This window comes from Oreochromis aureus, linkage group 23 (assembly GCF_013358895.1).
Source record: "Oreochromis aureus strain Israel breed Guangdong linkage group 23, ZZ_aureus, whole genome shotgun sequence".
NCBI lineage: Eukaryota > Metazoa > Chordata > Actinopteri > Cichliformes > Cichlidae > Oreochromis > Oreochromis aureus.
Window position 1 is genome coordinate 811,107 of NC_052963.1, and position 121,115 is coordinate 932,221.

The 121,115-nt window shown below is 41.0% G+C and overlaps 1 protein-coding gene and 3 long non-coding RNA genes across 12 annotated transcripts in view; 2 read left to right on the plus strand and 2 right to left on the minus strand.

The window, feature by feature from the left end:
* LOC120436469 overlaps nucleotides 1–4,081 on the plus strand; it is a 4,356-nt gene extending 275 nt beyond the window's left edge. The window contains exons 2-5 of one of the 3 annotated variants that reach the window (XR_005610462.1): nucleotides 933–1,044; nucleotides 1,782–1,939; nucleotides 2,371–2,429; nucleotides 3,397–4,081. This is a non-coding gene — a long non-coding RNA (uncharacterized LOC120436469). The remainder of the gene's footprint in view (nucleotides 1–932; nucleotides 1,045–1,781; nucleotides 1,940–2,370; nucleotides 2,430–3,396) is intronic. The other 2 variants (XR_005610463.1, XR_005610464.1) reach the window with 2 other exon arrangements.
* Nucleotides 4,082–5,467: 1,386 nt separating this feature from the next.
* LOC120436467 lies at nucleotides 5,468–10,674 on the minus strand. Of its 6 annotated transcripts, XR_005610455.1 has the most exons (8): nucleotides 10,635–10,661; nucleotides 9,787–9,898; nucleotides 8,624–8,805; nucleotides 8,321–8,523; nucleotides 8,079–8,203; nucleotides 6,859–7,362; nucleotides 6,652–6,753; nucleotides 5,882–6,509 (listed from the first exon to the last, which is right to left on the minus strand). It is a non-coding gene; the product is annotated as an uncharacterized LOC120436467 (long non-coding RNA). The 6 variants fall into 6 exon arrangements; XR_005610456.1 differs by lacking the exon at nucleotides 9,787–9,898 and having other exon boundaries at nucleotides 5,883–6,509; nucleotides 10,635–10,674; XR_005610453.1 differs by lacking the exons at nucleotides 9,787–9,898; nucleotides 10,635–10,661 and having other exon boundaries at nucleotides 5,468–6,509; nucleotides 7,201–7,362; nucleotides 8,624–9,010.
* Nucleotides 10,675–18,877: 8,203 nt separating this feature from the next.
* On the minus strand, nucleotides 18,878–19,416 carry LOC120436036. The gene is made up of 3 exons (XR_005610067.1): nucleotides 19,223–19,416; nucleotides 19,027–19,138; nucleotides 18,878–18,939 (listed from the first exon to the last, which is right to left on the minus strand). It is a non-coding gene; the product is annotated as an uncharacterized LOC120436036 (long non-coding RNA).
* Nucleotides 19,417–26,480: 7,064 nt separating this feature from the next.
* Nucleotides 26,481–107,300, plus strand: plcd4a (phospholipase C, delta 4a). Of its 2 annotated transcripts, none has more exons than XM_031736308.2 (16): nucleotides 26,481–26,644; nucleotides 37,614–37,661; nucleotides 38,191–38,349; nucleotides 38,781–39,009; nucleotides 43,876–44,005; nucleotides 44,189–44,417; nucleotides 44,570–44,771; nucleotides 57,418–57,562; nucleotides 68,595–68,747; nucleotides 68,891–69,058; nucleotides 103,304–103,460; nucleotides 103,545–103,661; nucleotides 104,764–104,942; nucleotides 105,057–105,189; nucleotides 105,668–105,817; nucleotides 107,107–107,300. In XM_031736308.2, exons 2-16 carry the CDS (start codon nucleotides 37,637–37,639, stop codon nucleotides 107,196–107,198), a joined length of 2,268 nt encoding a protein of 755 aa, XP_031592168.1. In that variant the 5' UTR covers nucleotides 26,481–26,644; nucleotides 37,614–37,636; the 3' UTR covers nucleotides 107,199–107,300. The 2 variants fall into 2 exon arrangements, with proteins under 2 accessions (XP_031592168.1, XP_039462324.1); XM_039606390.1 differs by lacking the exon at nucleotides 26,481–26,644 and adding an exon at nucleotides 35,748–35,845.
* Nucleotides 107,301–121,115: the final 13,815 nt, after the last annotated feature.

A 121,115-nucleotide genomic window follows, 5' to 3' on the forward strand; every position in this document is an offset into this window, starting at 1 on the left:
TGTTTAAACGATGTTAGCACAGAAATATTAGCTTCTGTCATGACTGATGAAGTTACTAGTTAATAAAGTTTCTAATAAAGTGATTAATCGCAGCCACAGATTGACAGTAAATATCTCGATTAGCTTCAATGCATCTGTAATAAATATGTGCAAGTTTCAGTGCTTCGTTTAAACTGTATGATACTTATACTGACCCAGGGTCAGTGTAAAATACAATCCTAGCTGTGTGAACAAAGCCTGGCTCCTTTAATCCTGCATGACAAACCTCAGGATGCAGGTTATTATTACTCTTTCCTGCTGGCACACCTGTCACACCTGAGAGTCAGCTAGAAGCTTACAGTGACGTGGACATCATGCAAAGACTGCCAGACTCTGTAATACTGTAAATGATCAGTGACTCAGGTTAACACTAAACTTTAAACAGTCCCTCTGTGTCTCTGTGTGTGCTGAACATCTAGAATCAGGATTTCATTCAGGCTGCATTGACTGTGGGACTTTTCTCTGTTAAAAACAGGTTGAAGACGGCTCAGAAACATTTGAAGATTAAAATTTAGCGTTATGGCTGCTCGTGGTGTGTAAAGCTTCTACTCAGCTGTATTTTTGTTACTAATTTATGTTTGTTGTTGTTTAACACAGATTTCAGAAGAGCAAATATGAGCACTGTTGCTTAATCCTTAATAGTTTAAAGCAGGACTGGATTGGAAATCAAAATAAATCCAGATTCTTCTTCCACAGAAGTTTCATTTGTCAGTGTGGATCTGCTGAGTCACCTGAAGAACTCATTTCATTCATTCTCCATGATGTTCATTTACAGAAATGTTTCACAGGAAATGATTCCTCCCAAAGGGTGAACTAGTGTGTTTCCATAGATTATCTCTGTATGAATGTACTTCTTAAATGAAGGCAAGTGTTTGTCCTTTTTTGTTCCTCAGGTACAGTACGTGATATTAAGGGCAGGCGGTCATCACTGGGGGAAGACAAGAAGCAGACGTACTTCCAAGAGGGAGCTGCAGTGAGGACACAGCCTGGTCACTGAGGTCAGAGGTCAGAATCTGAAACAGCCCAGGTTTATATTTTAGGGGTTATAAAAAATTCTAAATGTATTTATAAAGAAACCTTTAAATAATATTTTAAATAATAATCATAATTATGATTATTATTAGAAATATCAAACATTTAAGTGGATTTTCTGTCACACGTATTGTGTTAGCCCTGCGATAAACTGACAGCCTGTCCTGTCTTTGTCCTGTATCAGCTGGGATAGGCTTCATCCTCCCGCGACCTTGAATTGGATACATTGTATTCCAATTATGTAATCTCATCATTTACAAACTCAAGGTATCCAATCAAAATGTAAGCATTAATGGTAAAAATGGGAAAGCAGAAATAAGTGTGACATGAATGTAAATGTGTGAGCTGACATAGAGGACAGCTACATGTAGTCTGAAAAACCTTTGTTGTCAAGTTTGCAGGTCCATCAGCACGAGACATTCTTACATAGAAGAGACTGTTAAAGTCTAACTCAGTGAAGCATTATTGGTCCCGTCTGTTTGGATAAATATAGTAAGCTGATGTATTTATTGACACATTTTCTTAAGTGCTTATCCAGTTCAGGATCACAGTGGAGCTGCAGCTGGATATGTTCAGTAAAGAAACCTTACAAAAGTTAACAATAAACCTGCATCTCTGTACGTTGTTGTCCACAGGATGAGAAAATCGAACTGGAAGACTGTGGAACATGTTAATAAATGTTTGTGTGTTTATGCCTGTGTCTTTCACAGGAGGCGCTGAAAGGTTTCCCTAATAGTTCCTGGTGAATCAAAGCAGGACCATAAAGGTTGCTGGACTGCATGATGGCCTTACCCCTGAGAGGTCATCCTGTTAAAGGAGGAACCAGTTAGAAGCTGTTTTCAAAGTAGCTGAGCAGATTTCATCTCAAGTAAACCATTAACTGTTTGTTTGTTTGTTCTGTCACTTAAAGAGCATTTAAGGACGTCTTTTGAGTGTCTAGTTGAATTAATTCTACTGGCTCTCATGGTCATTTGTGATTATGGACATATTTTTCATGTTTTCAACCATTTAGTAAATTCTATCTATTTAGTAATATCTGTCAGCTATAAAATATAATATAAATATAAAAATATCTAAATATCTCCTGCCCTTTATATTTTAATGATGTAAGACCAGACGTCTGTTATCCTGTTACATTAGCATTCCTCACATATGAATGAGATGCTGTACAGTACAATCCTACTGACACAGCAGAGGGATAACGACGGCTATTCAACATCGTTACATGACACAGTCGAGCTGCATGTTGCAGACAAAGTGACTAAATCATCTTTTTGTGGTTTATTGTCTTCAAACCAGCAGACAAAGCCGATGGCAGAAGATGTTTGGAGAAGAACTTCAGGCCGTGGACTGAAAAGGTATTTTTTTTCTTGTTATCAAAAGACATTTGGAGTGACGGCTTCTACAACTGTACTGAAGTAAAGCTTACTGTCTAAGAAGCCACAGTGTTGATATTCAGCACAAAGAGAAAAGCTCACTAGTTTGAATTTATTTACAATCATAGTTTTTATAAATTCTGACTGTAAACAGCTTTTACAGCTTTGATATTGTTTGACACTCGATGTCAGGTGATGGTATTTAATTTAAAGGTTTCTTTGTCCCAATGAGCCATTTACACTGACCAGTGTTTCACTTTAACTGTAACACATTCATTATTTAGATCCAACATTTCTAAGAGAAATAACTGAATGTAAAAAATGGCAGCCCTCAGGCCAGGTTTAATTGATAGAGATGTCTGCATGCATTATGAAATTTATGTATCCCAGATAATTGTTAGTCATCTAGTCATGGCAGACCCACCCCTTCCTCCCAAGTTAACTGCAACCCAAAAGAACTAGTGGGGCTATTTACACATTCACAACCAGTGTGGGGTAAAAAGAGCCACTAAAAACCTGTCAGCCTGCACAGCTACAGATGTGCTAAAAGCTATAAGAGTTAGAAGCTCTGCTTATGGAGAAACTTTCTAAGTCTAACAGGGGACAGGTACTCCTGCCCAAATAACATGATATAACCCCACATACAGCCCAGACATGAAGTGAACCAAGTCATTTGGTTAAAGACAGCATGGGACCAAATGCATGTAACCAGCCTGCACCAACCTGACATTTCTTCCTCCTGAATTAAATGAATGAATGAATGGATGAAAGTTAAATGACTACAAACCTAAAGCCACTAGTTCCCACACTGGAGTTCCCTGACACTGTGTTTTAACTATATTTAGCTTGTATCAACAGTTGTAACAGGCTAAGCTACCTGAGAGACTGCATTGAGCGATTGTTTCTATCTGAATGGTTTCAGCTCAGATGTTCTGCTTTTTCCTTTCAGTAGATCAAAGCAGCTCGTGCTCTGTCTGCTTCCATTCTGATGGCAAGAAGAAGAAGAAGAAGGAGAAGACTTCAGCGAAGTGGCATTCATGGTCTCAGTGGACAGTCATGGTCACACACTGCATGTGGTTTTAAAAGCAACATGTCTGTTCACCACAACAATGGAGATGTGTAATATTAGTGCAGCTACGGTTTGTTCTTGAACATCAGTTCTGTTTTCTACTTTGACCACTTAGACCAAAAAAGTGTTGTTTTCAGATTCTTTCTTTTAAATCTATAAAGCACCTGTTCATTTTTTATTACAATTAGTTTCACATAAATGTTAGTGTTTCCTTTATGATCTTTTAATGCTTACGCTACACTGTACACGTCTACATTAGAGACATTTCTGTTACCTATGTATGAGACTGGGCTGCTTGACTACGATTTGGAAATGGATGCAAAATCACACGGATCGTGCTATTGTTTGTTTTTTAATATGATGGACTGAACACAGGAGGTATCTGACTAAGCAAAGATTAGTCCGATCCCATTTCTACCTGTCTCTGCTGTTTCAACTGTAACTGTCAGGATATATATTTATTCCAGCTCTCATAGGGCAAAGAAATGACTCAGACTTGTCAAATGTTCTTTGATTTGATACACAATATCAAGTTCACAATTTTCTTACAAATAAAACTATAATGACAAACATGAACAGCTGTGCTTATTTCTGAGACATGAGTTTTTTGAACGTGTTCATATTTAACAGTGTGCATCTGTATGCTGAAACCTTAATGGTGAACCTGAGGTGATGGTCAACAGAAGGCAAATATATATAAATATAAAACAATATTGAAGTAATGTCTTTACCCTCTGCAGCGTGTGGACGCTGTGCACACAATCACCTTATTCACTGTAGTAAACATGCACCGCTAGCTCACGTGACTGACTGTCTCCATGGTTACATCGTATATTATTAGCTATGTAAACAGCTTCCAAAGATACCGCCATAGCTCTCTGCAGCTGTAACACTTTAACGCTTTGCAAATCATTTCACGTTTTTGATAGTTATGAAGACAGAATATGATTTTAAAGACATGCTAGGCGGTTGCTATGGTGGTTGCTGTGGACTAGGGTGGACCGCGTGTCTGATTCCTGTTATTAGCTGTCCGCCGTAGGAAGGCTGCGTTCCATTTAGAAGTAGCGCCAGTCTGCCGTAACTCGAACTCAAACCCCGCTTTGTTCTGTAATTAAAGGGCTTTTACAGCCGTTCATGACACACACGCACACACACATAAAACGCTTTGCCTCACCATGAGAATGCAACTTTACTGAAACCTTTAAAGTATCTGATATAGGATAGAAAAATGAAGCAACCAGAGATTTAATGATGAAGACTCTGGGTTCTGTAGTTCACGTTTTACAGTCCTGAATGACTCACTGCACATCCATATAATTTATTGAAGAGGAGTTTAAAATGCACTTTACATTTAGACTGTTGCTGTTTAATTTTTTACATTGTTACCATGTCATGAATAAGGTTCACCTGCTGGGGGTTTGATGGATCAGCTGGACAATACAGTCAAAGACAGACTTCACCCATCATATGCAAGAATCCTAGTTGGATTTTTGTTTTCACTCATATTTTAGAACCAAATATTGAAAACAACTGTGACAGACTGGATACCTGGTCAGGGTGTACATTACCTTTCACTCAAGCATCCCAGGACAGAGCCCTGCCCCACCATGAGCCTGGGTGGATACGTGGTTCTAATATAAAATGACTGATACTGAATTTGAATATTTCATGAATTATAATACAAATTCCTAGGCGTTTGTTCCAGCAAGAGTAATATTGATTACATATGTCTGAATTGCTAACCCTAACCCTAGCTCAACAGACCACAATGCCCTGGACTGTCACTATTATTACATGCTGTGAACATAAGTAGCTTTGATCACAGTTTATGTTGTAAAAGGAATATTGAAAAAAGATCAACATTGTGATATTATTTCTTCCAAACTGACCAGAAACATGCTTGTCAGACTCTCACAGCACAGCATCAGACTCACTGTGCATGACGGCTCAGGCCAATAATGTTTGTTAGATTGTCAGTTGTTTAGTGCTTCTGTACAGTTAGGGTCACCATCTCTATTTCAGTATAATTAATATGCAGAAAACACTAAAAGTTGATTGTCTTCCAATATTCTAGCATAATTAAAAAACTTTGACTTTGTAAGTACATATTGTTACAGTCCTAATGCCAATATGATTCTTCATAACGCCTGCTTTGAAATACTGAACTTTAAAATTGACCTGATGAAAGATAATTTACAGTGGCAGTCTGTCAGGATAATTCTGACTATAAGATCACTGTATTAATCTGAATCCTTCTGAAATGTGCTGTGAATGAATGCTGATGCAACTGACTGTGGGAAAGCTGTTAATAAAATGAATCTGTGACACATGCAACACATTCACAGAGGAAGAGGACACAAAGGGAGGACACGCAGAGGCTGTGTTAAAGTCAGAAATCCAAATCTTTAGTCAAAAACAGGCAGCGGTTACAAACAGGAAGACAAGCAGTCCATCAAACAGTCTACAGGGTCAAACATGCAGAGAATTCAAACAACAGTAAAAAATAACTGAGCACTGAAAAACTTAAAGCAATGTGAGACGCAATTAAAGGAAGCAGCGCCGTATATTCACTGAATTATCATCAATTACAAAAGAGAAAAACGACAATTTCTACGGTTTGTTTTCTTAATTGCAGTTAAGAGTGTGGCTGGTAAAGATGGAAACATACAGAATGTAAACTGAGTGAGTTTGGTGAACTTTGTTAGTAACAAATGAGGTAAAAAAAACAAACAACCCAAACCAGACAAAACACAGAAAGAGGCTCTCAGTATTCATTAATAATTAGAAAGCATCTAAACATTCTGGTCGTGGATTTTTACAGTCTTAGTTCCGCTCGCTGTCATTATTATAATCATCATGATCAATGGCGAGGTCCTGAGGTGGGCGGGGCTGTCTCTGGTGATGAAACCATGAAGGAACAGCGTCTGGCACGTGTTGCTGAAACATCCCAGTACACTGGTGTAGTTTCCTCTCCAGCTGTTTGACATTTGACACTTCAACATTAAGGGGAAGAAGAAGAAACAGTGTTAGGTCAGGTGACCACATGGTTTCTAAAATAACTGACAGGAAGTAACCAGGCCGTTAGAAATGGATGGCATGTGTTTGGAGTTACTGTAGTTAGGTAACTCTACTTACCAAAAGCAAAGCTGCTGAATGTTGCAGGAACATGCTCATGTGTGGTGATCATTCAGTGCTGCTCCTGCAGGTTAGACAGTCCAAGACTGATATCCTGCCCATCTGAGAGTTTGAAAACACACATGCAAAGATTTATTTTGTGTTACAGTCAAAGTTGGATGTTCGATTTTGTCCTTTAAAAATGTTTGTGTATTTGAAAGCACTAACATTTAAGGATGACTCGGATCGTCTCTCTCTAACAGTATCTTCTTTAAAGGAGAGACAAGTTTACCCACTGATCCACGTCACTTTACCTGGATGATGACTTCTCTCTCCCTCACTCAGAAACTGGAGATTTACTTACATCATTACAAAAACATCAAAAATATCTCCCTTTGATTCCATTTCTCCATTCCTGCTGAACATCAGGCAACAAATATCCCAGTAAATCACAGTGAAATGTAAAGCACATATTTTCTTTGTCTAACCTCTGCAGAGCCTCTGTCAAGAAAAAAACATATCTGTAAGCATAAAACAAATACACATTTCATAACACTGCACTGGACAAACCTCGGTCAGTTGATTTCCTCTGTGCAGTGCAGACGAGCATCAGTCTGCAAGTCAAGGTGGTGAGAAGGACTGGTGCCCTTTGTGACTCTGCTGGTTCTTCTGAGGAAACACCACCGTCTCTCCACACCGTCACCATCTGTGAGCACAAACTGCCGCTCTGCTCTGTCAGCATGTAGGAAATCACATATCACACACGCAAGGGTGAAGAAACATTAGAGCTCAACTTTGGATACTTTTAGATCAGGGTCCCCAATCTCAGTCCACGAGGGCGGTGTCCCTGCAGGTTTTAGATCTCACCCTGGGTCAACACACCTGAATCACATAATTAGTTCATTACCAGGCCTCTGGAGAACTTCAAGACATGTTGAGAAGGTAATTTATCCATTTAAATCAGCTGTGTTGGATCAAGAACACATCTAAAACCTGCAGGGACACCGGCCCTTGTGGACTGAGATTGGGGACCCCTGATTTAGATCTAAACAGATCAAAATAGCTCTTAGTTTCAGCAATGAGTGAACAGACAAACAATGATACCATACTGATTCTGTATGAATACAATATGGTATTTTCAATACAGGTGTCAAATTAATTTATTAAAACTAATACAGATATATGTATATATATTTTGATTAATTAGTTTGCTAAATTAGAAATATATATATATATATAAATATATATAATTTAACAATTGCAACTGAAAGAAATTAAATATTGAACAAAAATATATTGTCACATTCTGCATTCTCAAATACAAATTTCACAAAGTAAATTTTTGATTAACAGACAAAATATGAATTACAAAAAATAATTGTATATTATTAAAATATTATGCAACTGTGACCAAAGTCAGAATCTTCATTACAGTACTGTGGACTTACTGCTTGCCTAATAGTGATAAACTTCAGGGGAGATCATGATGACAGAAAACTGTAAACAACACTCTGAAGTCTGAAGCTGCTTTTCTTGTTTCTGTGACCTCAGCACGCTGACAGACTTGAAGTTGCTACAGATTTTAAAAAGTGATAATTACAGGGAAGAAACTTCTCTTTTTCATCGCTTTAATCAAACATTTGATGCCTCAGCTGTCTCAGTCCTAAAGCATTCTGCAACTACAACTAACCTGAGGCTTGGATTTGGCTGCAGGTGCCCCTGTACATCCTTCTCAGCAGCACACATGTGGGTACCATTTAATCACACTTCTTCCTGAGCTTTGCTTCATCACAAGACTAAAGGTGGCATCCCGTGTCACAGTCTTATCATCATCCAATTGGAGAAGAAACATTTACAGGTCTCCTGGTTTTGTTTTCTGAGCCTGCAAAAAGACTGAGGACAACAAGCAGCAGTCACTGAAATGTTACCGTTTCAGATATGAAATCTGCCACATGAAAGCCAGGGTGGGAGGGATCTCTGCAAACTGACTTACCTCTGCAAGTGTGAGGCTCAACAAAAATCTGACTCTCCAGTCACAGACAAACAAAAAAACTCCAGCTGGGAGATAGAAAACGCTGTCTGGGTCTTGCTGGATGTTGCTGGTCAGAGTCTCACATTAGCAGAGTGCTGCTTGGTCCCACTGACCCATGTAGACAGTGACTGTGGAGAACTGTTCTGGAAAACAGAAAAGAGAATTAAAATGACAAAAAGCCAAACAGGATTTCCACAAAGACTCTCTTAGAATCAGCAATCAGAAAATCATTGGTTCATATTACAATTAAATATGACCAGGCTCCTTAAATGTAAGCAGTTAAGATCTGATTTGATTTACATCCTTCACACAGCACATTTGTCCAGGCTGTCAGGTAAACATAGAATTAATCTCAGGTAGCATGACTCACAGTAGAGATTCAGTAGGAAAGATTGCCAGCTCTAATATTATTACCACACCAACAGCTCAGATTTCTAGAAGTATTTAAACAAATGTCTTCTGAATATTCAATTCAGGTTCACAGTGGGAGGGTGGGGGGGTGGGGGGGGGGGTGTTGTGGAATTTTGTAAATAAAATCTGCTGTGATCAAGCTATTTATTACTGCGTGCAGGAGAGCCAACACACATCAAACATCACAGTTCACAGTCATGTCAGCTCTGCCACAGAAGTGGTGCTCCTACTCCTTTATGCATTCCAAGAAAGAGGGAGGAAGTTACAAACTGATCATACCACACTTCACGCGCCTCACTATGAAACCTAACAGATCAATGGTTAAGCTGTTTTGTGCCCTTGGCCTTATCAGCACCTGTAAAAGGAGTTGTTTTCTCAAACTGCTGATGCTGAAGTAAGTTCATCTAGTTTTAGAAACTTTCACTGAACAGTCTATAACAGTGTCACAACTAAGCATATGCATAAGCACTTAAATACTTTAAATGAGAATAATAGAAAATTTCTATTAGAGCCTGTCCCAGTAGTCATAGGTAGAGCACACCTGGACAGGTACCAGTCTGTCAGAGGACTAACAGAGAGACAGACATCAGAGTAACAAATCGATTTAAAATTAATGTAAGCTTGCTGCAGCTGTATGTATGAACATGTGTTTCTGTGCTCACAGTCCACCTCTCAGGAACCTGCAGTTCATTTTAAGTCTATTTTAAACATACCTCACAAAAGGCTGATGTGGCTGGATCAGTAGTCTGATTTAAGTACGATGCCTTTGGCCAGGGATTAATCTGGTACATCGCTTCACTGCAGTCTTACATATTATCCCCACACCTGAATAAAAAATATTGATATTTACAAATAACAGATTCAGCTGATGCAGCCTGACTCAATCTGATTCCAGATGTTCAGCACACACAGAGACACAGAGGGACTGTTTAAAGTTTAGTGTTAACCTGAGTCACTAATCATTTACAGTATTACAGAGTCTGGCAGTCTTTGCATGATGTCCACGTCACTGTAAGCTTCTAGCTGACTCTCAGGTGTGACAGGTGTGCCAGCAGGAAAGAGTAATAATAACCTGCATCCTGAGGTTTGTCATGCAGGATTAAAGGAGCCAGGCTTTGTTCACACAGCTAGGATTGTATTTACACTGACCCTGGGTCAGTATAAGTATCATACAGTTTAAACGAAGCACTGAAACTTGCACATATTTATTACAGATGCATTGAAGCTAATCGGGATATTTACTGTTAATCTGTGGCTGCGATTAATCACTTTACTGGAAACTTTATTAACTAGTAACTTCATCAGTCATGACAGAAGCTAATATTTCTGTGCTAACATCGTTTAAACAGTAACAGCTTTACTACAATATAAGCTAACGTTTACACCCTAACTTTAAGCTAGCACCATAAAGACGGTAAAACACGTAATAATATCTACAACTGCATCTCAAAGCTGTTATATTAGCACTCGCTGTATTACTAACATAACCACATTAACATTATTGACACTCGCTGACTTTTAATAGTCCTTCTATAAATGCTGTCCGTTTAAATGGTCTTACCTGTAACACTGCTGTATCCACCGGATTCCAGCCAGAGTGGATTCTGGAGTCTTCCCACGCTCCTGTTAGTGATCCTCCATCTGGATGGATGATAACAACCTTCTAAACAATCTAGCAGGTGGATGGCTCATATCTATGGGACTGATTTCTGCTAATAACGCCCATTGTATGGACTGATAACAGCCGAAGCGGGTGAATAAAGTCACCGTGTCGCTAGCTGTGCCATTACCCAGCATACACCTCTCCCTCCATAAATGCAATAAACGATGCAAAAGTAATGGCCTATAATTAATTTATCTGCTGTATCTGCTGTTTCTCAGGTAGTTGTTTACATTATATAATATATTGTGTTCAGTACACGTCACTACAATGTGATTTCGGAAATGTATAAATATACGAACAACACGCTCTTCCACGGCAATCTCTTGTCGTCAATAAACAACGTTTAGGGAGCAGCATAGTATTCAATAGGAGGACCCTGCACGTCAATTCTCGACGCGAGGGGGGTACCCTGCGCGTCGATAAGTGAAGCAGAGGGAGCCTGACCATGCGTCACACATTTGACGAGTTGGGAGTGAGAACGTGTTGGAGTGACAGTTCCTTCACACCTGGTATCTGTAATCCACACTGGTTATCCTGGTGAGAGTGGAGGAAGCTCCCTCACACGATGTCTCCTGTTATACGCAGCACTGTCCATCTTTCTCTCTCTCTATGGCTACGTTCACACTGCAGGCGAAAGCGCATCAAATCCGATTTTTTTGACCCTATGCGACCCGTATCCGATCATGGTATGACAGTGTGAACGGCACAAATCCGATATTTTCAAATCCGATCTGGGTCACTTTCGTATGTGGTACTAAATCCGATACATATCTGATGTTTTAGAAAGCGACTGCTGTGTGAACGGTCATGTCGCATTAAATCCGTCTTTTACGTCACTGACACAAGACAGACGCCAATTATCAGCGCCGGAGAAGACATCGCGAACGCTTCCTGGCCATCCAGTGTAGATGTTAGTGAAACTGTTGGGAACACAACGTGAACATTTTATTTGTACTGTATAATCTGCAGATTCTGACAGAAATCTGCAACTATCCTTTGAAGCACCGCTCCTCTAAAACAGCAATAAGGATAATTATTAGGTTATTTACATTATTATGTAAATAACAAAATAACTTAAAGCAAAAGTTGGGAAACGTAAAGTCCGAAGTCTTTATATTAAGGACCATCAGTCAAACAATACTGTTTGCTCTGGGTCTAAACAGAGCGCGTTGTGTGTGACGTCTTCTTTTGCGCACACTAGACTAGAGCGCGTTTGCTGTCGCATTTTATTTGTAGTGTGAACAAGCAGACAAAAAAATCGGATTTGATCAAAAAATCGGAATTGAGCATTAAGACCTGCAGTGTGAACGTAGCCTATTTGACATAACTGTAGCCTTGTTGGGCAGGCTGGGAACAAGCAAAGAAGGAAGCTGGTGTACTGGTGTGAGTAGCCTTCGTCCCATTGGTAATTGCGCTGGGCTATATCCATTAGCCAATGGGGTCGCTCTTTAAGCTTTTTGCTTTGTGCAAATCTTGGACTGCTTGTTACATGTCTGAAACCATAAGCTGCTGCAAAGCCTTTGAACTGTTGGCTTGAAAACTGAGGTCCATTGTCGCTGTAGAGAAATCCCATGTCTGGAAAAGGTTGACTCCAAACTATAGCCAAACTGACTTTAGATGCACTATTTCCACAAATTTAGAGTAGTAGTCCACCAGAAGTATGTAGCTGCTGTTGTTGAACGTAAAACGATCTGCTCCAACTTTTTGCCATGGTCTCTCAGGGAGTTCACGTGGCATGAAAGGTTCCACTGGGTTGGTACGCTCTTTGATGCATTTGGTGCAGTTTTTCACATGTTCCTTAATTTGGCCACTCAGACCAGGCCACCATACTGGGTCTCTGGCTCTCACTGGCTCTCTGTCTGCATCTAGACATTCCCTGATGTCCCTCATGTAGGGCACTGAGGACATAGTGGCGCATAGCGGTAGGGATCACTAGTCTGATACCTTTCAGTAACAGATTGTCACGTACCGTTTTCTCCGTGTTGCCAGTATTCACACATAGTGGTCACTACAGTGGACAGCTATTCAAAGGCTGTTTTCTTGTCTTGTATTTGTGTCAGTGTTGATGGTACACTTGCACATAAACCACAACACTGGACACTAATGTGTCACTCCATACCAAATTCATAAGTCAAAATGTATGTTGTCCATCTAAGTGGACATAAACTCTTTAAAAAGTGCATGTTTAAAATAATGAAGTTCAAAAAAAAAAATTTCATGCCTAAAGATGAATAAAAAGATTTAAGAAAAAAAAATCCTGATTGAGGTTGTCATAATTCATGCATGAATTAAAGGGTGAACTCATGCAGTTTTCAGCTAAAGCTGTTAGGGTGCCTGGGTCGTCGACCCAGAGTTTTCAGTTTTACATTATTATTGAACTTTGATTTTGATATTATTTATCATTTCGAGTCTTTTGGTTTCTTTGTTAGTGTTCTGCGTTCTGTGTTCGTTAGTTGCTCTGGCTCCCCTGTCTGCTGTATCCCCTTGTCAAGTCTGCATCTCTGTGTTATGTTTCCTGTTTTACTTTGAAGTCCGTGTCTCAGGTTATTGTATCAGGTTTTGCTTCCCCTGTCTCGTCAGCCCTGATTTGTCCCAGCTGTGTTTCCCTTCTGTCTCTCATTCACTGATTGCTTCCTCTGTGTATTTAAGCCTTGTGTTTTCCTCTGTCTGTGTCATGATCTGCCCTCATTCCATACTGTCTGTTCTGTCTTCTAGCCTGACTGTTTAGTTTTTGGTATTTTTCCAGTTTAGTTATGGTTTTCAGCAATAAAGCTGCTTCAAGTCTACTTTTTGTCTCCAAGAGTCTGCACTTTGGGTCCACCATTCCTGTCTGCAGACACCCTTCACATGACAAAAGCATAAAGTGCAGTGAAAAACGAGTCAACAGTCTCATTTACTTGCTGTGTTCTCTGATTGAACTGGGCTCTCGTAAATAATGTTTTTATAGGATCAAGATATGAATCCAAAGTGTCTGTTACTACTTGGTATCGCTGCCTTTGCATGTCCAATAAAGCTTGCCCTCATAGAATATCATCTGCATCGCCCCCCCATGCAATAGATGAGTGTGTTTAGCCTCTGAGCTAAGGTAAGCTCTGTATAAAACCTCAATATGAAAGCCAGAAAGTGTAAATGTGTTTTAAAATGAGCTTCTTTACCATATTTGATGAACTGCCCCTGTGCGTTCAACTCTTTCTGCACACCGTTATAGTTGTGCCACAAAACCAACCAATCACAGACTTGGATGCAAAAAATGCTCTCTTGGTCTCCAATCAGCTTGCTAGCTACTGCATTCTGGAAACACTGTCCAAAGTGTAGCTAAATCCATTTTTGGTTAGTATGTTTAATTATTTTATTTTTTTTAAAAAAAAAATCTATCTATCTATCTATCTATCTATCTATCTATCTATCTATCTATCTATCTATCTATCTATCTATCTATCTATCTATCTATCTATCTATCTATATATAGATATAGAGATAGAGATATATAGAGATATATATATAGATATGTTAAGACCATTGTTGGTTTCAATGTAGTTTAAACCAAACCACTCCACTGGATTTAGGTTGAAAATGTAAGGGTTACATGTATTGAACAGACAAATTGTATGCATTCACCTGCACAATGGTTGTGCCAAGGTAGGTCTCCCCGACAGAATGTGTTTCCCCTGCGTCGGGAGCACGCACTCGACTGTCCAAATCACAGACAAACAGTATCCCACATTCTTGATTTTTAGTTCACAAACACTTCTTATGATGACTAACTACTCCTGAAATTTTGGAGATGTTAGCTCTTTATACAGTATAGTTACAGAGGGATATAAATAATATCAGGTGGATCCTGGTGCAATTTGTTCCCCGTCCAAATCACAGACAAACAGTATCCCACAGTTGTTTATGTTTTTGAACCCATTTTGCACAGACAGACATGTTTTGAAGATTGTGTTGATAGTGTGGAAATAATAACTTGTGCAGGGGGAAATAAAGATGGTTTGTTTTTCTGTTACATCCACATGTACACAGGTACTTTTGAAAACAGAGATTTTCCGTTGAATGAAGATTTTCTTGTAAAACAAAGGGGGGGCCTAGCAAAAAAAGTTTGGGAAGCACTGACCTAAAACAATGTGAAATCCCATTATGAGATGAGTCATTCCTTTTCAATATTTGTACATGATTAAAAGAACATCAACAAAAACAAACATGTGCTCTGTTTAGGGAAGAGTTTTACATTGACTCTGAAGTATCTGATGTGAATGACACTGTCCTGTTTTCCCCTGACCAAAATGACTCCAATGTGTTATGAACAACACCACCATAACTGCTGTATCTGTAGTGTGTAACCTGTTGCATCATGTACTCATGACCATATGGGGTTTTTTTTCCTGCTTCAGGATGAGATGGACCTCGCCACAGTGCTCACAGATTTCCAGTGAACCCAGATGGGCACCAGCAACTCCTTTGTCGTAATTGCTCGATGCAGGCAAATCCTGCATAGTGCACTCTCTAAATCATATTTTGCTAAATATTGAATTTGTGAGTGAAATGGCTGATGACTATGGAGGATAAAGCAACAAATTCTATACAGCAGGAAAACTAACTGCTTGGTCTGTTGTCCACAACGGGCCAGGCCCTCGCTGTATCAACAGACACCTGTTCTCAGTGATGTGTGGCCAGAAGACTTCTCTTGACGATTTCGATGTAGAAGTCCTCATGGACGATGACATTAGATGCAACATAGAAAAGGTAAAGCTGTGTGCATGTTGAGGGGTCACTAAATTTTCATGAAATACAATGCATAGTTTAACTCATGAGTGCAATGCTTAAACAAAATTATGAAGTATACTTAGTGAATGTTTTACGCATTCTTATTTATGGAGCCGCCTGATTTTCAAGGTTGCTAACTGTTGAAGTTGAGTCACCTTGGTGTCTGGATCGCGGGCTGTGGTATCCCAGACATCTCCACTGCCACACTGCTGGATCTTAAGAGAATAAGGGGTGACATTAGCACTGTGTGATAAGACCAGAATCTCATATCCTGATATAAAACATTTCCCCGCAGCACGCCGTGTAATAAATACTCACAAAGAAAAATATATCTAAAAATATATAGTTCCATGCAACGGTCAAAACACTTGACTCCAGGTACACGACGCCCAGCTGAAAACATTTCACACAAGTCGAGTTGACCAAGATTCACAAAATTTACAGAAAATGTAAAATTTTTGTGATTATATATATCGTTATCTGGATGAAAAAAGCCTGCTATAACGTTTGAGTCTAAGGTTTATTTTGAACACTTGACGGCTCTTTTTTGCTTCTCATCCGTAAACTCTCTCCTTACTCTGTCACGTGATTGTTGCGGAGGTGGTTGAAGAGGTTTGCTGTGTTTGAGTCTGAGGTGGGGACGGGTTTGCAGCATAATTTGCAGAGTACAGTTTTCTGGTCTGTGTCAGACTTTTCATAACCACACCATGTCCATGCTACAGAGGTAGTCCCTCATTTGGGAATAAGGTCCTTGATTTGTTTGGACTGGTCCTTCTGTTTGGAGCTACCTGGTTCTGCCTCATCTTCACTGGCCATGCTGGGATTCTCTGTGCCTGCATCCACGTGGTGACTCTAAGCGCCATTTATAGTTACTTCATGTTTTAAATCTGAGGTTATTTGTTTGATGCATATTCTGAAATTTGATGTTTGAAATTGATGTATTTTGTCATCAATTCAGTTTATTTTGAAAAATCTGAACAGGATCAGCTTTATTGTGAAAGGTTTATGTGGAAAATAAACAAGCGGACGGCGGAGCCAAATGTGAAGAAATGGAAGCTACCATCTGTCAGTGGGAATGGTGGCTTTTTATATACAGTGTCTGGGAACAACCCTTGGAAGCAATAAAATATTCGGACTATCCAAAATCCCTAGCCTTCTGAGAGCAGGGCCCTGTTTCAGAAAGCGGGTTTAGAAAACTCAGAGTTAAAAATGATACTCAGGGTTGAGTAACCCCGAACTGTCCAACTCGGAATATTCGGTTTCAGAAAGGCTGATAACAATTAGTTCAATCAACGCGGAGTTGCTTTAACCCCAAGTTAAGCACGCGCACGAGGATACATAAAGCCCTGATTAGTGGAGCACAGATTAAGCGAGGCACCATGGAGACGGAGGGAAAGAAGGCGCGGTCAATGTATTTTACAGCGCTTGAGGCCGAAATTCTGATGGCAGCATATGCCGATAACATGCAAATTTTGCAGAAAAAAAGTAACACAGCCTCAGCTGCAAAAGAAAGGGAGCATGCATGGCAATACATAGCCGACAGAGTCAATGCGCGAGTGTTAATTTAAACATTGATCTAGGGATTTCCACCCATTTAACACGTTATTTTATTATATTTAATTTTAGTGTTTATTTCATACATTTTATTTGTGATGTGATGTGAGCGCAGGTGCAACCCAACAGGCCCCAAATGTTCCTGGCAGCAAGTAAAAATGAAATATAAAAGTATAGTCCAAACAGGTAAGGTGTAATTGTATTATGAGCCATAGTGCTTGGTCTGTTTGTCCTATGTAAATCAATTGCAGTTAGAGGCTACATTCATTTTCTTTCTGCAAGCACTTATTGAAATTATCTGAGCACATTACAAGTACATAGTTGCTTACTCTGTATGCTCAAATGTGACCCGTTATAGCCAACAGAAAAAAAGCGGAGGCCCGAAAAACAGGTGGGGGTCCTCCACCACCACCACTCACAGAGGCTGAGCAGTTGGCCCTCAGCCAAAACAGTGGGCGCCCTGTGGCTGAAGGCATCTCTGCGGGGACATCCTCTGAGTCAATAACCCCGCAAGACACAAGTGCCTACATAAGAGGTAAATTCAAAATAATACATGATGTGCATACATCCTTTCTTCACAGTCACCTTTGCAGTGCTACTCATTCATTTGATAAACTCTTTACCATAATGAATTATTTTGTAGTGAAGTTATTTTCCTACTGATTTTGCCTTCCCTCAGTCTTGGTTGTCTTTGAGAGCATAATGACAATGAAGTGTAAGGTGATTGGTATATGTTTGTTAATTGCCATTTGGTCCCTTGTAAGTTATAAGTGACCTGTATAAACCTCATATTCTATCAGCTGATGGTGATGGTGTACTGCATCTGGTGCAGCCTCCTGTTGAGCCAGACCAACATGCAGTTGTGAGTACTCTTAATACTCCACAGATCATATGAGTTTACAGTAGAACAGCAATGTTGTGTTAATTTCTTTACTACAGGAAAATAATGAAGAAACATTGACAGCTGTTACAGAGGAGGAAGCAACAGAGACACTTTATGAGGTTTACATCTTACAATGGAAAATATAACAATTGAATAAAATGTGGTACTATAATAAAACCATGGACTTTCTATGTCTCTAACAGAGTGATGATGGAAATGCAGAGGAAGAGGGTCCAGCCACTTCTCCAACAAACCTTTCCACAGTAAGATGTTCAGCACTGATTTACAACCAACCTAAGTAGGCATGTACTATGAATGTCAATGCTATTTCCTGTGTTTCCATAGCTCCCTGTAAAGCAGCTGTACAAGACCTGTTTGATCAAGAAAATAAAAAAATGCGACTTGGAAATGGAACACTTCAAGCAGCAGATCCAAAAGACCAAGATTGAGATTTTACTGCTGGAACATCAGTTAAGGGTGAGTGAAGTGGTCAGAGATGGACGAATTATTTCAGTGTTTGAACAACATAATAATATACTTATTAATACTTTGTGTACAGGAAATACAGGCGGCCAATAAAGCCAGTTGAACAAAAAATCTGTTTATTCTTCTTTCAACATGTTGAGGTGATGGGTCAAAGGAAATGATTGTGACATATGGTGTCTCTGACTGCTCTTCCATCTTGTATGTCCGTGGGAGGGTCAGGATGTTCATGGTTTGGATCACTGCGGATGTTTGGTTCAGAAGGACAGTGTTCTCCTCTAATTGTGGCAATGTTGTGAAGAATCACACATGCCACAATAATGTCACATGCCCTTTCTGGGGTGAAGGCACTGGAACCGGGCCTTAAGCATTCCGATAGTCATTTCAACTCTGGCTCTTGTCCTGCAATGAGCCAGATTATATCGCTGCTGTGGGCCCAGTTCAGGGTCAGGGTAAGGGTAAGCAAATAGGGTAAACATGGATACCCCCTATCACCAAGCAAGTAGCCAGTGAACTCTCCTAAGACAGAAGGATACACTTCAGTTCAAATGTCCCTGTAGCAATTGGTCTTTATATATTTTAAGTATTTAAGTATTTTCAACTCACCATGTCCAAATTTTGTGCTCAGTGTACATTCACGGAAAATTCGTGAGTCATGAACAGAGCCTGGCCACTTGGCTTCCACATTTGTGATAATGTTGGCAGCATCACATGTGATCTTCACAGTGCAGAGGACACAAATTAGCATCCATTACTATAATGAAATAATGTGTTAGTTTGAAATGCTACAGGAACTATGTACCTGTACATTAATGCTGTGGAAAGACTTCCTGTTCACATAGTCTCCTTCATTTACTGAAGGAGCAATGATTGGAATGTGAGTGCCATCTATACAGCCAATCACGCCTGGGAACCCTGAAAATAAATGTAAAATCTAAGTAGTAGTTCAAGTATCACCACATCATGAATTAGGTTTTGTTCATCCTGATACCTGCAATTTTGTGGAATCCTCTTTGATAAATCTTGTGGGTCTATGACCGGGAACACCACAAACGAGTACAGGAGACGTTTCAGTGCAACTGTAACATTCCTGACTGCCCGACAGACGGTAGCCTTGGAAACGTGCTCAGCGTCACCAATATTATACAAAAGCTCCGTTTGCAAAAAATGAAGTGCAATACAAATAATATGTACAGAAGTGAGAGAATGTCCGCGATGTGTCACATGAGCAATATAAGGCCTGAGGATGTTATTCAAATAAATTATCGATTGTGCTGAAAAAGCGTAACGTTCACACAGAAAATCATCAGGAAATGATAAAATGTCCAAACGCTCTAATCACTCTCTCCCGGCGGAGAGCTCTGCGGAGAATTTGGGCTTCAACATCTTCTGGCTCTTCAAGGAAGGGGCACGCCATGTCTGACATTTCAGATTTCCGACAAAGAGGCGGAGACAGTCAGGGTTAGTTGAAGTAAACCTGCTAGGGGGCAGGTTAGTGTGTCGTCATAGTAACTCACTCAGAATTAATCTAAACTCGCTTTGTGAAACCGAAAACCCAGAGTTTTCGTTAACTCAGGGTATACTTACTCAGAGTTTGCACTAAACCGGCTTTCTGAAACAGGGCCCAGAAGGCAAAAAAGTTTTAATCTTGCCCTTTTTAAAAAAATTAATTATAATTGAAAGTATTATTAAGTATTATAATTGAAACAAAACATTCTACAACATTTTTTTTCCAAAATGATGGGTTTTATCTCTAATAATAATTGCCTTTAGCTCATCGACTGTCACTCCCATGTTCTTTGCTTTGTGTTGAGTATCTTCTGCTTGTATTTTTCTCCCCGTGTTCTAGGTTCATTCATCCTGACCTCAGGAAACTCACCTGCCTGCCTGCTCTCATCACTCCAAGCCTCCCCACATTCATGCTATCTGACTCTCCCAACAAGGAACCGAAATCGCTGAAATGAAACGTCACTGTCTGGCCTACATTTTTAAGCCTCAGTTATTGCAAAGATCATGACAGGATTACATAGATGGCACGTTTATAGAACCATCACTCTACAAATGAGCTGTATATTCCCTTTTCATTAATGTGAAAGGACACAGCCACCAGTGCTTCTACAATGTTTGTTTTTACAACTGGATGAAGGGTGGTTTAACTAAAGTCACACATGGGGGGGTGGGGGGGTAAGGTGAGATTTTAAATGACTTCAAGATACGTTCATTGGACTAACTCAGAAGAAGAACATTAACTCCCCTTTAGCTGCTTCAAGTAAAGAGTGGGACGGAGTTGAGTCTTTGTAGAATGTGTGCCGGGTGTGTCGAGTTAAGGAAAAGGCCAGATCCAAGTATGTTCACAGTTGTGTACCGACAGTGAAGATGTTACGTCACACAGGATTTCCACACATTTCTAGTCTTGTGGTTTGACTCAGAAATAAAAAATACAACAATAATAATAATGATAATGATAATGATGATAATAATAATAATAATAAGCATAATACAAGAATACAAGGGACACCTTTTTCCATTTCTTAACATTAAAATATTTTCTCATATGCTCCCTACTCACTCATGAATGTGTGTCAGCATGTAGAATTCTTAGTCTTACATTGAGTACTTTAGTTGACATGTGGGTGCCCTCTAGAGGCCAATACATATATTACTCATACAGGTCTGATTCCAAACTGCATAGATGGTTTTTACACATGCATTTTCAAAGGGCAAAAATATTGTTGAGATCATTTTGAATAGAGTAAAACTGTATTTTGATCAAAGTTAAGGTCTCCACTTGTTTCAGCAAAAGCATTCTGTCGTTTGTTTGCTTGATTAGTCTTTAAAGACATCTGTTTGCATAGTGGGATTAGTATACAAGTAACATCCATGACAAGGATTGGTACAGAATAGATAAGAATAACTAATCACCTGGCAGCAATTAGTGTGGTCTGCAATGGAATAACAGCATCTTATTTAATAGCAGGAAGAACTCCCAAATGGAGGACTGCAGATAAAACTAAGGAACACAAAAGAAAACCGTCATGAAGTCGCAGGCAGAAGGACGAAAACAGGATTGCACCAATCTCCAGGAACACAAACACACACATACAGTGACAAGTTCACCAACACTGACTAAGAACATGGTAGACAGCAGGGGCGAGATTTTTTATTTTATTTTAACCTATGTCTCCTCACCTTGAGGTTGGCAAGTCACTTTTTGGTGGTCAGTTCTCTCAAGCATCTCTTCCTCAACTGACATCACAGCCAGGTGCTGGAGCCGCGACACTAAAAGACCTCTCACAGCTACAGCTGCTAACTGAGTTTGTTAGGGCAACCTGAATAACAGTTTTCAGTGTGGGGAAGATCTGATTATCCAGAAGATGTTAACATATCTGGAATGGCACCTGCCTCACTCTTGAGCTTCAAAAAGCTTTTGGCAACCGTGACTTCCTCTGACTGAAGTTCAATATGGTAATGCAGTGCCAGGGCTGACAAATGAGGCTCAGACAAGAAGTGGTTTGAGGTTGGACTACACGCCTGAATCCCATTAAGCAATTCCTGACTAACACCAGAAAACACTGGGTTTATGCTTGGGTTCAATATCGGCACATGCACATAAGACAAAATAAGCAGCTTCTCTCATTCCATTTCAAACAGGACAGTGGTAACAACAGCAGGCTACGCACAAAACCTTTAAGTTTTAGATTTTAAATAGGCTGTATACATTTCAATGGGAGCAACAGGACGGTCAAATGTCTCTGATTTTACCACAGAGTAGGACGGATTGTAGGTAGGGTAGTGTTGGGAATAAATAATTTTTCAGTGCGTCAATAATGCTATGCTTTTTATAAATAAATGTTATAAAGTTATATAGTGTAGTATTAAGCTGACACAGCCCTGAAAAAATAAAGGCATGAGACCATGTGTCCTTGGGGAGTAAAAAGCTGCAGACTCTCGCTCACACGTGCCTGGGACAAATGTAGGTAAAAGGAGACTATCTCTAGTGAAAGGTTACTGAGACACCACCATTTTGAAATCCGCGGCAGCGTGTCGTGCAGGGCGCATCTCCCTTCTAGAAGTAATAAAGCGTTAAATGGTCTACTGAGCAGTGTTTTGTCTTCCATCGGATGCCTCTGAGGAATCAAAAGAACTTGGTAAAGTGTTGATATTAACAGTAGCAAACATCGTCGGAAAACACGTTTCCCACACTGCAGGTTACCTGGTGTAATGTTTTTCAGCTAAAAAGAAACATGGCCTGACTCCTACCTAACTATATAAAGAGCAACTGAAGGTTAAATGCAGCTAATATGTCCTGTTTTAAGCCAGGCACTCACACCTCCGCTCCGCTGCGTCTCAGCCACCATCGCTCTGGCAGCAACGGCGCTAGAGCCAGAGTAGGGGAGAGGCGAGCTGGAACAAACCATTTGGTTCCAGCTTGGGGGGTATCTGTACTTTGGTTGTTAAAATGTTATGTCTCAACCAAGTACTGTATGGTTTTAATATTTTTAGTAGTGTGTCACACAAACAGCAAATATTGTCAAAAAAAGTAAGAAATCTTTGGGGGTGCTTTGATTCCTTTTGGGGGCACTTCAGCACCCCCCAAAAATGGGCTAAAAACACCCCTGGTAGACGGTGCTTCATATATGCTGAGGGTAAATCAACGGGATAAGACACAGCTGGGAAAAAGAAGGTACAGGTGAAAATCAGTGACAACGCCAAGTAAAGCTAAAAACAGAGAGTACAACACACAAAGGACAAAAGAGGAAATAACAGGGAAATATTTATCAATGGAAACTACACAAAATGTATAAGACTGATAGAATTATTTTGTACAACAGTTGTGATAAATAATGATTTGTGAAATAGTTTACAAGTTTAAAATTCCAATTCATTATAAACATATCATAACCTCTGGCTCCTGGACATCACGCCTGCTATGGTCAGGTGTCTCAGTGTCAGGCAGCACTCTGCAATATGGTCAATATTAATGATGACAGTGTAATGCATTTAAAGTGCTACATTACAAAGGCAGCTGTCAATCAAAAAATACTTGCACTGCCATTTCAGGCTGCAAAACTTTGCAGAAACATTACTGCAAAGTCTTAAATCAGTAAAAGTCAGTGTCTCAGGTCTTAATTATGACCTTTAACAAAAATGAGAAAATGCAAGACTTGGTAACATCATAAATATTGAACTTATTTAATGTATTCTCATAACTACTCTAGCTGTTATGGTTTGCAGAGACGTGGACCCAAATCCCAGTCTCAGGGCAGACAGTAAAACTAACCTTTCTTTCAGATGTCATACTAAATCCTAAACTCACTCAATATAGAAAACAAACAAGACCATAGTCCACAAGTAATCACAGTACACACAGGGAAAGTTACAGACAGTTTGACAAAGGACATGCAGAACTGCACACCAAGTGATCTGGGGAATAAAAAAAAAAGAAGAAAAAAAAAAGCAAAAAACAAAACAAATGAGAAACACTAAGAACAAAAAACAAGTCAAAGAAACCAAAACAGACCAAAGGATGAATGCAGAACCACACAGAAGATACCCAAATAGAACTGGGGGATGCAGGACTGTTAAGTTATTCAAGTACACGATAGGATAACAAAACCAACAATAAGAGGAAAAAACAAAAACAGAAATTCAACCGAACAAGCAAAAAAGCAAAAACCCAGGAAACACCAGGGAACACATTGGAAACAAAGTGATCACTAGCCAAAAAATAGTTTTATCAAATGGACAAACTTTAGCCCATATTACAATTTGCTATACCAAAGCTCAAGCCTGCTCTACTGCATTTCTGTTATTTACAGTAAATCAAACTGAGGGAGACCCCGGGGCGGGCTGCAGCGGGGCGTGGTCTGAGCAGAGTATGTTCATACACTGCTGTCTCTCTGAGACTTGAGTGATCAGAGAAATGTCTGAAAGTCTTATGGGCATCACAGCATTTACTATTCTGAACCGTGACATTAAAGATTGCTCAGCAAATTTTTTGTTGACTGGAGAGCCACTGAGTTACAGTAAGTGTAATAACAATAAATTATATTGCCATATCAACCACCTGAGTGAAACATTTGAAAACATTTAAACAGATGTAAAGATTAGAGCGACCCAGAAGGTTTCTGGTTCTAGTTTTTCTGGATGTCTCCTCTTCAAGCGGAAGAATGAGCCACTGTCCGTTAACTTTGCAGAGCTCAAATTGCACTGGAATCTTGGGAATACTGTCCCATAGTTCCTGTCTGAATTCCTCAGCATTGAGGTTTATGGGAACGACCACCCGACAAGCAGGAGTGGCATCTGTGAACAGATTTAAAACAAGTTGTCCTGCCAGTTTTACTCAACAGGTTTTACTGAAAATGGGAGAGACAAAATCGTCACATTGGAGCATGTCAATGTCAATTTATTGGTCCAAAGAAAGAGCGATAAAAGGTGATCTCTAAAATGTAAATATTAAGGTTGCCTAATAAATGGTACCATGAGAAAATAATTTAAATATATGTTGTTCAGAAACATAACACTCTATATAAACACTTTAAAAATAAATAAAGATGATTTTTCAGGGGAAATGGTCCTCCAACTCTCCAAAGAGACTTCAGCCCGCTTGCTCAAGCTTGTGGTGCATATTATCTACATTTGTCTGACAACTCCAGGTACTTTTATTATAGGAAATCTTCAGTAGTTTAAATTTTTTTTCTTTAATCACTGCCATTAGTATGTTTTGCAACCATGAGATTGCAAAGGTCTTGGGAGAGCTCAGTGGTTTTACCCATCATTTCTTGTGTGACACTTTGGTAACGAGTTACCTTTTTAAGTAAATATATTTCTAAAGATGCTATTGTAGTTATAGTCCATTTAAAAATAAGGTCTTACCATGATGAGAGTCCTGTGATAAGTTGACTCCATGATTCAGTAACTTATGGAACCACCTTTACCAGCAGTAACTGCCAGTTTATTGTTGTATGCAGGCATTTGCTTATGCAGTGTTTTCTTAAGGCAGTTTTATTTTTGGACTCTACTGATGAATAAACTAGCCAACCCCCTGATGCATAGTCTCAATGCTTTTAGCATTCTACCTAGAACACTGCTGGGTTCTACAGCTTGTGGTTAAGCTTGTTGTGAGGGAGCCCATCCATTTTAACATTGGCTTAGTGGGTGTAATTTGAGGTGAGGAGCTGATCTGAAGCTACAAATTATTGATGCCCCTGAACCTGAGCAGAAACACAGATGAAAAGCACAGAGAGAATATTCATGTTGTAAACTGGCAAATGTGTATGGCAGCTCTCAGTTGCATTAGTAATATTAGTAATCAGGCAACTGGTAATCTGTCACAGTTTATTCTTTTGATAGGAAAACTTTACCTGATGTATTCTCTCCACAAGCCTGCTGTTAAACTGACTTGATCAAATTTTGATGATTGGGGATCAGTAACATGACGCAGGGCAGAACCCATGCTGGCCCTATCAGTTTGAGTTCTGCTGCTCCTAAACCTGCCATCACAGACAATGATTCTCTGCCAAAGAGTTTGGGGGAATGACAACAATAAATATTTAATAAAAATAAAACACCATGTAATATTTCAACACAAGAGATATAACGAGTCTGGCTGCTGTGAGTCAGTCTCACTCAACAGATTCCTAAATATTGAAAAACTGACTTTCAATTAGTTGGAAAATGTTTATTTAAAATGCACAGTAAATCATTTTCGGTAAATAGGCATTGAAAATTCTTAAAATCATTTATTACATTTAAATGTGAAATGAGCACAATCAAGGTGAGTCAAAACTACATATATGCTCATGGCCAAGGTGCAAGTATTCACATGGATTCATGATGCCAATTAAACTCACGAAACCATGTACTGAAACCCTTCCCCACCAAACAATTCAGGCTATTTACAGCGCTTTCACCCCAACTCTGTGCTATACATGATGTTTTAGGAGTTGAACTTTTGCATCCAAATGAAGTCTTTCTTCAGCTCCAAATGTAATGCATGCACAACTTGCAGAACACTTTTAGAAAGGGGACAGGAAGCAGATGGGGAACAGTGAGGAGGAGGGGCAGGTGAGCAGCTCACTCGCCTGCTCACCCAGGTTTGACTTGTTCTTTTATCAGTGCATTGTGGCATGCAGATACACAGCAGCAGCAGAGGCTCCCAGATTTTATGATCTTTTAACAGCACAGCAGCAGTCAGCTGGAGACTGGGATGATCCTGCAACAGGTCAGATTCACCTTCATTTTCCAATGTTTTCCTCCCTGCCTCAGTTTTTTTCTTCCATGGCTTCTTTTAGATTCCTTATGTATGAACTATAAAGGACACATACTCTTCAGAAACACAGGAGCACGCTCACTTACTTGCTGTAATACTTGAATATTTGAATGGAATCTTTGTCATATTTTTTGTTTTCTAGTAAAATGCTACCTTTTATCACTTGATAAAAAACAACACCTTACACTTACCAATATGTAACACAGCAGCTTTGTGGTTTTTGTTGTAGTCAGAGTATAGTATAGCTCTGCCAGTGGTTTAGGTAAACCAAATGACTTTACTAATGTCAGAGACAATTGTAACTGATTCTGTGAAACAGAAAGAGCTTGGTTAAAGAAATAAATGACTAACAGTAATGAAAAAAAGAGATTTGTCAAGCGTAGCTGGATTAAAGAGCTTAACAAAGACAGTATGAAAAGTGTATGATGAGACATAAAAACATGAAAGACCAGCAAAATCACTCCCAGCAGCATAAACAGCACAGGGCAGAAGGCTAAAGAAAGGGGATGGTGCTTCTTTGTGGAGCAGGCATCTCATGAATATGCACTCAGAGAAAGTGAGTCTGCATTCATTCATGAAGTAAAACAGCTGGCTGGTGAATGTTATACAGGGAGTGCAGAATTATTAGGCAAATGAGTATTTTGTCCACATCATCCTCTTCATGCATGTTGTCTTACTCCAAGCTGTATAGGCTCGAAAGCCTACTACCAATTAAGCATATTAGGTGATGTGCATCTCTGTAATGAGAAGGGGTGTGGTCTAATGACATCAACACCCTATATCAGGTGTGCATAATTATTAGGCAACTTCCTTTCCTTTGGCAAAATGGGTCAAAAGAAGGACTTGACAGGCTCAGAAAAGTCAAAAATAGTGAGATATCTTGCAGAGGGATGCAGCAGTCTTAAAATTGCAAAGCTTCTGAAGCGTGATCATCGAACAATCAAGCGTTTCATTCAAAATAGTCAACAGGGTCGCAAGAAGCGTGTGGAAAAACCAAGGCGCAAAATAACTGCCCATGAACTGAGAAAAGTCAAGCGTGCAGCTGCCAAGATGCCACTTGCCACCAGTTTGGCCATATTTCAGAGCTGCAACATCACTGAGTGCCCAAAAGCACAAGGTGTGCAATACTCAGAGACATGGCCAAGGTAAGAAAGGCTGAAAGACGACCACCACTGAACAAGACACACAAGCTGAAACGTCAAGACTGGGCCAAGAAATATCTCAAGACTGATTTTTCTAAGGTTTTATGGACTGATGAAATGAGAGTGAGTCGTGATGGGCCAGATGGATGGGCCCGTGGCTGGATTGGTAAAGGGCAGAGAGCTCCAGTCCCACTCAGACGCCAGCAAGGTGGAGGTGGAGTACTGGTTTGGGCTGGTATCATCAAAGATGAGCTTGTGGGGCCTTTTCGGGTTGAGGATGGAGTCAAGCTCAACTCCCAGTCCTACTGCCAGTTTCTGGAAGACACCTTCTTCAAGCAGTGGTACAGGAAGAAGTCTGCATCCTTCAAGAAAAACATGATTTTCATGCAGGACAATGCTCCATCACACGCGTCCAAGTACTCCACAGCGTGGCTGGCAAGAAAGGGTATAAAAGAAGAAAAACTAATGACATGGCCTCCTTGTTCACCTGATCTGAACCCCATTGAGAACCTGTGGTCCATCATCAAATGTGAGATTTACAAGGAGGGAAAACAGTACACCTCTCTGAACAGTGTCTGGGAGGCTGTGGTTGCTGCTGCACGCAATGTTGATGGTGAACAGATCAAAACACTGACAGAATCCATGGATGGCAGGCTTTTGAGTGTCCTTGCAAAGAAAGGTGGCTATATTGGTCGCTGATTTGTTTTTGTTTTGTTTTGAATGTCAGAAATGTATATTTGTGAATGTGGAGATGTTATATTGGTTTCACTGGTAAAAATAAATCATTGAAATGGGTATATATTTGTTTTTGTTAAGTTGCCTAATAATTATGCACAGTAATAGTCACCTGCACACACAGATATCCCCTAAAATAGCTAAAACTAAAAACAAACTAAAAACTACTTCCAAAAACATTCAGCTTTGATATTAATGAGTTTTTTGGGTTCATTGAGAACATGGTTGTTGTTCAATAATAAAATTATTCCTCAAAAATACAACTTGCCTAATAATTCTGCACTCCCTGTAGGACGTGTTGATGCATGCTCAATCATCCAGGTAAGTAAATCTCCAAAAGTTGATTCTGTTCATCTGGACGTTTTTCAGTGGGAGAAACGTTTCGTCACTCATCCAGGTGACTTCTTCAGTCTCAGCTGACTGCAGGTTTCCCCAATCTGGTTTCAGTCATTATGCAAATGTACGGTTTATAAGATTGGGGAAACCTGCAGTCAGCTGAGACTGAAGAAGTCACCTGGATGAGTGATGAAACGTTTCTCCCACTGAAAATGTTACATGTATGGAAAAACTGACAAGATCACTTTGAAAAGTTTATTAACAGCCTAAAATGATATGCGGGCCAGGAACTGATTTCATTAATTTAATAATTTATTTATTAATAATATAAGAAAATCCCACAGGATCTTATTAATACAGTGGTACAAAAACTGATCTTTTAAAAAGTAAAGGGACTGGTTCTTATATAACACGTTTCTACTCTGAGCACTCAAAGCACTTTGCACAACTTGCCTCATTCACACAAGCACTTTCTCTATGTTCTTTCTATGTAAGTGCTTTCTATCTAACGTTCACACTCCAATGGATGCATCCACATCTTTATCTAGCCTAAGGATATTTGGCATGTAGACTGGAATCAAGCCACCAAAATGTGCCATTTTAAGAAAAAAAAAAAGGGTAATTTTGAATTTTTTTGGCAGCAACACTAGAGATGGACCGATCCGATATCACGTATCGGTATCGGTCCGATACTGACCTAAATTACTGGATCGGATATCGGCGAAAAATAAAAAATGTACTCCGATCCATTAAATATCAAAAAAAGCATCTCACAAAACTTGCGACACGGCGTAACTCGGCTCATAACCGTAGCACGTTGCAGCAGTATGCCTCACGTGATAGAGCGGCTGTGTGTATTTGTAGCCTCAACCATCATTTCATCTCCAAGGAAGTTATCCCAGAGAGAAGTAAAGCAAGTGTGTAAGTTCATCTCTGAATGTTTGTAAAGCGTTCCCATGTTAAGCTTAACAACCGATATATGGAGTGACTGCCTCTCTCTCTCCCTCACCTTCCTGCCGCTACTTCAATCGTGAAACTGATCAATGATCAGCTGATCGGCTTTTCTGTTGCGAGTCCGTCTCTCTTCTTTGTTTTTGGCCCACTTTGCACCAGAAAGAGGAAACCAGCGGCTGAACAACAGCAGCACCTTTAAGCTTGATAAGCTGTTGTTAGAATGTATTTAATATTACTTTCTACACCAGGATCCTTTTCTACGTAGCTGACGGCTGGTAACTGTGCAGGGGCGGATCTAGCAAAGTTTAGCCAGGGGGGCCGATAGGGAATGAACAGGGAAAAGGGGGCACAAAGACATACTTTTCTTTCTTATTCTCATTTAAAATATGTAGCTTTTAATAAATAATTATCTGAATCTTACACCCAAAGTTTTAATCTGATGTCAAATGTATAGAAGTCCATTACTGTATATAGTAACTCTTAAGTCTAATATACCCTAGTAAGCTATAGTACTTTTTCCTTTGGGAAGGTACCATCTGTGCAGTCTGCAATTCTGTTGAAGAAAGATGTTGAATCTATTTAATTATTCTTGAAAAATAATTTATTTCTGTGCATTTTTTAAGCATCATGAGGTGGAGGGTGGGGGGTGGTTCCCTATTTTTTTTTTTTTTTTTTTTTTTTTTTTGCTGGGAGTTTGCAACCCTATTAGTTAGGTTGCTTAATATTTCTGCTGAGTACTCTTTAAAATACCAGAATAGGGAGGATGGAGTAGGTTTAAGTTTATTAGATTGATCAGTGTTGCTGAACTATGAAATATTTTGGGTGCAGTGTATTTTTTACATACAGGTATAACAGAATAGCTTTAGTGTTGTTGTTTATTTAAACTTGAGTATGAACTTATACAAAATGCAGCAAGATATTAAAAAAAACAGTTTTATTGATTAAAAAACACACTATATCGGATTCATATCGGTATCGGCAGATATCCAAATTTATGATATCGGTATCGGTATCGGACAGAAAAAAGTGGTATCGTGCCATCTCTAAGCAACACATATCAACAAAAGTTGGGACAGCGTACCACACCCTGTTCTTTAAACAAGAGTCCACAAATGTCTGAGGAGACCAGCTGCAGGACTTTTTGCAGATTATGCAGTCCTTCTACCAACTGAAAACATTTCACAACTAGACAAGAGTGCAACAACATATCTCTCCTTAGACTATCACAGTCGTTTTAAAATATGCAAGGCCTTCCTTGAAAAACACCATGTTGGGACCATATTTTGCTCTAAAAGCTTTTAGGATTGATAGGCACCTTGCACATTTTCACTGCTATGCAGATGACACCCAGCTCTATCTATCCATGAAGCCAGGTAACACACACCAATTAGTTAAACTGCAGGAATGTCTTAAAGACATAAAGACCTGGATGGCCGCTAACTTTCTGCTTCTTAATTCAGATCAAACTGAGGTTATTGTACTCGGCCCTGAAAATCTTAGAAATATGGTATCTAAGCAGATTCTTACTCTGGATGGCATTACCTTGGCCTCCAGTAATGCTGTGAGGAACCTTGGAGTCATTTTTGACCAGGACATGTCCTTCAATGCACATATTAAACAAATATGTAAGACTGCTTTCTTCCATTTGTGCAACATCTCTAAAATTAGAAATATCCTGTCTCAGAGTGACGCTGAAAAACTAGTTCATGCATTTATTACTTCCAGGCTGGACTACTGTAATTCATTATTATCAGGATGTCCTAAAAACTCGCTGAAAAGTCTTCAGCTGATCCAAAATGCTGCAGCAAGAGTCCTGACAGGGACTAGAAAGAGAGAGCAGATTTCTCCTGTTTTGGCTTCCCTTCATTGGCTTCCTGTTAAATCCAGAATTGAATTCAAAATCCTGCTCCTCACATACAAGGTCTTAAATAATCAGGCCCCATCTTATCTTAATGACCTTGTAGTACCATATCACCCTGTTAGAGTATGGCATTATTTTTGTGCCACTATTCTGAGCGCACGTAAAAAATATTTGAGCTCATGTAAAAAGAATTCGCAAGTGCAAGTGTTGCATTTTGAGGAGAAATTTATTTTGAGCGAAGAAAAGCAAAATTTGAGCGAACAATATTCATTGCTGCGTGGAAAAAATGTATTTCAGCGTTTGCTATTATCCATATACACACACAATAGCAGCCCCTCTTGCTCAGGTTTTGCATTTGCTCTTGCTCAGATCTCTGCGGACCTGCTCGCAGCGTGTCGCTCGCTCTCTCAACGTCTCAACTCTTTCTGCACACCATACAGAAAACCAACAAAACCAACCAATCACAGAGTTGGATGCAAAAAAAACTGATTGGCTGTTTTGGTCTCCAATCAGCTCGCTAGCTACCGTAGCCAAACCCAGGCAAATATCCCAGAATGCATTTTGTCCAAAACTCAAAAGAGGCAGTTGCAGAGGAACGCAGAGTGGTGGAGTTTGAAATATTACTCTTTCTGGATCACAAAATAAACTTTTAAGATATTTTCACGTCATATCCCCTGATGTAAAATGTTCTGTTCTTATTTAAACAGCTGACTTTGAATTAAATCTAACATAAAAAAATATTTAAATTCAGGAGGAAACATTTTCATAATATGACAGGTGAAATTCTAAATATACTGACAGCTCTCCAAGTAAGACTTCAGTAGTAAATAAAACGGTCCAGTTATGAAGCTGAACTTTCATTTCAGCCAAACCGATTTACTCAGGAACAAATCAAACACTGAAATAACCCAAACATTAACTTTTAGAAGTTATCTAAGTGACTCATATCGTGTTTAACCCAGGTAGTGAAAGATGTGAAAACGATGTGCCGGGAGTCCGAGCCTTGACCAGTCGGTCAGCTGATTAATGATCAGTTTCATGATTGAAGTAGCAACAGGAGAGGGAGGGGAGAGAGTGAGAGAAGAAGAGGCAGCTGTGCAGCATAAAGACAGAATAACTCCAGCTTTGTGTCTTTTTTTCATTCTAGCTGAAGTACGAGACAAATCGCTTCATCTTCACCTCAATACGGATGTAATGTCATTAGTCCAGCCCACAGTCAGTCATTACAAATTGGCCAATCCACCACCTTTCATTGTTTATATCATAAGAAAAATAAACATAAAAATGAAAAATCATTTTTACATGTCCGCACAGTCCAGCTGTGCGGACAGGCATCTCCGAAAACATTAGTGCACTTTTGCAATAATGTGATATCTTGATAAATCGAGCAGATATTTGAAGTTTACACAGCAACATTCTGGGCTGAAAATATCTTAAAAGTTTATTGTCTTGTTTATTCCCTTGTTCAGCATTGTATCTCTGTTGCTCCTGCAATTGGCTGTACTTAGTCAGTCTCTCTGTGTGTTTTGCATACTTCCTGTTTTACTTTGACAGTCACTTGTTCTGTGTGTACTATAATCAGCTGTGCTTCCCCCATCTCGTCAGTTGATTGTGTTCCCCTAGGTGTTTCCTCTGTGCCCTATTCCCATCCATCTTCCGCTTATCTGCAGCTTGTATCCTTGATCTCGTTCTTTTGGTCACTACCCACAGCTCGTGATCATAGGTGAGGGTAGGGACGTAGATCGACCGGTAAATTGAGAGCTTCGCTTTTACACTCAGCTCTCTCTTTATCACAACAGACCGGTGCAGCGTGCGCATCACTGCAGCTGCACCACCAATCCATCTGTCGATCTCCCGGTCCCTTCTCCCATTACTCATGAACAAGACTCCGAGATACTTAAACTCCTCCACTTGGGGCAGGACCTGCCCTATTCCCCTATTATGTATTTATGTGTCTGCGTCTTCCTCTGTCGGGCGTCTCGTTCTCCATCTATTCCTGGCTGTGTGTGCTGCCTGTCCGCTTAGTACCAGTGTTGGTCAAGTTACTTGAAAAAAGTAATCAGTTACTAATTACTGATTACTTCCCCCCAAAAGTAATCCCGTTACTTTACTGATTACTTATTTTCAAAAGTAATTAATTACTTAGTTACTTAGTTACTTAGTTACTTTTTAAAAACACGATTTCCAACCTGAATAGGTGATAAAGCGATAGATCTTTCAGCCCAATTCTACTTTTTCTGCATAATCCATCATACAAAATGTAATCAAATGGAAAAGTCTCTTTTAAAACTTGTTTTATTTAGTTTTAATCTTTTAACTTTATGCATCAAGCAAAAACTTAATTATATGCAACATTCTCTGACTGGAAGAAATTTGTTTAACATTTAAACCTATTTTCTGCACATTCCAGCACATAAAATAAAATATTTTTTTGTGTTTACACTCACTCTTTCAAATAGATGCAAGTAAAACACAGCAGAAAATAAATAAAATCAAAGACTAGCGGTCCTGTTGCTCTATTTTCACCTGTAAAGCAGGACTGGGGTAGGCGGAGGTTTACCCTGGTGCAGGTGTGCCGCAGCGGTCAGTGGAAGAATCCGCGAGTTTCTCAGTGAATTTCACATTACGTCGTAGCGCACTCGCTGCTTGCTTGGAAGTTTAGGGTTTTTTCGCTGTAAAAGTTTTCTTCCCACGCACAACGGACACTAATGTTTTGTCACTTTTATGGAATCAAACTCAAAATAAGGTCAGTACTTCCACGCTTTAAACGCTGCATGCTACACTCTGTCCCGCACTCGATATATTATGATCTGCACACAGCTGTTGCCACGAACGTCGCACACACTTACGTCACTGTCATGAGACGTTCTCGCAAAAAATCACGGTTTTAGTAACGCAGTAACGCAGCGTTCCTACGTGAAAGTAACGGTAATCTAATTACCTTTTTTTGCAATAGTAATCCCTTACATTACTCGTTACTTGAAAAAAGTAATCAGATTACAGTAACGCGTTACAAGTAACGCGTTACTGCCCATCTCTGCTTAGTACATAGATTTTTATACTACTTGTATTTTGTAATCAGAAATAAATCTGTGTTTTGAGTTAGTCCTGCCTTTGAGAGTCTGCATTTTGGGTCCCCAATCCTGCCTGCTTCACACTGCCTTTGACATTGTGGGTTGAGCAGCTTTTAACTATCTGGGTTGCTCCCATCAAAAACTTCCTTGACAATCCGCAACACCTTATTCTGTGATTGACTCTTTTTGGTATTGTTTTCTGAGTGGAAGTCTGAAGAAGCAAGATATATTGGCACTTTACCAATTTATTTGTTTAACAAACTAGGGCTGAGTAGCACGTGGAAGAACCATACACAGACAAAACAGTCTGAAACCTCCTCCTCATGCTGGCCACTACCTTGGTCACGCACACAAATGCCTGATGATGAAGGGCAGTCACGGTAGGCCTCCTTTGTGTAGTCTGTTCTGGAATGTCTGCCTAGCAAGCTGTTGGCCATATCAACCTGCAAACTTGACTGCAAATTTGTAGAAGAATGCCTAAGGGCTGACAGGGTGAGGGAACGGTCTTCTTGGAATACCCACTTTGCGAGTTGTCTCTGATAGGCCTCATTAAAAGGAACTTGGCCTTCAATTTGGAGATGCTACTAGGATTTCACCTGAACTTACAGACGTGGACAAAATTGTTGGTACCCTTTGGTCAATAAAAGAAAAACTCACAATGGTCACAGAAATAACTTTAATCTGACAAAAGTAATAATAAATAAAGATTCTATGAATCTGAACCAATGAAAGTCAGAAAATTGCTTTTCAACCATGCCAGAATTATTTTTAAAATAACTGCATGGAACAGGCCTGGACAAAAATGATACCCCTAGAAAAGACTGAAAATAACGTGACCAAAGGGACACGTTAATCCAAGGTGTGTCCACTAATTAGCATCACAGGTGTCTACAATCCTGTAATCAGTCAGTGGGCCTATATACAGGACTCCAGGTTGTCACTGTGTTGTTTGGTGACATGGTGTGTACCACACTCAACATGGACCAGAGGAAGCAAAGGAAAGAGTTGTCTCAGGAGATTAGAAAGAAAATCATAGACAAGCATATTAAAGGTAAAGGCTATAAGACCATCTCCAAGCAGCTAGATATTCCTGTGATTACATTTGCACATATTATTTGAAAATTTAAGATCCATGGGATTGTAGCCAACCTCCCTGGACGTGGCTGCAGGAGGAAAAGTGAGATGGATAATCTGAATGGTAACAAAAGAGCCCGAAAGACTTCTAAAGAGATCCAAGGTGAACTTCATGCTCAGTGAACATCAGTGTCAGATCACACCATCTATCGTTGTTTGGGAGACGACCAAGGAGGACACCATTATTGAAAACAAATCATAAAAAAGCCAGACTGGAATATGCCAAACTAGATGTTGACATGCCACAAAGCCTCTGAGAGAATGTCCTATGGAAGGATGAGACAAAAATGGAACATTTTGCCATGGCACATCGGGTCTATGTTCACAGACGGAAAAATGAAGCATATCAAGAAAAGAACACTGTCCCAACTGTGAAACATGGAGGAGGCTCTGTTATGCTCTGGGGCTGCTTTGCTGCATCTGGCACAGGGTGTCTTGAATCTGTGCAGGATACAATGAAATCTCAAGACTACCAAGGGATTCTAGAGAGAAATGTGCTGGCCAGTGTCAGAAAGCTTGGTCTCAGTCACAGTCATGGGTCTTGCAACAGGACAATGACCCAAAACAGACAGTTAAAACACCCAAGAATGGCTAAGAGGAAAACACTGGACTATTCTTAAGTGGCCTTCTATGAGCCCTGACCTCAATCCTATTGAGCATCTTTGGAAGGAGCTGAAACATGCCATCTAGAAAAGATGCCCTTCAAACCGGAAACAACTGAAGCAGCTTGCTCATGAGGAGTGGGCCAAAATACTTGCTGATAGGTGCAGAAGTCTCTTTGACAGTTACAGGAATCGTTTGATTGCAGCGATTGTCTCAAAAGGTTGTGCAACAAAATATTAAGTTGTGGGTACCATCATTTTTGTCCAGGCCTGTTCTATGCATTTATTTTTTAAATAATTCTGTTGAAGCATGGAACGCTGAACGCTGTAGCAACGCTCACAGGTACTACTAATGAGACAGCTATTAAGAGAGAGGTGAAAGAGATTAGATGGGTTCCTCCGGCTTATCCCTCAATACATCTGAGGGAGGGCAAAAGGACTTTACATCCAGCCTTTTATGATTAAAGTTATATAGAGTGACATACCAGAGTTTATCTGTACAGTGTGATTTTGCTAATAGTTAATTATTCTTAAATCTAATCAGAATATGATAGAATAGATCTAATCAAAATTTAATCAATAAAGTTAGAATCACCACAACGAAATGTTTCTGATACCAGAGTTCTGATCTTTTGTCTGTGTGTACTTCTGTGCTGCTATTGTTTGTGTTAATTGAGAACATAAAAATGGCACAACGCCCACATCTTGTCTGAGGCGGACGAGCTTTTAGTGTATGGTCAGAATGACTAAGCAAATGTTTAGGGAATGCCTGACTTTACCATGTATGATTTGATATAAGGAACTATATAGAGTATATTGTGTTTGAACCACAGACCCATGAAGAGAAAAAGTATTCCTATGTAACTGAGTTAAAACGTAATCATGTTGGAATCATGATATTCATATGGGATTGCGTTAAAAGGAAGTGTTGAGAGATCATGTAATAAAGAGAAACGGTATATTCATGTCATGTCAAGTATATAAATATATGATTACACTGAAAAAATCATTTGAATCTATGTGATTGAACCAATGAGAGCTGTTCTCCTTTTCTTGCACTGACTGCTGTGTTATGCCCTTTAGATGGCAGAGTGACCACACAACAAATGGCTTCCACAGGAAATGGCCTCCGTAAGTCAGCTCATGTCTTGTTTATGCCTGCTGTGGTGGGGTAACTTTGTTTAATTAATAGGTATATGTTCCTTTTTCCCCCTTGACCTTTTTCCTGTGTGTGCACATTGGAATTCATGTCAGAAAATCCAGACATCTGATTCATTTTAAACAGTTCAGACAGCATTATTCTTGTCACTCTAATTTTAGAAAGATAAAGAACACAAATGTGAGTAGAATATCTGCTTAATATTTGATTCACAGATGAAACAAACTAAATCTTATTTTGTTAAACCTGACTTAAATGAAATGTTCTTTTTTTTTTTTTTTTTTTTTAAATTCACATTTAAGATGCATATTAATTTTTTTTGTTTAGCATATCTATTCAGTAGTAGATTTCTAGACAGTGTCATAACGCTGGTGAATTTGGATGTGTAATGGAACTTCACATTAGCCTATCAGAAACTTGAAATTAAACATGGCATGTTTGCATTTGAATTTCTTCGAACCATGCTTTATTTTTTATTTGTGATGACTCTCTTTTATGCAGGTAGTCAGGGGGATGATAACCTCCAGGCCATGCTGGTAGGGGCGATGATGAGGAAAATTAAGTCTCGTAACTGGAAGAAGCAGCGATATTTCAAGCTGGAGGATGACTTCATGACCATCTGGTACCAGTCTAAGAAGGCTGGCAATGTCCGCTCCACATGTAAGAGAACGTTATAATTAAAGAACCAGTGGAAAAATTACCTAATAGACCCCATTCAACGGTGGGTGTTTTACTTACAAGTATATGTGTGTGCGGGTCACAAGTTCTTGGCATTAAGCATGCTGACAATCTGGGTAATACACAGGTTTGAAACATTTTCTAACTGCTTTCCTGTCTGTTGAGTACATTTCATCCATGCATCCACCATGCCAAATTTTCATCATTTTCACCAAACAGGATTTGATTTGTTATTTTCATCAATTGTTCATTTTGCTGTTTTAGTTTTTGATTGTTTTTTCTTTTCTTTGTTTTCTCTAGATTTTTTTTTTAAAATAATATGATATTTGTAAAATTTCATGTGAGCAATATAATTTTTTTTTTTATTGCTTTCATGTCTAAAACCTCTTAAATTCCATTTTCTTTGTTCCTAGTTTCTGTGAATGATGTGGAAGCAGTTCGAGAGGGGCACCAGAGTGAGGTGCTACTCAGTATTGCAGATGAGTTCCCACCTGACAGATGCTTCACATTGGTCTTTCGCGGTCGCAGAGGCAATTTGGACCTGGTGGCCGAGTCAGCTGAGGAAGCACAGTCCTGGATATGGGGCATGAGAAAACTGATTGAGAATGTGGAAAACATGGGTGAGAGGGAGAAACTCGATCAGTATCCTTCACTCAGTTTACATACATATGCTGTCAACCTAAGTATATATAAAGAATTTGTGTTGGGTGTACATTACAACACATTACATTTTTCAGTAATACAGTAATGTAACGAGTTACTGTACTAAACTCGGTAATCATATAATCACATTTGCATGTCAGATAGAAAGAGGAAAAAAATCAAGCATATCTTCTTCTTCCTGCAGACATGTGCTATTCTTTTGTGTGCAGGGAGGAGAACTATAGTGCCGGGTCTACAACTTTTGGGGAGTGGAGATTTGGGGTTTATTTTTATTGCATGAAAACATAGTAATAAAGTACGTCAAGGAAAGAAACTGCAGTATACTGCTATCAAAATGTCAGCTCTTTGCAAAAATCCGAACAGATAGCAGGCTAACACAAAACTGGCGAAGAACCCAGTGTGATCTTACAGCTACATGTATGCTGACCCCAGCTAGCAGCCAGTGCTGGATCTTTAACAGGTAACATGAAAGTGATGAGCTGTCAGGCTTGTTGTACTGTAGCCTTCATTTCTATGTGTACCTGTGGCAATTGCGACAGCAGATCATCTGCCTCAAATTTAAATGTTAGACAAAGATAACACAAGTAAACAAAATGCAGTTTCTAAATGAAGGTGTTTATTATTAAGGGGGAAACCCTAAAGGGGAAAAACTCCAAACCTGCATGGCCCGGTGTGAAGTGATTGCCCCTAAACCTAATAACTGGTTGGGCCACCCTTAGCAGCAACAACTGCAATCAAGCGCTTGCGATAACTGGCAATGAATCTTTTACAGCGCGATGGAGGAATTTTGGCACACTCATCTTTGTAGAATTGTTGTAATTCAGCCACATTGGAGGGTTTTCGAGCACAAACCGCCTTTCTAAGTTCATGCCACAGCATCTCAATCAGATTCAGGTCAGAACTTTGACTAGGCCACTCCAAAGTCTTCATTTTGTTTTTCTTAAACCATTCAGAGGTGAACTTGCTGGATCATTATTCTGCTCTAGAACCCAAGTGCACTTCAGCTTGAGGTCATGAACAGATGGCCGGACAATCTCCTTTAGGATGTTTTATTTGACAACAGAATTCATGGTTTCATTTACCACAGAAAGTTTTCCAGGTCCTGAGGCAGCAAAACAGCCCCAGACCACACTACCACCATCATTTTTTTTTTTTTACTGTTAATATGATGTTCATTTTCTTAAAAGGTGTGTTACAACTGTGTTACTTTTACCCCAGATATAATGGGACAAACACCTTCCAAAAAGTTCTGCTTTTGTCTCATCAGTCCAGAGAATATATTCCCAAAAGTCTTGTGGATCAAATGTTTTCTGGCAAAACTGAGGTGAGCCTTTTTTGTTCTTATTGGTCAGCAGTGGTTTCTCCTTGAACTACTCTGACTGCTACTTTTGATACAGTCGATAGTGATGGGATTTCCGGCTCTTTTTAGAGAGCCGGCTCTTTCGGCTCCCAACCGGCTCTTCAGGTTGTTTTGTTGCTTTAATTAGTGTGAATGCTTGAAAAGCATTCACAGTATTGTTGTTGTAATCTTTATTATTAATATATATTCCATACGTTTTTTGTCACTCTAATGACAAACTCTAATATTTGGTCGCACCGGTGCGACCAAATATTTTCGGGTAACAAAAAAAAAGAAAAAAAATCTCTGCAACTCTCCGTGTGGTCAACAACAGACACACATTATGCCACTGTCGTGGACTAAACCAATCAGAGATAGTCAGGGGCGGGACCTCTCTGATTGGCCGTGGTCCAGTTGAAAGTGCAGGTGGAAGAGAGAGGTGAGTAGCTTGAATAAAGCGATATCAATTCATTAACGGATTCCACACAAAGACGTAAACACAGAGCGGACCCGACGCATCAGAATCAGCTTTGTCTTTCTCGGCTTTCTCACCCCACGGCCTGAACACGGACACGCTGTCAGAGCTCAGCGATTCTGATGCGTCTGGTCCGCGCTGTGTTTACGTCTTTCTGCGCTGATTCTGAGCTGCAGGTTTTGTCTCTCCAACCAAAATTCGCCGAGCCAGCAGCAAAAGAAGCAGCAAACTACGCTTCACATTTGATCAATGTCGTCATGAATTCCCTCTGACTTTTGCTGTTTTGCTTCCACCACGATAAAAATCACACTTCATGCACAGCTCTCTCTCTCTCTCTCTCTCTCTCTCTCTCTCTCTCTCTCTCTCTCTCTCTCTCTCTGTACTTCAAGAACAGTTTCCCGTCTCAAATCTGTTTTCTGCATCATTCATTCTCTTATCACCCACCAGTCTACCGTTGTTTACAGCGCTGTGGGCCGCTGTCTTTTTCTTTTCTTTTTTCCACTTAAATGACCTCGGACAAGAAAGCCTAATTTCTGCTGTTCAATACTGAAGAAATTTAAACTTCTTAAAATTATGCAAAATTGCAGAATATTTTTAAGGTTATCTGCTATAAAACGCCAGACCAGGAAAATCTGCTTCATGTTTTTCTGTGTTTTATTCTCAGTTACTTTGACACAAAGGCATCTGCTGTGATGTTCACAATTCTGATGAAGTCTCACATGTATCAGTGCTGATAAATGATCAGAATTATAATATTTCTGACTGTCTGAGGCTAAATTGAATCGAATCAGGACTTTGTGAACCGGAATCGAATGAATTGTAGAAATCAGTGATGATACCCAGCCCTAGTGAGCAGCCTAGGCCCGACAGCAGTGGATGTAGCTGTGGGTAATAAGAAAAGATGAAAAGAACTATTGATAACTTTTGTGTTAAGTTAAGGACTGATCCGTCTGAAATTCATAGCCAGCTCTGACACGGTGCCATCAATCTTTGAATGCTGAAAAAACAGCAGTGTATCCAGAAAACACATTATATGCTGCAATAAATGCACTGCCCAAGTGTCCCCTCTCCCCACTGCCTTTCAGCAGCAGGCAGCAGCAAACAGGTCGTCAGAGGAGCCGATGATGATGATTAAGTTTAACATTTTCTACAATATTGACAAAGCAATTTAAGCACAAGTTTGTTAGTTAATCATTTAGAAATGAATATTGTCTGTATGGATTTCCCCCCCCAAAGAAAGTGCACATATAAAACTGCGGTGTTAAGCGATGCGGTTGAAAAGTTTGAGTGCGCCTAACTTTTGTGCCAGTACGCCTAAATTTTTAGAGTTAGGCATACCGGTGCACCCATGGCAAAAAGTTAGTCTAGAGCCCTGAACTATGTGAGAGTGAAAGTATATGTATGTGAAAGAAGAATATATGTATGTGAGAGTGACAATACGTGTGTCTGACAGAAGAATATATGTATGTGAGAGTGAAAGAATGAATTTTGGCTTGTACGGCCCCTCATACCACGGCTCGTGTTGTTCACTTCAAAGAGTCGGCTCTAAGAGCCGTTTCGTTCGCGACCGACACATCACTAACAGTAGACCAGGGGTCCCCAACTCGAGGCCTCAAGGGCCGGTGTCCTGCAGTTTTTAGATGTGTCTGTGATCCAACACAGCTGATTCAAATGGCTACATTACCTCCTCAACATGTCTTGCAGTTCTCCAGAGGCCTGATAATGAACTAATCATTTGATTCAGGTGTGTAGACCCAGGGTGAGATCTAACCTGCAGGACACCGGCCCTCGAGGCCTCGAGTTGGGGACCCCTGCAGTAGACCATCTCATGTCCCACTTAGAATACCATGTGGGCATCAAAGGTACAGCTTTTGAGTGGTTCAGGAGAGAACTTTCTCAGTCCACTTTGGTGACTCTGGCAAACTCCTATGCACCCTCAAGTATCCTCAAGAGGATGAAGAGCTGGTCCAGTGTTTCACGACCAGGACAAAAACCGCATTGTTCCTTCTGTATCCGAGGACTTTCCTTTCCACCACCCCAGTCTGCCGATCCAGAGGTACTGCCCCTGATCTCCACACAACACTGAAGAGGCGTGTCAACCAAGACAGCCCTACAACATCCAGATCATTTAGGAACTCATCCACCCCAAGGGCCCTGCCATCAAGGAGTTGTTTAACTGCCTCAGTGACTTCACCCCTGGAGATAAGCGAGTTGCCCCCCTCGTTCCCAGACTCCACCTCCACGGAAGATGTGCCAGTGGGATTAAGGAGGTCCTCGAAGTATTTCTTCCACTGCCCTACAATTTTCTCAGTCAAAGTCAGCAGCGCTCCACCAGCACTATACACTGTGCAGGTAGAGCACCACTGTCCTTGTGGACACCAACCACCTTGTGGCCGCAGCTCAGTGCAGTGGCTTAAGCAATAGAGGTACTGAATATATGTATGTGTGTGTATATACATACGTACATACATACGTACATACGTACATACATACATACGTACATACATACATACGTACATACATACATACATACATACATACATACATACATACATACATACATACATACATACATACATACATACATACATACACTGGACTTTGTCATAGTATAAGCCCTTACCAGGCCCCTGTGACTCTTTTAATTGTGGTGTTTATTGTAGATTGTCATGATGCTGTTAGGTAACAATTTCCGTTGTGGGATCAATAAGGTATCTCTTTACACTTCACTTCACCTGTTGCCTACTGGTGGTGGTCAGAGGGCCCGGTGGCGCCAGTGTCCGGCAGGCTCGCCTCTCTCAGTGCGCCCCAGGGCAGCTGTGGCTACAATGTAGCTTGCCATCACCAGTATGTGAATGTGTGTGTGTGAATGGGTGAATGACTGAATGTAGTGTAAAGCGCCTTGGGGTCCTTAGGGACTAAGTAAAGCGCTATACAAATACAGGCCATTTACCATTTACAGTGACCATTGTACGATTACTGTAGCAAAAAAAAAAGTTTTATTAGAAAGTTCCTTGATTGTTGTATTCAGATGGATTGGTGAATGGTTCAAAAAGGCAGACAAGAACAATGATGGCAGGATGAACTTTAAGGAAGTGCAAGACCTGCTGAAGATGATGAATGTGGACATGAATGAACATCATGCTCACCACCTTTTTACAGTGAGAGACCTGTACTAAATGTGTATACTAACAAAGTATACACATTCCTATGATTTAAATATTCAGTTTTAAGGTTGTTTGGGTTCTGTTGTAATTTTCTTAGTACTAGGATTAGGAGATCTTACACTTTGATGCATCTGTCCACCTAGCTATACAGTACACATTTTTTGCCTCTTGTCTCAGATGGCTGATAAGTCCCAATCAGGTACCCTGGAGAATGATGAGTTTGTGCTCTTCTACAAAATGTTGACTCAGCGAGAGGATGTACTGAAGGTATTTCAGGAATACTCTGATGGTCAGAAGCTATCCCAAAGCAACCTGGAGGACTTCCTTAGAGAGGAACAGCTTGAGGGGGGTGATATCCAACTGCATGCTAAGCAGCTCATTGAGTGCTATGAACCCTCAGACAAAGGTGCACACATTGTAAAGAATACACTGCATCTTGATGTTTTGTTTGAGTATAATTTTTATGACATTAGGATTAATCTATTCCCTCATGAGATTTTATGGTACAGTTAACGTATTACGTTAAAAGACATTGACACCATCTTACTGTCATTCCAGCCAAGCGCATGAATGCCATGACATTTGATGGCTTTTTGATGTACCTCGGCTCAGCTGAAGGCTCCATTTTTAACCCACAGCGGAGGGGGATCTTTCAGGACATGACTCAGCCACTCTGTCATTATTTCATCTCATCATCCCACAACACCTACCTGATGGAGGACCAGCTCAGAGGACAAAGCAGTGTGGAGGGATACATCAGGTAGCAGTACTGACTTAAAATTACCATGCTTTGATCAAATTCACCCCAACATTCTTCTAAAATATGTTGCACATGAAGACCTGGGGTAGCTAGTGAACCACTCCTTCTGACAAGCTTGTCTGCAATATGCTAGGTTGTCCAGAGATACTTCTAGAGAGTAGTACCTTGAACGAGTAGGGGTTTGTAAAATTGCACAGTAAGCCAAAACATGGTTGCTCTGTTAATTCATCAGGTTGAGATTTATCAGTTCGTATTCGTAGTCCAAAGTTGGATTATCATCAGTTTTGATCATTTTGGTTTGGTTAAGTCATGCCCAAGTAAATACTGGACTAGATCATTCATAATTAAATGCTTTCCTTTGTAATCATTTTGTGGTTTGTTTTGTATATTTGTAATATTCTTATGTATTTCATGCATGTATTATTTTAAGACAGGTGGGAATTATGTCTCCTCCGCCCCGTCTTCATCATTAAAGATCTAGTCCAGTATTTACTTGGGCATGACTATTGAACCAATTAACCAATACCAACCTGTTATATGTCAGCCGGTTTATCTATGAAGATGTGATTGGATCATTTGAATTTTTTTCCGTTTCCTGTCTTTTATTTAAGCACATTTCTACTATGTGTTACTATGACCCTGATGAAGGCCACAAGCCGAAACGCATTGGTCAGTCAATAAAATTGTTCCACTTTCCTTTAAGTGTGCTGTCTTTAAGTGTGCTCTGCCACTAAGAGTACACCTTGGATGGTTCAGTGGAGTTTTCCGCTAACTCTCTGGCATACCTCTTCAAGCAGCTGGCCAAGGCTGTGAGTCTTTGGTTGGCAGTTTCCAAGGCTTCAGTTATGAACAGCACTTTTTAGGTACCTCTTTTATCATCGCACTTTTCTACAGCTCCGATAGTTGGCTAACTTCCCTCCATTATGGCTTGATCTTGGCTTCTTGTCTCCCTCTCCATGGAGGGGACTGCTTCTTGTAGCTGTTCATTTTGGAGCCAGGCCACATCTTCTAGTAGACCTTCAGAGGGTCTTGGTAACTGGACACTTGCTATGGAGAGTCCAGGTTTCTGTTGGAGATGAGACGGCGTACAGGGTGAGGGTAGAGAACTTGTCCCGTTGGTGCTCAGAAAATAACCCAAAACTGAACATCGTGTCACGGGTAATGGGAAATACAGACTCAGTCGCGAAGCTCTGGATGCAAAGCAGACAGTGAGTTTATTTACAGTCCCCCCCAAAAAAGCAGTCTTAAACATGAAAAGAAGTGCAATAGTCCAACAGTGGTTTTCTCCAAATTCCCAGTGGTGGTGCAGGTGAGTCTCCCCAGTGGTAATCCTAGTGTGCTTCTCCTCTTGAGTGATAATCCTAGCAAGCTTCTTTTCTCCAACCCTCCACCCCGTACTTTTCCTCCTAAAAGACGAGCGACAACAACAGATGAGCAGGTTAGCCAGCTAAAGCTACATCACCAATAACGAGCACACTTTACTACCGACCTTCGAGTACAATCCACCGTCGACTGCCGTCCAGACACACCGTTACCTCAGCCCAAAATGGGGGCTGATTAGTGACAGCTGGGTGGAAGATTAGGTACAGGTGTGTCGGTTGCTGAGCGGAGATGCTTCCGGGTCAGGGGTCGCCACACTTTCACTCTCCTGGAAGCAGACCCAGAGGGTGGGGAGAAGGAAAAAAGGGAGAGAGGCACACACAAGCACACCACAAGCAGGTCGTCCAGGGAGGACCTGAAACAACCTATCATGGACTTTGGGAGGCACAGGCCGGTCCACTCCCCACATTACAAATGGAGAATGGCTCCACCAACACCATCGCCCTGGTAAAGAAGGTCCAGCAGTGGATTCATTTCCTCTGTGTCCAGAGGGAGAATAACCTGGACTGGAAGATGCAACTGGCCTTCTACGACTCCTCAAAGGAAAGCGTTCTCTCCTACTGCTTGGGTGTTTGGTACGCAGGGGTCAAACACTATCAGCAAACACTTTCCCCCCAAATCCCACCCCTGCCCACCCACCTCACCAATCTGAGCCATGGTCTGAGTAACCCTCATCACTAAGGCCAATCACACACAGACTCTACTCAGACCAAGTCCTTTGCTCTACTTTCAAGCACTTTGCAACCTGTTCTCCAATGTGTTCCTTTTCTATTGTATGCCTTTCTCTTGTTTTTTTATAGATTCGTCTTGATTGTATATATTTCTCCTGTTTGTTATTTATTCCTGCTGTTTTACTATTTATATTTTATTTATCCACAGTTGGTGTGGAGCACCCATAATTTCATTTTACATGTACAATGGAAATAAAGGGCAATTCAATGCAATTCTATTTACGACACTTAAAACAGAGCAAAGTGGCTTAATGCTTCTCACAACATCTACTTTTTAAATTTAAATGTAAAATTCTAAATTTTAAAAGTAAGTAGACATTGATTTAATTGATTTCAGGACTTTTTTCTCAATCAATCAATCAATCAATCAATCAATCAAGTGTTCATTTCTATAGCACATTTAAAAAGGACCAGTGTCCATCAAAGTGCTTCACACAAGTGCCGGAATGCGGGTTACAACAAAATCCAACAAAAACAGTTACAGTTATGTAGCACAAATGCAGACCAGGTGGAAGTCCGAACTAATTTGCTTAAAAGGCTAGATTAAACAAGTGAGTTTTTAAACGCAATTTAAACGATTGTATGGGTTCTGATGTGCCAATATCGATTGGAAGATCGATACTCTAGTCTTTCGTCGGGGCCTTGGTTGCACTAAGAGCAGTTGGCTAGAGGATCTAAGTGCTCTTATGGGGCTATACAAGTCGATGAGGTCGGTTAGGTAACTTGGTGCCAGGTTATTTAAAATTCTAAAATTATACAAACGAATTTTAAAAACGATACAGTACTTGATGGGGAGCCAATGGTAGATTGGCTAGAACAGGGGTGATGTGATCATGCCTTCTGGTGCCAGTTAAGAGGTGTGATGCGGCATTTTGAACTAAATGCAAGCACTGGAGGAGAGAGAATTGGAGGCCGAAATATAGCAAGTTGCAATAGTCCAATCTAGAAATAATGAAGGCGTGGATAAGCTTTTCAAGGTCTTTATGTGGAATATAGGGCTTTGCCTTGGAAATTTGGCATAGCTGGTAAAAACTCATTTTCACAACTGTGGGCACTTGCTTGTCTAACTAGACAAGCTTTTCTAACTGGAAAACATTCTTATCACTATACTTCACTGAGTTTAAAAAAATAAAGAGAGGGCCTTGACATCATATTATTTTTAAGTGATTATTTCTGTTTCATTAAATGTATCAATGAAAAGTTAGAATAATACAGGGGATACCATGAAGGATTTGCTAATAGTCTTATTTTGGAAATCAATATTCAATTCAATTCAATTTTATTTATATAGCGCCAAATCACAACAACAGTTGCCTCAAGGCGCTTTATATTGCACAGTAGATCGTACAATAATAGAACCAGAGAAAAACCCAACAATCATATGACCCCCTATGAACAAGCACTTTGGCAACAGTGTGAAAGGAAAAACTCCCTTTTAACAGGAAGAAACCTCCGGCAGAACCAGGCTCAGGGAGGGGCGGGGCCATCTGCTGTGATTGGTTGGGGTGAGAGAAGGAAGACAGGATAAAGACATGCTGTGGAAGAGAGACAGAGATTAATAACAGATATGATTCGATGCAGAGAGGTCTGTTAACACATAGTGAGTGAGAAAGGTGACTGGAAAGGAAAAACTCAATGCATCATGGGAATCCCCGGCAGCCTACGTCTATTGCAGCATAACTAAGGGAGGATTCAGGGTCACCTGGTCCAGCCCTAACTATATGCTTTAGCAAAAAGGAAAGTTTGAAGCCTAATCTTGAAAGTAGAGATAGTGTCTGTCTCCTGAATCCAAACTGGAAGCTGGTTCCACAGAAGAGGGGCCTGAAAACTGAAGGCTCTGCCTCCCATTCTACTTTTAAATACTCTAGGAACAACAAGTAGGCCTGCAGTGTGAGAGCGAAGTGCTCTAATAGGGTGATATGGTACTACAAGGTCATTAAGATAAGATGGGGCCTGATTATTTAAGACCAGTGTTGGGACTAAGGCGTTATTAAGTAACGCGTTACAGTAACTACGTTATTATTGTGGTAACGAGCACGGTAACTAGTTATTATGCCAAAACCAGGAACGCGTTACTCGTTACTGGGATTTAGATAGGCTCGTTACTCGTTACTTCGTGTGGTGGATATCGCGGAGCTACCACTGATTCAATAACATTAGCAAGTGGTGGAGGCCAGCAGGTGGATGAAGGAAAAGGGAGGCAAGAGGAGAGACCCGAAGCGGCCGCCGGTCCGCGTGTCAGGTGAACTGAACTTCAGGTAAGAAGTTATGACCTGCAGTCTATCTGGGTCAGATATAAACCAAGTTTAGGTGGAGTTTATTTTCGGTATGCTGACATTGTCGTACTGCGTGCTAGCTAGCATGACGGAGTTTCTATACAGCTGGGTGGGTGCTATGTTACTGATGTTGAACTTTATTTTGTTCATACGGTTAATTATTAGAGTTGCCAACCGTCCCGTAAAAACAGAATCGTCTGGTATTCAGAGAAAATATTACGCGTTTCGTACTGAGGTGAAAAGGAACACAGTTTGTCCCGGACTTCAGCTACAATGAAAAAGACACAAAGCTGAAGCTGCACAGCTGCCTCTTCTTCTCTCATTCTCTCCCGTTTCTACTTCAGTCACGAAACTGATCAATGATCAGCTGATCGGCTTTTCTCTCTTGTTTATTTATCGCCCACTTTGCGCCAGAAAGGGAAACCAGCGGATGTCGCGTTAAACAACAGCAGCACGTTTAAGCTTGATCAGCTGTTGTTAGAATTTATTTAATATTAATTTCTAGTATCAGCTGATGTTTGCTGGAGCCACAGCTGTAAAGCTGCTGGTCATGATATCGGTTTGGTTATCTGGTGAGAGGGAAACATGCAGATGAAACCAGGAGATGTCCTTACTGAATCATCAGAGCTGAACAGGTGATGGAGAAACAGGTTTACCTTTTAGGTGACATGAATGAGTTGAAGGGAAGTTATGAACTGTTTCTGAGAGACAAATAACACCAGGATCCTTTTCTAAGTAGCTGACAGCTGGTAACTGTGCAGGGGTGGATCTAGCAAAGTGTTGCCAGGGGCCAGGTAGGGCATTAACAGGAAGGGGGGCACAAGGAAATACTTTTCTTTATTATTCTCATTTAAAATGTCTCGCTTTAAAAAAAAAAAAATAATTGTCTGAGTCTTACAACAAACAATTGATAGATTGATACATATGTACCATCAGAACAGTGTACATCACTGTCACAACAGTGTTTGTTTTCATTCAAAGGCTTTATGATTTTTCCTATAATGGTGGGCCGGTCTCTAGTCAAAATGCCCGGGACGATTTTTTTGTCCCAGTCCAGCTCTGTATGCAGCTCATCTGCAGTCTGGTGTTACCTACATCTTCCTATTCAGAAGGCAGAATTTCCAAGTTCTGAGTACAATCAAAAGCACCACGACTGCAGTTTTTGTGTTGGATGTAAAAAGCAGGCTAGAATCATGGCGGCGGTCAACGACGGTCCAGGCGTGGGATTTCTCTCGTGGAAATGTGCACATTAGGGATGGGTGCCGGTGGCACCGGTTCTGACATAAACGGTAGTAACCAGACCGAAAAGCAGCGCACATTTCGGTGCTTTATTTCGGTGCTTTTTTTTTCCTGAGCCAATTCTAGCCAATCATTTTACGTTTACGAGGATAGTAGGCGGGGCCAGGTACGTACGTTCTTTTAGAGCAGAGCTACAGATTAAAAATGCCCAAGGCGAAGCGATCAAAACTCTGGCTGTACTTCACAGCAAAAGATGCAAACTCAGCAGCCTGCAACAAGTGCTTTAAGTTGATACTGTGATACTGTCAAAGGAGGTAACACCTCAAATCTGATGAAACACCTGGCGACGAATAGCGGTTTTTTTTAAATGCGCCGTGTTTGATAGTTTGCTGCGAGACCTCACACCGTGCACATCTACTGCGGGTGTGGTGCCTGTTATCGGACCCGGAGTTAGCAACATCCCCCAAAAACCCGAAGAATAGAGTCCTGGCCCCTAGCCCTGTCAGTGTAGCAGAAATGATGAGGATGATGATGGCAGCAGCAGCCGTTCTTCTCTGTGTGAGTAGCTTCATGTTGTTCGTGTGTAATTAACGTTGAGTATGCTAACCACATTATTACATTAATGCATGTAAGGTGAACTAGCAAACACCGTCGTAGTTACATGCGGCTGTCTTCTTGTTTGATGGCAGATACTCCCTTCACCCTGGCCAAAAAGGCTAAAATGACCAAAGAAAAAGTGGGAAACAGCTAAACATGAGAGGTTTTTGGACAAAGTTTGTGTTTTTTCCATTGTTTAAGCACTGCTTCCAGCCAAGAGTGAGACCATATATACCCTATAGCTGCAGAAAAGGCTAACATTGTTATCTTTTTACAAAAAAACAGCTGAACATGAGAGGTTTTAGGACAAAGTTTGTGTTCTCCATTCTTTAAGCACCGGTTTGAGCACCGTTTAAGCACCGGCACCGTTTCAAAAGTACCGGTTTGGCACCGGTATCGGATAAAACCTAAACGATACCCATCCCTAGTGCACATTATTTTTTCCTTTCTGTTGGTAGGTGGCACAGTGCACTTGTGGCAAGTAAGCAAGCTAGAAGACTGGCAATCTTGCTGGGTATCCAGTTACGGAAGCAACACATTAACAAGAGAATTCTGAGTAAAACCAAAGTTACTTTCCCTAGTAACTAGTTACTTTGAAAGTAACGAGTAACTTGAAGTAACTGAGTTACTTTTTTAGAGAAGTAACTAGTAATGTAACTAAGTTACTAATTTAAAGTAACTTACCCAACACTGTTTAAGACCTTGTATGTGAGGAGCAGGATTTTGAATTCAATTCTGGATTTAACAGGAAGCCAATGAAGGGAAGCCAAAACAGGAGAAATCTGCTCTCTCTTTCTAGTCCCTGTCAGGACTCTTGCTGCAGCATTTTGGATTAACTGAAGACTTTTCAGGGAGTTTTTAGGACATCCTGATAATAATGAATTACAGTAGTCCAGCCTGGAAGTAATAAATGCATGAACTAGTTTTTCAGCATCACTCTGAGACAGGATATTTCTAACTTTAGAGATGTTGCACAAATGGAAGAAAGCAGTCTTACATATTTGTTTAACATGTGCGTTGAAGGACATGTCCTGGTCAAAAATGACTCCAAGGTTCCTCACAGCATTACTGGAGGCCAAGGTAATGCCATCCAGAGTAAGAATCTGCTTAGATACCATATTTCTAAGATTTTCAGGGCCGAGTACAATAACCTCAGTTTGATCTGAATTAAAAGCAGAAAGTTAGCGGCCATCCAGCTCTTTATGTCTTTAAGACATAAATATTTTTGTAACCTAAGCCTGCTTTAAATTTCTCAATAACTTTATCCCTGACCTGTCTGGTGTCTAAATCCAATTGAGAATCTGTGGCAAGATCTGAAAACTGCTGTTCACAAACGCTGTCCATCTAATCTGACTGAGCTGGAGCTGTTTTGCAAAGAAGAATGGGCAAAAATTTCAGTCTGTAGATGTGCAAAGCTGGTAGAGACATACCCTAAAAGACTGGCAGCTGTAATTGCAGCAAAAGGTGGTTCTACAAAGTATTGACTCAGGGGGCTGAATAATTACGCACACCCCACTTTGCAGTTATTTATTTGTAAAAAATGTTTGGAATCATGTATGATTTTCGTTCCACTTCTCACGTGTACACCACTTTGTATTGGTCTTTCACCTGGAATTCCAATAAAATTGATTCATGTTTGTGGCTGTAATGTGACAAAATGTGGAAAAGTTCACTTTTGCAAGCCACTGTAGATGTGATACAAACCACTGCAGTGCAGTACCTGTAATACCTACAGCATGTTCTAATCGCTCTAATAGGATATTATGGTCGACAGTATCGAACGCAGCACTGAGGTCTAGCAGGACAAGCACAGAGATGAGTCCACTGTCAGAGGCCATAAGAAGATCATTTGTAACCTTCACTAAAGCTGTTTCTGTGCTGTGATGAGCTCTGAAACCTGACTGAAACGCTTCAAATAAGCCATTCCTCTGCAGATGATCTGTTAGCTGTTTGACAACTACTCTTTCAAGGATGTTTGATATGAAAGGAAGGTTGGAGATTGGCCTATAATTAGCTAAGACAGCTGGGTCTAGAGATGCTTTTTAAGTAAAGGTTTTATCACGGTCTGCAGGAGGCACACAGAATGGAGAATGAGTGGAGGACTCAGGTGGTTCTGCTTGTACGAAAGTATGGACCTCAAACCCTATACCATTTTAATCCTAACAGTGGAGTTATGTGGATTTTGTTAGCAATTTGAAGGTCAGAAAGAGTCCCAATGTATCTTTGTGGCACTGATAGGGTGCCAAGAAAGGAACTATTTGTGACACTAATGAGGACCGACACACACGGCTTGCATGTTGCAATGTGTTTTATTGATTTACAATGTTTCCACAAACTCTCTGTTTGAGCAGCTTTCCGGCGACAACACACACTAACCGCTCTCCAACCCCGGCAACATCCTTTAAAGTGGAGACATGATTCAATGATAGAGCTCAGGTGTGTGCTGAGCCAAGAAACCACGCCCCACCACACTACTGTACTACAGTGGTGTGAAAAAGTATTTGGCCCCTTCCTGATATCCTATTTTTTGTATGTTTGTCACACTTAAATGTTTCAGACCATCAAACAATTTGAAAATTAAACAAAGATAACACAAGTAAACACAAAATAGAGTTTCTAAATGAAGGCGTTTATCCTTACGGGAAATATATCCAAACCTACGGGGCCATGTGTGGAAAAAGTTTTTGCCCCCTAAACCTAATGACTGGTTGGGACACCCATAGCAGAACAACTGCAGTCAAACATTTGCCGTAACTGGCAATGAGCCTTTTTCCATCTCTGTGGAGGAATTTTGTCCCACTTATCTTTGCAGAATTGTTCTAATTCAGTCATATTGGAGGGTTTTCGAGAATGAATCACCTTTTTCAGAACATAACATACTAATGATTTGTCACAGCCCAAGGCGTCTCATAGTGACATAAGAGGTACCCTTCCACGTCCTTATAAAACACTCAGGTTTCTCAATATACTCCAATATAAACTTGCTCGCTGGGGTAAGAGACACTTAGAGTAGAGACTGAAGCTGTCCATTCCAGGACAAAGACATCAAAGTATCACTGATAAATCAACAATAAAATAACTTCATGTTGTGCCCATCAGATTGTGTATTCCAAACTGATTCAGACCTGTAAGTGAACAGATTTTAGGTACATAATGCTTTGTTAGGATTATTATTTTCATTTCACACATAAAGCACATGTATAGATTCATTCCAACCCGCTCTCATTCCCAACAGCCCGCTGTCATTCCCAATGCGTAAAATGCAGACGACTTTGCACTCCCAATGCCTAAAATAGCGACGATTTGTCACAATCGTCAGTATATAATGCGTTGGGATTAGAACCTGTTGCCAGCATCTCAATCAGATTCAGGGCAGCACTTTCACTAGGCCCCTCTGAAGTGTTCAGTGTGTTTTTCTTAAACCATTCCAAGATTAACTGTGCTTTGAATCACTGTCCTGCTGCCGAACCCAAGTGTCCTTCAGCTTGAGGTCACAAACAGATGGCTGAACATTCTCCTTCAGGATGTTTTGCTAGAAGGCAGAATTCATGGTTCCATTTACCACAGCAAGTTTTCCAGGTCCTGGCAGGCGGCAAAAGAGCCCCAGACCAACACACTACCACCACCATATTTTACTGTTGGTATGATGTTCATTTTCTGAAAGGCTGTGTTACTTTTACACTGGATGTCGATATGGGACACACACCTTCCAAAAAGTTCAACGATTGTCTCGTCAGCTCAGAGTATATTCCCCAAGGACTTGGGGATCATCAAGATATTCTCAGGCATAACTGAGATGAGTCTTTATGTTCCTTTTGCTCAGTAGTGGTTTTGGAACTCTGCCATGAAGGATCTCTTTCTCATGGTGGAGTCATGAACACTGACCTCAACCAAGCAAGGCCTTCAGGTCTTTGGATGTTTCTCTGGGGTCTTTCTAACATCTTCGTCACTGTACTAGATTTTGAGGATCTTTTGGTCTACTCTACGTTGTCAGACAGATCCTATTTAAGTGATTTCTTGATTGAGAACAGGTGGTGGCAGTAATCAGATCTCGGTGTGGCTAGAGAAATTGAACTGAGCTTTCCAAAGATATGATACACCACCATTAATTTATGTTATAACAGGGGGGGGCACTGATTTTTTTCACACAGGATCCTGTCAGAAAGTCAGTAGAAGCAATACAGAATCCCAGCCCGTTCTCACTCCCGAGGCGTAACATCCCGACGTTTTGTCATGTCCCACGGCGTTTCTGAGGAACGCGAAAGGTGACCTTCCACGTTGTTATGGTACGCGGCGGGTTCCAGGCCTGTATTGCAGCCCTAAACCTAACCTTATCCCTAGGGATGCAACGATACCAATTTTTTCAAACCGATCCGATACCGATACTTGGATCTGAGTACTTGCCGATACCGAGTACAAAAACCGATACTTCTGCCACACACAAGTTAAACTTAACCAGTAGTAAAGAAACGACCCCAGACAACTCTTTAACACAAACGAAACGTTTACTGAACGTAAGGGCAGAGACAAATACTGTACAACACATCCCTTTTTTAAACTCAAATGATATTCCAATTCCTTAACCAAATGAAATACACTGTATAAATGACATAATTCCCTTTCAAATTATATTAAACAACCCAACTTATGTTATCACCTTTTGGTAAGTGACTCACTAATATACACTCCAAAACACGTTATATAAATCCACTAAACATACAATATTCACACATGGGCTCCACACACTCACACTCACACTTGTTGCAGGCGTGTTTGCTGCTCACGCCGGACGATGGAGAAAAATCCTCTTCTCCCCAGTAAGAGCACAAAAGTCTGACTTACAGTTCCGTTGCTCGGTAGGTCGCCGTTCACCAGTCCCACACTAAATCCACTCCCTGCGGACCCGATGCTGTCTCTGCTACAGCGCGCGTTAGCCCGTCACTGTCCAGCTCTCAGACAGTCCATAGCAGCTGCCTCCGTGGCGCGCAGCCAAGCAGTCCGGCTAGCCTTTAGCCTCGGCGGTCATGGCTGGAAACACAGTTTTCCACGGACGGTGGTGCGACCGTTGAAACAAAAAGTCACTTCACCCACACTCTGTTGCGAAGCTCTCACACGGTTAGCTTTCTAGTCACACACTCTTTTGTGCAAGTTAACCTCAGTAAAACTAGCCGAGTCTCTCACTTTGGTTCAGCTAACCTCGTGCATCTCTCCATGCCGTTCTCTTCTGTGAACTGTGAACACCTTATGTGGCGTTCAAGTCCATGGGAATTATGAGTATCTACTACCAAATTCCCATCCGGGCTACATTAGTATCGGTTCATGGTATCGGTTGACTTTTACGAGTACGAGTACGCACACATTTTACAGTATCGGCACCGATACCCGATACCAGTATCGGGATCGGTGCATCCCTACTTATCCCTAAGCCTAACCATAACCTTATTTGTAACCTTAACCATAACCTTATGCCTAACCATAACCTTATTCCTAACCTTAACCATAACCGTATCCCTAAGTTTAAACCTAACCTTATCCCTAAACCTAACCATGACCTTATTCCTAACCTTAACCAGCACTTTAATGATGTGAAATAGTGTTTTCCCAAGCGATTTTAAGGGGAAAAGTGAAGATGTGTAGATTGAGTCCAACCGGTTCTCATGTGTCCGCAGTTTTCCGATGTCATCACGTAGGAACGCGTTGGGTGCCCGAAAACGTAATATGTTGACGATTTGTCACCTAGCGTAAAATGTTACGCTTTGGGAGTGAGAACGTGTTGCAGAATCCACAATGTGTGAATAAAAGGCAGACAGGGTCGAGTGAGTGTAGGCAGGGTCGTCTGGGTGGAGAGAAGTGTTAGGGATGATGTGTGACACAGGAATAGCAGCAACAGTGAAAGGGAAGGTGTACGAGATCAGTGAGAGAGACTATGATGTATGGTTTGGAGAAAGTGGCATTGACAAAAAGACAGGGTGGTAAGCCAGAGGTGGCAGAGTTGACAATGTTAACATTTTCATTGTGAGTGGTCAGAATGGACAGTATTTTAAAAAATGAGTATATTAGAGGGATAGTTCATGTAGAGGAGTTTGGAGACAAAGTTAGAGAAGCAAGGTTGAAATGGTTTGTGCAGAGGAGAGATGGTGGATATATTAGACAAAGGATTTTGATTATGGATCTGCTTGGAAGGGGGAAAACAGGAAGACCTCAGAGGAAGTTCAGGGATGTAGTGAAGGACATATAAAGGGTTGGCGTGACAGTGGAGGATACTAAAAATAAAGTGACATGGAGGCAGATGATCCACTGTAGGAGCAACCGAAGGAAGAAGAAGATGAAGGATATGTTCATGGCCATTGTATTTTTTACCTTTCTATGAACCAGAACAGAATCAATAATAAAGGAAAGATTGTATTTGTCCTTGTTCTTCAGGGCTCTGAATCGTGGCTGCCGATGTGTGGAAGTAGACTGCTGGGATGGTGCCAATGGAGAGCCCATTGTATATCATGGACACACTTTCACCTCCAAGATACTTTTCAAGGATGTGGTTAGCGCAGTGGGAAACTATGCCTTCAAGGTAGGATCACCTGAGTGGGTTATTTTACATTTTTATAAGGGAATATCAGTGTTTTGGTTGATGGCTGTCCTACAGCTTAAGCAAAATGCTTTGCCTAAAACCTCTGCTCCCTGATGAAACGGAACAATGTACAATGTATTTAGTATAGGATATCACACCCCCATGTGTCCTGGCTGAAGAAAAATCTACTCACACCTTTAAAGCACATGACCTGTAATGACACATGTGAGGCCCTGCCTGCACATATACACCCCTGTCATCACAGTCATAAACCAACCTTTCATTGTTTCCAGACCACTCACATGGCTTTTCTCCTTACTAATGTTCATTACCTCCCTGTCCTTTGGATATTAGAGAGACATCCCTCCATGCTGAAAGAGAGAGCTGCACAGTAAGCTACATAGAGAATGTAACCCATGGTGACTCTGAACTCATTAAGAGGCTGCAGTGGGCTGTCTGTGGGAGCCAGTGATCGACACTCCACCAGCCACATCGTCTTGTCTGTCTGGAGTGTAGTGAAAAAGCTATATGACTAAGCCAGCCTCCTCTCCTTCATTTAACTCTGGATACTGTCCATAACCAGGTATAGGAATGCAGGCAGACAGTGGTTAGTGCTGTTAGTGGTTAGCTCAGATATGAAATCTTTGAACACGGGCATGCTTTTTTTTGACCACTGTAGACTTCAGAGGTAGGAACCTCTGGAGACAGAAACCTCTGGAAAAAGTTCATAATCAGTATTTAATCAGAGCATTTTTTCACTGTTCATAAAAAACAATGAACACAAAGCACACATGACGGACCCAACCACACAGTTCGTACATTTCGGCACCTTTAATTGGTTGTTGTCACATACAGCGCTCGCTCGCGGCTTCTCTGCTGCACCTACACACACAACAACAACAACTCAGGACCCAATTCATTCTTATTATGCAGGTGAGGCGTGATTGCTGATAGAGCTCCAGTGTGGTGGTCTCCCCTGAAGCTGCACCACAAACCACACCCGCCACCTAATTTTACTAATAACCAAACATCTAAGTATAGACCAGAAACAGCTCTTAAGTATTTTTCTAGTTTCTTTACGGACACTATTAAGATTTTAAATAAACAAATATATAAATGTATCAAACAAAACTTAAAAGAATTTCAAGAAAATTGTACAAGAAATATTTGTAGAGTGACAACAGACAGCAGATAGATGTGGTCTGCACAGGTCCAGGGCTGGAGAAGTTAATCCAGTGGTTGGCTGCAAAGAGATAATTGCAAAGAATAATAAATTATCTAGCACACAGCAACAACAACAACCTGAACTGTTTGTCAGACACTAATTCAGATCAATGAGTTACTTACCAAATACAGCCTGTGACATCCTCCTCTCCTATCCACCCCACAGACTGTCTGTTCAAAGAACCTGAAATATTATCTGCATGAACTATTAGAGTGGAGCCTGAACCCACAGTGAGCAGCCAGATGTTTAAGGCGGTTTCACTAAGTGAAGTGCACTCATTGGCAGCAACATGAACATGTTTTAGGGGTGGCTGTAGCTCAGGAGGTAGAGCAGGTCAGCTGCTGATTAGAAGGTTGGTGGTTCGATTCCTGGCTTCCCCAGTTTGCTTGCCAAATATCCTTGGGCAAGATACTAACCCCGACTTGCTCTCTGCATTCATCGGAGTATGAACGATAGTTAGACAGCACTCACCGTATAGATAATAATGCTCGTATCGGGTGAATGCGGCGTGTTGTATAGAGTGCTTTTGAGTACCAGGAGAGTAGAAAAGTGCTGTATAAGAACCAGTCCATTTACCATTTTATAACATTTGGTTTACTCAGTTGACCTTTTTCTTAGGAATGATGCGTTCTTCTCATTATGACGATTTTTTTCTAAATCATAGAAGGTATGTTATACTGTACAACAGATTAATGGGACAGCAGTGCAGAAGCTTCAGAACTTGCCTTAGAATCCTCTGGTTTAAAATATTTCTTCAACAATAAAGTAACTCAGTGACAGTTGTCAGTATTTCCACTGCTGCACAGCAAACAATAATTGTTGATAGTTCATTCGGCAAACCTCATTTTTCAAATTGTAAACAAATACAGTTTAAAAGAGGGTTTCTGTTGCTGCCACAGTGTAATTCAGTTTAATGTAACCTGAAATGTCTATCAAAGTGGCCAATCATATTAGACCGCGTCCTCACTTGGGCTCCGCCTACAGACAGTCAAAAGTAAGTTTATTCATACAAGCAGAAGGTCCAGAGAGAGCCTAAAAGTGTAGCAGCGTGTGCAAAGCAGACACTCTCCCATGCATGATGGCTTCTTTGTATGCAAGGCTGCTGAATTCTATGCACATGGGTTGTTGAATTCACATGCAAGGAATCTAATTGCAAATTTCATATTTGTTGGAAACTCAATATTGCCCATCCATCTGCTGGTCTTACAGCCAGTCAGGCACAACCCAAGATGATGGGCAGACATTTAAGTTTTCTGTTATCATACAGTGGTGTGAAAAAGTGTCTTTCCAATTCCTGATTTCCATTTTTTTTTATATGCTTGTCATATTTAAATGTTTTAGATAATCAAGTAAATGTAAATATTAGATAAAGATAATACGAGTACACACAAACTGTAGTTTCTAAATGAGGGTATTTATTATTAAGAGGAAAGAAAACAAATCTGCATGGCCCTGTGTGAAAATGACTGACCCTCCCTCGTTTTAACATAAACTGACATCTTTGGAGAACTGAGTTCAGTTTCTCTACGCAGACCTGATTACTGCCAACACCTGTTCATATTCAAGAAATCACTATACAGGACCTGCCTGACAAAGTGGGGTAGACCAATAGAACCTTTAAAAGCCAGACATCATGCTGTGATCCAAGGAAATTCAGGAATTAATATGAAACAAATTTATGGAGATCTCTCAGTCTGGAAAGCCATTATATGGCTTTATTATGGCCTTATAAGGCCATTTCTAAAGCTGTGGGAGTACAGTGAACCACAGTGAGAGCCATTATCCACATATGGCGAAAACATAGAACCTTTCCAGGAGTGGCAGACCAAAATTACCCCAACAGCACAGCAATGACTCATCCAAGAGGTCACAAAGACCCCAGAACAACATCCAAACAACTGCAGGCCTCAGCTGCCTCAGTTAAGGTCAGTGTTCATGACTCCACCATAAGAAAGAGACTGAGCAAAAATGGCCTGCATGGCAGAGTGTCATGGTCCTGGGTTTTTGACCCAGTGTTTTGCATTTGTGGAGTTTTGAATCTTGGCTATTCATTATTGTGGTATTCCTACAGCACATGTGTCAAACTCAAGGCCCGCGGGCCTTATTTGGCCCAGCATACATTTATATCTGGCCCACGAGATCATTTTATATAATTTATTATTATTGTTATACATGAGGCATTAATAACATACACAATACTACAGAAAGTAGGAAAGCTAAAGAAGAATCTAACATTTCAGGCATTTTTTCACCAGAGCTGTTTTGTAAACAAGTTTTATTGTAGCAGAGGAGATAACCAAATCAGCCCGGACATATACCCATGGAGAGTTTCTGAAGAGTGGCATGATGAAGGTGTGCAACGTTTGTGTCCAGACAAAAAGCAGATTTTGGCAAATGTGACTCTGAGCAGAAATATGATGTTTTATCAGGTTTCTGAGATGGCCTCTGATTTATGAACACAGTTGTGTGAAAGAAGCAAAGACGTTATTGCATACTCTCTTGCTGTGGATACCATACTGCATCATACACCAGGAAACACAAACCATAAATTTTATCCAAGCTAAAGGTTACGATCACTGTCAAGTTCAGTCTTTTATGTGGGAAATAGATTCAGATCGCCAAAATTCCTTATCATACAGAGGTCCGTTGGCTGAGTTGGGGAAAAGTTCTTAATAGAGTTTTTGAGCTCAGCAAGGAAATCTGTCAGTTCATGGACATGTATGATGCGGTGAAGGCATTTCAAGTGAAGCTGTCACAAATGCACCAGTGCAACGTGCCTCACTTTCCCTGTTGCCAAGTAATGTTGCACCAAGTCAGCGGACTTTGCTGATAAACTGAGCACACTGTGCACTGAGTTTGCATGGCACTTTGGTGATTTTGAAGCACAAAAAGAACATTTCGAGCTGCTTCGTAACCCATTTACAGTTGACGTGGAAACTGCACCTGTGCAGATTCAGATGGTGCTGCAGTGTAATGGTACACTCGAGGCAAAGTACAACACTGAATGGCCCGCACAGTTTATTAGTTCCATTCCTGAAGCAATGCCCCAGCTCTGTCTACATGCGGCTCAAACCTTGTGTATGTTTTCATGTTTTGTTTTGTTTTTCTGGGGTTTTTGGCAGCATGTTCATATTTCTAACATACATAATTTTGACAGGATATACTTTTGTGGAGAGCAAAAATATTTAAAGTTAAAGGTTTTTTTTAAGTTTATTTATTCTGCAATAATATTCCTGTCTGTTTTTATTCATATTCATGTTTAAAAAACATTGTTTTATGGTGTTCACTAAATGTTTATCTTGTTTGGCCTGCGACCTAAAGTGTGCCTTGAGTTTTGGCCCCCTGTGCAATTGAGTTTGACACCCCTATCCTACAGTAACTTAGATTTCCTAGTTCAGTTTTCTTTTGTTTATGAGTTTTTTCTGATTGTGTTTTTCCCTTGTGGTTCTGGTCTAGTTCCCTGAGTGTTTTCCTTTCCCTTTGTTTCCTGTGTATGTCAGTCTTGTTCTCATTTCCCATAGTCTTCGTCTCTGTGTTCTGTCTTTAGCGCACACCTTAGTCTCCCCAGCCTGTTGTGTCTCTTGCTCCCTCTCTCTTTGTGTCTTAGCCATGTCTCTGTTTCGTCTCCCTTACCTGTTCCCATGTTAATCTCCTTATATTTCATCCTTTGTCTCCTCAGTCCGATATGACCTGTGTTACCACCTGTTGCCCATCCTCTTGTTATCCAGTGTATTTAAGTCCTCAGTTTGTCTTTGCTCCTCATCACATCATCAGTCTTCATGTAATCCTCCGGTCATGTTCCCCCCGTGCTGTGTGCTCCATGTTTTGCTTTCTAGTGTCTAGCTACCATGCCAAGACTTTAGTGTTTTGTATTTTTAGTTTGTAGTTATCGGCAATAATTCAATTCAATTCAATTTTATTTATACAGCGTCAAATCACAACAAAAGTCGCCTCAAGGCGCTTTATATTGTACAGTAGATCGCACAATAATAAATACAGAGAAAAACCCAACAATCATATGACCCCCTATGAGCAAGCACTTTGGCGACAGTGGGAAGGAAAAACTCCCTTTTAACAGGAAGAAAGGCAGAACCAGGCTCAGGGAGGGGCGGGGCCATCTGCTGTGATTGGTTGGTTTGAGAGAAGGAAGACAGGATAAAGACATGCTGTGGAAGAGAGACAGAGATTAATAACAGATATGATTCGATGCAGAGAGGTCTGTTAACACATAGTGAGTGAGAAAGGTGACTGGAAAGGAAAAACTCTCAATGCATCATGGGAATCCCGGCAGCCTACGTCTATTGCAGCATAACTAAGGGAGGATTCAGGGTCACCTGGTCCAGCCCTAACTATATGCTTTAGCGAAAAGGAAAGTTTGAAGCCTAATCTTGAAAGTAGAGATAGTGTCTGTCTCCTGAATCCAAACTGGAAGCTGGTTCCACAGAAGAGGGGCCTGAAAACTGAAGGCTCTGCCTCCCATTCTACTTTTAAATACTCTAGGAACAACAAGTAGGCCTGCAGTGTGAGAGCGAAGTGCTCTAATAGGGTGATATGGTACTACAAGGTCATTAAGATAAGATGGGGCCTGATTATTTAAGACCTTGTATGTGAGGAGCAGAATTTTGAATTCAATTCTGGATTTAACAGGAAGCCAATGAAGGGAAGCCAAAACAGGAGAAATCTGCTCTCTCTTTCTAGTCCCTGTCAGGACTCTTGCTGCAGCATTTTGGATCAGCTGAAGGCTTTTCAGGGAGTTTTAGGACATCCTGATAATAATGAATTACAGTAGTCCAGCCTGGAAGTAATAAATGCGTGAACTAGTTTTTCAGCATCACTCTGAGACAGGATATTTCTAATTTTAGAGATGTTGCGCAAATGGAAGAAAGCAGTCTTACATAGTTGTTTAATATGTGCATTGAAGGACATGTCCTGGTCAAAAATGACTCCAAGGTTCCTCACAGCATTACTGGAGGCCAAGGTAATGCCATCCAGAGTAAGAATCTGCTTAGATACCATATTTCTAAGATTTTCAGGGCCGAGTACAATAACCTCAGTTTGATCTGAATTAAGAAGCAGAAAGTTAGCGGCCATCCAGGTCTTTATGTCTTTAAGACATTCCTGCAGTTTAACTAATTGGTGTGTGTTACCTGGCTTCATGGACAGATAGAGCTGCGTGTTATCTGCATAGCAGTGAAAATTTATACTATGTCTTCTAATGATGCTGCCTAAGGGAAGCATGTATAATGTAAACAGAATTGGTCCTAGCACTGAACCCTGTGGAACTCCATAATTGACCTTAGTGGGTGAAGAGGACTCTCCATTTACTTGAACAAATTGGAGTCTATTAGATAGATATGATACAAACCACTGCAGTGCAGTACCTGTAATACCTACAGCATGTTCTAATCGCTCTAATAGGATATTATGGTCAACAGTATCAAACGCAGCACTGAGGTCTAGCAGGACAAGGACAGAGATGAGTCCACTGTCAGAGGCCATAAGAAGATCATTTGTAACCTTCACTAAAGCTGTTTCTGTGCTGTGATGAGCTCTGAAACCTGACTGAAACTCTTCAAATAAGCCATTCCTCTGCAGATGATCTGTTAGCTGTTTGACAACTACTCTTTCAAGGATGTTTGATATGAAAGGAAGGTTGGAGATTGGCCTATAATTAGCTAAGACAGCTGGGTCTAGAGATGCTTTTTGAGTAAAGGTTTAACTGCAGCCACCTTGAAGGCCTGTGGTACATAGCCGATTATTAGAGATAGGTTGATCATATTTAAGATTGAAGCATTAATTAATGGCAGGACTTCTTTGAGCAGTTTTGTAGGAATGGGGTCTAAAAGACACGTTGATGGTTTGGAGGAATTAATTATTGAAGTTAACTCAGAAAGATCAATTGGAGAAAAAGAGTCTAACTTAACATCAGTGGTACTAAAAGTAGCTGTAGATAATATTACATCTGTGGGATGATTATTGGTAATTTTTTCTCTAATGATAAGAATTTTATTTGTGAAGAAGTTCATGAAGTCATTACTAGTTAACGTTAAAGGGATTGTTGGCTCAGTAGAGCTCTGACTGTTTGTCAGCCTGGCTACAGTGCTGAAGAGAAACCTGGGGTTGTTCTTATTTTCTTCAATCAGTGATGAATAGTAAGATGTTCTGGCTTTGCAGAGGGCTTTCTTATAAAGCAGCAAACTATTTCTCCAGGCTAAATGATGATCCTCTAAATTTGTGACACACCATTTCCTCTCCAGCTTACGAGTTATCTGCTTTAGGCTACGTGTTTGAGAATTATACCACGGAGTCAGGGACTTTGGATTTGAGGCCTTAGTTTTCACAGGAGCTACAGTATCCAGAGTCGTGCGTAGTGAGGAGGTAAAATTATTAACAAGATAATCGACCTCTGTTGGAGTAGCGTTCAGATAGCTGCTCTGCTCTATGTTGGTACAGGGCATTGAAGATGATAACAGTGGGTGGATTATATTCTTAAACTTAGTTACAGCACTTTCAGAAAGACATCTACTTTGATAAAGTCTACTCTCCACTGCTGTGTAATCAATTATTGTAAATGTAAATGTTATCAGGAAATGATCAGACAGCAGAGGGTTTTCAGGAAACACTGTTAAATGTTCAGTTTCTATGCCATATGTTAAAACAAGATCTAGAGTGTGATTAAAGTGGTGGGTGGGTTCTTTTACATTTTGAGAGAAGCCAATTGAGTCTAATAACAGATTAAATGCCATGTTGAGGCTGTCATTTTTAGCATCTACATGGATGTTAAAATCACCCACAATAATTATTTTATCTGAGCTGAGCACTAAATCAGATAAAAAGTCTGAGAAATCAGAGAGAAACTCTGTGTAAGGCCCAGGTGGACGATAGATGATAACAAGTAAGACTGGTTTCTGAGTTTTACAGCTGGGGTGGACAAGGCTAAGCATCAGGCTTTCAAATGAATTAAAAGTCTGTCTGGGTCTTTGGTTGATTAATAGACTGGTGTGAAAAATTGCTGCCACACCGCCCCTCGGCCTGTGCTTCGAGGTTTCTGGTAGTTAGAATGACTCGGGGTGTTGATTCATTTAAACTAACATAATCATCCTGCTGCAACCAGGTTTCTGTAAGGCAGAGTAAATCGATTTGTTGATCAATTATTAAGTCATGTACTAACAGAGACTTGGAGGAGAGAGACCTAATATTTAATAATCCACATTTCACTGTTTTACTCTTTGGTTCAGATGTGGATACTGTATTGTTCTTTCTTTGTGATTCTTTATGTTTAAGTTGTTTATTGCTGGTTTTAGTTTGTTTTTGTCTGTTTGGGAGCTGACACAGTCTCAATGGAGATGGGTTTTGGGGGTAGCAGGAGGAGAGAAGCTGCAGAGAGGCGTGTAAGACTGCAACTCTGCTTCCTGGTCCCAACTCTGGATAGTCATATTTTGGGGGTTTAATAAATTGGTCCATATTTCTAGAAATGAGAGCTGCTCCATCCAAAGTGGGATGGATGCCGTCTCTCCTAACAAGACCAGGTTTCCTCCAGAAGGTTTGCCAATTATCTATGAAGCCCACATCGTTTCTGGGACACCACTCAGACAGCCAGCAATTTAAGGAGAACATGCGGCTAAACATGTCACTCCTGGTCTGATTGGGGAGGGACCAGAGAAAACTACAGAGTCCCACATTGTTTTGGCAAAGTTACACACCGATTCAATATAGATTTTAGTGACCTCCGATTGGCGTAACGGGTGTCATTACTGCCGACGTGAATTATGATCTTACTGTATTTACGTTTACCCTTAGCCAGCAGTTTTAAATTTCCTTCAGTGTCGCCTGCTCTGGGCCCTGGAAGACAATTGACTATGGTTGCCGGTGTCTCTAGCTTGACATGTCTGAGAACAGAATCACCAATTACCAGAGTTTGACCCCAGCGGGTGTGTCGCCGAGTGGGGAAAAACGTTGAGACACATGAACGGGTTGGTGGTGTACCTGGGGCTTCTGTTTAGGACTATGCTTCCTCCTCACCGTCACCCAGCCGCCTCTTTCCCCAGCTGCTTGGGGTCTGCCGGGGAACAGCTAGCGGGCCTACGCTATCTTCGGCTGCACCAGCTACAGGGGCCTGGCTAGCTACGGGTGAATGAAGGGTGCGAAGCCGAGTCTCCAATTCAGTAATCCTGGCCTCCAAAGCTGCAAATATGCTACATTTGTTACAGGTATCATTACTGCTAAAGGAGGCCGAGGAGTAGCTAAACATCTGACACAATGAGCAGGAAAGTGCAGGAGGAGCAGGTGAAGTAGCCATGGTGCTAACGAGTCGGCTACGAGCTAAGCTAAGCTAGCGAAACAGTAAAGAGACAGTGAGTGAATACTTTGGCTATAAATTAGGTAGTGAGTACACAGAAAGGGTGATTCAGATGAAGCACGTTAAGATTATACTATGAAAAAGGGATGTATCAAAAGATTTAAATTACATCTTTAAAGCTGCTTAAGTTCAGGTTTTGTCTCCACAGTCCTGCATTTGGGTCCTCATCCTGGCTGCCACACAGCCAGACCTTAATGGATTGGATTTCATATAGCGCTTTTCAAGGCACCCCTATGCGCTTTACAGTGCCACTATTCATTCACTCTCACATTCATACACTGGTGGAGGCAAGCTACTGTTGTAGCCACAGCTGCCCTGGGGCAGACTGACAGAGGCGAGGCTGCCATATCGCACCATCGGCCCCTCTGGCCAACACCAGTAGGCGGTAGGGTAAAGTGTCTTGCCCAAGGACACAACGACCAGGACAGAGAGCCCAGGGATCGAACCGGCGACCTTCCGGTTGCACAGACGCTTCCCAACCCCCCTGAGCCACGGTCGCCCACCTTGACACAGAGTTCCAAGACAAAAACCACTGCTGAGCAAAAGGAACTTAAAGGCTAGTCTCAGTTTTGCCAGAAAACATCTTGATGATGCCCAAGACTTTTGGGAAAATATTCTGTGGAACAACGAGAAGAAAAGTTGAACTTATTGGAAGGCATGTGTCCCATTACATCTGGCATAAAAGTAACACAGCTGTAAACACATTGTCAGAAAAGGAACATCATACCAACAGTAAAATATGGTGGTGGTAGTGTGTTGGTCTGGGGCTGTTTCCCAGCCTCAGGATCTGGAAAACCTGCTGTGGCAAATGGAACCATGAATTCTGCTGTGTAGCAAAACATCCTGAAGGAGAATGTCCATCCATCTGTTTGTGACCTGAAGCTAATGTGCACTCGGGTTTGGCTCTGGATTCAAAATGGACAAGCAAATCTACCTGAATGGCTTAAGAAAAACAAAAGAAGATATTGGAGTAGCCTAGTCAAAGTCCTGACCTGAATCCAACTGACATGCTCTGGCTTGACCTTAAAAAGACCGTTCATGCTTGAAAACTCTCCAGTGTGAATGAATTACAACAATTCTGCAAAGATGAGTGGGCAAAAATTCCTCCACAGTGCTGTAAAAGATTTCCAGTTATCACAAATCCTTGATTGCAGTTGTTGCTGCTAAGATGCTAAGCTGGCCAACCAGTTAGTAGGTTTAGGGTCCAGTCACTTTTACACAGGGCCTGTCTTCATAATAAATGGCTTCATTTTGAAACTGCATTTTGTGTTAACTTGTGCTATAATATTTTAATTGGTTTGATCTGAAACATTTATGTTTGCCAAACATACAAATCAGGAAATCAGGAAGGGATCAAACACTTTTTCACACCACCGTAACTGTTTCCAGTCTTCAATTACAAAAGGTACTCACTCCCTCCACCTGTTTTCCTCCTCTCCCCCATTCAGGTATCACAATATCCAGTCATCCTGTCCATTGAGAACCACTGCAGTGTTGAACAACAGAGAGTTATGGCACATCATCTAAACCACATTCTTGGTGACAGGTTGTTGAAAACTATACTGGATGGCAAGACCCCCATCAGACTGCCCTCTCCTGAGGTGAGGGCTGTAATCTATTGTCCGACTCTAATGCCATATCATTTGATAGAAATGCAAATTATCAACTACTAGAATGCTAAATTCAAAGAAACCCCGAACACCTATGGTATATGTTAAAGATGACTTTTTGACCCCTGTGTTAGGATCTTAAGGGGAAGATTCTTGTGAAGGCGAAAAAAGATGGTGGTTTAGAGCAGAGTTTAACTGGGGTGGTGGAAGATTCTCTGAATGGGGAGGTCAGCGATGAAGATGAGGCAGCTGAAATTGATGAAAATCACCCACACCATGAGAGTATCCATCGCAGACTCAAGGTGGGTCTAGATGTTTGACACAATCTCACAACTTTTTGTCCTCAACCCCAGACAACCCACTATGCATGTGCTGATGATCCAGTCTGATATAGATTCAGGATAAACTCCAGTAGTCAATTTTACACTGATGTTAAAACCTGGAGGCAAATCAGGAAATGGACCATGGTCTATGAATAAAACCATTACTAGATTAAGCTAACTCCAAAACAGAAGCACTCCTTTTGATTAAATAAAATCTTGTAATGACTGAATTTACTATATTTTAGCTGGGACTTGGAGCTGAGACTGTTTAGTCTAGGTTATTTAACAGCTTTTCTGTAGCATCTAGTTCAAGACTATACTAGATACTCCTCATGGAAAAGTAACTCTACCAGCATAATCAACATCAACTTCAAATCAATCATTGAAGAATGTAACCATTTAATGAATATTAAAGGTCTACAATTATTACTCCCTTGATAATCTTTGCCCTCCTTGGAGATCCTCCCAGGGATCACTGAAAGTCATCCTCTAGAAAGGTGGGGTTTCACCTTTTTTCAAAATGAAGTTAAGTGTTCCAACCATTCATTACACGAGAGATGGGAGGAGAGATCACGGGATTTACTCAAGATCATTTGTTTTGATCTCTACGATAAATCGCTTGCATAGAAAACTGTTTCCTGATGAAGTCAAATGCTTCTTGATCCATGAGTCTTATCAGAAGTAGTCCTTGGGAGAAGTTACAGTAAGCGGAGAGATAGCCTTGCTAAAATCTGTGAACTTTTATTCACATATCTATATATGATTCCAACCAATTATGGAATAATAGACTCCATAATTAACCTTATTGTGTGAAGAAGGTTCCCTGTTTACATGGACAAACTGGAGTTCCACTGCATTATTTGCTAACACCAATTTTGTTTACATTGTATTTGCTTCCCACCTGCGGTTTCCCAAGGCATGGTTGTAACCCTATTAATACATATACTATATATATTAATTTACCCTGTCCCAATTGCATCCATCATCCGCCATCGTACCACCCAAACAGAGCACTTTGATGGGAATGGGAGGCAGTGGCTTCAGCTTTCCGACCACTCTTCTCTGGAGCCTGCTCCCAGTTTGGATTTGGATGACAGATACCGGGTCTACTATTAAGATTAGGCTTCAAACTTTCCTTTTTGCTAAAGCATATAGTTAGGGCTTGATATGGTGACCCTGAATCCTCCCTTAGTTATGCTGCAATAGGTGTAGGCTGCTGGGGGATTCCCATGATGCACTGGGAGTTTCTGCTTCACTCACTATGTGTTAATAGACCTCTCTGCACTGAATCATATTAATCTCTGGCTCTCTTCCACATCATGTCTTTATCCTGTCTTCTTAACCCAACCAGTCAAAGCAGATGACAGTTCTTCCTGAACCTGGTTCTGCCAGAGGTTTCTTCCTGTTTTTCATTTCCTAAGTGTCAAACACCTCACACAAGTTTGTCACAAGGCTGAAACAGCCACGAGTACTCAATGGAACTCAAAGGCAGACCCACCCAGGGAAACAGAACAGGAGTCACAAGGAGGGGGCTCACTAGGAGAGAGGGAAACAGAGTTGGTGTCACTGGTCCAGGGGAAAACCTTCCAGTTACACTGATTGGAGGTGGTGGACTTTGCTTACTTGAGCAGAGTAGAGTGATTTTCAGGGAGGGATACCAACTGCTAGACTCTCTCAGCTCCAACAATCACTCTCTCCGATTCCAGCGGGAGACAGGGTCCAGCAGGGCAGACAGGTGAGTAATGAACCAGTGACCGAGCTTAGACCAGCGCGGTGGAGAGAAGAAGAGCAGTGTTGAGTGAACAGGTGAACCAAGCAGGTAAGTGATAAAACCTGGACCCAAACTGAGACAGACTGGAAACAGGGAGAGAATATCATTGGCCACGAGAAGTCAAAAGATCTAAGAAATTACATAGAGAAGCCAAGTTATCACTAAAGAGTAGCAGAAAATCTGGCACGGAATGGCAGCTCGAGCTGCTCCTTAAATCCCTGCGATTGATTCCAGAAGATGAACTGCAGACCTGTCTGGGCCTGGATGAAAATGGCCCCGCAGGGAGGTGAAAAACAGAGACTGGACTCAGTGGCTGGAGAAAACACTGAAAAAATCCCAAAATATGACAGTATTATATTTGCATATCATTTAAATAGTTAAATAGATCAAATAGCATTTGCAAATCTTCAGTCTTGCTCTTAAAAAACAAGGTTATGTAGGTAATGCCTTTGTCTCTAGATGTCTGTGAAGGTTCTCAGTCATCCAGGTCATCGTAGTCAAAGGAGTTTGCAAAGAAAAGCGTCTGGACTTCTTTGAGTTGCTTGAAGACGTTTCACCTCTCATCCGAGAAGCTTCTTCAGTTCTAAGGTCAAATGGCGAGAGTCCCAGATTTAAACCCAGTGGGAGTATCCCCAAAGAGGGACAAAGGACCCCTGGTGATCCTCTAATCACATGAGCCAAGGTGTGAAAGCGGGTGTGGGACCTAATCAGCCAGGGTTTCGGGTGAGCTCATTGTGAAACCTGGCCCCACCTTGTCATGTGAATTCCTGAGGTCAGATGGCCCAGGATGTGAGTGGGCGTTAAGGCGTTAAGGCGTCCACTCACATCCTGGGCCATCACCAGGGGGTCCTTTGTCCCTCTTTGGGGGGATACTCCCACTGGGTTCAAATCTGGGACTCTCGGCCATTTGACCTTAGAACTGAAGAAGCTTCTCGGATGAGAGGTGAAACGTTTTCAAGCAACTCAAAGAAGTCCAGACGCTTTTCTTTGCAAACTCCTTTGACTTTGTCTCTAGATGTATTGGGGAGTGACAACCCCTCACCCACCGTGGGCAGCGAGAACTGTCCCACGGTTACTGGTTACAGTTCTGGGTCAGGCCACCATGTTTCCTCCCATTAACAAACACTACTGTGGGAGAAAGGGCAGCAGCATTGCTACGGGAGGAAATAAACACACTGTTAAAGAAAAACAGCTTGTGGCTTTGTCGTATTCTTCACCTGGAAGAAAATAAATGTAAATGGGATAGGAATAGGGATAGCTCAGTAGGTAGAGTGGTAGCACCATGATTGGAAGCTCGGGGGTTCAAATCCACTGAATGACTACCCTGAGGTACCCCTGAGCAAGGTATCCTCCCTACACGCTGCTCCCCAGCCGCCCAATGCCTGCCCACTGTTTCACTGAGTGAATGGGTTAAATCCAGAGAGGAATTTCTGCACGGTGATCAATGAAGTATACATTATTATTATTATTATTATTATTAACACTTTGGTGACTTTTGAATGCAACTGGCCAGGGAAATTTTCAAAATGTGATGGCACAGCACAGTGCAAGCTCCATATCAGCTGTTTAGAGCTGCTAGACACTTTTCTAGCTCTAGAGATGTTTTTGTTCAGTTCTAATTTAAGAAAAGACTGTCCAACGGTGGTTACATAAAGAGACAACGGGGGACACTCCCTTTCAATCTGAATGTGCTTTTTCTGTCTTGTCTTTTTAGAGGTCATTCAAGTGTCATTCACCCAATGACACGCATATTCATGCAAGCTTTTTCCTATACCTGAGTGCCTTCTCTAACATTTAGACACACATTCAAACTCCAGTAGATGCATCAGGAGCACCTCCGGGTTCAGTTGAAGGATACTCCTTTGACTGAGACTCCAAGAGCCACAAAACAAATGACCATCCTATCCGGTCTTTAAGTCTGACGTCATTAGCCGTACCTGGGCCCAAACTCCGCTGCAGGTCACACGATCACTGTCTAAATCCTTTCATCTGTAAAAAATGATCAGTGTTGCTGCTTTACCAGGTGTAACAATTAAGTTTAACATCCAGGCATCCATGAAAACAGGATTTATTAAATTTAACGAAGTTAGAAGTTAGCAGGAACTTAGCTCACTTGTTTCCATCTAAATATAATATACCATGTCCTGACAGAGATTTCTGAAACAAATTAAGATGTACAGCTCTGCTATCTTCTATCTGCTATTCCAACATAAATGAAGACAGAAAACTAAACAGCAGTGACATTTGTAGGGTAACTGAAGTTGGGCTAGCTGGTAGATGATGATAATAATAATAATAATAATGGATTGCATTTATATACTGCTTTTCGAGACCCTCAAGGCGCTTTACAATTCAACAACTCAATCACTCTCACATTCATACACTGGTGGAGGCAAGCTACAGTTGTAGCCACAGCTGCCCTGGGACAGACTGACAGAAGCGAGGCTGCCATATCGTGCCATCAGCACCTCTGGCCATCACCAGTAGGTGGTAGGTGAAGTGTCTTGCCCAAGGACACAACGACCAAGACAGACAGAGCTGGGGATCGAACCGGCAACCTTCCGGTTACAAGATGAGTTTGTTGGGAAGCATATAATGATGCGCTACGTGATCACTAGTGACACAGCTATGTTAGCGTACCATAAACACAGTGAAGCTGGAGGATGAACGCTAACTTTTTTCCACTCGATAAAAGTTAACGTGAGGGTTCCCGATGGTTAGGGACAAATGCGATCGCATGGCAGGATGCTGTAAACGGACCAAACTTCAGTCAGGAGAACAACTGAGATAATCCATCCACAATATGAGGTTAGTCATTAATATACTGCTGCATGGGCTGGGCTGTAGTTACATCACAAGGTTTTGTAAACTGAGCTTTAAAATGATTAGCGGTAATAAAAACCGAGGGAGGCCGACAGTGATCACTGACTGTTTTTAGGGGCTTGTTGAGATTAAATAGAACAAGATACAAAACATTAAAACATGTAAAAAACACAACAGCCTTATTAAACGCAGAGTAGGTTGGGCCCGGAAGCAGGATTCATCAGGTCATCACTTAAAGATTGGATTGATAGATAACCCACTCTATCTCTGAGCCACATCTGCCCCTGTATACAGATGTGAAGTTTCTTGCTTGCTCTTCCCTCTGGTTTCTGCAAACCTAGTGAGTAAAAGTATTTTTTCTGTTCATCCTTTTTGCACACAGTTTTCTTCAGATGGTCTGCAGCTTATAGTGTGTGGATTTTCTGTTTTTTTATTTGTTTCTTGTTTGTTTTTTTCCTTCCTCCTTTTATATTTGTGTCCAGTGTTGGGGAGTAACGGAATACATGTACCGTCATTACATATTTAAAATACAAAATATAAGTAACTGTATTCCATGACAGTTACCATTTAAAAAGGTGGTATTCAGAATACAGTTACTTTGTTGAAATAAATGGATTACACGGTGGTCTTTTCCTGTTTCATATGTTAGGCTGTGCCCTCTCTATTTTTGGTAATTCCACGCCGGTGGAAACCCGTATTGTTTGGAGTTTAGTCTGTTACTATTTTTACCATTTCTTCTTGGAGCAACTGTAACCCACATAATTTCCTTAGAGATTAATAAAGTATTCTGATTGTTTCAGGATGACCTGCAATTATCCAATGACACATCTGCTTACCTGTATCTTTTGTTCGTTTTTTCTCCTCTTCTTTTCTCTTTTTTCTAAACTGAGCACCTGATGGCTTTGAACCTTTCTTGTCCATCTTCCATTGGTTTTAATTTTGCACTCCAGTATGAACACCCATCCCTCAACCAGAGGATCACCACAACATAACCTAATAAACCTACACCTTAGTTCACAGATTCGCTTTGTCTAGGGTGTATTTCTGGGGTTACACACAACCCAGGATTCAATCATGAATACATAATGGGCTTGGATTTACAACATTACGAATTAAATGTGTTCTATTTGGAAGCAGCAGGTCTCCCTCCCCTTTCAACGGGTTGTGTGTGAGACTTTAAACCATCAAACTGTAAATTAGAAATTTTAAACTGTTATTGATCCCTTAACCCCGAGTCCTAAAGTGTATATTTATTTTCTTACTCTTCTTATATATATTGTTTGTTTACTTGCACTGCTGTAACTGGAGCCTTGTCGTTTCGTCTCTCTCTATACTGTACTGTATGTAGCGGAGATGACAATAAAGTTTACTTTGACTTCAGCAGCGAGCAGGCGTTTTATTTGTTTTATTTTGCGGGTTGGTTATTAGGTGCTGCTCCAACCAGCTAGAGAATCCCCTGCCGCCCCGGCCTCACCTCCCTGTGCCACAAGCAACAGGTGCACCTCGCAAACAGAGGGCGCCCTTACTCCCAGCAAATGGGTGATAGAAAACCGATCAGTGCCTATGACATCCCCAAAATTCGCTGGCATGATGTCGGGGCAGCATGAGTACAAGCAACTTTTTTTTTGCCAATGCCCGTGATGCCGCCTCCACCACGATGCCGCCCTAGGCAACTACCCATGTCGCCCATATCAAAAACCACTACTGGGTATTGGTATGGTGAGTAGCCTTCAGTAATTGTAATAAATAACACAGCAGTAGTACATTCATGTAGTTGTAAAAAGCATTATAATATATTAAGTAATCCAAAGTATTCAGAATACGTTACTCTCTATAAAGACACATCTCCTGGATGCACTGGTACGCATCTTCAGTGATGTATCCTGGGGTCATCAGCTGTTTCGGGTCTCACAACATCATACACCCTCGCCCAGGCGACCCAGCTGGGGGTGATCAGGCCCCGACTTGCGTACCAGTAGCTACCCACGGATCAGCCCTCTTGATCCACAGCCACCTTGTGGCTTTCTCTGCCGCTTCACTCACAGCCTGGATGGCCCTCTTCTTGGCTACCCCAGCCACGCCCAGCCGGCCTAGGACTTTGCAGAGTGATCGTCCTGCAAAGCCCCTACAACCCACTTCTATGGGCTCATAGAAAGTCTTCCAGCCCCTTCCCCTGCACTCCTGCACTAGTTCCTGGTACTTTCCTCGTTTCCTTTCATTGGCCTCCTCGATCCGCTCTTCCCAGGGCACTGTGAGTTCCAGCATGATCAGCTGTTTTGAGGCCTCAGAAATAATTATCATGTCTGGCCGGAGGGATGTTTTTGCAGTGTTCTGAGGGAACTTTAGCTGCTTACCCAGGTCAGCCTGTAGCTGCCAATCAGAGGCTGTGTTGAGGAGGCCGGTTGTTAAATGTGGGCGCACCTGGGGTTTCTCTCCAGCCTTAATGAAAGAAATTGCCTTCCTCGGAGCAAGATGATGCTTGCTGGTGCTGAGGCAATCTTTTCAGCAACTACTCTGAGCACCTGGTCATGCCGCCAACGATACCGACCATCGGCCAGGGCCCTTGGGCAGCTGCTAAGGAGGTGTTCTAGGGTCCCTCTTCCAGAGCACAGGGGACAGACAGGTGTCTCGCTCTTCCCCCACAGATGGAGGTTTGCTGGGCTTGGCAGAGTGTCGTATACTGCCTGCACGAATCGGATCCGGTGGAAGTCTGCCTGCATGATGTTTGCCCAGGTGACCTTGCGCTGCAAGGTGCTATCCCACCTTGTCCATGCTCCCTGCTGCTTAAGGCCTACAGCTCTACTTACTCGCTCCTCCTCCACACCTGCTCGGACCTCTTTCTGGAGTAGCTGATGTCTCTCCTTTCCCTGTGCCCTGCTGACCTGGGCCTTTGGGAAGTACCCCAAGCCTGCTCCCCCTGTTGCTAAGACCCCCACCAGTGTTTTCTGCCTTAGGCGTGACTCTGCCACCTCAACTGCCTTCTCAGCCTTCCACTTTCTTCCTGTCCTTACCTCAATACCTGCTGATGCCACCTTGCAGTCTTTAGAATCTCTGTACTGTAGGGCTTCTCATGTGCGTGCCACCTTGAACTCTTCTGTGAGGCCACTGAAGGGTAACTGCAAGCTGTTGCTTGCCCCATACAAGGCAGCGCTGGTGAGACTGCGAGGAAGTCCCAGCCATTTACGAAGAAAGCCACTGATCTTCCTTTCCAGGGATTCCACAGTAGTTATTGGAACTGTATAGACAAGCAAGGGCCACAGGATTCGGGGCAGGATGGAATGCTGGTAGATCCAGGCTTTAAATCTTCCAGGCAGGCCGGACTTATCCACCTTAATGAGCCACGCTCGCAGCTCCTCATTTGCCTTCTGAATGGCAGTAGAGTCTTTCAGGCTGGAGTCAAAGAGTTTCCCCAAGCTCTTGACTGGTTGTTCCGTTATGGATGGAATAATGGTTCCTGAGATTGAGAACCAGAACTTGTCCGTCACCTTGCCCTTCTTCAGTACCATCGATCTTGACTTGGAAGGTTTAAAACTCATCCTTGCCCATGAGATGAGTCTCTCAAGACTTTGCAAGATCCACCTACACCCTGGGACTGATGATGTTGTAATGGTGAGGTCATCCATATAGGCTCTGATAGGGGGCTGACGAACACCTGACCAGCGGCCCTCTGCACTCCACCTTCGCAGCCTTTACCACCATGTTCATTGCAAGGGCAAAGAGCGTAACTGAGATGGTACAGCCTGTTATTATACCTTTCCCGAGGTGGTGCCAGCCTGAAGTAACTGCCCCAGAAGTGACCCTGAGCCTGAAATTGGCGTAATAGTCCATGATCAGGTCCTTGATCTTGCTGGGGACATGGTGGAGGTGTAAAGCATGCTCAACCAGTTTGTGTGGGATCGACCCATATGCATTAGTCAGGTCCAGCCACAACACAGCTAGGTCGCCTCTGTTCTCATGGGCTTCTCTTATAAGGTGTGTAACTACACCAGTGTGTTCTAGGCAACCAGGAACTCCTGGGATCCCTCCCTTCTGAACTGATGGATCAATGTAATTGTTTCTAAGGAGAAACTCGGTCAATCTCTGGGAGACAACGCTAAAAAACACCTTACCCTCCACGCTCAATAGCGAGATTCTCCGAAACTGGTTTATGTTTTTCGAGTCCTCCTCTTTGGGAATCCAGACTCCCTCTGCGTACCTCCACTGATCAGTGACTCTCCCTCTCCACCATATCACCTTTAAGATCTTCCACAGGTGGCAAAGCAGCTCTGGGCAGTGCTTATAAACAAGGTAGACTGGAGGAGGATGCTGAGTGGGTTGCCTTGATGACCTCACACACCTCCTTCAAACTTGGCTCCGTCAACTTGAACTCTACTGATGGTGGGGCAGGGTTGATGAGAGCTTTGTTTGGTCCCAAGTCTTGTTCCCTCAGTGGGTCACTCATGGTCTCATGAAGGAAGTTATTCACCTCCTCTGCTGAGCACTCCAACTGGCCGCTTTGCTTAACCCCAAGCAATTGTTTGGAAAAGCGAAAGGGATCAGCAATAAAAGCTGCACGTTTCCTGGCTCTCTCTCTTCCCCGCCTCCTGTGCCATTCTGCTCTACGGAGGGTAATCAGCTTCTTCCACAAGATGTTATGCAGTTCCTCTAAAGCTTGCTTCTCCTCCGCATCAGCGTTCTTAAACTGCTTCTTAAGGCTCCTAAGCTCCTGGTGCAGTCGATGAATCTTCATGGCCCTGCGGTTCATGGTGTAAGGGGTCTTGTTGTTACACTTCTCGGTCAGGCCGAACCTTTCTGAGGCGTAGCTGACTATGATGGTGGTCATTGTTTTAAGCCTGCTGTCAACATCTCTTTTGGCCACAGCTTGTATGATGTGGGAAACATCCTCATCAAACTTCTGCCACTCGCTCCGGCTGCTGGCTGGGGGCCACTTAATCCGCTGTTGTGGAACTACACTGCTTGGATTGGAATAGTCCGGTGTGTGGAGGGACTGGGCTCTGTGGGGTGCCTCCGGGCCGGGCTCCTCCTGCGTCTCACCAGGTTCAGGACCTGTGCGTTGCACCTCACCTTACTCCAAACATTTCATTCTGGCCTGATGGACCTTTAGGCCGCGCTGGTTCTTACACAGCTTGCCAAAGATACATGTCTTACTCGTAGTCCTTTCCATTGCGTTGGTTGTTAACCTTGAGTCCGTCCGATTGGAGACCTCATCCTACCCCCCTCTCGGGATCTCCTGGGGGTATCTTTCTGTAGGGCTTTCCGTAGCTTTTTGGGGTGCTTTCTCACGAAAACTGCAGACCGGGATGCTAGCCCACCCTGCCCCTAGAGCCATCTTTCCGAGCTGTCATCTGTCTCTCCAGTGGTCACCAAACTTTTCTTGGTTGTCACCTAGTCTCTTCCTAGGCGTCACTGGCTCAGCCATAGTTTAACTATAAAGACACATCTCCTGGATGCACTCATTGAGTAACGTAACGGAATACGTTGCAAAATATATTTTGTGGCATGTAATCTGTAGTGGAATACATTTTAAAAGTAACCTTCCCAACACGGTTTGTGTCTGATGTATGCGCTTCATACCTATGTTGACCACACTCAGATTATATATTTATTTGACTGCTCTGTCTAATCAGAGGATCGCCCACCGGATTGTGGAGGCTTGCAGCAGCAAAGGTCTGGCAAAATCATGGGCTCTATTTAAAAGGATTTTTGTAAGAGATAATTTGTGCTGCAAACAGTTGGCAAATTCACTCACGTCAGTTTTGTTCTTGTGTTTGCATGTGAGAGTCCCTTCATTTGCTCATTCTGCCCTTGTTGCTGGGTCTGCCATGCAGTAGCATAGAACAGAACAGAATATATTTCAACTTTATTATCATTACACATGTCACAGGTACAAGGCAACGAAATGCAGTTTGCATCCATCCAGAAGTGCTTTAGCAATAATATAGATATATTACAGAATATAGATCTGTTATAGATGTGTTATAATGTACACGGTATGAAGGTATGTTATGAATATACTATATGTACAGGCTATAACTGTAGTGAGTGTACAAGCTATGTACAGGCTATGAACAGGTTAAACGTATGGTTATAAATATGAAAAGCTATAGCAGATTATAGATATACAATTGCGAGAATTAATAAACAGTTGTAAAACTATAATTATTGTCTTGTACAGTATGATTGTCTATACACCATTTACAGTAGTGCAGTTGAGATCACTGAGATATATGGATACAGTACAGTTGTTATATAAAGTGCTAGTGGTTGTGACTGGTGGTTCAGTCCATGTTATTATTGTGTGTATGAGGGTACAGTCGGCCATTTGTTTGTTTTGTCCATTGTGTGTGTGTTCAGTTATAGGTGGTTGTGGGTGTGTGTATGTCCAGTCCATGAGTTTAATGTGGGTCAGATGTCAGGAGGCAGAGTTCAGGAGTCTGACAGCTGTAGGAAAGAAGCTTTTCCGGTACCTGGTGGTCTTAGTCCGGAGGCTCCTAACCCTAACCCTCCCAGAGGGCAGGAGGGTGAAGAGTCCATGTGCTAGGTGACTGGGGTCTTTGATGATTTTCCCAGCCCTTTTCAGACACCGCTTCCTGTCTTGTATGTCAGTAAGTGGTGCTCCGGCGATGCGCTGGGCAGTTTTCACGTCCCTCTGCAACGCCTTCCAGGCCGAGGCAGAGCAGTTCCCGTACCAGACTGTTATACAGTTGGTCAGGATGCTCTCGATGGTGCAGCGGTAGAAGTTCACCAGGATGTCTGAGGACAGGTGGTTCCTCCTCAGAGTCCTCAGGAAGAAGAGGCGCTGGTGAGCCTTCTTGACCAGCTTGGAGCAGTTGGTCGGTCGGAGATGTGGACTCCCAGGAACTTGAAGCTGTTCACACGCTCCACAGCCGTCCCCTTAATGTAGATGGGTGGATGTGGGTCAGCATTCCTCCTGTAGTCCACAATGAGCGCCTTGGTCTTCTCGGTGTTGAGCAGCAGGTTGTTTGTGTCGCACCACTCAGCCAGACGATCCACCTCCTCCCTGTAGGCGGTCTCATCATTGTCATTGATGAGGCCAATCACCGTGGTGTCATCTGTAAACTTAATGATGGTGTTGGAACCATCAGCAGGTCTGCAGTCGTGGGTGAAGAGGGAGTAGAGGAAAGGGCTCATCACACAGCCTTGTGGTACACCGGTGTTCATTGTGATGGTAGATGAGCAGCGGTTATCCAGCCGGACATGTTGGGGGCGGTTGGTCAGGAAGTCTGGTAACCATGACAGGGGATTTCTTTAAATCACCCCGTACTTCTTCAGCTGATAACACCTGAGTTAGAAAACACAAACACTGCAGTTGTCTTTCACTCGCGAGGGGCAGTCATGGAACGCAAGATCTGCGTCTCATTACTGCCTGCGACTTTTATTTATACAGTTCTGTGTGTGTGTGTGTGTGTGTGTGTGTGTGTGTGTGTGTGTACAAAGATAACAACGTCACTCAGAGCAGCGGGTTTTTCCCTTTTCTACATCTGTATGTTCTCGTAAAAGAGTTGAGGTTTCTCTTCTCTACATCTAAATGTTCTCTGAAAACAGGAAGTCGTTAGTAGCTGAATAAGTTCGTCACACAAGTTACTAGGTGAAAAGTCACGTAGACATGTGCTTAATGATAAATGAAAGAATACATTTCATGTAGCTGATCACATATATACAATTTTTCTTCTGACAAACCATTTGCAGATGAGGGAACTGATGCCCAGGTCTGTCAGTTTCCTGATGAGTTGTGAGTGGAGGATTGTATTAAATGCTGAACTGAAGTCTGTAAGCAGCATTCTGGCGAAGGTGTGTTTATTGTCCAGGTGTGAGAGGACAGAGTGCAGTGCGATGGAGACTGCATCCTCTGTGCTCCTGTTCTGACGGTAAGCGAATTGGTGGGGGTCCAGGGTGGGAGGAGACAGGATTTGAGGTGTGCTAGGACAAGCCGCTCCAACCACTTTGTGATGATGGGGGTGAGTGCTACTGGGCGGTAGTCGTTGAGGCTTGATGGTTTGGAGTTTTTGGGTATCGGAACGATGGAGGTGGATTTGAAGCAGGGCGATACCACAGCGTGGGCCAAGGACAGGTTGAATATGTCTGTCAGCACTCCTGCAAGCTCCCCAGAACACGCTCTGAGAACACGCCCAGGGATGCCATCAGGATCTGCAGCCTTGTGGACATTAATCCTCAGCACCGCTCCTATATCGGTGGGGGAGAGAGTCAGTGGTTGGTGATCTGGAGTCACATCTGCTTTAGTTGCAGTTGTTGGATTCAATCGTTGAGGAAAGAGACATCAGAGGATGCAGGGGAGGGTTTGATGGTCCTGTAGTCTGTGATGTTCTGGAGTCCTTGCCATATACGTCGGGGGTTGGAGTTGAAGAAGTGTCCTACCTTCTTTTTCTAGTGGTGTTTGGCATTTTTGATGCTCCTCTTTAGATTAGCCCTGGCTATACTGTAGGCCTGTGCATCCCCTGACCTGAAGGCGGTATTGCGGGCCTTCAGGAGGAGACAAACATCCCAGTTCATCCAAGGCTTCTGGTTGGGGTACGTGGTGACAGTGTCTGTAGTCGTAGAGATGTAGTCCAGTACAGATGAGGCGTACTGGTCTAAGTCTGTGTGGATGAACATATTCCAGTCTATGTTACTGAATCGGTTCTGGAGCCCTGCGTCTGTCCCCTCTGGCCACACTTTATTTGTCCTCACAGCAGGTTAGGGTACTAATGGTTCAATTCCAATTCAGTGGCTGCTCTGCACGGTGTGTATATGTGTCACATACTGTATGTGTTGTGCCAAGTAAATGGACTCAAAGGTAGCAAAATGCTATGACTATAACTTCTGTTCCCTAAAGGATAAGAATGAGATAGGTTGTTTTCATCATCCATATTAAATCAAAAGTGTTGAATGAGTTGTGTTGGAAGTTGATGATAGTCCTGATTTCAGTTCTGTTTTTATTAGGTTAGCTTATTAATATTAGTTCACAATGCTTAAACGACCTCTCTTGCAGGTGCTATATCTTTCCTCAAAACTGTTTGAGATTTAAAAGTATTATTCATAAGTCAGATTCGCATACTGATAGCCTTTCTTTTTGAATTACTGTATATGTGTATACAGTAAGCACAGAGCAACGTCTTTAAAGTGGACGTGAAGCACTGTATGTTTACTCTATTGAGCCCTGCTCCCAAAACCTCACATAGATTTAACAATGTCTGTGAAGTTGGATTTAAGAAGAACATGCTTAAATTGAAAGTTTTTATAACATGTTTAGCATCACTGAGTTGGTTGGTTGCTGCTAACAGACTGACTTTAATTTATAGTGGCGACCTAGTGATAGAACCAATAACTCACTGGAAAACAAGGGGACTAAAATTAAACGCAGTCTAAGGGGTCTGGTGTTTGAGTCACCAGCCTGACAAGCTGGAGGTCTACACTCCAGCTTTTTCTCACTAGACCAGGTGTACCAAGATGTGCAGTCAGCTGGCAAAGAAGATGTTGCACTATTTTATCAGTGCCAATTTAAACGGTAAAATATTCTTTTTCAAAAAAATGACACATTGTACTTCTATAACTGTAGTACAATGTCTTAAATTGGTAACAATGTACATGGTCCCTTTTTAAATAAAATCAGTTAAAATTAAATTCAAGCATAAAAAGGGCGCCTAAATCAAGTGATGAATGAGTATTTTGTTTGCACACTGCTGACAAATTAAAATTGTAATGTTAGGCACCTTGTTACTGGTAGGCTGTTGTAAAAACATATGCTTTGTGCCATTTTTTTCTTGAATCTATCATAAATGTAAAAAAACAAAAAAAACCCAAAACAAAAAACCCCCAATTGCCGTACAAATGTAATTATTCCCAAAGAACTTTTAGCCCCAAACCTGGCATGTCTCAGCGGTGTGTTATTAAAAACAAATAGGAAAGTAGACAAGTGAAGGACAAAAGAAGTTTTATAAGTATTAGATAGGTGCCTGTCCAATCAGTGGCAACAGGTGATAGATTTGAAATTTTAGGTTCAAATTTGCATCAGTATATACAGAGGTGGTCATTTTTCTAATTCACTAGCTGGGCCCACGTCCTCATTACCTATTAAAAGGCTGTTAAACCGAAAAAGGTGAATGCTTGGACATGAATTGAGCTGCAGTTTGGGGAAGGCCTCGGAGGGGACTGGCGCTGGCTCCCGGGCCTGGCAGATCCCCATGCGCTAAATAGAAATGAAGAAGTTAGAAAACTGAGAACAAGGAGGGAGGGAGGGTGGGGCACGTAAACGAAAATGAACAGCTTGCAGAACTGGGGGAACCTATATAGATGACAACCGGAAGGAGTGTGTTTGGGGGCGTGGTCCTGCTCCTGAAATTCCGATACATAATCTCCAATAGAATATGAAGAAATGATGGCTGACTCAACACATTTGCACAGCACTCTATGTATTGGCTCGATATACTGGCTCTGTTTCATGCAGATAACTTGGTGAGCAAAGGGCACTTAAACTCATGTTTTTATGAAGTATCTGAGAAGCATGAAACCCCACAAAGAGAGTCCTGTCCACATGGTCAGTAGCGGTAAAGCCAGCCTTGCAGTGATGGTGTGTGCTCCTACTACTACTGTACTGTGGTGGTACTGAGGAATTCTCTGAAGGCTTGTGGAGCAGCTCTATCAACTTTCATGTGAAAACAAGCAGTGGTACCTTGCAGGTTAGTTGGCAGCACACCTCATTTTGCTTGGTGTTGTGGTCAAGTATCACTTACACAGTTCAGGGTTTCACCGTGCCTGCTGTATCCACTGTGACAGGATTCTTTGCATCACAAGGAGTTACCCTATCATGTGTTCAGGGCTGAAATAAAAGTACGCTGATGTTAATACAGAGCCAGTTCATTGGTCAAACTCAATGTTGCAATATGACTTCACTGTGTAATGATCCAACCGAATAGCCTATGCCAGCTGACTTTTGACAAAAGCCAATGCACACCCTGGATAGATTACCACTTTGTTACAGGGTTTAAACAGACATAGAGAATCATTCACAGTCCTAGACCCAATTAAGCTGGCTCTAAGTAATATCTGAAAAAACAAACTATTTTTCCCCACCTTTTATCATGATTACTCTGTACTTTTCAGGGCATGAGCCATATTATGGAGTCACTTGATGTACAAAAATGTTTCTTGGAGCCATATCCTAAAGGCCAGTCACATGAGGCATGAAACTGTGGTAACTTGCACAGTCTCTACCAAACTTAACAGTCATGATGAGAGAGCAGCCCCAAACAGATTAATATGCCCTTTGTCAGCAGTGGTTAGAGTGCTGCCTAGTGGGAACAGGAAATACGCAGCAGGTTGTAAACATCATTCAATCTATATGAAATTTTAACTGCTGTTGTCACACATGATCATGATCATCATTACTATTTGGTCAGACGGTATTTTCCATCACCACCCAGTTGTCATAGGACGTGTTATTCCTTTTTGGGGGCACTCAAAAATTACTGACATTTTGCGGACATGTCAAGTCTAGAGGTAATTTACATATTTTAATGGTTTCAGACATGGGTGGGGCAAAATGGCTCAGTATCACCCCCTATAAATACGAAGAAATTGAGCCCACGGGGTGGGTGTGATGTACATGTCAATCGGAGGAAGCCTTAGCCTCTGTCAGTGCGCCCCAGGGTGGCTGTGGCTACAACATAGCTTGCCATCACCAGTGTGTGAATGTGTGCGTGAATGGGTGGGTGACTGGATGTGTAAAGCGCTTTGGGGTCCTTAGGGACTAGTAAAGCGCTATACAAATACAGGCCATTTACCATTTAGCAGAACTGAAGGCTGTTTTGAGCTTACAGACTGGGAGACACTCTATGAACCTTATGGTGAGGAAATCAACGGGCTTACTGACAGTACCACTGACTACATAACCTTCTGTACCAGTCCATTGTTACACGGCTGGGTAACAATGGACAATAGAGAGCAGGTGAGAATCGGTCAGATATTTTTGAAGGGCAAGATCAGAGAGGCTAAGGACAAGTACTGGAGAAAGCTGGAGTGGAAACTCAGAACAGCATGAGCCAATGAATGAAATGTATTTTTCAACAGATTCAATACTGCAGTCAGCCAGCAATCCACAGCCACTCCACTGTCTCTCCCTCTCTCTCCATATTGTACCATAGCTTCCTGTGAGAGTCCTGACACCCCTCCCCCACCCGTCACTTTTACTCATGACCAGGTTCAGAGACTAATGAGAAGACTCCACTCAGGCAAGTCTGCTGGACCAGACGGGGTGAGTCCCCATGTCCTCAAGGCCTGTGCACCCCAGCTTTGTGGAGTCTTTCACAAAGTGTTCATGATGAGTCCGAGTCTGCACAGTGTCCCAGTGCTGTGGAAGATGTCATGCCTCATTCCTGTACCAAATACGCCACATCCCAGTGGCTCCCACTTCCCACGTCATGAAGACCCTGGAAAGACATCCTGAACCAGCTCCGACCCATAGTCAGACCACATCAGGATCCAATTTAGTCTCGAGCTAAGGATGCTCAATCGTGCCTACACCCAGCTGAACCAGCTGGCGACCACTGTGAGTGTCATGTTTTTGACGTTTCCAGTGTATTGAACACCATCAGGCCGATCCTCTTGGGTGATAAGCTGACAGCGATGCAGGTGGATGCCTTTTCCGTGGCCTGCATTGCTGACTACAATATGTGTCTTCAACACTGTGTGCCTGACAAGGTGATCAGCAACAAGGACTGTCCTCTCCCCCTTCCTCTTCACCCTCTACACCACAGACTTCAGCTACTGCACAGAGACCTGCCATCTTCAGAAGTTTTCTGATGACTCTGCGGTGGTTGGATTCATCAGTGAGGGTGAATGAGAGTACCAGGCTGTGGTTGACTCCTTTGTCACGCGGTGCGAGCAGAATCATCTGCAGCTCAGCGTGACAAAGAATGGGCATGGGCAGTTTTGATGGACTTAAAAGAGGTGGTTGAGTTGGCATTGCACCCTACATTTACTGATGAAAGTACTGATGAAACTTGCATCCATCTATTCTCTTCTTTATCCTTGTTAGGGTTGTGGGGGTGCTGGAGCTGTCTTAGGGCGAGAGGCGGGGTACACCCTGGACAGGTCGCCAGTCAGTCGCAGGCCTAACACACAAATAAACATTCACACTCACATTCACACCTATGGGCAATTTAGTGTTTCCAATTAACATAACCCCACTAACTGAATGTCTTTGGACTGTGGGAGGAAGCTGGAGTACCCGGAGGGAACCCATGCAAACATGAGGAGAACATGCAAACTCCACACAGAAAGACCCCGGCCTGAGGGTGGAATCAAGCTCAGGACGTTCTTGCTGTGAGGCAAAAGTGCTAATTACGGCACCGTGCTGCTTTGAGTGTAAAATCAGTGATCATAGGCAAGTAGTGCTAGAGGTTTTTCCTGATGTCAGGCTTCAAACTAAACGTCACTATGCAAAACATTATCCAACTCTGCTTTGGGCCCCTGCTGCACATTTAGACCATAAGGATTGAAGCCAAACATCGTTTTTTCAAAAGAGTGGTGCACGACACTCAAGCATTTCAAAATATACTTTGAAAACATTGGCAATTAGCCACCAGCAAATCATGCCAAATTCCCAGCAGATAGATTCTTGTCACAATCATCATCATCATCATCATCATTCTGGATGTCTGAACTCACAGTCAGTGTTGTTGTTAAGTGGAATGAAACTATCAATCTCTTTTGAGCTACTCTGAGCTACAATGAGGCTCTCTTCTTTGCAGGATGAGTGAAATGGCTGGCTCTGCAAAAATGTGTGGTCACATGACCAATTTCTTCTATGGTTCCCTAGAAACAGGGGTGGCACAACTTCCCCGCTGGCACAAATCACCCCACTTTCCCCTAAAGCAAAGGTAAGAACTAAACTTACCTTTTTTTTTAACCTCTGGCAGTTCACCACTCACCTTTGTACCATTTCAAGTTATTCATTGGACTGGAAACGACCTGAATTGCAATAAATAACTGGAAAGGTTAGGGTGTTCTAAAACTTTTGATCGGTAGTGTGGATATTCTTAAGATTTAAGAATGTAAATTTTTGCTGCCATCTGTCATTTTTTTTTAGCTTTTTCATTGCACGTCAATTAGAGTACCAATTATCCAGATTTGGTCATCCTTAAAAGTCTGTAAGTGAATCAGAGTGATCCGATCCAGTTCTCACGACCAGGACAAATATTGGCTGGATTACATGATCCATGGAAGGAAAATAAAAGAATGTTGAAAACTGGATTTTTATCTCATTTACACCTATTCAGGCTCAGACCATAACACTATCATCACGTTTGACTGTTGGTATGATGTTCTTTTCATGAAATGCTGTGTTAGTTTCATACCGGATGGAATGGGACGGAAACCTTCCAAAAAAATTCAGCTTTTGTCTCATCAGTCAACATAATATCTTCCCAGAAGTCTTGGAGATCATTAAGTTGTTTTATTGGCCAATGAGCCTTTGTGTTATTGGTCACCTGTGAGTCTTGCCCAGTCTCCCAGTCTCTTATTGCTGAATCATGAACACTTACCTTTAACTGTGTTAAGAGTGGAAAGTAGAGGGGCAGTTCTTTGGATATTGTCCTGGGTTCTGTGACCTCCAGGATGAGTCGCTGATGCACTCTTGGAATAATTGTTGTAAGCCTGCGAGGGTTCAACTCTGTTCCAGTTTAGTCTATTTGTGGATAATGGCTTTTACCATGGTTCGCTGGAGGCTCAGAGTCTTAGCAATGCGTTTGTAAGCTTTTCCAGACTGATCTCAATTACTTTGTTTTATTGTTTTCTGTTCCATAACTTATAGCTTCTTTAAATGATGGCTTGATATGTTGTTTTTGATCATTTAGCCTACTTTGCTTTGTCAGCCAGCTTTTAAGAAATTGAAGTGGTTGTAATTCAACATTGTTTTGTTCTGTCTTTGATGCTGAGATGTAGTGGCCGGGATACAGCAAAGCTGAAACCATGAAACTGCCTTCACTATATTTCACAGATGGAGCTAGGCTCTTTTGTTAGAAGAGTAACAGTAGATCACCTACATAGAAAAAGCAACTTAAAAGTGCTTGTATGAGTGAGTGTGAATGAATGAATGAGGCATGTTTTATAAATAGCTTGTGGTGCTCAGGTAGGGTAGAAAAGCGCAAAAAAAGAATCAGTCCATTTACCATTTATCCGTTCATTAATACAGTCTATTTAACTGTCCTTAGAGATGCTTCTGTAAGCCTTTTCAAGCTTGATGAGCATGAACAACTCACTGTTCTCAGACCTCTTTCGTTTTCCCCATGATATTCACTACTCCAAAAAAAAAAAAAAAAAAGAAAAAAAAAAGAAAAAGAAAAAGAAAAGGAGCACTATTAAAAAAGGATAGCATCAAGTCAGTTAAACTGTTGGGATACTGACCTGGTAGTTAAGTAGCACAGGGGCTTGCTTCATTTTCTGCTGCTTTGGTGTTAATAAAATTAACAACAAGTGCACCCCAAAGCAGGAAAGGTTTCACAGGTGGAGGCAACACATTTTTTTCCACATCATCTTTTCTGGATTTTGTTTTGAGCATGGAGGAAATTCGAGGAGACAGAAGTTACTGTAGGACAGCTGGGCAGGAGGTGCTGAACCTGCTTCTGACCATACAAACAGAAACAAACTTCACAAAGTCACAGACGAGAGCAGGTTCACCCTGAGCACAAGTGACAGACATGAAAGGGTCAGGGGAAGCCAAAGGTTATGTAGCCTGTAACATCATTCAGCATGAGATGTTTTGTGTTGGGGCATTAATTATCTGGGAAGGAATATGCTCGGGGGGGATGCTTAGACCTCAACCGGCTAGGCCTCATGTAGCAGGAGTATCCACCTGAGACTGGGCACTGTTCATGAGCATGGAGGATGAAGGAATGAATATTGACTGGTTTTTAGAAATAATTGAAACATAGTATTTAAAAATACAAGAGAGAAAACAATCATGATCCCTGTTAAACAAGCATTTGGCGACAGTGGGAAGGAAGAACTCCCTTTTAAAACAAAGAGACCTCCAGCAGAGCCAGGCTCAGCAAACAGAAGATGGGGAAGAAAATAGAAAAAAAGAGAACATAAGTAAAACTTTATTTATATAGCACCTTTCAAGATAAAAATCACAAAGTGCTTCACAGAAGCTAAAACCTAAAAATAAAAATCAACCAAAAGCAAGTTTAAAAAGATGAGTTTTTAGCTGTTTTTTTAAAAGCGACCACGGAGTCCACAGATCTCAGGCTCAAAGGGAGAGAGTTCCACAATCTGGGGCCACAGTTACAAAAGCTTTGTCACCTTTTGTTTTCAGCCTCGTGTGTTGGACAGCCAGCAAGCCCTGGTCACATGACCTCAGGGACCTACTGGGAATGTATGGATGTAAAAGTTCACTTATATATGTTGGTGCTTGTCCATGCAGAGCCCTGAAAGTCAAGGTCAAAACCTTAAACTGGATTCTGAATTTAACAGGGAGCCAGTGCAGCTGGATCAGCAGGGGTGTGACATGGGAAAACTTGGAGGACTTGGTCAGAAGCTTTGCAGCAGCATTCTGAACAACTTGCAGATACTCCAAAGAGGCTTTACATAAACAAGTAAACAAAGAATTACAATAATCCAGACGAGATAAAACAAATGCATGAATGACAATTTCTAACTCGGAGCGCGATACAACGGGACTCAGCTTAGCGATGTTTCTCAAGTGATAAAAACAGGAGCGAACCAGAGATTTTACATGGGCATCCAAAGTCAGAGCTGAGTCAATAGTAACACCAAGGTTCCTGATAGATGGTTTTGCAAATGTAGCAAATGGACCCAAGTTTTCCATAACACTAGGTACAAAATTCTTTAGGAGCACAAACAAGGACTTCAGTCTTCTCCTCATTTAGTTGAAGAAAGTTTCCAGCCATCCAACATCTAATGGAGTCTATGCACTTGTGCAAAATCTGTAGCTTGGAAACATCATGGGGCTTAAAGGAGATATACAACTGAATATCATCTGCATAGCAGTGATATGAAATGTCCTTAAAAGTGCTCAATAAGTGTTGAAGAGGAAGTAAATACAGTAAGAACAATAAAGGCCCCAAAACTGAACCTTGTGGCACACCATAGGCAAGAAAAGTAGAAGAGGAACTGTACTTAGAGGTAGCCACAGAAAAGGATCGTTCATGCAAATAGGATTCAAACTAGTCCAAAGCAGCCCCTGATATACCCACCCAGTGTCTCAGCCTATCTAGCAGAATATGATGGTCCACAGTATCAAAGGCGGAGGTCAGGTCCAACATCAACAGAACGGAGCATTCTCCTGCATCACATCTCATCAAAATGTCGTTGGAGACTCTTAAGAAGTGCAGTTTCAGTAGAGTGAGCTCTACGAAAGCCAGATTGGAATTCATCCAGAATGCTGTATTCATCTAGAACAGCTATAAGCTGCTTAGCCACAACCTTTTCTAAAATCTTAGCAATGAACGGTAATTTTGAAATCGGTCTGTAGCTACTGAGAAGAGAAGCATCAAGCTTAGGTTTTTTTAATAGTGGGTGAATAACAGCATTCTTACAATAAACAGGGACCTGACCAGAAACCAGTGAGGTATTGATAATTGTGAGCACACAGGGACCAATAGACTGAAAGACATTTTTAAACAAAGATCCAGGTAAAATATCAAGAGAGCAGGAGGATGCTTTCATCAAATCAACTAACTTGACCAGCTCAGGTAAGGACACAGGTAAAAATCTTTCTAAAATTACAGGCCTAGCTTGAGTTGGAGCAGACAAGAGAGACACAGAAGGAGAGATATTGTTCCTCACATTGCTAACTTTTTCAACGAAGAAAGAAAGAAATTTTTCACAATCTTCATTTGATGAAATTGGGACAGCAGGTGGAGCAGGAGCAACAATATCACTAATGGTGTTGAATACTACCTTGGTGTTGCGACTTTCATCCATAAATAAAGCTGCGGCTGGCTGAGTTGGTTGTGTCCCTGTGACGCGCCTCCAATAATCCATAATGAGTCGTACTTGTACTTTGTGTATTTATTTTAAGAACAAAACAAAGACAAACATTTGCGCTTTCAATCAAATTGCAAATAGCGCGTATGTGACCAAGTGGTCGGCGGGGCTATAAAAGAAATAATAATAAAATGACAATGCCACCTAGGGGAATTTCACCCCCAAGAAAAATAGATAAAAGGAATAAAAAGAGGCCGCACAGATTCAAGGATGCACATAGAGGTAAAAGTACAATAAAACAATGATGGAACTTGGACTTACCAGCAGCCGTGGACCCAAAAGAAAATCACACAAAAAGAGAATCACTGCAGCCCACCCAGTGCTGTACAACAGAAAGTGTGAAAACGACCCACCACCTGAGGTCCCAGGGCCACTGGCACGTCCTCCATTCACTGAAATAAAACAGAAAAAAACGTTAAAAGGACACCGAGCGTCAGGCTCACTACAGATCATTAAAAAAAAAACTAAAAACACACTTTAATAACTTTAATAAAAGAAATCACACATGCGTACACACACACACACACACACACCGGAAGGCTTATGCCCCACGGATCAAACTACCACTCGTGCTGGTAGTAATTATCCAAGCCTCAATCGCAAGCTGGTCTGGCTCCCCACAGGCTGAGACCGGCAACTGAGGCGATTTAGAATTCCCGGCACTACACTCGGGCAGAGGATTGCTTCAGCCTGATCACAGAAGCGTGGGTACAAGCGACAGTCGAGAATAAAATAGAATAAAACCAGGCGAACCAGGAAAAGGTATGCCTACTTAATAAAAACAATCTCACGACAAGATAAAACAGGATAAGACAAGACAAGACAGCAGGCTCCACCGAGGAGTCCTCACAACAGCGGGTGGGAAGGCGTTTCACTCTTCCGATTTAGGTTGGGCGATTTGCCAGGGAGAGGTGAATACAGCAATCAAACCCCCAGGACCGGAGGCGCTATACTCTCACTGGTGGGGATAACACAAGCACCCCTCTCGCAACGCCGGAATAAATCAGAAAACTGCCGCGCTGTGGCTGTCATATAATCTACTCTTGCTCATGAGTCTGTCGCAGTGTGCCAGCATTTACTGCTGCTTTGCGCCGAATGCACGGGAGGAATGATCCTGAAAAACACCGGCTTAGCGTTATACGGGCTGACGCCACCCTGCAATCAATATGCAGGTGGGTTCCCAATTAACCTAGTCTTGCAGCAAAGAGAACGAGCGCAGGAGAGAGAGTGAGAGAGAGAGAGAAAAAAAAAAGGCAAGTAGCCCATCTGGCTACACATGCATTAACTGATGTGCCAAAAAAATGACGGTCAACAGAAAAGTTTGCCCACAAACCACTTACCCAACAACACCTGCTGCGAACCCAGAGATCAGGTAAATAGACTGTGACCACACCCCCATGCAATCACCTGAGATACAGGTAAAGCTATACACCTGTGCCACCATAACAAATAAACAAAACATAAGTATTGGCTTTGGCTCTTACAATACCGGCCCCTAATTATTATCTTTTAAATAATAATTACAAAATAATCAAGTCTTACATCCTTTGCTTGTTCATAAAACATTTCAATTGCCCTTTAGTGCAACATGCATCAGTACTACTACTTGTGGTTCACCATCTGTGAAGTTAATAACCCATAAGTAAAAGAGTAGGTCACTTAAAGATTATCCAGTCAGTCCAATGTGTTAAATATTCTCTGCTTCCTGCAAAAGACAGACTTTATTTATGGGTCTGTTTAGGAATCCAGTCTTTGTCACCATTTATCGCATCCTCTTCTGTGGCTGCTGAGACGAGACAATCGTCAACGTAAAAGTTGTTCAACATTGTGTCCATGGCTTGAAGGCTAAACTGTTGTTTATGATCTTCAGCACATTTCCTTAGTGCAAAATTTGCACAACTGGGAGATGATGTTGCTCCAAACACATGTACTGTCATCATATATTCAACCATGGCTTGAGTGTAATCTCCGTTGGGCCACCAAAGGAATCTCAACATATCTCGATCCTCCTCTGGTATTTTAACCTGGTGAAACATGGCCTTAATGTCTGCAGCAATGACAACAGGTTCTTTACGAAATCTTGTCAGAACTCCAATTAACGTGCTGGTCAAGTCTGGACCTTGTAAGAGCTTGCTATTTAGCGACACTCCTTGGTACTTGGCTCCACAGTCAAACACCACTCTAAGGTTTTTCTTTTGCGGATGCAGAACACCATGGTGCGGCAAATACCATTTCCTGCCATCCGTCCGTTCTAAGTTGTCCTCTGGTACCTTTTCTGCATAACCTTCGGAGATCATATCTGACATAAAGCTGTTATAGTCCTGCAGAAAAGAAGAGTTCTTCATAAGTCTTTTCTTCAGATTCTGAAGGCGTTGTTCAGCAACACTTTTATTATCTGGCATGCAGACCTTTAAGTCTTTCAATGGGAGTCCAATATAATAATGACCATTATGTAGCTTAGCAGTATTGGAAACTTTATCCAAAAACTGTTGGTCTTCCTTAGAAGGTTCCTTCTCATCTCTGGCACACTCTGGAAAATCAGTTTTAAACTGCTGTTTCCACAGCTCATCAAGTTTCACCACTGAAACTCTATTGACACTTATCTGTGGCTGATCATGAGCTTCAGTTTGAGTCCCACCCAAAGGTCCATTTATTATCCAGCCAAGGACAGTTTTAACAGCATACGGTCCATCTCCAACACTTCTAATGACTTCCAGTGGTTCCAGAGCCTTTGGCACATTCAAGCCAATTAGCAAATCAATTTCAGAGTCAATTTCTGGCAGATGTACAGACTTCAAATATGGCTGCTGGATTATATCGTTCTGGTGAGGAATGTTTCCTTCATGCACAGGCATAGTGAACTGAGTATAAAGAATGGGAAGATCACAAAACTCATTCCCGTCTAGTCCAGCGACTTCTAAATCCGCAATGGCATCCGTTTCAACAACTTTATTTTGTCCCATAGTTCTCAGCAGAATGTTGGATCTTCTTCCATGAATTTTCAGTTTATTCATCAGCTTCACTGTGCAAAATGATGCAGTGCTGCCTGGGTCAAGAAATGCATAGGTGTACAATGTTACATTTCCTTTCTTGGCCTTAACTTTCACAGGCACGATTGAAAGTTTGAATTCATCTTTACCGGCCCCAGTAAGAGCACTGGTCTGAATAGAGACTATGGCACGATCTTGAGTTTGTTCCTTTGATTCTTGTTCTTTACTCAATGATAGCTGTGTAACATTTGAGAATGCTTTAAACCACACGTCTTGCAACTGAGGTGCTTTTTGCAGTCTCTACTAATGTGTCCTTTACAAAGACATCCGAAACAGACTCCATTCTCTTTTAGAAAAGTGATTTTGTCTTTTTGCGTTTTTCTTTCCAGCTCTTGACAATTTTCTAAGGTATGTTCTATCGAGAGGAGAAATATTTTATTGCTATTATTTGCTGCTATGTTTATAATCATCATTACCATTTCATGTTAATAGTGATGTTGCATTCAGAGGCATTCAGATGTTCAAATATATGGGTATTATATTAGTCTTTATTACAGGTTGTTATAACCACTTCAAATTGTGGAGTTGAATTTATAATTTAAAGGTTTTTGAATGTTTTTGTATTCTTATACTGAAGTCTTCAGTGGGTGAGAAGCTGACTGCAGGCTGACAGGAAATGCGTCTGCAAGCCATGCTTTTGCAGAAGTGAAACTGTTCAGAGAGCAGATGCACACTCTGTGCACGCACAGACAGACGAGACATACACACACACACTTAGTTAGAGGGATCACTGATAGGGGAAAGTTCAAATTGTTTTGCTTGGGGTTGCTGTTAGACTATATTAGGAGGAGCAAACATATTGGCAGATCTGAGAAGGAAAACCTGTGTTATGAAAATGATTTTAATCTTTTATACATGATTGCATTTGAGCATATTAAAGAGCTGTGGCTCCTGGTCAAGTGAAGGTCAGAAACTCTTGGCAGGCGTTATGATCAGCCAATACAAGGTGAGGAGAACAGGAGCTCTGAAAGGAATTGCAACACACCTGCTTACATGACATATGCCTGGAGTTATATCCTTATATCCTTATATTCTTTAGAGCTAAGAGTTAAGTTTGTATCATTTATCACTTATATCCTTTTGAGTAAGTCTTAAGTTTCATTTATGTTCAGTTTGAGTAAGTTTCCTTCATGGTTTGAGTATCATCATTTGAGTGTGACATTTAGAAGTCACACATAGTTCAGCTGTGCACGAGCACAGGCCTTATGTCTGGCTAGGACGAGGGGTGTGAGGTGAGCCGGAGTGCAGGAGAGGTCATGACACATACATAGCATACACTGCAGACACACACACACACCATAATAGATCTATTTTGGTAAGTAAGAAGTGAAGATGTGTTTTTGCTGCAAATGCAGAATTGTGCCGAAATACTTAGAGGAAGTGCAACTGATGTTGAGATAAGGAGGCGTACGTGGGGCGACACCGGGATGGAGATGAGACGTAATGTTCTTTAAACTATGTTAAAGTTCACGGAACATTTTGTGGTTTAAGTTGACGTAAGCTGTACTTTGCCTGTTTTTGCAAAAGAGGGGGCTTGGTTGTCCCAACCCTATAAAACCTTTGTCTAATTATTTTAAGTTCAGTTCAATCGCTGACGTTGCGCAGTGTTGAACTCCACGCGTGTAAACAGTAAATCTTCGCTTTGATCATACCTTCTGGACCAGTGTCATCATTTGAGGTTGAGAACCTCCGTACTCTTTTCTCCAACTTTTGAACCTTAACAGTTCACCTTTGCAAAACAAGCAACTCCTCATTTGTGTGGTTCTTTCTTTTTCCTTAACTTTGTTATTTTCTTTTTCAGATGCCATCACAGAGGTAGCAAAAGAACTTTCTCTGAATCTTGTGTGAGTTTGAGACTTAAGTTTTCTTGTCTCTCTGTTTGTTGTGCAGATATCCTTAATGTCCCCAAACACTGGGTCAGATGCGATCTTCCCTTGTTTTTCAAAAAAATCCACAAGATCCTTAAATGTAGCTTGTCGATTACACTTCTCATGGAAATCACTGACTGCAGTTCTCCACTTATCTCTCTGCCTGTAGGGAAGTTTCTTTGTTATAGCTAACATGTTGGCAGGCATGTCAAGCCTCTAAGAAATATTGTGTAAGCTTGAAGAGCTTTGGTGTCCTCTGCTTTTATTGAAGACCAAGCAAGTGCTTTGCTCATGTAAGCCGTGGCAAGTTTGTGTTCATTACCAAAATGCTGCCGTAATAAAGACTTTGCCTTTCTGAATCCTGCTTCTGAAGTCATGTGTAGGCAACTCCTTACAAGTTCTCTTGGTTGACCCTTTGTGTATTGTTCCAAATAACAAAGACAGTCTCCAGGGTTTTTATTTCTGCTTTCAATGTTGTGTTCAAACGATTTAATAAAAGTCTGGTACTGAAGTGGATCTCCATCAAAAACTGGGATTTACTTTTTAGGTAATGAAGAAAGACTATGTTGTTGGATTAATAAAGCAGTGAGTTCATTTTGCTTACTCATAACAGATAAAATGTTACAGTCTTCTTCATGACTAGAAATTTGAGAAGGTACATATTTATTTTCACGTGAATTTCTAATGTTTGACTGATATGTTAAGGGATCTTCAGAAAGAGTCTGAGGTTGTGTTGGAACTCTGCCTGTGGTTAAGGGAGATTGTGAGTCTGCAACATTATGCTCCTTAAAGGTATGCACGTTGCCTTTCATGTACAGGATTATCAGGACTAGTATTCAGCACTTGAGTTACTTTTTGTCCCTTTTCAAAATATGACTCCATACCATCTGATATTTTTGATAGTTTACTTTTAATACTGGATCCTTTTGAGCCTCTCAGTACTTTCATTTTTGCAACTGTGGCAGCTATATTCAATTCAATTTCAATTCAATTTTATTTATATAGCGCCAAATCACAACAAAAGTCACCTCAAGGCGCTTTATATTGTACAGTAGATCGCACAATAACAAATATATATTTGTTTCCAGCTCCAGTTGCTCCTGCTGTCTCCTTAACTGTGCTTCATGTTCTTCCAAGGCGTGTTTATCCTTAAGCAGTTTTTGCCTTACAATCAGTGCAGCTGCTTCAGCTTCAGCCATTATTCGTGCTGATGTTGTACTTGAGGCTCTGGAGTTTGAGCTTGAAGAACTGATTTTACTCCTTTTGCTTCCTACGTTTGAAACACTGTCACCTGGCTGTATTTCATCTTGTATGTCTGAATTTGTTTTAACCTTTTTTGGAGATGTTAAGATGTTATGTTTATCGTTTGTGGAAGAAACCGTCTAATTTGATAAAACAGTCTTAGCAGAAACAGGCACATCTAAAGTAGCAGCAGTAGGCACATTCTCACCTTCATTGCCTTTTTCCATAAAAGGTCTTCCAGCTTCAAGAAGCCACCGTTTCACATCTTCAACAAAATCATCATTACCTTTTGTTGTGCGTCCAAACCAATCAATATGAGCGTCTTGTTCATCTTTAGGAATCAATAAAATGAATGCATCATGAACTGCTTTGGCATTTTTATACAAATCATTCACTTTTTCCAAGTTAAGCTGCACAGCTTTTGCGTTGTCATCATTTTTCATCAATTCTTTAATATCGCGTTAACCCTTTAATCTTGTTAACATGGGACTTTCGCTCTTTCTGCAAAGTTTCCATTTTAAAAGCAAGCGCTTTAGCTGTCAGTTTTGCAGATCTTTTTTCTTCCAGTTCATGTTCGGCTTCTTTTGTTTCACTCATCGTCACTTTTTCACATGCATCAAAACAATATTATATTCCACAGCTTCAAAGATATATCACAGCCAATACTTTTCGTTCCTGTAAACCATTGCGCAGCAGCGTCACAGGCTGTCAAAACCAGAGCAGCGTCCTCCAGCTTGCCAAATCAAGCACACGCACGCACACAACGCAGATCAAACCAATGTCCCCAATGGACAAGCGGTGACACTTACAAACTGTGTTCAAAACATCCAATAATACACAGAGTGAATCCGCGTGTCCTACCGCTTCTGAAGTGTCTGTTGCGCTGCGTTCCACCATGCCAGTGTGACGGTGCCGTTTCCAATTACTCATTTGAGAACTGCGTCCACTCATCTGAAAGCTCCGTGACTCCAAAACATATATCCAAAAATCCTCTTCATTGTTTTCTGATGAATGCGATAAAAGACAGTTTTTCTGTTGACTAAATATTGCGACTTTCATCCATAAATAAAGCCGCGGCCGGCTGAGTTGGTTGTGTCCCTGTGACGCGCCTCCAATAATCCATAATGAGTCGTACTTGTACTTTGCGTATTTATTTTAAGAACAAAACAAAGACAAACGTTTGCGCTTTCAATCAAATTACAAATAGCGCATGCATTAACTGATGTGCCAAAAAAATGACGGTCAACAGAAAAGTTTGCCCACAAACCACTCACCCAACAACACCTACTGCGAACACAGAGATCAGGTAAATAGACTGTGACCACACCCCCATGCAATCACCTGAGATACCATAACAAATAAACAAAACATAAGTATTGACTTTGGCTCTTACACTTGGGGTTACACTAAGTCTGAGAAATAGGCAGCCCTCGCATCTCGAACTGAAGTGTTAAAAGAGACTAAAAGGTCCTTTAAATGAAGGAGATGGACATGCAAACGCGTTTTCCTCCATAAACGCTCAACCTTACGGCAGCAATGGAAGCGAATGCTGTCATTTATCCAGGGAGACGACTTTGAAACAGGAGCTAGTCTAGTTTTCACAGGACAAACATTGTCTAAAATAGAAAGACAATGATTATTAAAAAGATTTGTTAAAAAATGAACATCTTTATAAGGAGATAAAACTAAATTAAAGGCATCGGAAAATTTAACAGCAGTAGAGGAATTTAAGATGCGAGAGCTAACCACATGTTGAACAGGACAGAGGGACAGATGGAAAGCCAGATTAAAAAGAATACAATGATGATCAGAAATAAAAATGCCCTCAGTACAAATTAAATCAATGTTTAAACCTTAAGTAAAAACAAGGCCCAGTGTGTGTCCTTTGGTGTGTGTGGGACCAGACACATGCTGAGTAAAATGAAAAGAATCCATGACGCTAAAGAAACCTCTGGCAAAGAGGTCAGAGTCATCATCAATGTGTATATTAAAATCCCCGACTATAACCAGTCTGGACAGCTTCAAGGTCGAGGAGAAAAAGTCACTGAACTCCTTTAAAAACATGCTGTTTAGGCCAGGTGGCCGATACACTACAGCGCAGTAAATTGGATCTTTATTTCCAATTCTAACCAGCTGTAATTCAAAGGATGAAAAATGTCCGACCAACACTGCGTGACAGTAAAACCGGCTTCCAAACACCGCAGCGACACCTCCTCCTCGACCCGACGTCCGAGGCTGGCTGATGAAGGAGTACCCACTCGGGCAGAGTTCGATGAAGGATGAAAAGTCACCATCGTGCTGCCAGGTTTCAGTTAGAAATAAGAAGTCCAGTTTCTTGGAAAGAATAAAATCGTTCAACAAGAACGTTTTATTAGTCATTGATCAAGTGTTAAAAAGCGCCACGCTCAGCGAGGTAGAAGACATATTATTAACAGAAGTGGCCCGATTTAGGGGACGAAGAAACAGAGTTTGATCTGCGACGTTCATAAATTCCACTCACCGTGGGGATGGAAGGCCAAACAACAGGAGAGTCTGGATGAACACTCCTGAGGTAGCGCCGTCTCATAGATCCAGGCACAGTTAGTCCCCGCTTCCAGAACTGCCATCTCCTTACAAATGTTCATAAGATTAACCACACTTATACAGACTGTATATAACTACCAACTCTCCAGCCATGTTGATGGATTGCCTATATTGGCTGGAAATATTCATTTCCAGAGAAAGGACACAGACAGAAGATGCTTACAGGATGTGATGTGACAACACTAATGAACTATTGATGTGTCATATTTGTCCAAGGCGTATTTCATTGTTATGGAAAAAGAGAATATTAAAATCATGATGACCAGTTGGAGTGGTGATTTCTATGACTTTGTGTATATAATTTGGAATTTTGTACAAATGTAGGCCAATAATAAATATATGGTATGATTTCATTCATTTCAAAGGTTTATTTGCATGACGCACAAACAGACACAATTGAAAGGTACAAATGTGTTGTGCATGAAACGAATTCAAACGTGGTGCAGATGTGTGTCACAAGTTGATCTGGCTGTAGGCTGTGGCACTTGGCCAGAGGTGGCGGTGGTTGACTCGAGTCCATGTTAGTGCACAAAGTAAACTGCACGCTTTAGTTGTGAAGCAAAAACGCTGAAACCGGAGAAATAAAATGTTGGGTCTGTTCCCACAAACCCCGCTAATTCTAGAGACTTATTCATCATGAATGAAAACAAGACAGTCGATTGATCGATTACTTGCGCAAGGGAGGCCTCATCTGTGTCCAGCACGAAAATGACCCCAAATCCGGCCTCCTCTCGCTGCCTTTTATTGAGAGACAGTTCACACAAAACACAGCAAAGCAACACCCACATGGTTCTAAGGCATTGTATGTATATGTGTGAACTTTTATATGTAAGTAGGAATGTGTGTGTGTGTGTGTGTGTGTGTGTGTGTGTGTGACCTCCTGCTGACCAAAGGGTCATAAAAGCAGGAAGCTTACAACACAAGAAACAGATCTTTCAGATAGGATGTATCTACAATAAAACCTCCCCCAACACAAAGTGGTTAGAGGTGCTCAGGATCAAAGGAATGGCTTTGATAATACTGCTTGAACTAAGACTGTACAAATTTAAGAAACACAATGGCAACATTCAACAATTAGACCTAACATAAAACATGCGAGGGGAACGATAACGACGACAAGATTCTCCCGATCGTTTACTCTTCCTGTCCTGTGAACAACACCGGCGTGGTGTTAATTGTTTGCTGTTTTCGCGATCACGTCGCGCGTGAGGATATCACCAGGTAAACTCGCGACATTTTTAAACATTTTGTTGTTCAACAGCATCAAGACTGACGGAGTGTGTTTGAGATAACCTCACAAGTGTCACAGATGACACATTTGGCGGTTTTTTTGCTGGTTTGTCGGTAGCAGCTCCTGAAACGCAAGACTGCCACACATCTGTTCGACCAACGCCAGTTGATCTAAACGCCAGTTGATCTGGAACACCGGCAGCAGCAAAGCCAAACACAGGCGCCATCATACCGGAAGTGGAGACAAGGATAAACCAACCTTTAGCAGCATAACAAACAGATGCTTCAGGATCAGCCTATCCTGTTCTAAGTTTTAATAATAATGAAAATTTTCAGTCTAATCTTTAATGTAGCAGTTGTGTTTTTCTCCCAAATCCTAACTGGTTCCACAGGAGAGGTGTTTGATAGCTGAAGGCTCCGCCTCCCATTCTACTTCTACAAACAAATAAGGCTGCATCTGTTTCCTAGGGTGCTTTATTTGGATAATACAGTGTTATGAGTTTTAGAGTCATTATTCAAGATAGTATGGGAGGAAAATAATCTTAAATGAACTTTACAGATGCCAACAAGGAGAAGTAGCTTCTTCCCCTAAAAGGCTGCTCCTCTTAGGAGTTACTACAGTCGGTCATCTCCTTACATCTCACCCTATCCCTATCACCCTCCTGTCATTCCAAGCCTCTGCATATCCTCTTTCACTACATCCATCAATCTTCTCTGTGGTCTTCCTATTTTCCTCCTGCCTGCCAACTCCATATTTAAAATCCTTTGTTTAGTATAACCATATCATAGCAGCCTTACTACCATCTTGTAAACTGTCCCTTCCACTCTTGCTGTTGTTCTTCTTTCACACGTTACCCCTGACACTTATCTCCACTCACTCCACCCTTCCTGCACTCGCTTCATCTCTATTGTGCTCTGTGCGTTTCTTTGAATGGGTGACCCCAGATATTTAAATTCACCTATCTTCCCCGTTTTTTGTCCTTGATGCTCACCTTTTGACCCGTATCCCTCTCATTCACATACATGTAGTTCCCCTTAAAATAAACTGATATCAGAGAAATATGGTGATTCTTTCTAGACATAGTTATTGCTCTCACTGAAGTGTTAAGGATCAACTTTTAGGGTGATTTTAATTTTGATTTTAAAACAGTCTGATAATAAAGTAATTATAGGACTCCAGCCTAGACGTAGCAAATGCATGGACTACTTTTTCAGCAACACTTGGAGATGCTTCTAAGTTTGTGTAATAATAAGGACCCCATCATATTCCAAAACTAGCAAACTGAACAGATGATGAAGATGGAAAGCAGTCCTACATATTTGTTTAATATGTGCACTGAAGGACATATCCTGATCAAAATGACTCCAAGGTTCCTCACAGTGTTCCTCAAGGCTAAGGTAAGATCATCCACAGTTAGCATCTGGTTACACATCAGGTTTCTAAGATTTTTAAGGCCAAGAACAATAAGAACTTTTGTCTGAATTTAGAAAACTGCAGTTTACCCAGGGCTTTAAGACATGCTATGTATTCCAATTAATTGATTTGTGATAGGTTTCGGGGTATCGTCTGCATAGTAACGACTACCTTCATTCCGTGTCTTACTTTATTTATCCTTTGTGTTTTTCACAGAAGTCAAAGCAACGCCTCTCTAAGGAGCTGTCAGACTGTGTTGTTTACTGCAAAAGTGTCCATTTCACTAGCTTCAAACACTCACGTATTCACTCCAAGTTCTATGAGGTGGCTTCTTTCACCGAGTCTAAAGCCCGGAAACACCTTAGAGAAGCCGGTTCGTTCACTCACATGCTTATTTTCTGATACAGATTTTGTTTTTGACCAGATGAGAGTGTAACATTTCTGATATCTATTTCAGGGGCTGAATTTGTGCACCATAACTCACGGCAGCTGAGCAGAGTTTATCCCAGTGGTTTTCGAACAGACTCTTCCAATTTTAATCCTCAGGAAATGTGGAATGCTGGTTGCCAAATTGGTGATGCAACAATAAGACAGATTTAAGTCTATATCAAGCATTTGTCAACGCTGCTCTCAGATCATTTACATTAATGCCTAGTTCATCACTCCTCACTGTGATATGTTTTGCTTGATGATATAATCGCACTCTTAATTTGGAATGATTAAGAGTTTTATTTTCATGGTAGTCCAGGTAAAAAAGAAAAATACAGAAATACCAGGTTTGCTAACAGGAATCCCCTAAATCGGGCTCCTTTCAATGTCTTTAGATCTTTTCTGAAGCAAAACTAAAGCAGAAAGTCGGTATTGTCCTTTATTTTAACACTATGTTTAGCAGCAGCCACCATCTGAGTTCTGTGTGTACATTTACAAAGATGTACTTTTTTAGCTTTTTATAATGACGTACTGATGATGTGTTTGAAGGGTTAGAAACATGGTTTGTCAGTAGGCTAAACACAGTCTAAAGTATTGTTTGTGGGTCCATGGTCATTATGTTTCCATGGTAGAAACACAGCTTTGCAAAAAGAACCCTTTATTTATCTTTATTATTGTTGTGTTTTTCTTTGACACCAACAAATAATTGTATTTAATTATTATTAATCTTTTACACAAGAACTGTGATTTTCTGAGTTCTAACAAACATGCTTGGATATAATAATTATTTTATTTCACATTTTTGTTCAGTTTTTTCATAATTAATATAATTATATTAACGTAATTAAATTCATAACTAAGCCTGCTGACAAACAAAAAGTGACAGTTAGGCCTCCCAGGCAGAAACTGATACAAATGTAAGGAGACATTCCCAAAACACTTTTTATTTATTTAAATTCTAGTGTCAGTGAGAGATGAGGAAGGAGATCCAGAAAGGAAAATTAAAATTACTTTAACATGAAACAAATATTTTTCCTTCAAATAAAACATAAATAATTTCTGTCCACATAATGTCACCACTTATTCTACTGAATGATCCTGGCTGAAGCTAAAATCTGTGCAGCTTTAATAATAAAACAACAAAATGCCAAGTGCCCCAGCACATCATGCACTTAATCAGAACTGAACAGACCCAAACCTTTCCCCAAAATCCCCACAAAAAATGATTTTTCTCCTCTTCCACTCAGTTGCTTTAAACTTCCAGACAGCAGGGGAGGGGATGGATGTGAACGATGGACTTTTTAGTCAGAACGGCTGCTGTGGCTATGTGTTGAAGCCCAGCTTCATGAGAGAAGCGGACATAAGGTTTGACCCTGAGATGCCTCAAAAACGGGATGACTACCATCCTGTTGTCCTCACCATACAGGTGAAAGAGAGATTTTTTTATATATATTTTCATTAAAAAAATCTATGGATCTCTTTAAAAGTGATGTCTTTACCACGCTGAACAAAATGTGTGTTTTCATTCAATGTAATGAAGGTGATCAGTGGTCAGCAGTTACCCAAAGTCAACATCAAAGAAGATTCTATAGTGGATCCTCTGGTCAGAGTGGAGGTCCATGGAGTTCCTATGGACCAGGCCAAGCAAGAGACGAGATATATTGAGAACAACGGTACATACTCACACTGACTTCAGTTCGATAAGGAGAGATCACTTGGAAGAATTGGACATTATTTATAGAGATAGAAAAATTTATGTATTTTGCGGTTAGACTGCGATTACCCATCATGGCAGAACGGAAACCCAGCCGTGATAGGTTTAGGACCGGACCCCCCAGGAGCCCTGGCTGAGGTGTCTGAGGTGGAAATTGGGAGGAGGTGGGTCTTAAAGGGAGAATGACGGATGACAGATTTAAACCGTGCAAAGCGGAGGCTGATTGGCTCAGATTAGACTAGTAATGATGTCAGCATTGAGACTGACAGCGTGGTAAGGCAGTAGTCATGTAAAGAACAGGAAAGCAGGCAGATGAGTGATTACAGGTCTTCTTTATTGAACTTATGTATAAGCTTCATCAGAAACCAAGCCATTTTAAATGTGATATATTAGACCCTGTCTGAGCGCTGGTGCTGAGCAGTTCATCCTTTTTACAGGGTTTAACCCCATGTGGTATGACACTCTGCATTTCACCATTCACACACCTGAGCTGGCCATGGTGCGCTTTGTAGTGGAAGACTATGACAAGACATCTAAGAATGACTTTGTGGGCCAGTATACACTCCCTCTGAGCTGCATGCAGCAAGGTACGTTCAAAAATGCTGAACGGATCAGTTTCTTCTTTAAACTTTGTCTTCATAGTAACCAGCAAGATGGAGAAGAAGACAGAACATCGTAAGAGGTCGTTAAAACTGTGAATCCCAAAGTATGATCTTTTACTAAACTTCAACCAAATTACTAAATTATTTTGTCAAACATGTTTCAAAAGCAACATATATAACAGAATTGGGTAATATGTTAAAATTTAAAACAACGTCCAGTCCATCAGTTCAATTCAATTCATTTTTATTTGTATAGCACCAAATCACAACAACAGTTGCCTCAAGGTGCTTAATATTGTAAGCTAGACCCTACAAGGATACAACCCCCCCCCCCCATGTTCTCATTGGGTTTTTATGTGCTCCTCTTTGAGAGTCATCACCATTGCTAAGAAGCATATCAAACACGTTATATTCTTTATGCAAACTGACTGCACGATGTGGGGACAAATGTTTGTGATCAATGTTGGGGTCATTACTCAAAAACAGTCATATGTTACACACATTACACAGAACACTTTTGTAATGCAGTACATTAATTAATTACTCCCTGGAGAAGAAAATATGTTGAACTGCTACTTTGGCGTTTCTCTGTAAAATGACCTGAAATGCATTGTGTCATAATTACCATTTAACAATGTGAACCTGGGGCTACAATTACACACCACATACACACATCACTACCTGTGAGGACACACATGTGATCTTTCTCTTAGTATTTAGCCTGACGGCTCATCACTGCTTTTGTTACCTGTTGAAGTTTAGGGTCTGGCTGCTGGGTTGGAGTCGGCATTCACTGAGCCAAGAACCCAGACTGATGTTAAAGCTAACCTAGTGTTAGCATGCTGTCTGTGTAGATGCTTGCAAAGATAAGATTGTGTTAGCAGCATAACGCGTTTCTTTCTGTCCTGGATGCAGTTTGCACTTTACCATCGTGCTCTCGTCCTTTCGTGCAATAATAATAAAAGTAATTTCCATATCCACACTGTACACTGCGCCACTATTTTCCTCCTCTGACACACAAATCAGCTGATTGTAGTGAGAGTGGAACTGATAAGCGGGATCAATAGGCAGGCAGACCAATGATTCCAAGGAACTGGACTACTGGGAACCAGTTTATTTTACATAATACAATAAGAGTTTGAAAGATGTGGTGAAAAACCCCTCACTAGCAGAACCATATCATGACATTTGCAGTATTTTTTCTCTCATCTGTCAGTGTGTATAAATATACCTTGTTGCCTCCTAATCGCTCTTGTTTCCTTTTGTGTTCTTAGGTTATCGTCACATTCACCTTTTATCCAAAGATGGAACCAGTATACCTCCCTCCTCCTTATTTGTTTACCTCAGGATCAAACATCTGGAATAGCTGTGGGATTCTTTCTTCATACATATAAAGAGAATACTATAACATTAATCTGAAAACAGTTCCCACCTGATCCTGTTACATTCAGATCATTTTTTAACAATAACTTTATTTAATGAAGCTACATAAAATGTTAAAACATTCATGATGAGAAAAATATGGAGTTACAGGATTTTTGCATTATTCCTACTCTGTCATACTTTTAATGTTTGAAATAAAAAAAATCTCAAAATATCGATTTTGTGCAGAATTGTTTTTCTATAAACAAATATAAACATCGATATCATGAGAAATCATAGTTTTAGTTGAACTATTTTGATGTAGATGTAATAGTACTGTTGTACTGTTGTACTGTTTGTTTTTGATCCTTCGCTGGAGAAAACATTTCCAGTTCAACTTTAAATGGTCCTACGTTCATGTAATGATGTTGACCACATTAGAAAATTGTTGATATGGAAGGAATCATGAAATAATATGATGGCTTCATTTTATAGCTGCAGTTACTGTACAAAAATATTCATGCTTTTTTTTATGGAACATTATATTCACTGATGAGAGAATAGCTCCAAATCATAGAAACATTTGTATTTATTGTCATTCTTATTTGACATCACTAATACAGTGCCAAGTGTGGGTCGTAGGGTTAGTAAGTAAATGTGCACATTTCTTCTTTGCTCCCTGTCCCAACATTACTGCTCCTGTTGGGTGGACTGTGCGCACCTACTGTACAGGTGAATGTGCCCCTTTATATCAGTGCACTGTAGATTTTTACTTAGACAGTCATGAATACTCTGCAGTCGTCAGGTTTCACTCTGGTCAAAGTGCAGATGAGGACAGAATTAAAATATTAAAAACTTTCATTTTTTTATATTATTTTAACAATTATTTTCTAACTGCTGTTAAACAAGGGATTTTACCATAGTTATGTTTTTGTTACTGTATCGTTTTACTTTGCACACAGAAACAAAATTAGTTCGCAAAAATAAAATCAAGTATGCTTATTGCTGATAACAGGTATCTGCAGGTATTTGTTGTGGTATTCAGTAAGTCTCACACACATCTCCTGACTGATCCCAGCCCATTCTTCTTCAGTCAATCATTCCACCAAAGAAGAATGGAAAGAACTTTTAACAGGAGGAAAAATGAGGCCAGGGAGGGACAGCCATCTGCCCTGACCGGTCTGGGGTGAGCGCAGGAAGACACATTGTGAAGCAGAGCTAAAGTTTAATAATAACTAATAACTGAATAGAAAGTGGTGTATAAACACAGATTGAAAAGATGTTAATGAAGGTGCTCAGTGCATCATGGAAAGCCCCCGGCAGCCTAGGCATATTGCAGCACAAGTAAGCAAAGGATCTGGGTCATCAAGGATCCTTTGGGATGCAGACTGAGGCAGCCAGCGAGAGAATCCCCACTCTGCTCTACCTCCTGAGCAGCAGTCACCTAGCTCCTACAGGGAGAGAAATAGGGAGGGACGACCTCTCCACACTAAACGACCACCCAGGCATAGTCTCACACACACACACACACACACACACACACACACACACACACACACACAAATATAGACATTCACTCACACACACCCACAAACGAATGACACAAGAACACACAAAGATATTTGAGACCGAGAGGTAGATCACTCCCATGGAGGGAGGGAATCAACCAGAAAACGGGTAACCCTGAACACCAAGGCCCCAGACTCCACACCTGAACCCCTGCGGCAGAGGCCAGCCAGCATCCACCATCACCAGCACCCCACACCACCCTACAGACCTCTTTTATAGATGAAGAAACTCTCTTTCCTGACTATATGAAGATCTTCTGGGTTAGTCCAGCACCATTTCTTCTCCAGCTTACAGGTTAAGTTTTTAAAGGTGCACATTTGTGAACAGGGAGTCAAGCACTTCTGAACTGAGGCTTTCTTTTCCAGATGAGCAACAATGTCCAGGGTCGTGTGCATTGAGGATGTAACACTATGACCAATATAATCCACCTCTGTGGGAACAGAGTTCAACCAGCTGCTCTGTCAGTCACACTTTCAAATGACTGTCTTTGGTTAATCTATACGTAGGTTTGAAAGACTGCTGCTACTCCTCCTTTTTATGTGCTTTAAGGACTGACAGAGTGTTTATCCATTTAAACTAACATATTCATCCTGGTGTAACCAGGTCTCTGTCAGGCAGAATACATCAATCATTCACTAACAGGTAATCAGAAGAGAGAGACATTATGCTTAATAGTCCACATTTAACTGTTTTAGTCTTTGGTTCCCACAGGGTGTCACAAGCCTGAGTCAACCGGCCTGCAGCCTGGTTCAAGTGCTCCTGTGTTTTAAACTTTTCTCTTACTTTCTTTATTAGTTTGTTTTGAATACTGTTCTCTCTCTAAATTGTGGAGATATTTTATGTTTGGATTGTTTTTGATGATTTTTGGTGGTCTTGGACCAGGCAGTCTCTGTGGGGATGGCAGGAGGCGAGAAGCTGAAAAGAGGTTTTGCATCTCTGCTTCCTGGTCTCAACTCTCAATAGTTTTTGGGTGGTTTAATAAATTTAACCAGATTTCTAAACATCAAATGTTCTCCATCCAATCTTTCCTAATAAGAAGAATTTTCTTTTTTTATTTAAGAAGACCGCCAATTGACATAAGTGGGTGTTGAGGTGAATTTTGATTTTACTCGATCTGTTTTTATCCTTAACCAGCAGTTTTGCTAGGACTTCCTGACTCGGCTAAGTCATTCACTCGTGTGTTGGCAGTTGTTCTGGAGTCTTTAGATACATCTCTCACTATTTATTTCCCCCTACTTCTGCCAGCCTTGTTCTTAATTGTGTGGCTTTCTTTGAACATCTCAATGATACTTATCAGTTCGGCTCTTGACACTTGGAAACATTGGGATACTTTTGTGTATCCATCTGCATGTTCATATTTCTTTTTCTGAGCAAGAGCAAATGCAAAACCTGAGTGAGAGGGGCTGTCATTGTGTGTGTATATGGATAATAGCAAACACTGAAATACATTTTTTGCACGCAGCAATGAATTTTGTTCGCTCAAAATGAATTTCTCCTCAAAATGCAACACTTGTACTTGCAAATTCTAGTGGCACAAAAATAACGCCATAGGCCAGTATGTCCAAGGCTAACACACAGACAACCATTCACACCTGCCATTGATTTGGAATCACTCATTAACCTATGTGGATGCATGTGTTTGACTGTGGGTGGAAGCTGAAGAGAGCCCACACAGGCAAAAATGATGTATCTGCTTCAATACAGAATCTTTGCATCTGCTCATGACAAACTGATTATTATATGTTGTTAAGTTGAATATTTTACTTTACACTTATTACTGAAATACGTGTTCTTAATGTTTTGTCCCCAGTGCTAACATACAAAAGTTTAGGAAGACACTTTGTGTAAGTAAAAGCTTTATAACAGCAGAATCATAGCAGAGCTGATACCATGAGAGATGTTTCTTAGAGAGTGAACGAGTCATTATTAAAAACCCGCTGAATTATTTTATTTTTTATTGACAACAGTAAGTGAATTTACTGAGTTGGTAAAGAATTTTCCTCTTTTATTTCTTAAATACAGCTTTGTACTGTCCCACTGTGAACCAGCTGGAGGCTGGAAATGAAAAAGCGAGCACACCTCCCAACAGTTTGCATGGCTGCTTGTGTGCACCTCCCCCACATCCAGCTGCACCAGTTTCTCAGAAAAGTCAAAAAGATTGTAGACGATTTGCTTGAGTTTTTATTATCCAGCTGTGTTTCAACATGTCTGTGTTTGTTTACACAGGCGCATAATGTGCAGTGTAGCACACATCCAGCTACAAATAAACATCATTTTCACGTAATGATGGAACTATTTTATCTTTCGTTTTCTTGCATGCTGATGATCTTATTAGTTATTAATCCAAGTCTGGGACATTCTGTTCGGCCCAGAAAAAATATCACCCTGACTTTAACTATGATGTTTGCAAAATCCCTTCTGGTCTCTACATGTTCCATTAAAAAAAGCATGAATACTTTTTGTACAATAACTGCAGCTATAAAATGAAGCCATCATATTATTTCATGATTCCTTCCATATCAACAATTTTCTAATGTGGTCAAGATCATTACATGAACGTAGGACCATTTAAAGTTGAACTGGAAATGTTTTCTCCAGCGAAGGATCAAAAACAAACAGTACAACAGTACTATTACATCTACATCAAAATAGTTCAACTAAAACTATGATTTCTCATGATATCGATGTTTATATTTGTTTATAGAAAAAAAAATTCTGCACAAAATCGATATTTTGAGATAACTCAATTCAGTCATAGTGCTGAATCAATGCTTTGGTCTCTTATTACATGGAGGGCCAACTCTTTACTGAACACATAGCAATGTCCATATAAAATCAACCAAAAACAGCTTTATTTAATCATTTTATTCCTGACAGTGGCAGAGCTGAACAGCCAGAGGTTTACAGGGAAAATTTGCTTCTAACAGCATGTTAATCATGAATGAATTAACTCATTTTGTTAAAGCCAAATAAATCCTGAGAAAACTCTAATAAGAGACTCAGGGCAGTAATATTTCACCTATTTTTCTTTTTTAAATCTTGCATTTTATTTTAGGGTTGTGGGGGAGCTGGAGCCTGTCCTGCTGTCATAGAGAGAAAGCACACCGTAGACAGGTCTCCAGTCTATCCCTGAGGCAATTAAACATGCTCACATTGACACTTACAGGCATGTACATTCACCAGTTACACTATGTCTTTGGGTTGAGCCCAAAATGCAGGACAAAGTTTCAGTGTGCAGGTTTGCAGTGGTTCATCTGTTTCATATCTGTGACTGAAATCCACATCTTCCAGTGAGAGGGCTGTATGTCAGAACAGTGGCTTCTCTTTTAGCTGAAATAGTAAAAGATCTACACATTACATTTGATCAGATCAACTGTGTCTGAAGAAGAAAATTACATCTGTGGTTATGTTTAAACTCTGAACTTCTGAATTCTGAACACTTACAGTAATAAATAATAAATAGAGATTCAAGCAGAGCTCATGAAAACCCCCACCCCAGCGTCCTCCACTGGACTAGATGAAAACTTACCATTTTGTGCTACTTTACATACGCTGGCAACCTCCAACAGCTTGATGCACTCTTCCTGGACGTCTTCATCTTTTGGTATTCATTCCTCATTGGCTGAAGAATTGTCAAATATTGTTACTATAGTTGAACAAATATTTTATTTATGATAACACGTCACTAAACTATAACACATGTGTGTGCAGTCATACAATATAGTTTAACTTGAAAAGTAAAAGTACTTAATCTGCAGAAAGTGTTCCCCATGAGTGTAAATTGGACTGGTTCTTATACTCACAACACTCTACACAACTTGCCGCACACTTTCTATCTAACATTCACACTCATTCATACTCCGATGGATGCAGCACAGAGCAACTTGAGATATTTGGCAGGCAGATTAGAGCAGAGCGGGATCGAACCATCCATTAGTAGGTGACCTGGTCCACCTCCTGAGCCACAGCCACCCCATGTATACGTTATATAGATCAATATCATTGCTGCACATGTTTAACCTTAAGCTTCGTCTCCCAGCAGAGCCTCAGGAGCATGGAGGAGAATCTGTTGCGCCCACTTACCATTTGCCACAGAATGGGCAGGCCCAACAGTGGCGCCCTGTGCTATTCACAACTAAGAGCAGGTTCACTATGAGCATGTGTTACAGACATGAAAGGCTCTGGAGTTATGCTGCTTGTAGCATGGTTTGGTGGTGTGATCAAAGCGTGTGTCCTGTGCAAGGCTGGTTGGCTGTGCACTGCGACAGGCTGGGGTTCAGCTTCACAAACATTATGAACCAGTCAGGCCCTGCTATCTGTTTCTCATCCCATGGTTGTCACTGTTTGATGTTATCTGTTACTGCGACTTGAAAAGCACACTTTCTGACCTAAAAGAAAGTGGAATAACACCTGGGTACATATACACAAAATGTTTTTTTAACTGGTCAGGTGCCTCTGTCTACCCTGTCACCTTACCTCACATGGAGACAGTCCATAACAAAGGTCTGCTGCCCGACTCAAATAGTCAGCCAACACTTTCTCCTGCGTCTCAGAGAAAACTTTGTTGCTGCTCTAGTAACCTACACTGGGAAGATCACTGGATCCTGAATTCTCAGCTTTTGCAGTGATTTGCAGTACCTGCTAAGGATTAAAATCATTAAACTGTTCTTACTTTGGGGAAGGAGATGGTTGTAACAGCTATACATTTTCTACAGGATTAGCTCTTGGATTAGCTATCATGTTAGTTATGATATTAGCTTTTTCTTGACTCCTCTGGTCCTTGAAAAAGCAATGCTAATTAGCCACACCGTGCAATGTAAGGAGCTCTCTGATTGCTGGCTGTTTGTAGCTTTGCACTGCTAAGAAGTGTGTGTGCGCTTGTACAAAGGGCATTAAGGCTGCCCAACATAGATATATGAAGAATATGAAGGGACTCTGCAGTGAAGTGGAGAGGTGATCCTCCAGCTGTGCACCTGTGGACTCAGCCTTACTACCTGTTGAAGGTAACGTGATACCATGGTTAACGCTAGCATCACTGCATTTAGCCCTGCTGTTCAAAGATCATCTTAGTTTTATGAAAAATGTTACCTCGCAGCAGTACTAGCTTTTTAGTAAGCTTTCCACAAATAAAGCCTGAAGCAGCTCAAACTGTGAGAACCAGCACTGAGCCCTGTTACATTTATACAGAGTGTTAGAGCAATGGCTGCAACCTACAGACTTTAAACTCATCATTAAAATGTTGTCTGCACTCTAAGAAATGACACACTGATGTTGGTAGCATTATGTAAATGTTTCATGTTAAAACTAATGCCACCAATTGATTTTTAACTTTAAACACAAGTATGTTGTTTTGAATTTAATTAACAACATAATATTTCAATACAACAAAATGCAGTAAATTAAATCCAACGTAAAAAGTTCATTTAAAATGAAGAGCACTTTAATTTAAAGAGGATTGTCCTAATAGGCTCTCCGTACTTCTGAGTTTGCACATGTGCAGTGTGGAAGTTTGATCATCCGCCATTTTCAACTGAGACTTGCATATGCTTAGCATCCTGGATAGAATCCATCGCCATCTGAGGATTATTTGGTAAGTACAACAATTTAAGGATGACAAATTTGATTAATGTATACTAACTGATAAACATCTGACACTTTCGGGAATACTTTTGCATTTTTTTTTAAACAAGTGATGCCTGGTAAATTTTTTAACACTCTAGCTTGTATACCTCGCTCACATGTTAGAAGTATGAAGACATTTAACAAATATTGTTGAACCTGCTTCGGTGTAATTTTCCAAAATCTTTTGCGATTCCTGTTAAGGTGAGACTTGCCTACTAAGACCGACAGTTTTAAAATTACTCCCAACATCTACCGCACCTGCTCCCTGACATCAGTAATGACCACTGGGAGCGCCAGCGATCCTGTAGTTTGAAGAATGAAATAAATGTGTAGTGTATTTTAGAAATGTGCATCAATTAAGTTGCTACATTGTTTGAAAGAATTCGACTCCATGTTGATTTCTGGTTTAGTGTCAAACGCAGGGATTTAAGCGATTAACACTTTGATTTGTAAAGTATAAGACATGCGTTCATCTGTTGTCATTGAAGTGCAGAATAATGTGTAATACTGTTATATATAATGTATTTAACTCCTTGTATCAGTTTCCATTGGTTATCATCGCTACCGAAGACAGGAAATCATCAAAGACATGCCATTCATTGCAGAGGTCAACAACAGTTGGCCTGCCCTGTTTTCAGAGACTGAGGTCATTCTAACTAACTTTGTTATTGCAAGTCATTTTCATAAGAACCTGTATTTGAAGAAGAACAAAGTACTGTAAATTGTTCATTTTAAAAGATACAAAATGTTTGACTGAAAGTTGTAACATTCTTGCATGTGGCCTCTAAAAAATTAATAGAGAATACTCTCTAGTTGTAATTTTTAATATGTTTCAGGTTGTTGCGGAGTTCACCTGCATCACCATGGTCCCTTTGTTGTCGACTTTCATGGCCAAGCTGGACCACTACGCTGACCACCTTCTTAGAGTGTTCAAAAAGAAGGGGGGAACAGCTAAACGCAATATCAACTTAATCATGGCAGCCATGGATGGGGTATGTATTTTAGTTGACCTTGATTGAGCTCTGAAATTATTTGAATGCTTCTTAAACTTCTGTCTGTCATTAATCAGAATTTTTTTTTCAACTGAATATGTGTATATCTGAATATTTTGTAGATACATGTGAATCAGTGACATGCAGTCAAGTGAGGCACCTTAATGAGAAGTAAAATACTAACAAAAGAGAAATTCAATTTGTACACTAGATTTTAAATTTGCTTTCTGTGTGATTTCAATATTTTTATGGTCAATTTTCTGTTCAAATACAAGGTAAAACGCTGAGAGGAGGCAATGATGATTCTGTGTCTCACCGCGGACACATACATGCGCAATCCCACTGCTGTTTCTCTAAATTGCCAACGTACATGTTTGATTACACATGCAATACAGATGATGACTTGATGCAGACTACTTCATTTATTTGACGAATGTGTGTTACATGTTTAATGTTATTGGTCATAAATGTGCTGCAAAAATGCATGGAGTCAGGCTAATGGAGGGCAGTGCTGAACCCTAAAGGCAACATGTATAAGAGGTACACGTATATGGATTCACAGTGTAATCACATTACACTGAGAGCGCCATTGACACAGTGGATAAAGCAGCGCACTTAGGGAACATCAGTTAATTTCACAAAGGACAAATTGACACCAAATCAGTCCTAAGCAATGAGATGCACCAATTTTATTTCAATGCATCTCCTATTTATAAATTAATAAATTGATGTAAAATTAATGATTTTTCTATAATTGCTTCCAGGTCATTTGACCAATTTATTTACTACACACAAAAATGAGACACACCAAACCTAAATAAATTGTAATGCATCTTCTGTAGGGCTGGGCACTTATTGCATCGCTTATCAATATTGTGATAGCACACGTCCTATGTGATTAAAATGATAGACTGCTTTCAAACCTCTAAAAAAAATATATGATAATTTAGTTGAGACTATTACTTCCATTAATGTCAAACTTATCATCAATTCAACAAGATAAATAACTGCTGGTTTGTCTAAATAGCACATTTGCTAAGTTTAATTTGCAGTATTTGTATTTGTGAGGCTGCATTGATAGATTTATAGGCAAAAATACTATTATGATCTTTTATTGTAACTCTTATTATTAAGAAGCTTGGAAAGAAAAGCGTCTGGACTTCTTTAAGTTGCTTGAAGACGTTTCATCTCTCATCTGAGAAGCTTCTTCACTGAAGAAGCTTCACTTTTTTTTCCAAGCTCCTTAGACTACGATGACCTGGATGACTGAGAACCTTCACAGACTTATTGTTATCCACAAAATGTCATGATAGGATTTTAAGTTCATATTGCCCAGTTCTAATCTTCTATTTAATTTTAATATTTTTAGGGGCACAATTATTAAATATATTGTTGAACAATCTAGAATTGATTAAAGCAAAAATGAAAGCTTTCACGTAATGTCGAAATTGAAAAGCTTCTATTTTTGGGTTCATATATTTGTTGATCTGACTCAGAGGAGTCAGTGCCTTACCAATCATGAACCTCACTGCACGTCACTGATGTGAGTTATCAAACATTGCTTAATCACATATCTGGATTATGTGTTAATATTTTTGACTTTGTTTTGTAAAGAGGTTGAAAGGAACCAAAATAGGAAACTTCTCTCATATTGAGTTCTTATCTCCACCAGAATCCCAGCGTTGATGTTCGACGGGAATGCATTCTGAAAGCTGTCTGTGTCTACTTAAATGAAAAGCCAGATGACCTGTTCAAGGAATTCTTGGTAAGTTAAAAAAGGAAAACAGTTCAGTTATTTTCCTTTTTTTAATTTGGGATTGGAAATGGAAGGTGGATTTACTTGTCCATATGTATATGTATGCAATTAACTTATCTTTTTCTTTTATTTTTATTTAAAGGATGTGGATCTTGGTGCAAGCAGAGAAACGGAGCAGCTGACTTTGGGAGTCTATGTTGTCAGACATGAAGGAGCAAACTCTGCAGATACACCTGAGGACATTGGTGTTATCATAGAAGGATGCACTGTGCTGCAAGCTCTTAGTGATGTGGCAAAGTGTTGTGCCCTCCTGCTTGGACTAATCTACAGTCTAAATCTGAGCTAGCCAAAGCACCTGAAATACACATTTGAATTTCTTCAGAAGGTGCTGATGGAGTTGGATGGGAACAACCTATCCATGAAGGTGCAGGTTCTGAAAAACAAACTGCTTGAGTGAAACAGCCTGCACTGAACTATAGAGGACACTGAACTTTAAGGTTCTCGAACCCTTCTCCTTGCTCTTCATAAACTGTTCAGTTTGAATTGCCGCAAGAACTTCTGCAAGCCTTTCACTTTTCTGCGTTCTTTGTTCTCTAACCTTTACCAACATCCAACTACACTGAAAAAGACTGCTCCTAACTTTGGACTTCAGTTTAAGTTTTGAAGCAAAGGTTATTTTTCAAAATATGGACAAAAATGACACTAAAGTAATTTCTACCTGCTGTATTGTGGGCTTTTCATTGTAGCCCAATCAAGTTTAAATGAAGTCATGTTAATGTGAAAAATGTTGGAATCACAACACTTTCCAGTTTTAATCATTTCAGTTTAACATGAGATTCTGTATCTTGTCTTCCTGCACTTAAAATGCACTTGAATATATGTAAAGATTGTTTAGGAAAAAAGATCCAGAAGCATTTGAACTGCTCAAAGTGTGCTTCAACAAGTTTAACACAAAGTGTTATTAAAGTTAGGTTAACTGACTAAACTTGTTCGATTTTTTTAATTTACAAACTTAAATAGAGTAAGTTGCAATTCTGTTAAAGTGATTTAATCCTATAGTTTCAGTAGAGCATGTTTTGGGTGAGTAGATTTATCAGATTTACTTAAAATTTCTTGTTCAAATTAAATATATCATACATTTTATATTTCACTAACCCAGTTGTGTGGAACCGGTTGACATAACTGGGTGGAGTAAATACAACATTTTATTTCTTAGAGTGTGTAAACACATCAGTCCAGATGTTACCATATAACGTCCTAATACTCATACTTATTATTAACCTCTGTCTCTCTTCCACAGCATGTCTTTATCCTGTCTTCCTTCTCTCACCCCAACCAGTCGCAGCAGATGGCCCCGCCCCTCCCTGAAGGGTCTACCTTACAATGTAAAGCGCCTTGAGGTGAATGCTGTTGTGATTTGGTGCTGTATAAATAAAATCTTATTGAATTAATACTTTGAGTTAAAAGAACTGCGACTCAGATTACAATGATAGCTGTCGCTTCTGTCAATCATTATGATGTCACTATAGTAAACCAATAGGAAGTGGCTATTCGTTCACCAATCAGCTTGCAGGGAAAAAAAACTATCTGACAGGGGGATTTTTTTTCAAACAAGCGTAACAAGCAAACCATCTGACAGGTGTAGTGCCCCTCTCCTCTTCTTCTTCTTCGTCTATCTTGTCAAACTTCAGGTACATTACCGCCACCTTCTGGACTGGAGTGTGGATCAGAACAGCTTTTACACCTATGGTCTCATATAAACACTTGTTGCTCTTTAAAAACCTAAATATTTCCATCAGTTCCATTTACAGGGTTCTTAACTCCGGCTCAGCCCCTCAATTCCTGGCTGCTAAACAGGCTTGGGAAAGAGACCTAGGCCACTCTAGAAATGGTCCAGACTGGCAGGAGATTTGGGCCTGTGCCTCTAGGATATTTCTCTGTAACCGGGCTAAATAGTTTCAGTTAAAAATTGTGTGATGTATTCATTGTGCATACATCACACCCTCTGTAAAAAGTCAAATAGATGTAAACTCCTCCCCTTTATGCTGGAAGTGTGATGTGGAGGAGGGTGACTTTATGCATTGGTTTTGGTCATGTGTGAAAATTAAAAAGTTTTGGTCTGATGTTGCAAAGGTGCTTTCAGTTATTTTCAATCCCGCTGTTCCTCTGGACCCTCTATGTCTTATACTGGGAGTAATGGAAAATCTGGTTATCAAAGGCAAGCACAAGAGTCTGTTCCAGCTGTTATCTTTTGCAGCCAGGAAGAATATCCTGCTCCTCTGGGGCAGGCTAGCAATCCCACCTCAGAAATCCTGGCATAACATTGTTATGGACTGTATTCCCAATGAATATATAACTTGTATGCTCAACTCCACCTTGGACTCTTTCCACAGAACCTGGAACCCATATATGAAATATGTTGGACCTGTACAGTCATCCTCCTTGTTGCGGGGCTTTCCCAAACTGAATTAATTTGCCTGACTATTGGTCTTACTGTGATTTGTTTTGATTCCTGGAGGGGTTGTGGTTTACCTCAACTGCCTTGTATGTGCCTCAAAATTGTGTACTGCCTGAGGTAAGTTCTGGTCCTAGTGTACTTTTTCTTTTGTCTTTGTCTGTTGCTATGAGAAAATCCTAATAAAAATATTGAAAAAAAACCCAAAAAACAGATATTCAAATACTTCCTACTGGTGCCTCCTCCACCCAGTTTGAAGTGACTAAAACTGCTACAGCTGCCCAGTATAAACTGTTAAATCATCAGTAATTCTTTTATTTATCACAAAGCTTGTTTCTGGAATAACAAACACAACACCCACTTTATTATCTAACAATTACAATGCATCAGTGTATATCTCCACATGTCCTGAATACTTTTCCCTTATATAATCATATACCTGGCTCTTCCCTTGTGTAATAAATTAAATCAGGAGTTGTTTGGTCATATATCCATGGCAGTAAAATTGAAAATAGTTCTGCTGGACTAATATGTTTGTTACTAATTCCTATCTCATTGATTTTTCCCCTATAATCCAACCAAAACTTCTTATTCGTTCACTTTCTTTTTCTTGTTCTTAAACAAGGTTTAATTATTTTCTGAGCTTTATGATTTTCACTGTGTCCCTTTAACTTTGCACAGTAAGTTAAAGAAATTTGATGTCTTCTGATTTCTAATGGTTGTTCACCCATTCCAACTCACAGTGTGGACACTGGTGTAGTTTTAATGGCCCCACAACACAACCTCAGTGCTTGATAATGAATTTTATCCGAGTTATTTAACAATGTTTCAGCCACTGAACCATAAAACAGAACTGATGTAATGAGACCTATATGTAAAGCTTTTAATGCTGTCCTATCTGCACCCCACTCGCCGCCTTTTAAACATCTTAAAATATTCAAAATCTTTTTACATTTCTCAGTTATTTCCCCAATATGTGTTTCCCATGTAAGCCAGGAGGGATATTAGGCCCCTTATGTCAAACTGAGTGATTTATGGCCCCCAATAAATTATTCATGAGCTCAGGAAGTAAAGGAAGTGATAAAAATATGATATTCATAAAAAGAATATGATATTCATAAAAAGTATGATTTTCATAAAATTATGATATTCATCCAAAATATGCTAGTTCATAGCTCATTATTCCCCCCCCCAAAAAAATAAATAAATTATTTGATTATTTAAAAAAAAAAAAGGTTTTATATCTAATAGCATTCTTTTATTTTTAAGCCATTAAAAAAAAAAAGTTTTTACTTTTTTATGCTTAAAAAACGCCATCTGGTGGTGGGTCAGTGCGTGAGCGCGCCTGTGTGTCGGTGCTTGTGTGTGTGTGTGAAAATGTGTTAAACCATAGTAAAAGTGCTTAGTTAAATTTGTGCTTTTGTAACGTTCAGTATGGCGAGACATACAGGTTGCATGCCTTGGGGGAAAACTTTATTTCATTTTATTTGCATTTGTTTAATCCGAACAAGGAGATTTAGAATCAAA

Coding starts and splice junctions, on each gene's coding strand:
- plcd4a (XM_039606390.1), top strand. CDS start 35,752: ATGGTGTGTACCACACTCAACATGGACCAGAGGAAGCAAAGGAAAGAG. Junction 44,418..44,569: donor CTATGAACCCTCAGACAAAG/GTGCACACATTG, acceptor CTGTCATTCCAG/CCAAGCGCATGAATGCCATG. Junction 69,059..103,303: donor GTATCCATCGCAGACTCAAG/GTGGGTCTAGAT, acceptor TGTTTTTCACAG/AAGTCAAAGCAACGCCTCTC.